Here is a 140,370-nt window from a genome sequence, read left to right as displayed (position 1 = left end):
ACAACATGGAAACTCCAAAGACTTTGAGAATGCAAATGGTGCAGGCACTGAAATAATGACATCCACAGGCAATATTCCCACTATCCTGGAAGCTTTAGGCAAAAGAGGAAAAAAAAAAAGCCCCAAACAAAACTGCAATTCTGTAAAGTGCCAAAATATTCTCCTCTGTAAAATCTCAGGGAGGCATTTCTCTGCAGAAGCCTGGTTTAATTACTCCTGGACCACTAATATTGCAGAAAAGACGGTTTGCAGCAAACCATTTTACACAGATACAGGGCTTGATTATATTTAAAGTTTCTTTTGCAATATTTCCTCAAGAGAGTTTTTATTGTTGCTCTTCTGCTTAGGGACATGCACTGCATTTTTTTACAGAGATGATTTACCATTGCCTTCAAAAAATAAAGGATCTTGCATTCTTAAATTGATCAGATTGCTTTGTTTCCAGGGGACACTCCAGTGATTTTTATTTGCTTTATGAACAACTCCCAGTATGGAAACAAAGTTAAGAACCCGAAGCAGATCCAAATTTTCCCCAGGATCTTTGAATGTTTCAAGTCTCTGCTGCCCTTCAAGCTGTGTTTTATTTAATTTGCACAGAATAAGAGCCCTCAAACCCCACATGCAATCCGAGGTTTCAGCCTGCACCCAACCCTTCCCCATCCGAGTCCTTTTTATTCAGCACCTTTGGAACAGCAGCTACAATAAACTGTGGGGATTTTAAATAAAAGGAAATGCACAGAACAGGGTTCTTGGTGGGCTGAATTTTGGTCTTGTGAAGCAGAGGTCACTCCAAGTAAAAGGAGCAGTGGCAGGCTGTAGTTTTAGCAGAAATATAAGTCCCCTCACATGTCAGAGCTTTCCTACATATCCTAACCCCCTGCACAAGGAGCTGTTGTGTTTATCAAACCTGCCCTATCAACAAGCTCATTTTTTTTTGCCTCATTATCAGCACAGAGCAGTTGACATCTGGCCTGAAACGATGACACATTAAAAGGTTTAATCCCCTGTAATTGGGAAAGGTTTCCAGAGGAAACAGGAGGTGCACAAGAAGCACCTCCCCATCCTGACCGCGTTCATCCCTGAGCCCTCACTCCACAGCTGGAAAGAGGGAGGAAAATTCCTGCTTTTCCAACAGCCCCTGCTCTGTGTGTGCACAGATCTGTGCCAGGAACACATCCTGATCACCAACACTTTTCTCTCCAACTGCACCACGTTTTACAAGGCAAACCAAAACAAGATCCAGGCAGGTTCTACCCTTTGCACATGTGCAAAATGCCCTGGTATGATTGAAGAATCAATGCCAGAAATACACACAAATCCACCAAAATTTAATTATGCATTTGTCCTCTCAGCTGCAAAGTTATCAGCACACCAGGAAACAAGGCACTAAACAAAAATAAAGATCTGGACCTTATTTATACCTGCCAGAGGACTCGATGAGGGAGGTTGACCAACCAAGAAAATTAACATTTGTTTCTGACAGGGATCTATGCAAAGCAACAGGGTTTTAATTTAGGGCTCTTTTCATCAGAATGATAACAGCTGTCATCTACTGGGTGAGCACAGTAATTACTGAATCTCCTCTGTGGAAAATGAATACCCAATGTTTCATTTACACAATAATATCTCAATCTGCAGTGCCAGAGACAGCCAGCAACATTCCCACGGAAAGGCTAACACACATCCCACCTCTGAATTCCTGCAATTTCACAGCCAGTTCCCCCAAAAGCCTCCACAGTTTTTAAGTTAAAAAAATAACTAAAATAAAAATTTTTCCAAAAAATGGTTTATTGACAGTATTTATAACCCTCAATCATCAAAATCCAGCCTGATTTATCTTATTCTTTCACTAGTTAATAGAAATAAATCAAGCATTATTAAGTAGCATGAATATTCTTCTCACCTACAACTTTAGCTTCTTATTTCCAGAATTATCTTCCACACACACAGAGATTTTTGCTCCATTCACAATTTCCACACCAGCACAAGGAAATGAATTTTAAAACACACTTCAAGATTTAGACATCATAGGGGTTTTTTTGTTGCTTTAAACAAACATTTAAATATGTTTATCAAATAAATAGCCACTGACCTGAAAAAGAGAGCTTGGTTTTAAATCTAATTTCTCCTAAACTGAGAATTTTTTAAAAACCATTTTAAAAGAATCAACTCTGATCTAGTTTCTTAATAGAAACAAATTTGGATTTGGAAAGCTAAACAACCTGATGAGAGACTGCAATTCTTTTGCTTACTAATGGAACAGTCTAACTAGAGTCATTATGGGAATGAAACTAATTTTAAAAAAGTGTTTCCATCAAAACATTTGTAATTGCACAGCAGAGATCAGGTTAAAAATAGATGTTTCCTGATCATTAAAACAAGTGAAGTAAAATTATATGTTTTGCAGAACTGCTTGTACCAGCCTGGGCTGTATCATGAGGCAGGGGGCCAAGAATTAAATGCTTCCAATCACTAAAAAAATACCAGTAATTCCTGTATAACCTCACACCTTGGAGAGCAAAACCCTTTCAGTGCATTGTGTTGTTTTCCCATCAGTTGGAGAGGATGTGGCAAATAACTCTGGATTAGAGAAATCACTTGGAAATCTATTTCAATCAATCGTTTCCCCCTTCCCAGCCATGCCCTGAAGATGTTTTGCTGAGCACTGGTTTGCATCCAGAGGAGCTGAGCTCGTCTGCCTTTGCAGCCCCAGCCATGGAGCAGCACCTCGGCCTGACTGACATTCCTGTCCCTCCAAACTTCCTCCACAACTCCTTCCCTGCCCCAAATCCATGGAGCAACTTCGGGGTTTAGAGCCTGAATAAAATCAGCGCAAGAGCAGCGAGGTGGGAGCTGAACGAGCTTGTTTGGGTAAAATGAGCTTTGTGCTAGGCAGCAAATAAATAGGAAGTACCCAATTTATCTTAATATTTTAAGGCACATGATTAAGTCCTATCAATTGCAAAGCCCTCTCAGCCAGCTCTTGATGGTCTTGATTTAAAAAGAAAAAAAAAATCAGCTCGAGTTTTCAAAGGAGCAAAGGAATCAGGGCATTCATCCCCTTCAGAAATCAAATGAAACTTTGGATGTGCAGAATAAAGAGTTCCTATGACAAACAGCCAAGAGTCAGCCTGAAGGAGATGTTTGAAGCAGATGGCAAGAACAGGGCTCCTATTTGCAAAATAAATCTCAACTTGAACGAGATTGAGCGAGTGTCAGACACTGATCCTTTCCACATCAACATAACTCAAGACTTAATTTTTTTCTCTCCTGCATACAATACGTTCTGATGGGAGTTTTTTCTTTCACCTATAGATATATTTCTGGAGAAGCTGGCAGGAAACTGCCAAGGAGCTTTTTTACTATGTTCAATTTAAAAGAAGATGCTTTTCTAGAAGAAAAAAAAAAATTACAATCCAGGACAGGAAAATGAGGCTGACATGTTTACTTGCAATAAAGAATGATTTTGCAGTAACTGAAGTTACAACTTTTTAAAATGACTTCTCTAACTCATTGTACAAGAGTGCTTACAGCAGTTATTAAAAAAATAAATCATAAAATTAGAACAGCAGGGCTGGAAGGGATCTCGAGCAATCCTCCAGCTATTCCTCCCCTGCTCCAAACTGATGTTTGGCTGATCTTTTCCTCAGCTGAAACTCACAATCTATTACAAATACCCTCTTACAGCTAAAAATGGTTTTCTGATGTCTGGCTTTGTAGTCAAGAAATTTATTTTTATGGGTGAACTGACACAGAGGATAAACTCTCTTCCTTCTTTTTGAAGGTTTGTAACACCATCCTGGTCTTGTCTGCAAGAAAAGCAACCCAAGTTCAATCTTTTTTCATAAACTCTTCTTCCTTTTTAAATACTCTTCACCTGCTCCATATCTTTCCCAAATTATGGTGCCTAAATCTGGAAATAATCTTCCTCCTAATGCTCTGCCAAAACCAAGAAGAGTGGAAGATTATGTCTGGCATCTTCTGCAAAGTTGAGTTCATTTATAAAGTTTATTGGTTTTCTTTTGGAAACAGCATAACTTGAGCTCGTGTTCAGCAGGTGCAGGTACAGCCACTGCATCCCTTTTCCAAAATGCAGACACAGACAGGTTTTCCTGCTGGGATCCCCCATGAATAATAAGATTTGTACTTCAGAAACCCTCATCTCCGAAAAAATGAGCTGAAAATCTGAATGGATGGTGAATATCTTAAGTGATACACATAAAACTCTGCATCTGCACTTGGAAGTCGGTTTCCCAGAATTCTGTACAGCTGCTATTAAGGGAGGTTTTTTTAAATACAGATTTAAATTAAGATTTTTGCTCTTTATTACCTGGTAGTTGCTCACTTTAACTTGAGTAAAACTCATAATCAAAGTGCTACTAAATCATCACTCACTGCTCATCAATCTAAGCCTGCATTTGGGTCTCAAAATTAAAATAGGAAAAGACAATAATACACGAGGCATATAATTTTCTCTATTAATATTAAATGTTACAAACAATACCTTTGCTGTTACAAAACAGCGATTTAGGCAACTGAACTAATTTTAGAGCATCTCTATGCAAATGTGCTGCTGAAATCACACCTTAGACACAGGTCACCCTTCAGTTTGGAGACTCAAAGAATGATTTCATCAGCAAATGGTTTTGTTAGGAGTAATTGCAGGGCCCTGGTGATGCTGTGCTGGGATTCTTTTATCAGCCACACAATTTCTTGTCACACCTGCACAGTCTGAGGTGGATGGCTCAAAAGCAGGACTTCTGTCCTTTCCACAGCTGCATCCAGCACTGTCAATTCAATCTTGCTCCCTCAAGATGTAAGATTAGGAGGACAGATGGCAAAGAGTGCAGAGCAAACAGAATAAATCAGTTTGTTTGTCATCTGGCTGAGGAGTTTTATACTCCAGTGGCTATTTTGAAACCCAAGACAAAGGGTGCTCCACGTGGTGCTGAAATGTCCATGCTCTGCATCTCCAATGCCTAAAGTTAACTAAACAAGAAAAAATTGACTTAAGAGGTCACATAAACACTGATAGCAAGTAGCAAGTGTTTTAAACTGAGTTACTCCTTCAGTTCTGCAGAGCAGGAATTTCCCAAGGTGCAGATTCCTGAAGTTTAGGGAAGGACAGAGCCCAGCTCTGACACCTGTCCTCCCACACTGCCAGGCAGGTACAGCACACCAGGGACATTCCCATGTCCTGTTGCCAAATCCACACTGCCAACGTGTCTACAAGCAAAGAAATTTCAAAATAAAGCCCAGCATGTGACAGGTTGGCTCATTTGCTTAGGAAATGTCATTTTTCCCATTTGATGCACAGTTGAGGAATGATCCCACTTGCAAAGGGGAGGCAATTGCTCAACCCAGCACACTCTGGCAATTTTCACATAATTAGCAGAATACATTTAGTCTTAACCTTCTTCTGATGAATTCAGTCACACCTGTTTATGTGAAATCAATTAAGAGACCTTAATCTTCTTAGACAGTTTCCAGCACTCCATCCACAGGTTCAGGCCTGTTTCTTGTATTGCGAAGTTTAAGTTATATTAAAAAAGAAACAATTATCCTATAAACACAAAGACCTCAATTATACCTTAATAATTAAACCCAGTTACACTTTTAATCTGCAGCCTCTTGGTGGCCAGCCACATATCAGTGCAGTCCATTTTGGCTGGGAGAGGGGAAGGGGAGCAGAATAACCCCAAAGCCAGGTCAGCAGGAACGTGTCCGTGCCAGAACACATTCCTGTGCCTGGATCCGCTCAGGACTTGTGCACTGACGTAAGGGAAGAGTCTGCTCACAGGGTCATCCGAGGAAAGGAAGCCCAGGCTACCTCCCCAGAGCATCCAAAATCCCCCTTCTTACACGAGAATTTTTGGGGGAAGGATTTAATTTCACCTCACTTCAGGCATGTCCCTAAAATAGGCACTGACAGCAAGGCAGATGATTCATCCTTCAGAAATGCCTGTGCTTCCTCACTAGAGATCCACAAGCAGCTCAGGTCAGACATCCAGAGCTGGAGGAGACAAATCCCACCTTTGGTGAGGATGTACAAACAGCCCTGCTATTTCGTGAGAGAACAAGGTGCATGAGTCCCTGCTCACCTCTGCAGACAAAAGTTACCTGACTTGTTGAAGCTAAAAAAAGAAGAGTGTTCCCAGTCTCCACTGGGCATAGTTTGTGGTTTATAGCATGAGGCAATATTTTATGCCAAAAGAGAATTTAAATCTCACATCTGTGTTTGTTTCTTGGATCTGCAGTGCTGGCAAGTGAGTCACCTTGAGAAACCTTAAATTAGTTTTCATCATACATTTAACATCATAAAAAGCACTGAATTAGTGTCCAGAAATAGTTCAAATTGCAGGAGGAGCAAGGAGCAGTCTTAGCACACTCACGATTATCTCGTGGGATACACATGAAAGGAGCTGGGAGTACCTGGAAAGTTTTAGAGCAAAACCTCTGCTCAGCCTACAGAGCTCACAGAACTGCTCTGAGGTGAAACAAAACCAATGAAAATGAGCAGCTTCAGCCAAGGAAACCCTGACATCCCGTGTGTGGCCCGCGTGACAAATGACCCACTCCACTCCACGAGACCTCCTGGGAAGCCGAGGTCCTGCTCACTGCAAACTAAGAGTTTTTCTTGCAATTGTACAAATGCTACCTTTCCAGCCATGTTCATTACACTGCTTTTAGAAGGTGGATGAAAGAAAGCAGGAAGAAAAAGAAAAAATATAAAACCCCCTCCCTCAGCCCTTTCTAGGGAAAAATATCAAGTAGCTAAAATCTGTTTGAGATCAACTTTTGTTTTATAAACTTTGGGTTTCATTCTAATTGTTAGGGAGACACATAATAACTGGCTTTAGCATAATTTTCTTTGGACTATCTCCCCAAAGCCACAATTAATGTAAATACCAGTGTCTTGTTAGTAATTTCCTTTCATTGGTAAATGCTGAAATGCAATGATCCGACCACAAATCACAAAGCAAATGAGCTTGCAGTGCTGTTCAGGCTACATGGTGATTAAGCACTTTGTACAAGGAAGAGTTGATAAGGGAGATATTTTGTGAGCAGAATCCTTGGATTGCTTGGAAGGTTTCATTAAGGAGTAACTCGCTCATCCTTCTGAGCAATGCAGCTTCCACTCTTGGACATAAAGAGGGGAAAAAGCAGAGTCAGGTGTCAAAGTCAAGAGCCCTTGATGTGGGATCAGAGACCAGGTTTTGGACTCTCCTCAGTGCACAAACCTGGGGGATTTGCTCCTGCATTTCCTGCAGGTCCTGAGGAGTCTCTAGTGATGTCTAGTCTCTAGCCCACAGCAGGAGATGAAAACCAACCTCTGCTTCTCTTCCGTGTGCCAGGAAAACCTTGGTGAAGAAGAGCCACCACCTCTGGACACACACAAGTCCAAATCTTTCTAGTTTTGCTGTCTCTGACATCTTTTTTACCCTTCACCTGCTGGGTTACAAAAAAAATGGGTGTTTTAATGCCCTATTTTCATTCTATAACCAGATATTTTGTTTAACAGCCAAAAGGATGCATCTCCAGTCAAGCATCCAAATAACTGAAGCAGGTTTCAGTCAAAATCCCTCTTTACCAAATCACTTCTTCTCTGCCAGTCACAGACAGGAATTGACAGAGATGTTACTAAAATATTGAACAGTACAAGATGCTTTCCAGAGAAAAAATTAAAATCTTTCCCTGAAATACAACTGGTACAAACATAGCAGAACAAATTCTGATTCCTGCAACACACAGCAGGGACAGGTTTCTAACACAGCCTTGCCTTCATAAAACCACAGCCAATGTCCCTCTGACCGAGTAGAAATCCTTGGGTTTAACTTGGCATTTTGTAAAGGGAGCAGTTCAATCCCAGTTCTTCCATGCTGCTCTATCAATTAACTTCTCTAGAGTACAGAGCCATCACTTACCAGCAGGCCAGAGCTGTCATTCTCCCAGCAGGGCCTCAGGAGTCTCTTTCCTGGCAGGAAAAGCCATCAGCTGCAAGGAAGAAGATGGAGGGATAATGAAATTAATCCCTTTGCCTCCCTAAGCAACTCAAGTATCATCCCTCCATATCTGACATCTTGCAGTTTAGACTCTCTTCAGGGTGAGATGCAAAATAGACACAGTACCAGGTTTTCAGTGATAAGAAAGGTTCAAGCCAAGGGGAGAAACAATTTGCTTGTGGCTGTGCAAGCATTGGGACATGAGGAAATGAGTGCACAGCTGCATTGTAGGCTCCAGTTTTCTGCCAACTTTCTGGACTCTCCAGCACTGATCTCTGCACTGGCTGTGCTGGTGGAAGGGAAATTTGCTTCCCCAAGTGCAGGGTTGGGTTATTGTGCCACAGTCACAGCCAGCCCAGGTATCTCTGCTGCTTTACAGTGGAGCCTTGCATCCCTTCTCGGGCCAGAGGCAGCACCTAATGCCTGCACCACATTTTCCTGTAGGAATTTCACAGTACTGGGGCTTGCTCATCTCTACGTGGATGGTTTTGAGAGGCACAAACTACTTTGCAAGAATCACAAAACATGTTTGAATTTGTTTTCCCAGTCACAAAGGGTTGGCAAATCCCTTCCCGGTCCCACAGCACTTTGGCACAAGGAAAATATGGGAAAAAAAACCCCAAAAAAACCCCAGATCTACTTGGAAATCAACAGTGTCTCGAGAACTGATCAGACACATGTGGATGCAAACATGCAGATAATGATTTATCATCTCGTGTATTCTTACATTCCCTTTCCTCTAGGCTGTTTCTATATTCTAACTCCAGCTCCAATTTCTGCTCTGGGTTTTCATTATGCTCCTGGTGTAAGAGGCACACATCCCTTCCCATCTTGTTCTTGCCATTTCTTTGGAAGTGCCTGTAGATGATTTGCAAAGGCCTGAGACCTCGCTGGGGTACATTTCCCAGCATGAAGCTCCTCCAGCTCCCTGTTGATCCAAATCACTCTGAATTTTATTACCCTTCTTTGTATTGCCTGACTCCCTGACCCTGTAGTTTATGGTTAGTCCAATCTTTGTGTTTCCATCAGAAGACACTTCTCAGCTAACATTAGATTTGAGCCTGTTAGAGCTGCTGATACAAGAGGAACCCCCTAAGAAATCCTGAAGGGTGGAACTGGGAATACAGCATGGGAGCAATAAGCTTGTTCCCTAGCAAACATGATCGAAATGATGGATCTTGCCAAAAGCGTCCCTTGCCCAATTTTTGTTCTTACCTAGGCTTTCCTTCACACCCTTTAAATCACTCACACCTTACTTAAGGAACACGGCTCAAACAAACAAACAGGGGGAAAAAAAAGTTACAACAACGTAGCATGATCTTGACATACAAGATGTCAGAACCATTACAAACCCCTTTATTGCAGAATGATGTCTTTTGTGCTCAGAGGCATGCTTGCTATTCATAGATCCACTGCTCAGCTGTTCCAGTTTTTAGTTCTGCATAAATGCCCACTCATTATGTCCAGAGGGTTTTGCCTGTAGCTTTGTGTTTGTAGCCTTGAGGCAAATGTCTTGATGGCTTAGGGAACTCGCAGCGAATGACCAAATAACATCGGATTTTCCACAGCAACGAAGCCATTATGGGACAGCATTTCTATGTAACAGCACCCTTCAGTGTGCAATCATTATAACTAAGGATTTAACCGGGCTCTGGGGACATAACAAAATCACTTTGAAGCCAAAAAAATCCACAGTGAAATCTTAAGCATTCGATTTCTGAAATGCTTGAGTCAGGCAGCTTTGTCTGTTACAGTAAAACCAAGTGAAGGGGAAGGAGTTTTATGCACATCTTAAGAATGAATCCGAGTGTTTGGACCTGCACATGCAGAGCTGGGAGTGCAGCTTTCCTTGTGCATTACTTGCACAAAGAGTTTTCTGCAGTTGCATCTAGAGCCATCATAAACACACACAGAACCTTAGTTAATGTTTTTAGCCACAGAATTTTAGTTGTGGCTGAGAATCCTAAGTGTGTTGCTCACAATTTTGAGGAAAATCTGGTTAGACTGCAGGAGATTACACAGAGCCTTTGTAATCCTCACAGGCCAGGGAACCCAAAGCTGAAACCTGGCCCATTTCAGCTGAGGTCCTCCCCACACTGACCAGATTTATCTGGAGGGCTCCTGCTGAACTAGAGGACTGTGGGCACCAGGTTAACAGCAGAGAAGGAAAAGTTAGTCAGATAAAATCAAGGATAGAGCTGGAGCACTGGGTAAGCACAAGTGTGGTGGGTTGACCCTACAGCCACTCACACCCCCACTGCTCCTCAACAGGAAAGAAGATTAACAAACTCATGGTTCAGCATCAAAACCACAGAGATCCCTGACCAGGTGCTGCCATGAGCAAAACTTGATTTGGTGAAAACGAATTCAATGCATTGTCAATACAAATAAGTCTGGATGGAGAGAAATAAAGACAAAATTAAAGCACCACCTTGCACACACCCTCACAGTTGTCCCCTGCTCCAGCCCAGGTCCTGAAATGGCTGCAGATCCCTCCAGTGCTTTGAGCACCTGCACAGGGTTGGCAGGGCTGTTCCTCACCCTTTTCCCAGCACTCCTGGCCAGCATTTTGTCCTCTCACATCTTTTTTCGTGTTAAGGCCCCAGCATTGCTGACAGACCTGGCTGTGGGCACAGACACCCCACACAGCCTGAAAATACAAGAGAGGAAACCTGGACCTCTCCAGTGAGGGAATCTCTCAAATTAGAAAGGAAATTGTGGTCAAAAGCCACCAAAACTCACTCCCTGCTCTGAGGGCTTGGGCTGGAAGAGGAATCCATGCAGTAGGAGAGGCTGTTTTGGTGGGGGATGTGTGGAAATAATCCTGTGAGGAGCAATCTGTGCCAGAGGCACATGGGAAACTCCACCACGATTCCAGGTAGAACACACAGCCGTACTCTCCCAGCAGAGGCAGGGAATGAAACCCATCCCAGCCTGGTCCAGGCATCCCTGGGAGAGCAAGAACAAGGCACTTCTGGATGGTTCCTTCTGCCCCTCAGCACAAAGCACCCAAGGCAGTCTTTTCCCCAGCACACACCCCCAAGGATGAGCTGTGCTTTGATTAATGCACAGAGATGCTGAGGGTTGCACAAGGGCTGCATTGATGAGGCAGGAAGTTGAAGCATGCAGCAGAAATGCATGACTGCATGGAAAAATCAGAGGTGTACCCAGACAAGTGACCCTCTTGGATAATAAGGTGATGTGGCCCAGCACTGGGATGTGATAGAAAAGCAGCTCCCAGTCACATCCCTGCCCAGTTTGGAACCCTCACACACAGTGGCTGTGCTGTTTGGACGGGACTCAGAAGAACAAAACTCAGAGCAGGGATGGCTCTGACTGTGCTCTCACCCCAGATCCAGCCTGACTCCTGCATCTCCAGGAAGGCTGGATTAACAGCAGCAGGCAGCAACATCCCTGTCACAACAGCTCAGCCCTGCCAGGAGAACTAACAGCAAGAATGACCTCTACATTACAGAATGGCTCAGCCCAGCAGCATTGCTTTAGCCCAGCAGTGACTCACCAGAAATGCTCACAGTGCTCCTGGAAAAGGTCTGGAAAAGGCTTGGAAGGCTCCCCTGGGCCAGTCCTGCCAGCTCAGCCCCAAAAGGCAACTGTACATCCTACCCTCAGCTCTTCCCTCCCCAGGGATGCAATTTCCCACCTGCCTGGTGGCTCTGGGTTTTAACCCTGCTGGAAGAAGGAGTCTGGGCCCCAGGGGTTTTTAGGTACATATTTTTGAGAAGGTGTTCTTTGACACCTTTCCTTTGTATTGTAAAGGTCAGCTAATACATCCCAGAGGGAACCCTCTCACAGTGATTAAAAACCCCCAGAAAATTAAAGAGGAGAAGTTGAGTTCTTTCATTATTTGCCCAGTTCAGGCTTTGTAACTTTTCATGTTTCTTCCTCAGACACAAGAACCTTCTTCCCTTCAAACTGCTCATTTGGGTAAGCTGGGAACAACAACTTTTGTTGCCTACAAAGTATTTGGGACACAGTCCCAAAGTTGCCTGCACAGGATGGTGTTTCAGACCTCAGGAATAAGTACAGGGCACAGGCACCAACTAAAGAGAATTCCAGCAGCCAGACATCAAGTCACCAGCTCCAGGAATCAGCTCTCACACCCAGCAGCAGCAGCACAGACAGGTTTGCTTGACTCGTTATTGTAATGAAGCTCATTAAAGTCCCAAGGGAGGCTGTTCCACAACATCCCAGCTGCAGTGCATCCTGTAATAACCATTTCCACCTTCCACACAACCTCCCAGAGTGGTTCAGGTCGGAAGGGATCACTGCAGGTCATCCAGCCCAGCCTCAGTGCTCAGGCAGGGTCCTCTTGAGCCCCTTCCCCAGGACTGTTCAGATGGATTTTGGATATCTCCAGGGAATGAGGCTCCACAGCCTCTCAGGAAAACCTGTTCCAGTGCCTAGTTCACCCTCACAGGAAAGTTCTACACCATTTTTTGATGGAATTCCCTGTGCATCAGTTTCTGCCCATTGCTTCTCATCCTGTCACTTGGCACTACCAATAAGAGAAAAACTGAAAAGAATTGTTCAAAGGTGATTGAGAGTGGCCTAGAAAGGGACAGAGAGATGGAAGGGGCACCTTTCCAACCAGCAAGTGTGATGACATCCCTAAACACACACAGATCCAGGCCATATTCAGAGTTCAGGGAAGGGCACACAGGAAGAGTCACTTTTCTTGTGTCATCCTCATAAATGCAGCATAACCTCCCACTGGATCTGTGCAGGGACACACTTGAAAGGGCAGGGATATGAACCCCAAGGAAGCATTGGAGGAAAGAAGCAGAAAAACATGCAGAGATACCAAGTGCTGCAGTCAAATGAAGCCTATTAGCACAGGCAGGGAGCTACTCCTCCATGCAGTCCTCCATTTCAACATGTTTATTTCCTTTTATCCTATTTTTAAGTTTACGCCCTGGTACAAGGCAGGAGATTTTCCTCAACCAGTAAATTCATAAGAGATGCAAAAAGGGAGGACTGAAGAGGAAGAAACACAACAAAAACTTTAATATGTAATATTTTTCACTAGACAAGCCCAATTCCTTGTACAACCACTTTCTAAAGCCGTGCTGATAAATAGAGATTTCACACCCCTCAGTGTCCCGTGACCAGGAGCTATTTGCCTTTTTAGTCATGCAAAGTGTTTAGGTTTTTCACTGTGCCTTATTGCAGTAAAAATTAGGGTGCCTGATCTGACCATAAATACTTCAGAAGTGGCTGACTGTGACCAGAAATGAATTTCACCTCCCAGATTCAGAGCAGGCAGCTGCCACTGCCTTTCCCTGCAAGCACAGATGAATCAGGACCTGGACATCACTGCCAAGGCCTGGGGAAAAGCTGAACACCACAACTTTGGGAGTCCTGCAGGGAATGGTGCAGCTGGGGGTTAGGAAAGCAACCTCTGCTAAAATAAAGCCTCTCAGGAAATCCAGGGCTGTCTCACAATCACCTCCAAGCACAGGGCTGTGCTGGAAGCAGTTTGGTTGGTATTAAAATCATAACCAGTTCCTTAAGCAAGAGCTGGAGTCACTTCCAGCCAGCTCTGCTGCCCAGCCTGGACACCACACTCATTCCCAGGGGGATCTGGGCACCTGCCCTGCTGCAGCCCCACAGCCCCCAGCTCCCACTTCCAGACTGACTCCATTTCCAAGCCCACCTTCACATCCTGCCAGCAGGGACATCTTTTGCCTTCTTCCCTCCTTCAAATGGCAATTTTATTATTCTATTTTAAGTGCAACAGCTGTAGCTAAAGAGCTCCATGGCCATAGCTACACCCTGGGATATTTCTCAGACTTCCACAAACACCAGCCAGAGTTTCCTAATGCATCACAACAGAGACAACATCCAAGCTTTACAGTTTCCTGGGATTTTTTTTCCTCACCTCCACATAATTTTTCCACTGCAGAACTTGTGCAGGATCAGCCTGTGTGGGAGCAGTGAGTCCAGCTGAGGCAGAGGCATCAGCACTGATCCACCTGGTGATCCTTGCACAGAACCCATTGCTCCCAGCCAGCCAGCACTGGCCAAGTGTAAGCTCCAGGTGTATTTTTGGAGATCCCAGGCCATGTTTTGACCTCTGCATCAATATCTGAGTCACCCCCTGTAATTAAAAATGCCTTGGCTTGTTGACTCTACAAGCTTTGGCTCTCCCTGCCACAGCCCTGCTGTGGAAGGAGGAATTTCTCCTACGTGTGGCCTCCAACAGCTCTGGAGAAACGGCTCCTTCAAAAGGGGTGAGCTCCATATTTCATACCAGCACAATATTTCATTTCTGTTTATGCTGCTACCTCTGGGTTGTTGTTTTCCTCAAGTACACTGTGACAGATTTCTAAATCAGACAGTCACCCTTGAAATCCTTTCTGACCAATTGCTGCCATTCTGCAAACTGCAAGTTTCGGACATCCTTTTTTTCAAAAGGATATCCTTTTTAAAAGTTCTTTCACCTCTTTTCACTAAAAAAAAAGAAAAAAAAAGTTTCCTCAGTTTTCATCTTGTACAGCACATGATGCGCTCGGAGCCCCCGCATCCTCCCCGCTCCGCACACACAGCGCTGCCGAGGGGGAAGCCTCGAGGTTTCCAAGAAAAGCAGAATATTTCCCTCACCCTGACCGACCAATAGCGCTGTCTGAAGCGAGCCGAACAGCTCATCACGCTTGGGTTTTTTTTGGTCGTGACTTATCTGAGGAAAATGAATACGAAAGAAATCCCGTAATCGATTTAACACCTTTCTCTCACATTTTTAATTCTCGTCCAATGACTCATTCTCACCTTTACGTCTCTGATGCCACTCACTACCCTACCTTGCCAGCAAATTCGTAAAAAATGATTAATTTTAGCTACGCTCATGCTGGTTTTTAACATCACAATCACCAGAAACAATTTTTACTTCAAGCGTCAACAAAAATCACTCCGGACGCTCCCCCCAGTGCAGCGGTTTTTCCTGGGGTGAATCCCAGGAAAGTTAACGGGAACGCCTCAGCAGCATCTTATCAGCTTTTATCTCCCAGCACACAAAGGCACTAAGTGCGGGCGTTCCTTCGCCATCCAGCACAAAGATTCCCCGTTATCGGGACGGTGCTTGAGGCTCTCAAGGGGACACCCTTCACTCACACACAAACATGCATAGTTTATCGTCCCCACAACGACCTCATACACATGCAGATGTGGCCGGGCTCCACTCTGTTATCAGAGCTTACCTGGGCTGGAGGATGGTGATGACAAAATCCCGGGAATGAGCAGCAGCTCAGCATCACCCAAAAAGCGCTTCAGGTTTATCTCTGCTGCAGCCAATCGCCCCCAAATCCCACAGACTGATTCCTGAATGCTTTAGTTTGGGATTTTGGGAGCTGGTGTGCGAGGACTGGAAAACAGGATCCTCTGCAGAAAGGCCCAAGTGATGCTCTGTCCGCATCACACCTTTGCCTGAGTCACACCGGCTGGTTACAGACCAGTTAAAACTCCACAATTTTTAACTTAATAAGCAATAAGACCTTCAGGTATGAATGGGTTTTCTCCTCTGAAGAGGGCAGAGCCCACCTGCACTGATTTTTCAGTGCTGTCCTACTGGTGTTTCATGTTAAGATTGTAGGATTGTAGCTTGGTCCTTGTAAAGAACCAGAGCCTCATCCCATGGGCTTCTGGTTTAGAAAATAACACTTTTTTGTTTGTTTGTTTGTTTGTTTAAATGCCAAGGGCTACTCGGGTTTGGGTCTCCAATATCAGAATCTCTGCTGACAATTTGGTGGTCGCTGCTTTTTTTAGGAACACAAGGATCGATGTCCAAGCACTGGACAGTGGCTTCTGGCACTTCAGGATCTGCCCTAGAGGTCACTGACACTTGGACCATTTGGCTTCCCCTGCACCTCTGAAAACACAAATTTTCCTGGCATCTCCTGCTCTGAACATCCTCCAGCTTCTCTCATGTTTTCTCTGGATTTCACCACACCTTAACCCTAAATAGAGCACACCATTTTGGGGTAATTAGAGATTCTTAATTAATTAGAGTTACGGATTTAAAGATTCAAAGTCTGACAAATGAGCTGAGGCAAATTTTGCTGCAAGAGCTGGAGAAAATTACTGGTCCCAGGTAGCTGCCCCACTGCTTTGCTGGAGGTTAATTACAGTTTCTCCATCCCAACCCAAAATATGTGTGCCTCCATCCCAGCTGCTCCAGCTCACAGTGCAGCATCCAGCTGCCAGGTTTGTGCTCTCAGCTCTCCAGCAGACCCCACACCTGCAGCTGTTCATGGAGTTTGGGGTGGTTTTTTTCCTTTCTCTATGGAGTTGACGTGATGCAAAGAGGGAAGGACAGGATGAAGACCAGACAGAAGTGATTTCTGCTTCCAGTCAAGAACCATCCTACCAGAGAGCTGAAATCAAATATTTTCCCTCCTCTCTATTTAGCAAGGGAGCTGGCAGAATTTTCAACCACTTTCTGTCACTGAAGAACTATTTCAATTAATTACAAATAATTATTTTATTGCAACAATCAGCTGAAGAACATTATCTTTCCAACCTTTGATTTAAACTGCCATGTCCCCCTTGGTTGTATGCTGATTGATCTGGAAATATAAACTCTGTGCTCACCTATAAGATCTCTCCTGTTATTTGGTTCACTGTCAGTCTCTAGATTTCTTGCTGCACTCATCAACAAGTATTTGAGTTTTGTGGCACAGAGCAAGTGTCTGTATTATTGCATGATTTTAATTTTAAATTATGGCTAAAAAATATTCCATATGAATATTTAGGGAATGTGTCATGGCATAGGAGTAGCCTGTGAGAAAGGCCTTCACAAGAACCAGTTAAAAAGGGCTGGTTAGCTAAAAGAGAGGAAAAAGGGAATATTTGTGGGCAGCCCTTACACAACAATGGTACATGGAAACCAGCTGGAACATCCCTGTGAGACGGGCAGGAACATCCAATGAATGCAAATGGCGTCTGAAACTGGGAATAAACTTATTAATATACCCCTGTGAAAGTGAAAATGGAAGAGGGACAAGGCAGCAAATGATACAGAACAGAACCTAACAACCTCCTCAAAAAATGGTCCCAGGGGAGCCCCTGAGGAATTCTGGCAGAGAGGGTCACCCATGGAGATCCATGGGTCGTGGGGCACAGGGAGATGTCCTGACAGCCACCAGTGGTGTCACAAAGTCACAGTGTGTGGCTGTGACCAGGCTTTGGCAACAAACCCCCAGGTGCATTTCCTGGGCCTCAGCTCCTTGGTCACCATCCCAAAGGGACAAAGCTGGCTCCAGGCTCCCACACAAAACCTGCATTCCCAACAAACATGTCATTCAGAGAGTTCTTTTGGTGACAGGGAAGCATCTTTGTCCCTAACCTTGTGTTGTGTTAGTGAAGTAACAATTTGGGAACAAAGTGTGAACAGCACCCTATTTTTTCTCAATAAAATAAAATAAAATAATGCAGCTGTTATTGCAGAACAAGTTCCCAAAGCCTTGTCAAGAGGGAAGCTCCACACCACAATTAGGCTAAAATATCTACAAGGATGTACATAAACACCACATGCAGGGAAAAAACAGAGAAAAAAAGGCTGCAACAAAGCACAGCCAGCTAGCACAGCAAGGCAGACCCATTTCAAGAAACATTTCTGGGTTTACTCATATTGCAAAATTCTGAAGGAACAGGCAGCAGGGCTGCAGCCAAGAGTCAGGGAGAAACAATAAATAACAGTGAAATAAGTGGAGGGCAAATTAAAACCGAGAGTCAAAAATAAAGTGAACTGAAATCAGTTACTAAATTAAGACAAAAGTTCTATTTTTATTTAATATTTTACTAGTTTTGCATCATTATTTCTCTCTGAAGCGGCAAACACCAGGGGAAAAAAATTCTTTTTAAACTGAAAGCAGCAGTGCCATGAATTCACACAGTTTCACGAGGTGGACTCTTGGCTAATCCTCAGGTTTGCAATGAATGCTGTGTGGCAATCAGGCTCTCAGGTGGCCAAGGCCATGGCCTCAGTTGCCACAGAGGGAAGGAAGCAGCTCCTGCCTGCCATGGATCCACTTGGGAAGAGCCCAGGCACGAGAGGGTTGAAATATTTTCTTTTTCCACAAGGCAATTTTTTACTGAGTTACAAAAAATCAACTCTTTTATGGTTATTTTTGTAGGAGGGCAGTGCTTTAATAATTTTTACTTTTAAACTCCTAATATTTTAAAGCCTTTTTCCTTCACTTTATGACCAAACCTCTTCTTTTGATGGGAGATGGGCAAGGGAAAAAGATTGGACAGAGTGATTTGAATCATCCATTTTCAAAGGAAATGAAAAATTGAAATTCTGAAGAATCTTACATTAGAACTTCTTTATCTTTTAGCCAGCTCAGGAGTAATCTGTGTAAAAGCAGTAAAAAACACGAAATTTTGGGGATCAGGAAGAAGCACGTGCCTTCTTGGCTGTTCACATCACTTTTCAGATTCCCCAAGAATTAACACATTCCTAAAGATGAATAACTTTGGTTGAACTTTTCGGGGCATGGGACAGAAGACTTTGTTGCTGTTTCATGGTGCTGGCACAGCTTAGAAGGTGGTTGAGCTTCAAAAAAATATCCCAGCTCAAATATAGAGCAAAGAAAAGCTCTAAGGTAATGGAAACTCCACTTTTCTAATGTTCCACACATATGAATAGAACCCGAGTCAGTACATTAGACAATTGACTGGCTTTGCTCGAATGCACGCAGGAATAAATGGAAACATCCTTATTTCCTATCCCAAGGGGCAATTATTTCACTGCCTGGTTTTGTGCATTAATAAAAAAAAATAAAATAAAGCAAGATTCCATTGTCTGGCAGCTCAAATATGTTCCTATATTTGCTGGGTAAGCAGCTCAGCAGCAGAAAGAGGCAAAAAGGAACAGAACTGGAGCACTGCATTCTCTAAACAAGCTCTCACCGTGCCCAGCAGATTTCTGTGTGCAAATATATAAAATCCATAAAAGTACCCTTCAGAGGGGCAGCTTGTTTGTGTTTTTTTAGAAGTCCTGTTAGTCATCATGTGTCCTGGCTGTGCCTGTGCCTACAGATGGTCCAAAATGCTCATTTCTGAAACGCTACAATGAGTCTAACAAATGCAAAGGCTGGAATTTCACACCTCTTTAGGAGAGAAGGGAACTGCATTGCAACTCAAAACCAGCTTTTCCTCCCCGCTCAGGCATTCATGGCTTTGTGCTTCCCTTTCTTCTCCCTGCACACCTCCAGTGGTTTTCCTTCAGCCTCTGGAGGGAAAATGAGAACACAGGAATGATTTATAAGCAAGGCGTTCAGAAATGGCACATTTTGCCTCTTTTACACATCTCTGCCGGGATGGGAACCAAACTCGCACCTGTCAGCCCAGTGCCACCTTCCTCCAGGACTGAGCAGGTCCTGCAGGGCCAGGGACAAACTAAAGCCCAGGTTTAGGTTCCTGTTTCAGAAAGCACAGGGGTAAAAAAGCCCACTTTATCTTCAGGAAGGTTTATTTGGATATTTTGCATCTGAGACACCAAAAATTCCAGCTCCTGCCTCACCCCTATGGCACACAAAGCACTTTGAGGACTTCCTGCAAAACACAAACTTCCTCAAATCAATAAAATTCAGCCAAAACCAGATGGGAGACCTCTCAAATTCCACACCCCGGGTTTTTTGCGAATATTTGGAGACAGATAATTGCACTACAGGCAGATTCAGCAGCAGACAAAGCTGGTAGGGTTGGTTTTTATTTACTGAGATGCAGCCTGGCAGAGTTTGTGTTGGAGCTGCCTATTGAAGCAGGCAGAAGGCAAAATCATGACATCTTAGGGAGGGAAAAAAAAAAAAAAAGAAAAGATTCTTGGAGATACAGAACGTGTTTAATTGAAACCATTAGTTTTACTGGCAAACAGCTTCATCTTTCTGTTCTGTTAATCCGAACAAAGTGCTGCAATTATGACTCAATCCATGAAGTCCTCTAGTGCTGCTCACCCCACACTCCCCCAGCAGAGACAGAAAACAGAGCTGCTCTCAGTTAACAAAACATTCCATGCTTCTAGCCAGAATACTTTTATTATATGGTTATCATATACATCAGAGTGATAGTTGGGAACATTTACAAATATGTGAAGATAGCTCAGAACTTCCATTATTCACATACACACTAACTCACACACTCGGTTTTTTTTGCATGTCTACTCAGTTACCAGGTGAATGATGCACAAAATTATTGCTTTGTGAACAAACACCTCAGATTAAATCTAATCTTCAGTGGCAAGAATTGAGATTAAAAAAAAAAAAAAAAAGTCTTAAATACCCTGTATAACATACCTGTGCATAAACCTAAAGATATGTTTAGCTTACCCATTACCTTTGAAATACTTACCAAAATTAAAATTTGAAACCCATTTATAAAAAAAAGTATTAAAAAGTTCACCATTATTTACAAATCCGATTAAATTACACATAAATAAATATTTACATTCAACACACTGCTTCCCTTAATACACATAAAGCCTCCCTGGAAGTATTTTTTGGCCTTAGTAGGCAAAAAAAAGTTAAAAAAAAAAAAAAAAAAGTTATGTGCCTATTCTTTCAAGTTTCCCCCCCAAATTTTAAAACAAGACAATATAAATATGTGAATAAAGCTGCAATATCCTTAGACACAGAAAGTGAATTTTCTAGAAGTATTTTCATTTTGAACTAGTCCTCGTTAAAAAAATACCAAGATAATATAAACTGCAGCCAACACTGCTGCAGTTTTTAAAAGCCTGAATATTTCTGTAAAAAATAAGCATGTCAAATGCCATTTTAAATCTAGTAGGATTTTAGTACTCTCCTATGTTAATCTGAAAAGAAAAAAAACCAAAAAAAAAGAACAAAAAAAAAACAAAACAAAAAAAGAACTAAACAGATTAAAAAAACCAAGCCCACAGAATAACCTTACTATTTTCAGATGTTTATAAAAAAATTTTAATGTACATAAATCTCTATTCCACTGTTTAATACTGCTTTATTGTCACTGTTGCGTTTTGAGAGCATGAACCCCTGAACTTGTATCAGAGAGTAAAACAGGCTTCCATCTAAAATCTGTCTCTTAAAAACTACACATGAAGCTGGTCAGCCACGAGATGTGGAAAAGGAAATCTAAATAAATCTCTGTATAATTCCATCAACCCCCCCTTTATAGCACCACTTTTACAGCAAAGGATTCAATACACTTGTCCCAAGTACTTATCTTCAGGTAATTGCTTCCACACAACAGGGAAACTGCAGCTTTTAGCAAGACTTGTCTCACGGAGTGAAGATCCTGAATGATTTGTTCTGTTTTTTGTTTTTTTTTTTTACTCCCCTTTTCCCCCTCTTTTCTTTTAAAAAAAAAAAAAAAAAAGAAAAAACTAAAAGATGGGGGAAAAAAAACCAGAAACCAAACACACGAATTTCTCCGTTCCCCCCGGCACGAAGATGTCAGTCTGTGTGCAGGAGGAAGGGTAAAGTCTGCTTTCCTCTCACTTCCTGTGCTTGTCCATTTTGTCAATGGATTTGTTGGTGTCTGCGGGGCTCTGGTCTCCAGCGTTCATGTAGGATTTGTCTGCTATTTTTAACGCTTCGTTTAGGTAGTTCTGGACGGATGTCATGGCAGCACAGATGGCAGCGCTCCCAAAGCCGTGTGTGATCAGGCTGAAATGAGTCAAACAGCCCTGGATGCCAGGGTCCAAGATGGGGCTGGGTCTGGTGTTTCCAAGAGGAGTTCTGTCCTGAGTGAGGAGGTCTGTGAATTCCTTACAGATCTGCCTGCAACACACAAACGGCTCACGTTTTACAAACACCAATAACAAAGGAACTGCCATCGAATATTTGGCATTTGTGCGGGAACTACGAGAAATTCGGTGTCTACAATTAAAACAAAACAAAAAAAAAAACAAACCAAACCCATTAGCATCATGTTCAAACCAGATTAGATTTCTAGATCTCTGTTTATTAGCACCACTTCCTGACAAACCTTCTGTTGCCTCCCCATCAGAAAAACACTGTGCAAAATAATCTCTGCACCTCTGGTGCCTGCCTGGCTCTGCATCTTTTGCTGCAGATTTGGGCTGGGAATTCAGGGCTGGTTTCTCTGAGAACTTGCCCAGCTGCAGCTGAGTGGCTCAGAAAGGCTGGAGCAGCTGAAAAGAGATTTAATTTAGTTGTGTATATTCCATGTATACGTAGGGAGGCCGAGGCCCTGATCCTGCAAACACTAACACATATGCCTGGCAAAACATGAGTGCTTAATAATGCTCCAGCATATGTTGTTTGCTGCTTGTAAATCTGTCCCCTTGAAGGGATTTCCCAGGAGCTGAGCAATCTTAACAGAATCATCACTTTTATCAGAATTTCTCAATCACAAACATCTTCCAGAGGATTTTTATTAGTGCCAGTAACAATGCCAATAAGGAAAGCACTCAGGAGGAGCAGGAGGAGTGCTCAGGAAAAAAATAGTATAATGTTTGAACTATAGGCAAGGGAGACTAGATTTCTGAATTTTTAAGAGATCTATTCTTGTAAAAAAAGATCTCTTTTAAAGGGAGGCTGGATGGATTCAACATTTTGCACACCTGATGTGAGCACTAAGTCAGAACAACTTTCTCAGCAGTTTAGGCAGGGTTTTCTCAGCTCCTCTGCAGAGCCAGGGTGCTGTCAAAAGCAGGGAATTACATCGACCCCAAACCAGAAAACATCTCAGAGCAGAACAAATCACAAGCTGAAGCTCTGTTAAACCTGAGCCTGGGAGAGGAACTCAGCAGGGAAAAGGGGACAGTTGAGCACTGCAAACACCAGTTTTAGATAAGCTGAAGTTAACCCAGGTATTTCCTCCCAGGGACCTGCTCAGGACAGGGTTTATTCCAGGTACAAAGTGCCTGCAGAAAACAGCCAGAACAAAGCTCCTCTCCTTCCCCGAGTTTGTAACAGGGATTTGTTTAAGCACAGGGACTTTCCACACCTACCAAAGGATGCTTCCAGGGAACTATGAAAATCTTCAGCCACAGCAGGGAAAAAGGGACTCTCCAGCAGCTCCAGCTCCCCCAGTCCCAAGGGAAATTCAGGAGCTGCTGCTGCCAAGGGCAGCTGTGAGGACACAGGGCTGAGCTTCCCTTGCTCCAGTCCTGACACTGTTCACATTCCCAGGCCACATCCTCACCCCTGCCACACCTGGGGACATCTTTTCCTTAGAGCTGTCCTGGTGTAGCACTTTTCCTGATGTTTTTACTGCAGTTGAACACAACTAGTCCAAACTGCTTTAGTTACCTACAGGATTGTTACCCTTATTATTGGTTCAGGCCTAAAATAAAACTGCTGCCATAGCTGAATTCAAACCAAAACCAAATAAAAAGAATTGCTTCATCTTCCTAATTAAAATTACACACAAAAATCTACCAAACTATCCCCCAGTCACAGACAGCCACAGTCAGACAACAACACGTTCAAAAAGAAGAGAAGAAATAAAATCCAGGCTGAAAACTCACTTTGCAGCAAGAAGCATGTTCTTCCTGTTTGCCATTTCGTTGCGGCCCATGTGTGGTCTGGTTAAATACTCAGCCACTGCTTTGGAAGGAAATTCTGTCTCACACACGTAGCCAAAGTCACGAGCAAGATGCACAGCTTCACCTGGGTGGGTGGAAGGGAGGGTTTGGTAAATTGTATAATACCATTAATTGTAAAGAAATCTGGGACACTGAGGAAGAAGTGCTGTGGATTTTTGAAGGGTATTCCTGTTTTGGAAAGGACGCCGTTCTATCACTCAATACCATTTTATAATTGATGGATCAGTGTTTCTTTGTAAGTTTGTATCAAGAAAAAAAAAAGAGATTTACAGGGTGACTGCTACAAAAAAGAATTCTCTTGCTTTTATACTAGAAAGAAAAATTCCTGTCTATCCAGAATAACTGGAATCTGCACAGCAAAGAACTTAATTCAGTCAAGATCAAATTGTCCACTGATACTGAAAAACATCTGCCAACTAAATCCCACATTATAATAAAAGTTTTCAGTTTAATACACTTTTTTCATAAGAATTTTCAAACAGAAAACCAAATTGCAAGGTGTATAACTGGCTCACTTTTTTTTTCTTAAAACAATTTGATCAGACTTAAAATAAAAGATTGGTGTGATCAGTGCAATGTGCCTGTGTGCATGTGCACACATCAGCTCTCTGCAACTTCCAAGGAAAGCTTTTAAATGCAAGTTGCTGCACTATAAACAGCAGGAAGGTATTGTTAGATCATTTCCCACTCTTTTCATTTCAGTTGCTGCTTCTATTCCTATTAAATCGTGCCACTACCAGGAGCTGCTTGAATCAGGAACACCAATGTAAACCACACACGTACACACATACACACACACCCTCCAGGTCAGCTGCACTGACAGGGGGTCCACAGAACATGGCACACATTAAAGGGGCTCCAGTTTCCTAGCAGGAAGTCCAAGGCTATAAATCTCACTTTATAAGCTTGTTTATTAGCAAAGCTTCTGAGGACACCGCTGAGGTAGGGCAGGACTGCAGTCAGCTGGCCCAAAGTTTCCCAACAAGAAACCAAACCCACTAATGTGAGGAGTTTCACCCCTTTTGCCTTCCCTGCCTCGCCCTTGTGAAACCCAAAACAACCCTCAAGAGACAGGCTGGCCAGAGGTGCCTTTGGCACAGAGGAATTCTGCATCCCTGCAGCATCCCAGCAAGAGCAAGGAGCAGTGGCTGGGTTTGTGTGAGCTGGGCTCACAAGGGACAGAAGAGCCCCCAAAGACAGCACAGCCCTTCCTTAGCTGCTGCAACATCCCCACCATGCTCACTTTAAAACAAATTAAAAAAAACCATATCACTTTCAGGGACTTTCTAACCTTTCCATGCTTTGCCTAGAGGATAAAAGCTGTGCACAAAGGGAGAAAGTTTATTTTTAAGACACACTCAGGACTGACCTTCCACCAAAGATGTCAATAGTGTCACATTTGCAGCTTTCCTTCTGCCAGCAGGAAGATTCAAGCCAATTTTATCCAGTTTTTCCCTTAATGATCTGCCACCATTTTTAGATTTGGCTCTGTAATTAAAGAGAAAAAAAATGGCCTTATTTATCTTCAGGGAACACTTCTTTTTAAGATGAGAAATTCCAGTTACTGACATTCAATAGGGTTCTAGTAGGGTGGGGAGAAGATAAAAAACAGGCTCTTTTCAAGTGACCTACTTTTTAAATGCTCTACTTCAAACCAGCCAGGATGAAACACAGCAGGTCAAAATCAAAATATTTCAAACTGCACCACTGAAACCAATAGTTGTAGCATGGTCATACACAAATTAAGTGTATGCAAAAAAGGATGTAGAAAATGTCCTTCTAAAGATTAATCAGGACCATGATTCAATAAAAAATCATTGCATAGGGTCTTGAGAATAAGAGACAGCTCTGGTTTTGAGACAAAACCCCAGCCCTGAGCAGAGAATGAGAACTGCTGTCAGAGCTGTGAATAGCACTTCTCCAGAGGCAGCAGAAGTGCAAAGAAGTTTTATTTCCAAAGCCTATTAGGATTCAGCGTCGTCTGGCTGCTCAAAAAACCAAGAAGTCGCTAAAAGGCTCGGTGGCTGCGCTGATGTGGCTGCTCACACACAGCAGAACAGGGCAAACACAAACGCCGGGCACGGAGGGGAGGCTGCAGGGGAGGGCACCCGTCCTACCTCCGCAGGACTCCTCCTAGCAGAGAGGCATTGAGACACTCCGGGGGCGAGAGCCGCCTCTGCACCTCTGCCACTGTCACTTTGTACTTGGACGTGGAGCTCAGCAGGGACAGCCTGCCCGGCACGGAGCAGAACACCTCGTTGGGGTTGATCACCACCCCAATTAATCCATCCTTCTGGCAGGGCAGGCTCAGAGCGCTGTTTTTCGTTAGGGAGATGGGACCTGCGGGCAGAGGAGGGAAAGAAGGTGTTTTATAAAAGGGGAAAATAAATAGGAAGTGGCAAGTGAGTTTTCTTGCTATAAACACAACCCGGGAGAGAGGATTTCGTTTGGTGTTAAATGCTCACTCCACTGGCCCCTGTTCCCAGCATCCATCTGCAGCACAAGGACCCAAAAAGGCCCCAGAACTATTCCTGACCAGCTGGATTTTGCACTGGAGTGCAAGGAACACAACCAAGAATGCTTTTCAAGGCACACAAGCCCCACTACAACTCTGGAGCAGCAGGCTGCAAGGCAGCAAAGCCGTGCTCACAAAAACTCGGTACTACAACAGACTCCAAATTAGCATCCTCCAGCTACTGCCAAAACTCTTCCCAAGCCAGGGCAGGGAGAAACCTCCCAGCTCCTGCTGGGCTTCATCTTCCACCTCGCACACGCAGATTTAAAAAACCGCCTTTGGAATTTAATCCCAACAAATTCCTACCAGACAGCAGCACAACAGGGAGGGACGCAGCCCAGGGGAGAACCGAAAGTAAGGAGCTGCTCCTCGTTAAGAGCTTCAGCCTTTAGGTGGGGAGGGACAACAAAGGCTTTGGAAGGAGCAAACCACAGATCCAGCTTTTCCATCCTCTCCCGAACCCGCCCAGTTCACCCAGCGCTGCTGGTGAAAGGGTTAAAGAGCCGAGGTCGGCCCCACTCCCGGAGGGGGAAGATTTGTCAGTGGTGCATCTGACAGCGAAATTATTCTCCCATGAGCTAAAGGCAGCAATCAGCGCTCTGACACACACTTCTGCTTTTCCTCAGTTAGGTATTTGTTTGAAGTTTTCAGAGGAGACTTCTGATTTTTTTTTTAAAAGCACAAATTTGTTTAAAAACAAAAGCAAGGGAAAAAAACCTAAATTACTGTAAATTGAGTCAATACGTCTTCCTCTGTCCTCAAAACCTCAGCTACAAACCAATTTCGATTAAGATAAAGCCAAACAGTCTTCTGCCAGCGAACTCGGTCTTTTCTCAAGTCTTGTAAAGAAGTTGAGAAAAAAAAATGTTGGCCAAAAGAATGGAAAAAAAAAAAAAACTGCCTTCGGGTTTTAGAAGCAACAAAAAAAAACCCAAACAAACAAAAGAAAAGCCTCGTGTTACTTTACACACCCGTATATTTCAGGAAAGATTAAAACCGGTTCAAGGTCCTGGTTTCGATTAAAGCCATAACACAAGAGCACCCGAGGGGGGACAGTCGTGTCCCTGGAGGAGTCTCACACCCCAGGGCAGTTTGTCCTCGCCGTCACCTCCCCTCGGCCAGCATTAGAAAAATCCAGCGACAGAGAGTGGAATAAAAACTCCTCAGCCCTCCCGATCCCAAAGGATCGGTCTTTATAAAAATAATAGGGCGTCACATCACCGGTGCGTCATTAAACTTTTAACTATTGACAAGGGAAAGTAGAACTGCGGTGCCACCTTACTGACCTTTTCTAATGACTGTCTGGTCATGCATTAGTAAGTGTTGGTCTTCCACATTCTGGAAAGAGAAAGGGGGAGAAAGTTTCGCACCTGGAAGAGCCGAGAGGGAAAAACCCACCCTCCTCTCCCAGCGCACCCGCATCCGGAGGGGCGAAGGGGAGAAAATGAGGATTTCTCTGCACGGACCGGGATGGGATGTGCAGAAGGGGACGGGGCCTCGCCGAGGGGGGCATCCAGGTGCTCCTTACCTGCACCTCCTCCATCTGATGGGCCATATCGTGCAGGCCCAGGTTATCGGCCAGCGCCGAGGCGTCCAGCCCGTGCCCGTGGGGCAGCAGCAGCTCGGAGCGCCGGAAAGTCTCCCTGCGGCTGCCGGCAGAGCCGCTCTCCAGCGCCGAGAGGTGCGGCACCAGCCCGGGGCGGCCGTGCGGGGCCAGCCCCGCCGGCTCCTGGCTCTGCCGGTTCGGCCAAGCGCTCTGCTGCTGGCTGGGCGGCGGCGGAGGCGGCTGGTGCAGGGGGTTGATGGAGAAAGGGTCCCCGAGGTGCGAGTAGGGGTCGCTGGACTGGGAGTAAGGCAGCGGCTGGTACGGGGGAGGGAAGTAGGGCGGCTGGAAGTCGGAGGCGCCCGAGTGCGAGAGCGGCGGGGCCGGGCTGTACAGGTGCTGGCTGACGGCGGAGAGGTGCGGCAGCCGCGGGTTCCCGTTGCTGCTCCCATCGTGCCGGTCCTGGAAAGCACACAGGGGTGGGGAACAACGGGGTGGCCGTCAGAGGGGTCGGGGGACACCGTGGCCGAGGGTGGTGGCACTGGGGAAGGACAGAGGAGAGCGAGAGCCCCGCTGCCGCCCGGGGACTTTGGTGTTTTCAAGGCACTTGGCGGAAGAAATCAGCCCCGCTCCCAGGGAAGAGGTTACAAACCAGTTCTCGCTGTTCTCCTCATCGCAGCTACAACAGACCAGCCCTTCTCTCGCTTGTGCGAGTCAGCAGAAGAATCATTAAAATCAGAAAAATTCAAATCAGAGACGCAGCCGCGTTTCCGCCGCGCTGCCTGGGCTGGGGAGGAGGCGGCGGGGCCGGGGGGGCTGCGGAGCCCTTGGAGCGATGGGGGACCCCCGGTATCCGCATCCTTCCCACCCCCGAGGGCCGCCCGGGCCGGGGCTCCCGGCTCTGCCCGACGGGAAGGGAGGGCGGTGCTGCCTCCAGCCGTGCCATCGCTGCTTCTCCCCCGATTTCCAATCTCAGCACTCAAACTGAAATGTCTACATTGAGCTGATCCAGGGATTTAGCAGCTTCTGGCTTCACGGTCATTAAAATAACAGGGCTAGTTAATAAGAGGTGAATGGGGTCCCAGTGGAGCGTGAAGCGGGGACTGCAGCTAATCTGTAGGAGCCGAGCAGGCGGAGCAGCGGAGCCGGGGGGGCACAGACGTGTTCGGAGAGCTCAAAACTCGGGAGCACCTCCCGGCGGGTGGGAGCTGCTCCCGGCGAGGAAAAAGGTGGGAAGGGAGGGTTCGCCCTGCCCGGCTCACCCCTGCTACCTGCCGGCCCCTCCGCATCATCCCGCCCGGTGCGGTGCGCTCCGACAGCCCCGCGGCTCCGGGGTCCCCGCTCCCGCACGGCGCTGCTCCATGCGGGATGCTAGCTCGTTTCTCCCAGCTGGGGCCAATTTAATTCGAGACTTCGAAAGAGTCGGTAAAGAAAAAATACTTTTAAAAAATTAAAAAAAAAAAAAAATTAAAATGAAAATAAAAATTGGAACCTCCGAAGGAAAAAAAGAACAAACGCAAAACGGGGTCTTCGGGCAGGGAGAGCTGCCGCTCCCCGGCGGGGCCGGGCTGGCAGCGAGCGGGGCGCGCAGCGCGGCCCGGGGGGCGGCGGAGCCCCACTCAGGACACCCCCGAGCCCTCCCCGCAGCCTCTCACCTCGCAGTCCTCTTCGTACTTGACATTATCTGCTAGTTTCCACAACATGGCGTCCAGCGTCCGGACCAGGTGCGCGGTGCTGCGAACAGAACAGCTCGGCCCCCGCCACGGGCGGTAAATCCACGTCGGCGCTGGGGAAGAGCGGCGGCCCCCCGGACGGAGCTCAGTTGGCAGGCATGAAGGCAGCTCACGGACTAACCCTCCTCGCTTATGGTCACTCGGGTTTTTTTTTTTTTTCCCTTCCCTGCCCAGACGCCCTTAATGGCAATAGGATTATCCTAACTCCTCCCCAGGGATGGCTCGGGCGCCGCGGCCGGCAGCCACTCAGGAGGGAGCGCGCAGCCCCAAGCCACTCCTCCCCTCCTTCCTTCCGCGCCCGCGGAGGGTGGGCGGGCAGCCCGGCCCGGACCCCCCCACCCCGGGCCGCCCCCTCGGGGTGCTGGGGGCCGGGGCTGCCCCAGGGGAAGGGGTCCCGCCTGGGCATCCCCCCGCTGCAGCCAGGTTTCCACCGCTCCCCTCTTTCCGCGAGCAGTGCCGGGTGTTCCCCGCTCCCCCACGCGTGGAAGGACTTTGCCAAAGCCCCGCGCTGTGCCGCCCCCACACCCGGCATTTTTTTTTGGGCGAAATAAACTCGGGAAAAGTCGTCGTAGCAAAAGCGAGAAAGTCCGAGCGCTGCCGGGGTTTTATTTGCATAATTGTCAAGAGTTTGAATTACTGATTACAACTTGTAAGCTACCAATGTTTAAGGTATAATTTACTTAATGATCCGACAAGATTATTGCAGTGGTGTCGAACCCCCGGTAGGTAAAGCAGCCCTGATTCAGCGTCCCCGATCCGGGGCTCTGTGAATTGTGCGACTGGTTCTTCGCATCGGTTTCTTTTTATTTTAAATTTTTACTTTTTTTTTTTTTTTTTTTTTTTTTTTTTTTTTTTTTAACGAAAATCACGCCTGTCTAATCTTTTCTCGCAGACTCGGGGCTGGGGAAGCAGGTGGGAGGTGAGACAGGCATTTTCGGACGCCGTGAGCACACTTTCATCTAAGCTTAGAAAATACTTCCCTGCCAAATTGCTACCTTTCTGCAGGCATTTGATCTATGCAGTTATGTGTGTCAGACAAAATGAACATCGTTTTCAAAAGCAACGACTTCTCCCAGTGTTTTAAGGTGCATCCGGATCGCTGCTCATTTACATGAGAGGAGCAAGTGTTTGTTTATTGTGGCAGAGACAAAAGCTGACCCTGGACAGTGCTGGCTGCGGAGATCTTGGCTATCAGCGCCCGGGGACGAGCCGCCTCAGAGCTGCTATTAAAGGCCCCACATAGACCCACGTCTTCAGATTAAACCAGTTCACACTTCACTCACATCCCCCTCCCCAAAGATCAGCGAAGAAAAATAACAAGCACAGTAATTAAAATTTAAAAAAAAAAAAAAATCCAAACACCAGAAACCCCTCCATCAGACTCAATGAATGATCTAAAAATAAACCCGAGGAGGACGGGTGTGCTGGAAGTAACTGTTGGAGGTGTTATCTGCTTTATCTACCACGCAGGTGCTGATTTGCAGCAGTTGCATTAGCCCATCATCATCAGCGACTCCACATTATCATTTTTGGTGGAGTCTCTATTTTTTTTTTTTTTTTCTAACGACAGTGTTTTTCTTCCAGGGATGTTTCTTTGAAATGCAGTTCGCGACGATTATTAGCGAGTGTGCTTGCGCTGCTCCTGGCGTCATTAAGACTAGGAATCTAAATAATAAAATACAGGGGGAGCTTAAAGTTCATTTGTATTAAAGGGACAAGATGAATTTAGAAAGAAACGAGGAAGGGAACCGTCGAGCCTCCCTGGTTTGGATCAGCTCTTCTTCCTTCCGAAGGAGAATTGTAACAACGTTGGTTATTTTTATTATAACCTCAGAAGCCAGATTTTATTTCTGCTCAGAAATGTCACACCGAGAAACGAACACGATTTTACCATTCTTTGGTATTGTCACTGCCTGAACACCTTCGTTTTGGTGGCAAAAATCACGAAGATTCTCGTTCTTATTATTTATTGTGTATCTAGGAATAATATTTATAAATAGAAGCGTGGAAGAGGATGAGGGATGTGTAAGAAATTACCTAAACAAGGCGACCGAAATAAGCACTTGGCTTTCTGAACAGCAAGCCAGGAGAGCAGAAACGAGGCTGAACACGACAAAGTTTGAGACAAACTTTCCCCGTCCATCCCCTCGCTCCTCGCTCTGGGCTCGCAGCCGCTGCCGGGGACCGGCGCGGGGTCCGGGATCCGCGGGGAGCACAAAGGGAAGGGAAAGGAAGGGAAGGGAAGGCAGGGAGGGAAAGGAAGGGAAGGAAGGGAAGGCAGGGAGCGAAGGGAAGGCAGGGCAGGGGCGGGCACTGCCCGTCCCCTCCGCCGGCTGCCCGGGCCGAGAGCCCCGCGCCCCGCAGGTGATGGATGCGGGCCCTGCCGCGGTGCTGCTGCCCGGGGATGCTTCGGTGTGGCCGGGTTCAGCTGCTCCGGTCTCCTCTGAGGGCTCAGGGAGGGGATGAGGCTTTTCGAGCCGCTCTCTCTGTCCTCAGCGAGGTTTTCCGCAGCGCTCCGCGCTCCGCTCAGAGCGGAGGAAGCGGCGGCGGCCGGGCCGGGGATCCCCGCGGAGCTGCGCCCGCAGGAACGCTCCGGGTCCGGGACACTCCGGGGCACGGGGAACGAGCAGGCAGCCAGGGGACACGGGGAACACTGCAGGGACACCGAACCTCCCCGGACACGCCTTTGAGATATGGGGCAGAGCTGAGCAGGGTGCGACCAGCAGCCGGGCAGGGAGGTGCCTCCTGACAGGTGGAGGCTTTTATTTACTTACTGAAAAATAATAGTAAATAAATATTTTTAAATTGGTGCTCGCACTTCGGGGATATCCCCTGATTCCAAGCAGAAGAGGTGCCTTGCTTCTTCGCGGGGGCTTAGTTCACTTTTTGGCGAGGCTGCAGTTTCCCGTGGGGAGCACGAAGCACCCCCAGGCGTGAACACGCTTCGGGAGGGGAGCCAGAGCCCACTGCTGCGCCTCTGTCACAGGCAGTAGTTTTCCTATTTGGCAGCAATTAAAAGAGAGCGTGGGGATGCTAATTAGTTACATCCTTCTTCCTCTAAAAATTATTTAAACACACACATATCTGTATTGTTAATGAGGCTGCAGCAACCTGTCCGGATTGTCGCCTGGGCTCCTGCAGAGCTCGGCAGAGGCAGCTGCTGCCCCGGGGCCCCGGGAGACTCCGCGGAGCTTCCCCAGCGCGGCCGCGGGAGGGGCGGAAAGCGGGGTGTCCCCCCAGCCCCCCATGCCCTCCGGAGGGGCAGGACCCCCCCCCCCCCTCAGCCCAGAGCCGGGGGGCAGAGCCGCGGGGCTGGGATGGGTCCCGGGGGATTCAGGGGGTGCCCGGGACCAGGATACGTTCGTGCCAGCGATGCTCCGCAGCAGAGCCATGAGCAGCCGGGCACGGAGGGGCGAGGAGCATCCCCACCGCATCCCCCTTCCCCTGTCTCCCTCTCCCCAAACCCGCCGCCCCCGCTCCGGGAAGGCACCGAGACCCACAGCCGTGCCCGGCCGCTCCCCGCTGCCGGACGGATCCCACGGACCGCGGCACAGCCGGCACATTTTAAGTCCTTTTTTTTTTTTTTTTTCCCCCCCCCCCCCGCTGTTCCGCCGTTTCTCCTCTCGTTACGGCGCCCCGGGGGATGCGGGGGGCGATGCGGATCTGTGCGCGTTTCCCCGCAGCACCGGGAGCATCCCTGAAATCCCTGACTGAAGGGAGCCTTTCCTCGCCCTCTTTGTGCCCCCCCGGCAGCGCAGGGAGCCGCTGGCTCAGCCGCAGAGCCCCGGGCTGCCCCAGCTCCCCCGAGGCTCCCGCAGCCCCGGGCTGGCAGCGCCGGGGGACTCCGGGCACCTGCCCCGGTGTTAAGTGTGCCCAAGGCCAGGTTGGACGGGGCTTGGAGCAACCTGGGCTAGCGGGAGGTGTCCCTGCCCAGGGCAGGGGGGTGGAACTGGATAATCTTGCAGGTCCCTCCCAGCTCAAACCATTCTGTGACTCCACACCGGCGTTAGAGGTGCAGTCAGCACCCATCAGGGCTGTGAGTGTGCTGGTCCCCCCAAACAGTGAAGGTGATGGGGAGTGGGGAGGGGCTGCACTGACAGGACTGAATCCCTGCCCAGATCCCTGCCTCAGCTTCCAGTCCTCACCTCTGCAGGAAGCGAGAAGAAAGTGCCCACGCTTCCTTCTTTTTCCCCCAACCTATTAATTTGCTTAATAAACACTATCCCAGCTATGTTTTCTTCCTGCTCCTTCCCTCTGGAGCTGGAGGAGCAGAGTCCCCTGGCCATGGCGTGCCATGAGCCTGCAGCACAGAGGATGTTTAGCAATTCCTGGGCAGAAGTGACAGACTTTGGCACCAGGCACTTTTGGGCCCTGGGTTAGATGCTCCATGGCATGTGGCAGAGGTTCAGCAGTGATGTGCAGCTGCCTGGGGCTCCTGCAGAGGAGTTTCTCTGGCTTTTGTACACGAGAAGCTCTGTCAGGCTGGGTGGTTTGTGGCAGGAGATGGATACTTGGGAGAGAGAGAGCTCACACGAGCCTGCCTGCAGCCACAGCATGGGACAGGAACATCCAGAGTCCCAGCCTGTCCTTGAGGCAGGGGATGGCCACAAATGTGACAGCAGCTGCATTTACCTTGGTCTGCTCATTCATAAAACAAGGATAATAATCCCAGCAGTGGCCAGAGCTGGATTCTAATCTGGTGGAAACAGGAGAGGAGTGGGAGCTGTGGTCCCTGACCCCCATCTCTACCCAAGGTGCCTCCTCAGGGCTCTGAAATTCTGCCTGCAGTGGAATGATCATTCTATTCCGGAGAGATGCTCTGATTTTTTAAATTCCCTCCTTTTTATGTCCATCAGGAGCTGTTAGCCAACCTGCTCCAAAGGCTGTCATTGCTGGACCGTGTGTAATCAAATCCAGTTCCCTCTTGCAGGGAACAGGCTCAAAATAAAAGATCAAAACCCCCAAACAGTCAAAACACCACAATCAAGATTCACATTTGTAGTTAGGCTATTTCCTGTAAGTAAAAAGATAAACAGGTTCTTGGCTCAATAGACATAATTCATGCTATAAAAAATAAAGGTTGGTGTTGATGTTTCATGCAAAAACTGTTGGGGCACAACGCTGATGTTTGGGGAAAGCTCCTCTGTGGACAGAGATGGGCACCAGCTACAAAGGGTCTTTTCCATCCCTAACTTTGAGGGGTCCTGCAGCCTGTGCACTGTCGGGGTATCAATCAAGTGTATAAAGTGTATTTTTCAAAACACTCTCTTCTCCTTGTGCATCCATAGATACACACAGACACGAGAGGAAAATTGTCTAAACACCTTCCAAGAGGATTTTGTGCAGAACATAAAGCAGAGATGCAGGCAGCACCTGTGCAGGAGGGAAGGAATGTACGAAGCAGCAGTTACTTGCCTTATTTCTAGTTACCTTTCACTCTTCAGGGGTGATGAAATCACTAAACTGACCTTGATGTCAGGACAATGGGTCATGTGAGTTGAAGCTGAAGATTTTCCCTGTAGGCAATTTAAGTAAGTAAAGAAAACATATTCAGTTACTCTCTTACTTCCATGGTCCAGTTTCTTGAAAACTCCTAATCCCTCTAAATAGTCAGTTTTTCCTGCAGTTCCCATCAGACTCAGCTGGACAAAATCTGAACTCTCTCAAAAAGCTCTCAAGGACGTGATTTTGGTTACTCTAGCAGACACAGGCAGGGGCTGAGTGGTTTTTTTAACAAAATTATTTTTTCCATGTAAAATTATTTGTGAAACTTCCTGTAGAACTTGTGCTGCAGAGTTACAGAGCAGATTCTCCAAGGTGAAAGAATTCACACAACTTTGAAGCCTCTTAGCCACATTCAGGTAATTTCATGCAGGTGGGATTGCAGAGGGACACAGGCTTGGGATGTCCAGGTGATTTTTCTGCTATTAAAAACCCACATTCTTCGCTGTTCACCAACAAAACAGAGGCAACATGACTCAGGGTACTTAAGCTCAAATGTGAATTCGGGCAGCATTTCAGGCATCTGCATTTCTGGGCTTCCTGGGATTTAGGAGCTCCTAAATCCAGACACCACCAGGCAACACATAGCAAGCATCTTTAATTCTCTTCCTCCTCCTACAAAAATCCAACAGTGGAAAGCACAAAGTCAGTATAAATTCACTCTACCAATGCAGATGTGCTGAAAATGAAGCTGACACTATCTTGCAGCAGTTTTATGCTGTGTAAGATGTCTTTTGCCCACACTATTGCAGCCTGACCTGGTCTGTCATCCTGTCCCCAAAACCAATTCATAAAAGCTTCAAAGCCTAACCCCGTGCTTTGACTTCAGCAGAAAGGCAGCCGTGGGTGCACACCTGATCCAGATCAGAGTTGGACTGTTAGGTGACCTGGGCGTCCACAGAGCCGGGATTAACAAGGCTGGGAGCGTGGCCTTGGACGGCAGCTCAGGGAAACCTTGCAGGATGTGAGAGGAGCTGCTCCTGCCTCTGGGCCACGGGGAGCTTTGCTTTGGAGAGCCGTGGGACAAGGAAGGGTCTGTCGGGGACCGAGAGGGAATTTGGAGGGCAGGGAAGGCGATTTTCACAAGTGCAGGAAGGATGGTGCCTTTGAGAGCCAGCCCTGGTGCTGAGCGGAGAGGAACGAGGTCACCACTTCCTTGTGCCGGGCTGCATGAGAATGGAAAACAATCACAACAGCGAAACAAAACCAGCTCAGCTCCACAGATGCAAATGCAGCGGCAGACACGGGCTCAAAGCAGGTCAGGCTGCGCCCATGCAAATGATGCGCTAGCCCAGAGCGCGGCGAGGTGGCCAGCGGGGCTGTGAGCGGCCTGAGCCCAGCCCCGAGGTGGCCAGCGGGGCTGTGAGGGGGCTGAGCCCAGCCCCGAGGTGGCCAGCGGGGCTGTGAGGGGGCTGAGCCCAGCCCCGAGGTGGCCAGCGGGGCTGTGAGGAGGCTGAGCCCAGCCCCGAGGTGGCCAGCGGGGCTGTGAGCGGCCTGACCCCAGCCCAGCCCGGGCTCTCGGGCACTGCTGGCCCGGGGCGAGCCTGGCTCACTGCCCCCAGAGGCTGCGAGCCCCTCGGTGCGATGGATGCGCTTTTCCCCGTGGCCGGGCAGAGGCTGCGCAGCCCGAGGGGAGCTTTGCCAGCAGAGCCGGAGCGATAAAGCGCTGCTCTTGTGTAAACACAGAATACAGCAGCTAAAGTGCTCTTCTGTCAGCGCAGCTTAGCCCGCCCGGCTCTGCCAAAGGAATCCTCGCTCCTTCCAGCCGGGCTGGGAATGTGCTGGGCTGGGAACAGCTCACAGCGCCAGCACCGCACACAGCACCGGGCTGTGGATGGGGTTATTCCCTGCTCCCGAGTCACTCTGGTGCTCCCTGATGGGGACAGGGAGTCGAGATTGTTCCCAGTTCCCAAATCACTGCAGTGTTCCCTGATGGGGACAGGGAGTCCAGGTTATTCCCCGTTCCCAAGTCACTGTGGTGGTCCTTGGTGGGGACAGGGATCACCTGCTCTGTCCCAGACATCAATAAAGCCACCACGGTGGGGACAGGGAAACAGAGCCATGTGTGAGGGTCCTCCAGAGCCCCCAGTGTCCCAGGAATGCCCCGGCTCCTTGTTCATGCCCAGGGCATTCCAGCACAGTCAGCCAAACCTCTCTGAGCCCACAGTGCCTTCTGGAGCCCAAAGCTGGCCCTGCTCAATACCAGAGGGGTGTGCATGGTCACAGGGAGCCTTCCCAGTGCATGGAGGGAGGGATGAGTTCACACTTCTGCTGCCACAGCTTTTGCCCAGTGGTGGTTTCCTGGGATGCTGAGGGAAGAGCCCCACGCTGTTGATTGTCTGTATAAAACTGCTCTAACTGGGGAGAGAAAGGGTTTGAGCACTCTCCTTTTTAAATCCTGAGCCCTCCCTCCCTTAAAAGCCTCCCTCAGGTTCTCAGGAGATCGTGCTGTGCCCATGGTCTGTGGTGAGGATCCTGTTTGCACACAAGCAGGGGAGGAGAATTTACATCTCCAGCAGCCCCAGACTGAAAATCTGCCCCGCTCTGCTCTCCTTCAGCAGCTCTGCACTGCCCACACATGTAGGCAGCACCTTGTCTTCCTGCCCCGAAAGTTTTGGGCTGAAGTATTTCCTTGTTTAGCGAGGGGAAGCAGGAAGCAGGGACATGTAAAGCATATCTACAAGCGACCAAACCTCCAGCTCACCCTGCCCCAAGCTGCCCAGATGTGACCTGGGAGCTCCAGGAGCCCTTGCTGTGCAGGGGACACCAGTTCCCTGTGGAGCAGGCACAGAGCAGTGGCTGGAGGCCTCCCAGACCCGCTGACACATGCAGGCAGCTCCTCTGCAGCAGGCACAGGGAAGCTCTGCTCCCTGCAGACGTGCCCAAAGGGGTCTTGCTCAGCGCTGGGAGGCTGTGCTGGCACAGGGGCGATGCTGACTCCTCATCCCATCCCTGGGATATGGAAAATCCCTGGGTGGAGGCTGTGGCTGCGTGGCCCCGTGTGAGCTGAGCAGGAAGGTTCTGGCCAGGCTCCCCAGCACACACCTGGCTGGCGGGACAGCACCTCGAGGCTCCAGTCTCAGGACAGTCTACCTGCACCATGCAATTGCTGCTCCTTGTAATTTTCCCCCAGCTGGTGCCATTGCAAATGCCATCCTTATCTCCCTAAGTACAGATCCTCTCCCGAGTCGTTTACGATGTCATACAGCAATTTGTTATATAAGCTCATTAAGTTTTTTAATGTATCTATGTTAATAGGCACATAAATATGGAAATCTTAATTTCAGACCTGTCTCTGAGAAGTATTAGCTGGGAAACTGGTCTGAGAAAATGCAAACACGGTCCAGGAATACCCAGGGATTTACCCAGGGTTTGGGTATCCCAGTGATGAATGGAGCAGGAGTTGTGCTCCTCACTGATCATCATCTGTGACCCTTTAAAAGTTCATTCTCAACAGAGAACCTTCATTAGCTTTGCTCTGCTCTTCCCACCCTCAGCAGCACTGCAGTGACAGGTTTTTCTTATCTCGATTATTTTTCTCTCTTATCACAGGTGGACAATTAGCACAAATAAAAGGAGACTGGTTCTCCAAAGCAAACAGAGATGTTGGCTGCAGCCCAAGGACCAGCAGTGAACAACTGTAACCAGCAAAGTGCATTTAAAGTGGTCCAGCAGAATTCCATCCATCATCATTTTCTGCATCATTTATAGTAGTAAATACTGTTTCAGGTGTATTCCTGTTTGGCTTGACACCTTTAATTCTTGATTTGACACAGGAGAACATTTCCACACCTCGTGATGCTTCCCTGCAAGGATCCTGCCAGGAAAGGAGCTCTCAGGCCAGGCTCCTCTGCTCTGCTCCCTCCAGAACAGCTTCCCCAGGAGCTCTGTGTGCTCTGCATTCATGTCACAGACACTGGGGACAGCTCTGTGCCCCACCAAACACTCAGGGCCTGCAGATGAACCTCACCTCGACGACAGTGGCATGAATTTGGCTGCTCCAGAGTAACTCCCTGTGTCAGACTGTGCTGCCAGGAGATGCCAGATCCTGTCTGGAGGCATCCAGGGGCTACAGGAGCAATTCCATGCCCACAGTGAAGCAAACTGGTTCAGTGTTTCGATGGTTTTTAAGGGCTCAGCTGGCTGGGGTGGTGGTGGGGTGTGGGGCAGAGCACTGTGCTGGTGTCACACCGTGTCCCCATCTCAGCAGGGATAAATAAACCTGTCCCTGCACTCCTGGGGGGCTGGATGGGGCAGCAGTGCCCAGATTCACTGGCACTGCATGTGGCCTCAGGCTGCCCTTTTGTGCAGCACCAACAGCTCAGCAGTGCCAGAAAGGAACTGGGGGACTTTTCCTTCTTTTTTTGAGCTCTCTCAGCAGCAGGACTCAGCTCCTGGCACTTATTGGATCACTCCATGCACAGCTTCTGCTGTGTGAATTTTCTGATGGATCAGTGAATTAAAGTATTAAAATAAAGAATTAAATATTAAAGAATTAAAATAAAGAATAGGCCTCCAGAGGATTCCCATGGGGACCAGATGCCCATCAGGGAACTGAGCCTTCAAAGCCTCCTTCCTCCTTGGCAGTTTCTGCTTTGCTTTTCCAGGTCAGCCACCCAGGACACCGAAATACACTTCCCTCTCCCATCACTCTCCTTGCCAGGTGGAGAGGCCATTCCTAGGTGTGGTATTTGGGAAAAACCTTCCTCCTGGCACAGCTGGGACTGCAGGCTCCTCTCCTGGCTCTGGAATATCCTCAGCTCTGCATTCCCTGCCCGCCTTTCCCAGGAAATTGCTGTCAAGTGCTCCTCAGCCCCCACCCCTGCAAAGGCACCTGGTGCCATTGTCATGATTGGGAAATATCACAAGCTGCTAATTAGGCAATCATGACCAATGGGAAGGGCATTTCCCGGCTCTTAACTGGACACTCCTGACCTGGAAAGTCACTGTCAGTCACCCAGGAATTACTGAAGCACAGGGGAGGAGCAGCCCAAAAAGAGCAAAACCTTCACTTTTTAAAGTGCTTCCCCAACCCTGCCCAGTGCTGCTCTGTTTTCTGTCCCTCTCTTCCAGTTACTCCCATTTCCCAATGAATCTCTGTGCTCATGAAGAAACAGGACATTAAATATTCAAGGATTAGTCCTCTTTTTAATATCTAGCTAAAAGGTGAAGTGCAATTAGCAGTGAGCTGGGCTGTGTGTACTGATCCCTCCCCTCCTCTAAAGGGAAGGTTTAATCCTACTCCTCTGCTTTCAAATTGGGACATTTCTCCCATTTCAGGTTGGTGCTGGCTCTGCTCTCCCTGGCAGGTGACTGCATTTCAGCGAGGTGGCTTCTCAGGTTAATTAAACTGCTGTGAATTACTGCCTTTCCTCAGGGCTGACCCTACAAAACCCCGTGGTTGTGTTTCTGCAGAGCAGCACCTCTGCCTAGAGACACTCAGAGCTCCTGGACCTCCTCAGCCTGGCCCTGAGGGACGAGCAGCAACAAAAAATTAACATCCCCGTGCCCTAATTCCCAAAAATGAACATTGCTCTAAATACAGGCAAAGGAGAGCCAGAAGAGAGCAAAGAACCTGTCAGACAGACGTGGGATGGGATGGGATGGGATGGGATAATGGGATGGGGTGATGGGATAGGATCCCCCTCTTTTCCTGGCGGGGAGGATGTTGGTGCTTGGATTTTTTACCAAAAATAATCCAATTTTTACCTGAGTCCCCAGCTCAGATAACAGCAAAGGGTCAGAAGGCTGACATTGAGGGGAGCCTCCCTCACTTCTCTAAATCATGGAATCACAGAGTGGTTTGGTTGGAAGGGATCTTAAAGCTCATTTTTTCCATCCCTGCAATGGGCAGGGACACCTCCCATGACCTGGCTGCTCCAAGCCCCTCCAAGCTGGCCTTGGACACTTCTAGGGATATCTATCTATCTATCTATCTATCTATCTATCTATCTATCTATCTATCTATCTATCTATCTATCTTTTGCAATTCCTTATGATTGTACCTTGGTAAACACAGTAAAAATTAGATAAATCAGAAAAGTGGATTAGAAGGTGTAGAATTGTCAAAGGCAGATTTTGCTCACCTCTGGAGGTGTCCAGAAATATTCACCAGTTCCTGAAGACCTCCAGGACCACAGCTCTGAGATGCCTCCAGACAAGCAGGAGTGCATGATCATACACCAGAAGCAGATATCATGGACAAGATTAGCTTTTGGCTAAAGAAAAAGTGATAAAATTATAGAGGAAATATCAGCTGCAGAGCTTTGAACATTCAGACTTTTCTTTGGAGAACAAAAATTGGCTGAAAGCTCAGCCCACAGTCTGCAGGCTGTTTTTGTTGCCCTGACCTTGGCATATCTGCAGCCAGGCAAGGATTGCTGCACCTTGCTGGGAGCTGCAGGTACAGCCGGGCAGCACAGGAATTCCATCCTGTCAGCTTTGGGGAGAGCATGACAGCAGCCAAAAAGAATATGGAAAAAACCCATTCAAGCAGACAGATTTTTAAAAATGTAGTATTTCCTATTCCTTTGGTCCAAGGGATGCTCTGAACATCTCTGTTTAATATAGATTTAATAATTTGTATCCAAATGATGCTCATCTCACCTGGATGCAGGCACGAGTCAGGGTGTTCCTCTCCCATTCCCAGGAAAAGCAGGAAACTCCTGTTATCCAGTCTGGTGAACCCTGATTATTTCCTGTGAATGTTCAAGCCAATCATGATATGTTGGCCCCAGAAGTACCAGAACACGGGAGGTTTTCTGGAACACTTCTTGGGGATCAAATCCCACTCACTTTTTTCCCCCCAGGTGATATCCTTCCCTCGCGTAGGGGTGTTAAACCAGCAGCACCAGCGGCACAATGAGAGGACCTGTTATTCCCCAATTCGAGGAGGTTTTCCCATTCTTCATGAGGAGCAGAAAGCCCTCGAAACTCATTAGGAATCATACAAAGCAGGATTTATATGCAGCCTCGATTGATGAGCCATGTTATGCTACCTTTTAAAAGATCCCAAAGCAGTCCACACCCAGCACAAATCAGGGGAATAAAGGCTTTTAACAGACAGTCTGTGAATTCTTTAAAAAATATTCCATCCTGCCTGTACAAAAGGTTGGTGAGGAATTTACAAACGTCCTAATCCCCCCCTAATCCTTTAAAACGCTGAGCTGTGATCACAGATGCTGTTTGGTGATTATGTGTCTTCAAGGGCTTGTTTGGATACTTATTTAAGAGATACCAACTCACTTTTGTCATAGAAAGCCAACGTGGCTCGCTGTGTTTTTGTTGCACATTCTTCTGAAAAGAAACCCCAGGCCTGCTCGGGAAGGCAAGCCACCCCCACCCCGTGCCACTGGCACAGCTTTTGGGGACAACCAGAGCTCCTCTGCAGGGATGAGGTCACACAGCTCAAGTTCATGGAAGATGCTCCATGAGGTTCCTCTCACCCTCAGCTTCCTCTTTGCAAGTGGGGGGAGCAATGGCTCATCCCATCTTAAAAAAAAAATATTTCAAGACTTACCCAGAAGAAGCTGCAGAAGGCACAGTGTGTTATTACACTGGTGGTGCCTTCAGCAAGCTCTTAATGGAGACTTTGGCTGTTTTAAGTTGTGTGTGATATTTGTGTGTGCACAGATAACCAGGGCAGAGCCGACTTTTAACTGCTCATATGTGTTTAATTAGAGTTGCATTTTTAATCCTTTTAATTTGTATCTCTTTCTTAATAACCTCAGCTTGGCAAGGGTTGAAAAGGAGTAAGTGTCATTTGAATATTGGGTAAAACTTGGTAACAGCTGAGCAGATTGTTTAGCAAAAAGGTTTCAGAATGTTCTTTAAAGACTGTGGGTAACAGCTGTAGCTAAGCTGAGGTTTGCATCCTTTGGGAATAATTTCAGAGCAGCTTAATAAAAATATTCTGGAGCTCAACATATCATCTAAGGTATGGGATGTTTATCAAGTATTATTTGCCTATACTCTCCAGGCAGGTAAGATCACAGCAACATCGATTTTTGCAGCACAGTTCTGAAATCTCAGTGCAATCACGCTATAAATTAATATTTAACTTTTGCACCAAAGGACAGAAAGTCATTGCAGAGTATTGCAATCCCTGCTGATGAAAAGAAATATGCTCAGAGGTTAAAAATCCTATGGGAATGCTCCAAGCTCAATGAGTGAAAACAGTTTCAATAATCTCTAAGTCTTGGACCCAGCTCTGATGGGGAGGAATGAACCCATTTCACAAGCACTTCCTTCTTTGCTTCAGATAAATCTGAAATTTCATCTCAGAAAAAAAAAAAAACCAAACTCAAAACCAAAAATCCCTCTCATTAAAGACAGGATAACCTTAAAAGAAGAACAGTTAAAATCAGCAAATACAGTTGCAAATGCTACTGTGAATTTTCCCGAACACTGTGGATGGATTTTAGTCTCTGAGACAGCTCAGACTCCTCAGGCAGGTGATTTCTGCTTTAGAACACAGATCATGTAAACAGATCATCTAAAACCACAGTGACCTTCAGAGGGACACTTTGGGTGCCTTATGTGGCATAATCTCCTTCTTGGCAGCTTTTCTGCACCATCAAAATCCAACATTTTGGTGTGAAAAATGACCACTCTGGGCAGTGTCTGTGCCCTTCAAATCCCACCAGGGATTTGCAGGGTTTGGTGTTTCTGAACACCACACTGCTAGCAGCTATAATTGCTGTAGCTGCTGGTAGAGGCCAGTTCTCAGCATGTTCCACTCTGGTGATTCCCAGCCTCTTCCCAGTGCATGTGAGCCATCAGCACACACTGAATACAAGTTTATTTTTTCTTTGCTATCGTGCACAGGTTGTTTGGAAAAGGCCCATGAAGCCCTGAGCTGCTGGGAAAGTGGAGATTTCAACAAAGGCCAAGTCTTTAAGCAAGAGCTTAATTTGTACTCTGGCAAAACGCAGCATCCTTATCCTCAGGACAACTCTCACCCAGGCAGCAGCTCACAAACAACCTCATTTTCCATTTCTGAAGATGGAATAGCCCAGTTCCCAGCCAGCCCCCAGCCCAAGCTGCTGCACCAAGCCTGGCCACCTCTCCTTCAGGAGCTCCCAACCAGCAGGAATTCTCATTCCAGATGCAGAAGGCTCCCTGCTCTTTCCAGCCAGCATTCCTTCCCCTGCAGGAGCCCTTGCCTACACTCCAGCTCACTCTGAAGACAAGTCCCTGCACGAAGCTTGTTGCAGCTGTTGCATATCTGCATGAAGTGATCTCCAGCAGTCGTGTGAGCAGCAAGTCTGCCCTGCTTTGATTTGCTCTGACTGCTCCAATTTTGGCCCGGATTGTTGTGGCCGCACAGCTCTGGGATGTTTTGAAATCAATAATGGTTGCTCTGGCCAAGCCTCTTGCTCAACTCTGCTGTGTGTCTGTGCTGTCCGTGTCTGAGGGGATGTTTCGTGCTGGGGGTTATGTGATGCTTCCCAGAAGGCACCAGAGTTCTCAGACAAAATTATATAGTTTTCCTAATTCCTTTTGTTCATCACATCACCCGGTTGTTTTTTCATATGGACCATTTTCTGACTGGAAAACAGGGATAATCCCTGTGATGGTGACACGCCACCAGGCCAGCAGAGCACACAGAATTCACCACAGCAGCCAGGGCTGAGTGGAAGCAGAGTGTTTCCTTCCACCCTGCCAGGCAAAACTCACCAATGTGGGAATTCAGCTGTTGAGGAGAACCTGTGGTCAAAGAGGTGGATTTTCACATTTTCACATTTTCACAGCAGCCTGCCCCTGGGCCAATGGATATCCTCCCTTGGCAGGTGGCAGGGGATGCCATCTGATGTGCTCGAGTTGGGTACAAAGCAAAGTCTGGCAGACACAAAAGGAGCCCTCGGCACGTGCAGGGGGCTCTCGGGGTGTCCTGCCTTCCCATGTGCAGGTGGGGAGAGTTTGTTTGATCCTGCTGGAGTGGAAGACCAGGGATTCCATGGTTCTGGCTGTTTGAAGGGGAGCAGTTATCTCCAGCACAGCTGCAGGTGTATTCCCAAGGGAAGGACCCAGAGCAAAGGAAAACTGAGACTGCAAGGATGCTCTCCACCATCCTTGCACCTGCCCGTGTCCTTCCTGCTCTTCACCTTCCCCACTGCACCTCCAAAATGCTCCAGCTACCCACCCTTGTTAGGGATACAAATTCTGGCAATCCCTACCTGCCCTGAATGCTGTTCCTATCAATAATTTTTAGACTGATGTTGAAGCCAACACTGTCAGCTGCAGCTCAGTGAGGGAGGAACCAGGAGGGGATGGCATCAATGAACTCACCCTCACACACCACTGCCTTTTCTTAGTGTTTCAGTGACTTTTTAAAACCAGGATGGTGCCACCTCTGCTTGCCCAGATCTCAAACACCACGAGGAGATTGAAGCAGGATTGAGCAGCCTGTACCAAGGCCAGTGGGCAACACAAGGAAGTGACAAGAGCACAGCAAGTGCCACCCTGACTCATGGTCTGAAACCCTTCTGCCAACAGCTTTGGTCGTGCCAACCCCACAAGCAGCCAGATCATTGTGCCATCTTCTCCCCAAATCCTGCCCTGCCTTTGATATGTTAATCCTGCATAAGGCAAATTCTCCCATTAGAATAAAGTCCATTCTGGTCTCCCTGCAATCTGCATGATCCAGTTCAAAGTTAAATTAAAAATCCCAACCTGTGTGAATGTTGCAATCGCATTATGAAATCTGTAAATCTATTTTTAATGTCTTAATGCTGCTCTAGTTGAACAAGGCAAGGCGACTGCTGCATGGCATTTGCTTTACACTTTTTTAGATTCTCATGCACTCGTTAAATATTCACTCTGCAGCCTTTGCATTTCCAGTACTGCAGGACCCTAAAGTAGAAGACAAGTTTTTCTTTCCCTCTTTTGTTTCTGAAATTCCAGCTTGACTCTGGGATCTCTCCAAATCAAACGTGAAGCACTACACGCTGCAAGAAGAAAATGTTTAAAATCAATAAGATGCCAGAAAATAGGATTTAAATCCTAAACACACAGTTATTTGTACTGTTTTTAGGAGGTGACAGAACAAAATATTTGATTTCATTTCAAATTTATGATATATGCAATGTTAATTCTCTGAGTAGCTTGTTTTTTATTAAGAAAATATTTGAACATGGCTGGAACAACTTTCTCAAATCAACATCTTACAGAACATTTCTTGGGGGAGTCGTTTGTGCTTTTCATTCTGATCTGGGATGGAATTTTCTGTGTAACAAACCCTTTATTTTCTGACCAGCTCACTTTGAAAAATCACTGTATGAAGCAGTCAAACAAATCCCGCTGTTGTCGCTTGGGATTCACCCCGTGAAGAGCCGGGCGCTGCCTTTCCCCTTTATCTCTCGTGATCACTGCTGATATTCACAGCCACAATGGCGATGAACGCCTCGGTTCTGAGCCTACACAAACATCAATCACGTGTACGAAAAGAGCCGGGAAAGCAGGGAAGGACGGCAGGGACCGTGGATTTCTCCTGAATTCCCAGATTTTCCAGCGGACACCGAGCGGCTCCCGCAGCGCTGCGGACCCGCGGATGCTGCGACATCACCGGCCCTTGTCACCCGGGGCCGCAGGGCACGGACACGTCCTGGAGGGGGCAGGAGGGGAAAGGAAACCTCAGCACGGCTCTGGAGAGCCGGGATTTCCTTAGGCCGGGATTTCCTTAGGCCGGGATTTCCTTATGCTGGGACAGGGCGGGGTCGGGGCGCTCCGGGCAGCGAAGGCTCCTTGGGAAGGGTCAGAGCTGGGCTCTGGGTTTGCGGAGGGGCCCGCAGGGATGTGCCCGCTCTGTGCCCTCCCTGTTTCCCCTTCTGTCCCCCACCCCGTCCCCCTCTGTCCCTTCTCTGTCCCCCCGCGTCCCCTCCTGTCCTCTCTGTCCTCCCCGTCCCCCTCTGTCCCCCCCATCTCCTCCTGTCCTCTCTCTCTCCTCTCCTGTCGCCTGTGTCACTCTGTCCCCTGACCTCTCTGTTCCTCCTATCCCCTCCCGTCCCCTCATCCTCCCCGTCCCCCTCATCCCGTCTCCTGTCCCTCCCATCCCTTCCTGTCCCTCTGTCACCTCCTGTCTCCTCTATCCCCTCCTGTCCTCTGTCCCCTCTCCTGTCCCTGTCCCCTCTCCTGTCCCCTCCTGTCCCTCTGTCCCCTCTCTGTCCCCTCCTTTCCCCAGCTCGGGGCTCTCCCGGCTCTGCCGTGCCCGAGCCGCTGCCGCCCCCTCGTGGCCGCCCTGCGGAAGCGCAGCCCGGCCCCAGCTCGGCTCCAAATTCCTTAAATAAAACAAAATAAACCCAAAAAGTCTTTAAGAGGCTCAGTCCAGCCCCGTGCCCCGGCCCGCGGCGGCTCCGGCCCTTCGGGATCTCCGCATTTCTCAGCATTTTCGGGATGCTCCAGCCGCCCGCTCCCCGCTGCGGATCCCGCATCCCCCGGGACGCGTCCTCAGGAGCGCACCTCGCTCATTCACAGCTGGGGAAAAGGTGTGTGGGACACTGAAACTGAAATTCCAGCTTTTTTTTTTTTTTTTTTTTTTTTTTTTTTTTTTTTTTTTTTTTTTTTTTTCGGATTTTGCCCACTGGAGCGCCTGCTGGCCGTGTCCATGGAGCCTCCCCGCTGCATCCAGTGGGACCGCAGCGCTGGGAAAGGTTTAATGATTCCTTAAGGAATGGGAACATGCAAACCAAATGAGCTTGGAGTGGCTTAAATCTCAATGGGGGAGTAAATGGCTGCAGTTTAACAGATCCGAGCAGCCCAGCCCGGCCGCTGCTGACAGCGATTCAAATGCGAGCAGATTGGACGGCACTGAATTAAACAACAGCGCTTGTTCAAATATTAGGAAAGATAAGGGGAAAAAAAACCTCTTGGAGAAACAAATCCTGCTGTGCTGGATGAGCTCCACGGACTGACTAATGCGGGGTTTTGTCCTAGCACCAAATGCCTGAGAAAGGTGCGAGGTGTGGACACCTCATCTCCCCCGGGACCGGGGTGTGAATGGTTAAGGGCAACCCCATAAATATGTAAGAAATGGGTAGGCTAAAGTGAAAGATCAGAGCTCAACTTCATCCGATTGAGCAGACAACGCCGTTTTAATGGCCGAGTTTTCAATTTAATCCATACAATTTATTGGACGCCAGCAGGGAAGAGGAGCCCAGATTCCAAGGACAGCTCACTAAAATCATGTCCTGCTTTAGGAATGGCGTGTTCTCAGCAGCTGCACGTCCTGACTGGCAGCTGCAGCTCTGCAGGGAGCTGCGAGGTGGCAGCGGCCGTGCAGGGCAATCCACGGGCTCACAGGAGCATTTGCAGGTATTGTGGTTGGCCTGGCCAGCGCTAATAATCATTGCCATTCATAAGCATGAAAGAGTCAAGTATTCCCACCCCCCCACTCCTGCCATTTGAAAAGTATCTGACCTAATTATTACTATCCCTGTTGTGTAAATTCAGCACTTTGTCAGGCTGAATAAATGTACATTAGCCTTAACATGAGTGAAACAAGTTTAAACAATGAAGGCAGCTTTGTAAAGCTCCCTCGCTTTTTAACTTATTTGACACCACACTAAAGAGCCCATTTAGACTAAAGAGTTCAGCACATTTTGGGACCCATTAAATGCCCAGGTTGAGACTAGATATTCTCCTTTTTCTTTTTTTAATTTGTCCTCCCTAGTTGCTAAAGTCAGCAGAATTGAGCAATAAGCTGCTTTGCATTTCTTTAGCTTTGTAGGCAGAAAGCTACACCCATCCCGGCCAGCACAGCAAGGCAGGGCAAACCTCACTTATCACTGAGACCAAGGCATTCCTTGGAATTAGTTTTAATTAAAAAAAAAATTGCTTTTAATTAAGCAAAAAAAAAAAAAAAAAAAAAGAAAGAAAAGGAAACTCATGGCACAAAAATGTGATATTCATGACTGTTAGGAAAACTCACGCTGTCAAATTGTTTCTATTTTAGGCTAACAACATAGAATTTAGAGTCAGGGCAGGCTATCATAGAATTATGGAATTATTATGGTTGGAAAAGAGCTCCAGGATCATCAGGTCCAAGCTGTGACTGATCCCACCTTGTTCCCAGCCCAGAGCTCTGAGAGCCTTGGACACCTCCAGGGATGGGGACTCCAAACCTCCCTGGGCAGTGCCAGGGCCTGACCACCCTTTCCATGGGGAAATTCCTGCTGAGTGACAAACTCCAAGTCTATCCTGACTCCAGCTGTTGTCACATTTAGGACATGATCTGGAAGAAGGAGAAAATTTACCCCATCTTGGCTGCAGGACAAATGCAGATCAGCTCCAAAAGAGCAAAAAGAGCTGAAAAACCAGAGCATCATCATCCTCCCTGTTCCCTGCCCTGCTCCATCATTGAGGAAATTTCTGAAAGCAGCAGGAAAAAAGAGGTAAACGAGAGGAAACACGGGAAAAACTGGATAGAAGAAGTAGCAGTGCAGTCAGAGCTGAACATTTCTGCAAGGGGATGGGGTTGTTCTTCACCAGTGAGCTCCTGACGTTTGAGAAAACCTCTCACAGATACCACACAAAGGTTGGGTTCTGCCGGCTGTGTCACAAAGAGCTGGCAGGAAAACATTTTCAAAAGAGAATTTCATTTTACTCAAGGCCATAATGAAACCAGTTCTTGCCCAAATGAGATCTGTGGTCAGTCTGTAAATTGAATTCTGTCACTGACCTGTAAGAGATACTTGAATCCACATGAAGTTCAGTGCCTGACAAAGCCACAGCTCTGACCCTGGCAGCAGCACCTCCCCAGGATCTGGGCACTTGGATGGATATTTAGATTAAAATCCTGCTTTATAGGCAGAGCTGCAGATGGATTTGGATTCCACCCCTCTTACTCATTTTGAAGCTTGGTTAAGTTTGAAGCACAGAAAAGACCCAACTCAATTATAATTTCTAGCTGTCAGGAAGGAATTCTATCAGCTCCATCCTCCAGAAGGAAATCCACACTGTCTAGCAGTAATCAGTTCCATTTGTGACCCTCCCAACAAAACCCTTTTTGTCTGTGATTTGTATTCAGCTTAGGATACGCTGATTTCAGACCCTCTGTGGATTGTAATGTCTAAACAGCCTTTTTATTTTTAAATGCAACCAAGAAACTATTTGGCAGGGTCTGAAGCTGAAGCAAAATCTCCTGACTGCACTGGGCTCTGGGCTCCCAGCAAGGCAGGACACTCACAGACAGCTCTGTTTGCTCAGTTTAGCTAAGAATAGGACATTAGTAAGAAATATTTTAATCTAACAAGCAGCATGTTTTGAAGGGAACTTTCAGCTTTTCTGGCCAATTTGAGTGGCATGTGATGATCTCATGGTGTGGAGCTGGAGAACAAATGCAGCTGCAGCTCTGACCACTGATGATGGGTGTGGGAACTCCCTCAGGTTTTGGGATTCAGAGGCACCAATGTGGAAAGCACTGAACCCACCCCATGCCAGCTCCAGGATGATGATTTAGGGCACAGAACTTTCCAGCCCTTCCCACTCGTGCACACCTGGGCCAGGTTTCACCACCGGTGTGTGAAAGAATTTGCTGCATTTCAGTCCAGTCCCCAGGTTCCACACCAAAAACCCAGCCCCAATTATACAACTGGCACTAATTGGATCCTTATTTCAGCTTTTCAGAAGAGAGGCTGAGGTGTGAACAACATGCAAACAAAACTGTCCCGTGAATTCCCCAGAAGAGCCCCGTGGATGCAGTGCTGCAAGAGGCTCATGTGGCACTGAAAAAACACAGATTTCAGGTTCTAAGACTTCTGCAGTTTTCAACTTTCACCAGCATTCAAATTCACCTACATTAAAAGAAAATTAAATTGCCCTCTCCAACAAAAAGCAAACCACAATAAAGCAAACATCCTGCAGCAAACTATTCCCTTGAATCCATTAAAAATTGCCAAGTCAACATTCCAGTGCCCACTGCCCAGCCCGGGCTGCCAACAGCACAGGTGGCACTTTGGGCTCCTGTTTGCCACCAGCTGTGGCAAGAACTGCATCACAGGCCAGGAATAATTCATATTCCAACCATATTTCACATGCCAACAATTTATCACATCCCTTCCCAGCTGGAGCTGTGTAAAGGGAAGGAAAAGCCCCAATGAAAACGCTTCCATAAACCATAAATGTTTTAAGTTTAACCAGGTGGGGATGGTGGAATACTGGACACAACCCTGGCAGAGAGGCAGAGCATGAGTTGATGAAGCCAGGGCTACAGGAAGAATCTCTATATTAACCAATTTATAAGCCAGGAATTTGTTTTAATAGATGAGCAGATCCGAAGAAAAAAGGAGTCACCATCATGGCCCAGTGGGCAGGAAAATCTGGGACCAACAGCTTGGACTCTGCCTGATTTATCACTAATAAAGGGAATATTGTGTTTCTCTGTGTATTTTTTAGCAAAGTAATAACTACATCAACAACATTAAATTAGTTCCCTTTAGGATTTATAACTGCTGTAAGTAATAATAAGAAAAGTGCAGTCCTATAAAACACCAATAGGATTTTAATATGTATTGTCAAACAGAAATAAACTGCAAATAAAAGCCCTACTATGGGACACCTTCAGTGCAGAAATTTCATTATCTGTAAGCAACAAATAATAAAGGATCATAATGAAAAGAATACAGAAGAAGGAGAAGAAAGCTGATCCCTAGCCATGCATACAAAATGTGCCTGAATGCTTCCTGGAAGCTCCAGCAAACCTCAAACTGTTTGAAGTGCTCACATCTCTGGAGAACAGAAATTCTTACCACCATATAAATTCTACAGCAAGCCAATTTTTAATTATATCTATCAAAATAATAATAAAATCCCAGCAGTTTAATTCAAGCTGTTTGAATCATAGAGACCACCTATGCAAATATCAACACAGCATTTGAATCTCCAGGCAACTACTGCCAATTATAAATGGGGACACTTCTAAAAAGAAATTACAAGGATAATTAATCATTTTCACACACAAAGGTAACAAGGTAACATCATGCAGTGGTTTGAAAAGCCTCCTGCTTTCTGCATTTCTATTCTGGTTAGTTTGTGCCAAGATCAGAAAAAGCAGATTTCAATTTTAAAAGAGGGAGAGAGGAAAGGGAAAAACTTCCAGCCTTCCCTCTGGTCATTCCATGTGGGTATTATGGGATTCACACATTAAAAAGGGAATATTCTGCTGTTAAAAACAGGCTACAACAATATGGACAAGAATGTTGCACAAACATTTTCATGACTGTGCTCTCATCTGCTCTGTCAAAAGGTAAATGATTTGAAAATACCTGCAGAACCTTTTGGAAATTTATAGTTCTACTGAAGACCCAGTTAGCTTGACAAAAACAAGGCATTATTTCTCTTTTTGCCGTCAGAAAGTTACAGAGGGTTTGAATTCTGTAGTAATACACTGAAAACTGTAATTACAGTGGTGGCACAAATCATCAGAGGGGGAGAGCAGGAACCTCTCCCTCCTCCTCCTCCTCCTGAGGACAACAACATCCAAAAAGGAGAATTTGTCTGCAAAAATTCCAACATTCCAGAAGGAAACCTGCTGCTACAGCAAAGACTGTGCTGGTGTGACACAGGTTCAGCAGCCACGAAGAGCTCTATAACCAACTTACAAAGAGGGGACAGGCAGGCAGGTGAGAGGAGCACGGCACTCTGTGGCAGAGCTGGCACAGAGAGGCACGGGGGAGGAAAGCAGCCACGGGGGCCTCACTGAGCCTCCTCATTGTTTCAGAAATAGTAAGCCGTGTGAGTAACCCAGTTGGAACACTCCTCCTTGGAACGTTTTGCTGAGCTGTGAGTTGTAAAAATAGATTTGTAAGCCTCAGACTTGTCGTCGCTGTCTGCAATGGATCTCTTGGTGGTGGAAGAAGCTTTATTGACTTTTCCTGGGGCTGATGGATTTCCATTCTCTGAGGGAAAAAGGAATAGAATGAAGCATGACAGCTTACAATGGATAAAGGTATTTAAATAGAGATGAAAAACAGTGCTTGAAAATTAAAATATAGTCTTTTTTCACCTCTCTCATAAATATCTCCCATAACTGGACTCAACAGCTTTTAGAAATCACACTCAAAATACATTTAGAAATCTTGAGAGAGGAATTCTGTAAATCTTTTGCACTGCAATTCAGTACTGACAACATTTATTCCTGCAAGTGAAAAATAGCTCTGAGCTCTGGTCTTTAGCAACACCAAAGCCCCCAGCAGCCTGCAGTATTGTTTGGAAATCAGCTCCCAAATGCCAGAAGCTGAATTTGTGCCACACCTTTCCCCAGGGAATTCAGTTCCTTTTATTCCTTCCAAAGTTATGCCCAACAACAATGCCCTGCATCATTTTATGTCTGTAGTGGGGAAATGCCCATCCTCTGTTTCTGATACTGTTTTTTATCAGTGTATTTTATCTACTGTTACATAAAAATATCTTTTTGTTGTTGTTGTTTTTTGCTGTATCATCTTCCAAGGTGCAGGATGGTGTTTGAAAAAGCCAAGTCTCTGGTGTAGAGAAATGAACACAGAAACTCAAAATCCTCAGTGAAACTCAGGCACAGGGGCTCCCAAGAATTGTGTGTGCCACCCCAAATCCTCACAGAATTGTGTGTAACCCCAAATCCTCACAGAACTGTGTGTGCCCAACAGAAACAATTTCAAAAGGCACTTTTTTTTTTTTTTTACACCCTCAGCAAATAAAAAATTCATGAATATAATTAGAACTACGAGGCTGCTCAACATCCAGGAGCAATTCTCATCATCTGGGGTGAAATATTTTTAGAAGTCTCTCCCGTATAAAAGCAGACAGTAGAGGGCAGGTCAGGCATTGCTGATGGAATTTCAGCTTCTCCCACTTCATCCATGGATCATCATTCTCAGATTCATCAAATTATTCTGATTTTTTAATGTACAGGATTTAATTCTTCCCACAGAAACCTCAGACTGACCTTAAAAATGTACCCATTCTGTTGGAAAATATCAGCATGGGGACATTAAATAGTAGAATTAATATTAAATGAAGAGAAGGCACCATTCTTTGGACTTAAAGGCTGCCAAGTTTACTCAAAGCTTTAAGGCTGCTGTAGGTTGTTCAGTGCATCCTAAATTTCTGTTCCAGTGTTCCCAAGGACACACAGAAAATTAGCAGGTAAAACAGATGATTAAAAGTTAAATAATTTAAATTACAAGTTAATTTTTTTTTTTAACAAAATTCATCCAAATAAAGTGCCATAACATAGTTTTTTATCAACTCTACACCAATAAACTGCAAATTCTCCTCCACTGCCTCACAGCCAGGAAAATAAGACACACCAAACCCATGAGTGTGTAAATAAGAATCTCTAATCTCAGTAAATCAGCTTCCCAACTTGCAGCAATATTAGAATGACATAAACAAACAAATCTGGTCCCATTTTTCACATTAGGATGAGCCACCAACCTGAACTTTTGGTGAAGATAATCTGCCTGCTTTCCCCAGAGCTGGAATTGACACAATCCTTTCCATTCTTGGCTTTTGAAGGACCTGGAGAATCTAAAAATATAAATAAATAAATAAATAAATAAATAAACAAACAAACAAACAAAGAGAAAAATGAAATCCTGGCAGCTTCAAGAGTCAGAAGGTGACCCAGAATTTGGGGCTGCATTACCTGCAGGGGGCTCTTGCTGAGAAGCTGCTGCTGCTGTCTTGCTTTTCTTTGATTTCTGAAACAACACAAGCAGAAATCTGGTAATGGACTGAAAGGAGATAAAACTCCCACCTCATATTTCGTAAACACACAATTGAATCCAGGTCATTTTTATTTCTTACCCAGTAGAACTCTTCCTTCCACATTTTTTGTATTATTTCTTCATGGAGAAAATAATAATCTTGAGAACCCTGCAGTTACATTAAATAAAACTGTGCAGGACAGAATTGGATTTGTCTAGATTTAGTATTTTGGTTTGCACACTTTGAAAGGTGGGTGTGTTATTATCATGAACTGATCATCTGAACCCACACAGCAGGACAGTAAATTGCACAACACTAATAAGACACAATTAATTGTTATCAATAAAGGTGTTTTTCAACAAAAATTTCAGAAGAATCTGGAATCTGGTATCGACAAAATTTTGTTTAGTCCATTAAAAAATCCTTCCTGGGTACCTGTCAATAAAGGACCCTCTGCTGTAGGATTGCTTGGGAAGAAAAGATGCAAATAGTTAATCTGAATTTTTTAAAAGTATCTGTGCAGCAGGTTTTCCAAATTAATTTCTGTTTATATAGATTAAAAAACACAGAAAAAACAAGAATAATCCCAATTACTGGCTTTGATTACATAAAAAGAAAGATGTATTAGAACAGCCACAAACATTATTGTCACTGGATGCATTCTGAATTGTGAACATGTTTTATGACAGCTGCACAAAGAAAATAAATATATTTAATTGTGTTCTAAAGCTCAGGAGAAGCCCTGCTGTGAAGCAAAGGATGAGTGAGGGATAAAATGGCCCAGCAAATGCTGCTGAGCCCAGGAGGGGGAGGCAGAGGATCAGCTGTGCCTGCAGTCCCGGATCCATGGAATGCTTTGGGGGGGAAGGAGCTCCAAGGGTTCCAAAGGGGCTCATCCCATTCCAAACCTTCCAGAGACCAGGTCCTGCCCAGCCTGGCCTTCAGGCACCTGGAAAACCTCAGTGCAGGGGATTTCTTCCTTTTGTTAGGGGTGGATTTCCAATGATGCCTTTAGTTTGAAGTTTTCCTATTCTCCTTGGATGTGCTTTTCTGACGTGCTAGGGTGATGAAGACAAAACAGTCCTATTCTAGTTAAGAACTCAAGGACAGTTTCTCCAAACTTCAGGCCCTAGCCACAAACTACGTGGAAATGTGGAGGGTGGGTTCATGCAAAATAACCAAAACCTATAAAAGTGTAAGATTTTGTGACCAACCTCCTCCTTCCGTCTTGGAGCCATCCAGGCAGGGGTCACGACTGTGGCACTTGTATTGCTGGGGTGTGGCTTTGTAGGCCTTTCGTAGGCCTCACAATAAATACCCATTTTATTCTCCTTAACTCTGTGTGTAGCCTCTGTTCCAGATCCTCAAGGCACCACCAAAGAAAATAACTTCCCAGAGGTTTGTAACTCCACAGATACATAAACTCACCGTGCAGAATATAGATTTCAGTAGGGGCACAGTGACAGCTGAGCTCCAATCCTTTTTTATTCTGTCCCAGCTGCCTCTTCCTGATGTTTTGTCCCATGGGGATAAAGCAAAGGAGTTTGTGCTTCCTGCCCCAAGCACAGCAGGTCCACTGAGCTCAGCAGGAAGGAGATGAGGAGGGAATGTGGACAGCAGTGCCAGCCAAGTGGGAACTGTGCTGGCATTGGGGCTGCAGCTGCCAGGCTCAGCCTGGTTCCAGCTGCAGGGACCAGCTGGGCCACCAAGGTCACCACTTGAGGCTGAGAGATTTGCAAATCCTGCCCTGTAATTCTCCACTAACCAAACCAAATCCCATTTGCATGTTCCCCCAGGGCACACAGAGCCCCAGGACCAGGGCACGGTGTCCTTTTGTCACCCTAAAAACCACAACTGCCCTGCACACTCAGCTACTTTGCTGTGCAGAAATTATGGGCAGCATCACCTTCCAGATTACTCCAAACGATTTAACCCAAAGCTACAGGTGCTTTGTCAGCACCTTTCTAAATAAAAAACAAGTGCAACCAACCACTCACTCATCTGCTGAGATCTGCAACAGCTCAGCAACAAATCAGAAATTTCTTTTTTTCCCCAAACTTTCAACTACCAAGTACTGAGAGGAAAAAAAAAGAAAAACCCTCTGAACAGACACCATGAAATTATCACTCTTAAGCCAGAAGCTATCAGACATGAGATGCAGAGACTGTGAAAAACAGGAAACAGAACAGCAGGATTTTTATGGAAAAACATCCTTTTGATGTATTGCCCAGGCCCCAGTGCTGCTGCACTGGCACAGATGAATAAAGCCCCTGTGATGAGAAGGAATCATATGCTCAGGAAGGAATCACTGGCAAGTAAACAAGCATTTGTTTTAAAACAAACCAGGGAAATATTTGCATGGCAAAATCAAGGGCTGAAACCTCCATCTCTAGTCTCAGATGCTGAAAACATCAGATTTATGTTCCTGAGATCCAGCACCCTGGCCTGAGTCAGCACTCAAGGTTTGCTTGCTTTGGCATCTCCAGGGAGCTCAGGGAACAGCAGCAGAGCTGACAAAATTCCCACGAGCAGAAATGTCATTTGTCAGCTCAGCAGCACAGAACAACTCCCAGCTCACAGGGCAGGGCAGCAGAGCTGCAAGGATTTGATTTCCACTGCATTTTACCTGGGCAGAGAGAAAAATGCAAAGGCCTCAACATGATGGTGGGAATTAGGGGTGCAGGAATTGCTGAGGACTGTGAGAACCACAAAACAGGAGAAATTTCCACATTCTTACAGCACCAGCCCAGGAATGCACAGATGCCAACACCCTGTTCCTGGCAGAGGCCAATAAAAGACTATAAATTATAAACTCTATAAAATCAAAAAAGCGATGTTATCATCAGGAACTGCCACAAGAAACACAGGGATGATGTAGTTCAGTATTAGAATGAATTAATTTCAAGAAAACCCTCAAATATTGCTGCAAGAGCTCATTTTACCTATTTTGAGTGCACAAAGCACTTCCTGGTGCTCAGGAGAAAGTTTAGGATGTACAACTTCAAGAAGTTATTGGCCAAATACACACAAAAAACCCCATTGCTTTTCAAAGTAGTGATGAAATAAAACAGCTCACAGAGTAAATTCCTCCATCTTTATAAAGATCAGCAAATCTAAGAGCAGATTCACTGCAGACAAGAATTCTTCCAGTTTTATAAAAAAAATGTATAAAAATCTTACCTTTTCTAATTTACTTTTAAGTCTTCTTTCCTCCATCCTTTTCTTCAGAATTTCCACATCTTCTTTATTACCATTAATGACAATCACATCTTCCTCTTGAAAGGGAACACCACACTTCATGAAAGAAAAGACAAAATTGCATATTTATTTTTCTCTCTCCTATAAACAACACTCTGAACTAATTCTTTTTTCTCGTTTGTTTATTTTCTGTTCATGGGTTCCTTGTTTTTCTGGCACAAATGTATTTAAAAGTATTCCTAATTAGAATCTACTCAATTTTCTGAACCCCACAGCTAAAACTCCGAGGTACTTTCTGATTTTTAATTATGAATGCATTTGATTAAGATCTAAATGCCATTCTGCTCTAGAATTTGTCTTTCAATTTAGTGAGATAAGAAACAACAACTGATAGGAGAAGTTTCCTTACACTGAGCAGGGACAACACCAAAAGTGAGACACAACACAAAAAAGTGAGACAGAAAATTTTTCTCTTCAACTCTTGGCAGGAAAACAAGAAGGTGTTTTATTCATTATTATTTTTTTTTTTAAATTATCTTTTTATTTTACTGTGGGGATAAAAAGGGCTCCTAAAAGCAGAATAATTCACTACCCTTGCCTTGCTGCCTCATTAGATTGTATCACAGAGACCATACCCTTATCTGATTTATCAAACACTCCCAAGTTTCCAACTACTTTCAGAAATTAATCTGGATAATGGCTGTAATGTGCTCTGTGTGCTTCCACATTTGTTTCATGGTTGAAGGCACAGATGTTTCCCTGTGCACATTTGCAATCATTGGATGTACCAGCACATTGACCATGATGTTTTCTTGTCTAAGATCTCAATTTGCTTTTTTTTTTTGGTTTTGGTTTTTTTTGGTTGTTTGGTTGGTTTTGGCTTTTTTGGGGGGGTTATTTTGTTAAATGCAGAAGCGTTTTATTAATCTGCAAGATTAATTTATAATCCTGCCTCTGCCATTACTCTTCTTTTTCCAAACAAACTCTTCTTTTTCCTGTATTTGCAGTAGGAATTAAACAAATGAAAGGACACATGGGCAGGACTTTGCTCAAGTGCTGAGCACAGCTTCACTCATGAACCTGAAGCCAAGTGGAGGGAGGCTGAGAGGAGAAGCAGAGCTCAGAGAGAGGCACAGGGCAGCAGGCACGACAGGATAAGTCACACACAAGAAATGGGGAATAACTCATATTTTTCCATTTCTACTCAATGAGAAATCCCAGCCTGCTGTGATCTCACACTTGGGAGTGAGAAGGCTCCAAAATCAACAATTTCAGTCTTCATTCTGAGGTTGGAGCTGGCAGCTGACTTGATTCTAAAGAAGCCCCACAAATTAATTTCTAGAAGCCCCACAATTTATTTTCTAGGCTAGTTCCTAATACAGCATTTTTCAAACATATTTTGTCAGTAGCCTCTCATTTCATTAAAAGTTGCATTTTAAAAGAGCAAGCAAACCCAGGTTCTCCTCTGGAAAACTCAAGGTGGAATTGTTCAAAACTGAAAAGTATTTACAAGAAACAAGGAAATGAAGAGAAGTGTTCTTTCCATTCTCTGAAATAGAAAATTTTTTGCCATGACAACATTGGATTATGTCAGAGACCATACCCTTCAAAACCTCCTAATGAGATAAAAAGCAGAAAGAAGTTTCAGTCTTGCAAATTCAGATGTTTGTTCCTTCAGATTAATTAAGGTCTTGGGGCAGATGTTTATTTAATGATATCACAGGGTCTCCTCTGCTGTGCCTTGTTTATCTTGGGTCTTTAAATATAGTTGAAGGTGCTTGCTGTAGTTCTTAGCACCTTGAATAAAGGACATTCCTAAATCATATAGCTCTTTCTTAAAGTAAAAAATACAGGATTTTTAAAGCAGTAATGAACTCTTAATTTCAGATAATTTCCTGAATTCTAGAGTTTACAGTTTCAGCTGCCTAAGACAAGAGTTGTACATTATTTCTTGTTCTAAACTACATTGACTGATTTTTTACGTAGTTCTGTGCATAACTACTGCAGTCTTAATGTAATACAAATTAACAACAGGCAAATATGTTTTCATATCTAAATGTTTACACCAGTGTTACAGTTTAATGTCTTCAGAGAAACCAAAAGGCTCTTTCCAAATTTTAGCAGTGAATTCCTGCAGTTCTCCTGAACATGACCATAACTAGGAAATGCACAATTCCCACCAGGATATGGGACAGGGATGGCCATAACCTGAGTGTCCCTCTTAAAAAAGGGACATTTAGGAAGAGGATTGAACATCCATGGACCATCTCACTATTCATCTCCCAGCCACACAAGCTCATGTATTAAAGATTATTTTTGCTTGCCACAGTTAACTAAAACTAGTTTTAAGAGAAAGAATTTTCCAGAGGTTTAGCCATTAAAAGTTCAGGAGTTTAAGGTTTGCTGAACATGTTTTTTCACACTGTCACCCAACCAGACATGCAATGGGTCAGAGAGTAAAGGACAACTTGGGAGCAGTGGAAATTTCCCAAGTGATTCACAGAACAGGAACTTTCACTCAGGAGCTGCATCTATTTCAAAACCAGTCCAAAAAAAGCCTCAATTTACAGAGTCTCTTAAAATCACTGCTAACTTTGTACTGTCATACCTGCAGCTGTGCCTCCACTTATTTCGAGGTTTTGTTTATTTCTGACCAACACGGTATTTTTATCAGAATGTTTCCTCCCAATCATAGCTCGTTTAAGCTCAACTTTCCACTTATGAAACCCCCAAAGAACGTTTAAAAGGCTGTAGCAGCAAACAGTGTGTGTGTGCAGGATGATTCAAAGCAATCTGCTGCACAGCAGGCACTGCACAGCAAAGCACACCTTTATGGCACCAGGGAACACACAGGGGTTAAAATCCCCCCGTGCACTTCTGCCCCTGCCTCATTTTACACAGATTTTTATAATTTCACAATTCTGGCGTCTGCCTTTGTTTGTCCATCTAAAAGTTACAGTTTAACGACTGGGGTCTTACACAACTTGTGGTTTATCTCAGGGTTACAAACACATACTCACCTTCCTGCTACAGGACTTTTATATTCTATTTACAGCTTTGCTTTATTATTATGTTCTGTTTCCTATCCATTACCACACAATCTGTTTTTTCCAGCCTTTTGTATCAGTTCTTTTTTTCCTGCCTCACCAGAGCTGGACCTTTGCTTACAGAAGTGTTCAGACACATCAGCCACTCTTAAATCCCTGTTCTCCTCACCCACCAGGGCTAGACTCTATTTTGCAGAAATTCTATTCAAACCCTTCCCTTGGTATTTCCTTGGCCCATTTGAGCCCTGTTTTGCAGAAGTGGTTACATTTATAAGAGGCACTCGGATTTAATTCTTTCTCTAACCTACACCTTAATTTCTAACTTTCCCTAAGGTGCTTATCCCGAGCGAGGTCTGTGGTTCACGTTGATCTTGCATTTATTCTCCTTTCAGCTTCCAGCCACTGGAAATGCCCGGCAGCAGCAATTCCCTGCTGGAATTGTGGGCTCTGAGCTGGAAAGTTTCGGCAGGCGAATAGTTAAAGCAGGGGGAGGAGGAGGAGGAGGAGGAGGAGGAGGCGGCAGGTTGGCTGTTCCCAGTTCCCCCAGCACAGGGCACAGGGGAAGGGCACAGCGATTCTCCCAGCTCCTCCCCGATATTCCCCGCACATCCCCGGCTGTTTTTCCAGCCTTTTCCAGGCTGGGGAAGAAGTTTGCAGCGAGGCAGCGCTGAAAGGAGCGAGAATTGCTGCAGGATAAACGTGGGCAGCCCTGCAGTGGATCCAAACATTCCCCAGTAATGGTTAACCTGGGATAAGGGACACGCTCCTGCTGAAGGACAATGACACCCCGCATTTATCTTTATTATGCTGCCTTCTCCTGGCTAATTCTGCACCAGGTAAGCATTCAGCTTCTTGCTTTTCCCTTATGGAAAGCGTCAATTTTACTTCCTAATTTTACCTTCTAGTTTTACTTAGAAAACACTCAAACCTGCACTGAGGTTAGTGGTTTTTTCCCCTTCTTTACCTTATGAAACACACAGTATGATGGAAGTCATTACCACTAATTGTTTTATAAAAATGGCAGTATTTATACAACTTATTTTTTTTACTTAAGGGTTTAAATAGCTTTCATTGTGTTTGTTTTAAATTACTATGAGGTCAAATGCACAAGGGAAAAAAAAAGTAACAGGAAAACAGGAAAAACAGCAAAGATGAAGACTGAAACTTTATATATTTTCTGTATATGTATCAGTAAGTTCTAACGCAGTGGTTTTAAATAAGAATGATTTAAATAACCGGGTTTGATGGAGAAATGTTTTTACTCAATGCATCTCAAAATCCAGAAGCAGACTCCGTATTCTGACCCCCGTTTAAACAAAAAAACCAAAGCGATGAAAAAAGCACTTAAAAGAGCTTATTTTAACATTTTTTAAGGATTTATTTAGTCTTCCCTGGTTTATAAAATGTCTGTATTAATGCCTGCATAAACACCTTTCAAACAACAACAAAAAAATCAGCTATAAAAATAAATATGAAATAAGTATTTAATGCTTTTTCAGCATCTTATTAGAAGATGAAGCATTCCCAAGCCATTTGTCGCACTAAATTACGAGGTCATACGACACAAACTTTATCTAAACTTTAATATTAGGCAAAAGCAAAGAGCACAGAGAAAACAGAATGTTTGGAGGTGCAGTGATGCAGTCCTGAATGCAGTGGCAGGGAGAAGCTGCAAAAAGCAGAATGAGTTGTTAGTACAAAAAGCACAGCCAAGTGTGTGCTAATGGGGTCTCAATGAGCTGAACTGACATTTCCCAGGCTTTGTCCAGGCATCATCATAATTCCCCTTTTCTCTAGTTTATTTTGTTAATTGAGATGCAGTATTGTAGATTTACAACAATTTTCTGTTAAGTAATATCCTTAAAAGCATCCACAGAGGTGGTTGAAAATCCCTACTTTTATTTTTTTTTCCCTAAGAATGTCACACACAGCTCGCAGGAGTTTTAAAAATTCATGCAACTTCATCCTCCAGATTTAGAAAACCTGTGCATAATGTAAGAAATGCTGAGTTTCAGAGACATTCTGCTAACAAAAAATACCTGTCATGGCACTCTTGCATAATAGGACTCAAGGGCACGATAGTCCCAGACAGGGTTATTATGGACACTGGACATTCCCCATAGGATCTCTTGCTCCTCAAGGGCAGGAGGAAATTTGGGACAATAATCCTTGCCTGCTAAACAACACATTTCCTATCCAGTGGCACTGACAGCTGCAATTCCAGCTCTAAATCTGGTCTAACACTACCAAAAAAGCCACTTTTTGCTTTCATTCCATAATACCCTCCCGAGGCTGAAAGATGTCAAATTCTGTTCTTGCAGGCCAGGCTCCATCATTCAGCTGTTCCCCATAAACATGTTAACTCTGCAGAGGAATTGCTGCCCTTACCTGGTTATGGGCTGTTTGTGTGCTTTTATGCTGCCATAAAAATACAGTTTCTAGATGTCACACAGTCCAGTAGGAAAAAATCCATTGTAAACACTTAACAGCCCGAAACAGCCCCAGAAGCTATTACTGGAAGGGTAATAAAAATTCAGGTGTATGAAACAAGCAGCTTAAAGCTTGGCTCCCTAGAACTGCAATTTGAAACATGTCCAAAGTGTATTTAAGGAAAAAAAGCTGTCAAGCATCCTCATTCTGGACAGATTCAGGGAATATTCCAAGTTGGGAGAGACCCACAAGGATCACTGAGTTCAACTCCCAAGTAAATTACCTGTACAGGGACTGAACCCATGATCTTGGTGTTAAGATGTTTTATGTTTAATCAGATATAAAATCCCAAATATTTTTACAGCTGCCTGCTGTTTTTAGTGTAATTCTTATATTCAGCATTAACCTCCATTTGACATCCCAGATACCTCATGACATTCACTAATTCAGAGGAATCCCAATGTTCCTCCTGCCAATTATTCCCTCAGAGTAAAGAGTTTGTCCCAATCCAGCTCCAGAAAAATCAGTGTTTTCCCAATTCCAGTCCCTGGGTATGTACATTATGGTCCTCACAAAACCCCCTCAGGGCTCTGGCACGGGATAGATGTAATTTTTGATGTAAAAATCCTGCTTTTCACCTTGCAGTGGCATCCCCGTTCTCCTGCTTTCTGCACAGCATCCAAAGGTTGACTCGGACTTGCTTTGCTGCAGCTTTTTGTTCAGATGGATGGAACGCTCCCATCAAGGTTGTTTACCCAGTAAATGGATCCCTGAGGAGCTGCAAGGCAAAAATATTCTCCTGGGAGCTGATTTCCTCATGCTTTTCTTTGAGCTGCTGCAAGAACATCCCAGGAAAATGGAGGAGCCCTCCACCTAACACAGCTCTCCTTTGTGGAATGCTCAGTGGAAAAGAGGCACCATTCCAGCATGAACTCCAGTGCATACCAGTAAGGACCAAAAGATAAATACATTCTTTCCCAACAGCCTAATAGCATCCTAAAAATGTGGGGATATGGAGGATCCCTTCCCTTGTTTAATTCGTGTTCTTAATGCTTTTTGAATTTTATGTCTCATTGCTACTTGAACTACAATGCCCTCTTTATTTTCAAGCTTTTGAGGGAGATACTGACTTTTTATTAAAAAGAAGTATTTTTCACTTCTTTCTAATGAAAGCCTCGAGCCTTCTAACCACAGCAGCATTTCTCTAATGAAACTAGCTTTATAAAAATCTATTTTACTCTGTTTGTGTAAAGCCAAATACTTCATGATTTTGATAGCTGCAATGCGTAAAATGTTTCAAGGTGAAATGCAAATTTTGTTTAAAAAAATCATTAAATAAGAGATAATTACCTTTAAAATTAAAATCTTTAAAAAATTAAGCTTAATGGCAGTTGATGGACCTTCTCCTTGGTATTTTTCTCTAGGAATTTTGATGCCAAGTGCTTCAAGGATGAAGACTTCATGTAGTTGCTGTGGGATTCAGGACTGCTGCACTCTCATTCTTCTGACTGTTCAACAAGGTAAAGGCAAGGAAAAAAACACAGTGGAAAAATTCCTGTGCTAATACTGCTGTAAATTGGTTATTCCAGAATGCCAAGGCTGGCACTTGTGTCCTTATCTCAGGGTATGCACAAATACCAAAAATAAGAAATGAGTTTTGTCCCCTTGTTCAGTTTTCCAAAGCACAAATACAAAGATGCCAGAGGAAGAAAAAAATAAAAATCTCAAGAGTCAGAAACATTAGCTGACTTTATAAGGATAAAACCCAGTGTATTTTGTGGATTGCGTTTTAGTCTCTTCTTTCTGTTTATTTAATAAATTTTCTGTTGATTTAATTTACTGAATTCTGATCCTCTGGCAGAACTTCAAGTTTCCCAGCCTTGAGGAAATTTCAGCAGCTGTTCCTCAGCACTCAGAGCTCACTTGGGGCCCTGGGCTCACCCATCACCCCAGAGCACAGGAAACTCCCACCTGGGGGGCTGAGCCCCCCTTGGGCAAGCAGGGAAGAATTCAAAACCCTTCTGGGTTCTTTTGCAGCATTTTGAGATAATTTTGTCCTGGAAATGCAAAATTGCTGCCTCTGCATTCCCAGGGGCTGACTGCACTCACTGTGGGCACACAGAGTTCCTCCTGGTAGTAATGCCAGCATTTATAAATGCAGCACTAACATGGCATCTATTTAAAAAAATAAACAGCAAGGTTCTCTCCCCTCTCTCTCACTTTTCCTTTCAGATTATCTGAATGTTTAATTGGACTATGATAAGAAGACAGGATCTGGAAGTGAAAGATGAACCCACTTCATTCAAAGAAATCAAGATTTCTGCTGTCTGTTGCAGTCTGTATGTTCATCTACACCTTCATTTACCTAAAGGCTCCACTTTATGACGAGTCAAATGACCAAAAATTCCGTGTCAAAAGAGCAGAGTGTGGTTTTTACCCGGATGAACTTTGCTCAGCTCTTTTTGTGGGGAAACCTGCAGCCTTTAAAATTGGAAACTTTTGTCAGAAGTCCTACCAGCCCAAAGCACTGAGCTGCATTCAGACTTCCTGCAGCTGCTCCACGGTCCTGAAGACTCTGCATTTTATCACCAGGCCACTGTCAGAGGAAGAAGGAAATTTCTCCTTGGCCTACATTATTACAATTCACAAGGAGCTGGAAATGTTTGTGAGGCTGCTAAGAGCTATTTATATGCCTCAGAATATTTACTGCATCCACATTGATGAGAAGTCACCCAGAGATTATAAAACTGCTGTACAGAACATAGTAAACTGCTTTGAAAATATTTTTATTTCCTCAAAAAGAGAACATGTTGTTTATGCAGGGTTCTCAAGATTACAAGCTGATATTAATTGCATGAGAGACCTCGTTAACTCCAAAGTTCAGTGGAATTATGTTATTAATCTGTGTGGTCAGGATTACCCCCTGAAAACAAATAAAGAAATCATACAATACTTAAAAAGTAAGTGGAATGGTAAAAATATCACTCCTGGGATAGTCCAGCCTGTTCATGTGAAGCACAGGACAGAGGTGAGCTACAGGGAGTACATCCATTCTGGGGTGCCCTACGTGTACCCAGCAAAGATCAGGAAAGCTCAGCCTCCACACAACCTGACCATTTATTTTGGCAGTGCCTATTACATCCTCACCAAGGCCTTTGTGGAGTTTACTCTGAGTGATGCCCGAGCAAAAGCTCTGCTGGAGTGGTCCAGGGACACCTACAGCCCTGATGAGCACTACTGGGTCACCCTCAATCGTTTACCTGGTAAGAGTTGGCCATTTGTGCCACAAAAAACCCCAGCAGGGAGAGGCTCTGAGCTCCAGCCCTGAGCTGAACAGCTCTGAATTGCAGAAATCAAATCATTTCTTCAGCTTTGGTGCTGCCCTTCTCAAAAGTCACATCTGGTGGCTGAGAAACAAAGCTTGCTTGTAGGAAATTGTTACTTCAGTGCAGACCAGGAGTTAGAAAAATTCTGGTTAAAAGTTTTCTGCTGCATGAAAGCTTTTGCTCTCAAGGAATAAAAAAAAAGCAGTAACAGTAATATCTGTTCTTATGATACAAATATCTGCAAATAAATACTTAAAGTGACTGCAGTTAGAAAGTGTCCAGCAGTGAAAACCTTCCCTGTAGTAAGCAGAAGAGAGACTTATCAGAGCCTTTTGTTTTTAAAGATGCTCCAGGGGCTACACCCAATGCAGGCTGGCAAGGAGACCTAAGAGCCATTAAATGGAAAGATCAAGAAGGACTCTCACACAAAGGCTGCAAAGGTAAAGTGAATTTTGATCATGAACTTAAATTTGATTTGCTGATGAGCATTAATTGGTTATTATGTATTATTTAAACTAGCTATTAAATGTGCCTCAGTGGTCATATATAATTTATTTTGGAAGTATTAAATACAACGAGGCATCCTATAAATTACTGCACTCTATCCAATTAAAGAGATATAGGTTATATTAATGCATTAGTTACATATTGTCTATGTTTTGAGATGAGCACAGTAACCATACACTGACAACCCTTCTTTCAGCCCCTAATTACTAATGCACTAATTATATTAATTACATATTATATATATTTTGAGATGAGCCCAGTATCCATACACTGACAACCCTTCATCCAGCCCCTAATTACCAATTACACTAATTTGGCTGATCAGTTCTCAGAGGAGGGGCTTTACCTACAAGGATGTTTCTCAGGTGCTCCCATCAACATTGGGTTAAATCCCTACAGTCTGAACAGCAATAAAAAACAATCGTGCTGAGCACGTGGAAAGCATGCAGAAATCATTAAAATGAAGTGTACAAGCTGAGCCCAGGTGTGACTGAGCAGGGAATCCTGAGAGAGGAGATCACATCTGATGCTCAGCTACCAGATTTTATTAAGCAGAGCAGTATGGCCGGGAAGCAGCTGGAGGTGACAAACATCCATTTATGTCAAACACAAACCCTTGTGTTTATAATGTTGTAGGATTATCCTCCAGCTCGATTTCTACGCAGAAACCAAAACTCTTTAAAAAAAAAAATGTTTCAGCTCATCCTCCCGCTGCTGCCACACCTCTCTCCCAATTTCTCTGTGCAGGTCGCTACGTCAGAGACATCTGCATTTACGGCCTGGGGGATCTGCAGTGGATCATCGAGTCCCCTCACCTGTTTGCCAACAAGTTCGAGGCGGGGAGGGAGCCGCTGGTGCTGGAGTGCCTGGAGAGGCGGCTGCGGCTGCAGGTGCTGCGCCAGGCTCAGGTGCCCATCGAGCAGCACTGGCGCCTGCAGCAGTGCAGCCACTTCGACATGCAGCTGGCTCCTGAGCCCAGCCCTGCCCACAGCAACGGGCAGCGTGCTGGTGGGGAAAAATAATTTAAAAAAAGGATATTTACAGCCACGGGATTCACTCTGTGCAGCCAGGGTATAGCACAGTGCTCCCTAAATAAACGGGGTTTGTTTATTCCTATAGCAATGGGTTAATTCCCAAAGAATCGCTGCTGAAGACAAGGGGGGAAGTTCATCATCCATGAAGTGACTTATTCAGCTGGGAAAGTCAATATTCCTCACGTTCACAGCCAAAGCATGGCTAACCGGCATGAAAATAACAAAGGATGCAGTGACTGAAGCAAGGTAAAATATGGAGAAATAACAAATTTAAAGTCGTGGCCACTGAATGTCTCATGAAATGCTTTGAATAATGAAGCTGATGCTAAAATTTCAGAGCTTGTACATAAGTGACAACCAGTTTGTGACACAGCCCGTGCCACTGGGGGGTGTGGGTTTGGTTTTATTTCCCATGGCCAGCTGCATCCCTAATTTCATTTTGTAGCATGGCAACATCACTGCTGCCCTTCCCAGGCTTTGCTCCTAATAACAGAAGGTTCCTGCAACACTTGTTTATCTCCAGGTTTCTGTTCTGAGTCTCTGCAGGAGTTCAGGGCAAGGAGACAGGGAAAATTTGAGGCCAGGTATTACAAGAAAACTGAGCAAAAAGCCATTTTTTAAGCATTTTTCCATCCTAGTGTACCTGAGAGAATTAAACAGCGTGCAGCAACACCTGGACAACACACTAGATTTAAAACTGCAAATTATAAATAAAAATTAAATGAATAAATAAATAAAAATTTTAAAAGGAACAATTTCAATGTCATCTTCAATATGCACCCAAAACACCCCTGAGCTTTTACAAGAAAACTGGTGACAGATTGAGCTTATTCCTAAAAAATTCAAATGACCCAACAACAGGACATGAAAGTTTCTTGTTACAAACTTATTCCCAGGTTGCTGGAACTTTACTCCTCGTTTTCCCACACAAGTTTATTGGAAACATCATTTCTTGCAAATGAACTTTAACCTAAAGAAAGGCCATCTGGTCCCTATTTATTTACAAACTCAGCCCAAAGGCGTGTGCTCAGTTTCATGGATAATCCAGGACTTATCTTGTGCCTAAATATTGCTGCAGATAGTTTTGTTTTTTTTTAAGAAGGGAAATAAAGCTAAAAAAGAAAAGGAAAATACAAGCCAGGCACATGTTTGTGCTGAGCTTTTTGAGAGTCTCTCTCCAAACCATTAGTGAAGCTAATGGGTCTCTGGCATGGATTAATGATAGCAATATTCATAATTAATTTCTGTCCAGTCCACTGTAGGGCACTGCCAGGATTTATCCACTCCATGCTGTCTTTTAAAACAGACAGTTCCTTATTGCCATCACTGCAGCAAATCCAGTCTCCAGCTTTCACCCCTGGCACCACCACACTGAACAATTGTTATACATCACTTCCAAATTGAATTAAAATGAAAAATTCATTAGCCAGGCACTGTATATCATGGGCTCCTTTTGCAGAAATTAAACCAGGCAAAAAAACCTGCACAAAAAGGCCTCTGAAAATACAATTTTGGTATGACTAGACCCATGTCAGCCTAGGAATATCTCTGCAGCATGACCTTCTTTGCTTAAAGGATTTTGTATTTGAAACAAATTTTAGGAAAATCATCATTAAACCATTATCAAGTAAGAAATAGTATTCAACTCATTATTGTGATTTCCATGACCACATCACCTCCTTAAAACACACATGAAAAGCCTTCATGGATTCTGTGTTATTATGTTAAGAGTTGATCAATCACAACTTTCAGACCTCAGCAAGTATTTGTGCATTTTGGTGCCCTAAGAGCAGAAAATGCCAAAGTGACCCTGGTTCCAGGAGCCACTGCTGCACACACAGCTCTGGATCTGACAGCCACAGGCATAAATTCTGTTTCAAAAAGCTCCATATCTAAATTAAACATGAGGTTAAGGGTTTGATATGGCACAGAGCTTAATAGGGCACTATTTGAAGTCTGTGTTTAGCTGACTCTGAAAACAAGTCCAAAATAAACTTTGAAGTGATCCAAGAAAGTACATTATAAAAGTAATCTTATCCTTAACTTTCAAAGTGACTCCCAGAAGGACTTCCAGCAGCAATTCCATAACCTCTATCCTGTCCCCACACCACTTCTAGCATATTTTATATCCACAGGAACTTCTTAGAGAGTCAGCTTCCAAATTGAAACAAAATTTCTGTCAAATAGCAGACACCAAAAACTGCCCATGCAAGAACCTGCAAGCCACTTGGAACAAAAAATTCGAAATATTTGGGCACACCAAAATCCACAGACCTGCACAGATCACCACAGATTTGCCATCTCCAACATCCCATCAGATCCACAAAGAGGCAGTAGAGAGAGTCTTGCTTGTTCTTTCAATTTTAGGCTGTTGGACAATTAAACCTTGCTCCAAAGTGCAAGTTTTAAACTGACAGGTTCTGTCACAAATGGAGCAGGAAGCAGCAGAAATGCCAACCTGCAGAGCTGCTGCTACAGATTCCACATCTGGAAGCAAAGTTCTTTCTCTGCCTGCTGACTGAAGTGTGACTAAAGTCACATTTTAGCACATGACAGTGCTGAGAGTTTAAATTTTCCCTTACTGATCAAAAGCTCAAAAATATGGCTCAAACTAAATCCACTTCTGTAAAAATGTTTTACAAGATGTATTTGCACTCCTAAGTTGCTCTCTTTCAGACAAAAGCTCTTTTCCAACTCTTTAAGTGGAAGCTACAAAATTTGTTGCCAGCACTTCATCTACCAAGCCTGCTCTCCAAGCAGCACTGAAGAATTCTCACTGCTCTTCCAAACAGTTCTTTGAAAGCCAAGAAGTTTTATATTTTGGCAAGACAGTTCAAAGCATTTACCCTGCAGGCAGTGAGAGACAATCTCTCTTTTCTCCCAACACTTCTCCAGTGTCTGACTGGTCCTTTGGCTTAAAATTCTCACATTTCAATGTTTTTCTTTAAGGTGAACCATTCCAAATGCTACTCAGGATGTGAAGAAAGACCAGCTTCTTTTCAGTTCATTAATTAAAGATTCCAATCTGAGCACATATAATGCACAATACTTCATTTTTTCTTCTTCATTCATTAATTTTCCTGTAAGTCCCTTTCCTGCAGAAATGCAGAATGTGCTGCTAATTAGTGCTTTAAATAAACAAACTCTGAGATACCAGGAGGCACAGAACCACCTCCCTGTGCTCCTGTTTAGAAGAGTTCTACTCCCCTTCTTGATTCTGAAGAGAACTACAGAATACACCCAAAAATCACCAAATCACTCTGACCTTCATCAATGTTCTCTCAGCTGGTTACCATTGCCTTTGTGCATCAAAATCCAGTCATGAGAGGATGAGAGACTAAATATTATATCCATTTAATTATTTCTAGAAGAATCTTTCTGAATATTGTGAAGAATTTCCAGCTGCATGCTAAATACTCATCACTGAAAAAAAGCCAGGGAAAAATATGTGGGGTTCATTTGGTTTTTTTTTTAAGATTATCAGACTGGTCAAACCATGGACAAAACATCTCATTCCTGCATTTTATGCTCTGGTTACACCCATCCATCAACAAAAATTTAGATGCAAAACAACCCTCATTAAAAATAAATTAGTATCTGCCAAGAGGAAACAAAGCCATTAGGACAGAACAAAATGAGCACTGAAAGGAGCAATAAGAGATTAAACCTTACAAGAACCAACAATGTACCAAGACAAAAGTTTTCCCTTCCCAGGTTTTGTCTGATATAAATATAATCCATATTTTATCCAATATCTGGGTGTTTAAAGCCATTAAATAACTGCCCAAATGTGGCAACTCTCACCACAAATCTTGCTGATTTTTGCTAATTTTATCATTTAGGGTATTTGCTCCTTTTTTCATTGCTCTTAGCTACAAAAAAACCTGTACAATGACATCAGCTATGTGAAATGAAGTCAAAAATATAAAAAAGCAACACCCAATGAACTTTAAAAATATAGGGGTCAAAACATAATCTGACATTACAACCAATTTAACCAGAAAACAATTACTGATAAAACACAAGCCATGTGCATTCAGGAAGAAAAAAACCAAAACAATCATCCTTTTAAAAACTAAAATTAGGACAAAATATTGGGAATAAATGGAAATTCTAAAGTAGTTACTGCAAAATAAAACTCTGAGAACAAAAATACTTAATTTTATAGTTATTTAGAATATTTTTTTAATTAACAAAGGCCATGAAGAAATACTTGAGGCCATCATAGAACAGAACTTTTACAAGTTCCACTTCAATTTGCATATTCAGATTAAAAACTCCCTTTTTAGAGCAGTGAGTGCAATTGGATGAACACACACATGGCCCAACTGCTTCTACAGCTGGAAAAACTCACCTTGTGACAAACTTCTGCTTTAATTTCTTTGAGAGCACGCTCAGAGAACACACAGCCACAGTTTCTCAGGAAGCAAAACCTTCAAAGAAAACACATAATAATTTTAAGAAAACTAAGAGAGATCTGTGCAGTGCTGCAGGTCACAGCCCACCTTCTTTACAAGTTTTTGCATCTCATTAAACTATCAGCATAGTTAAGTAGGTAATTAATTTATTATTAATTCGCACAGTGTAAGAATTGAATGCAAAACACTGGGTACTTTAAGCACAATAGGTATTTTGGGTTTTTATCTTGAGTATCTTCTGGCTAATCCCTCTCTGGAGGAAGAAAGTCTTTACAACCATTAAGCTGTGAACTCCTCACACAAAGAACTTGCTGCTCTGCCCAAACCAGGCTGGGAGGGAATTCCCTGCCCCAGAGCAATAAAATACAGATATACTGCAGGGCTGGAACAGAGAATCCATCTCCAGTCTGACCTAACACAGGGAGAGACAGAATGTGAGGAAAGGCTGGGAGGGCTGGGATTGTTCACCTGGAGAGGAGAAGATTTGGGGTGAGCTCAGCGTGGCCTTGCAGGGCCTGAAGGAGCTGCAGGAACCATGGAGAGAGAGTTTGGACAGGGATGGAGGGACAGCACACAGGGAATGGCTTCAAAGTGACAGAGAGCAAGGCTGGATGGGATATTGGAAGGAATTGTTCCCTGGGAGGGTGGGAAGCCCTGGAATGGAATTCCCAGAGCAGCTGTGGCTGCCCCTGGATCCCTGGCAGTGTCCCAGGCCAGGCTGGACATTGGGGCTTGGAGCAGCCTGGGACAGTGGGAGGTGTCCCTGCCATGCAGGGGTGGCACTGGAGGAGTTTTAAAGGTCCATTCCTACCCAACCATTCCATGATTCCCACAGCTTGATGTGACTCAAGGGGAGTTCACATCCCACCTCCTGTGCTTGAGCCTCCAAACAACCTGTAGTCACTTCCTCCCTGCCAACACTGCTCTCTACTCCTTCATTATATAACCCTTTCCTGAATAAATGTGGATAACTCTTATCTTTCCTCTTGAATATAACGTGAAAGGACACCCAGAAGTCTCTTGAACTCTGAAAGACAAGACAGCTATTCCCCACCAAGCCCTGGGAGAGCAGAGGATTTGCATTTTCCATTCATTTTTCCCTGCTCTGTGCCCAGCCCTGAGCACCAACCTGTGCCTGCCGTTCATCTCCAGCCCCACCACGGGGCAGATGAAGCGTGCACACTGCAGGTCATCGTACTTGTCCCCCTTGATGCTCTCCTTGTCCCCACACCAGGCTGGGTTATCCACCAGCTGCAGCTCTGTCACATTCTGCAAATAAAAACACAAACCTGGAGCTTTTTTTCCTCGTGGTTTACGAGCCATGATAACAATCCTTAATATTTTTTTTCCATTGTGTTTTGTTATTTCAACAATTTAACCCATAGTGAAGAGCACAAGCAAATGGAAATTTTACAGCATAAGTCATGAATTTAACATTTTATTTTAACTTCTCATATTAAACACAACCTGTTTACCTTAATGCTCTTGATATGGGATGCAGATTCCATGGGGGTTTTATCAGGGGATTTGTCCAACAAATATTCAATGACGGCATCTTTGTTGTACAACCTGTAACACAAAAATTCCAGTGATTATATTGGGTTTCCATCATGTTTTGTATCTGTAATTTATGTGTACTCCTGAGGTGTCCATGGAAACATCCCCACCTGCCCAGCTCACAGGCCACGATGGGCCGACGTAGCTTCTCCTGGCTCAGGGCACAGTAGAACCACCTGGCCACCAATTCAGCAACTTTGTCAACCTGGAGGGAAAAAAAAACACTCATTATTTAAAAATATACGTGTGTTTAAGCATAAAATCAGGTCATACATGAAGCATTCATCAAATCCCAGGTTTCTTACCAAACCTGCTTTGTGTACTTGAAGTTAATTCATAAAATAACTTGAGCAAAATATTTTGGCAAAATTAATTTCTCCAAACCTCGCTGGGCAGTTCCAATTCCTGAGCGCCTTTTCCATGGAGAAATTCCTGCTCGTGTCCATCCTGAGCCTCCCCTGCCCAGCCTGAGGCCGTTCCCTCTCCTGTCCCTGTTCCCTGGAGCAGAGCCCGACCTGGGGCTGTCCCCTCCTGTCAGGGAGTTGTGCAGAGCCACAAGGGCCCCCCTGAGCCTCCTTTTCTCCAGGCTGAGCCCCTTCCCAGCTCCCTCAGGAATTCTCCAGCCCCTTCCCAGCTCCATTCCCTGCCCTGGACTCGCTCCAGTCCCTGCAGGGCTCTCTGGCCACGAGGACCCAGAACCGGGCACAATATCCGGGATGAGCCGGGCCTCCCTCTCTCCGCAGCCCCCTACCCATCATGGAATCCCCTCCAGACCTTCTCGACTTTGCGGGGCCCCTTGACCAGTTCGTGCCGCTTGGGGATAGTGCCGCCATCGCATCCCATGGCGCTTCCGGGTTCTCCTGCGCACTTCCGGATTTAGACGCCACTTCCGGCGTGCAGCAATGACGCTACTGCTTAGCAACGATCACTCGGCAGCCATTACTGTTGCTTAGCAACAGGTGGCTGGGGGCGTGGCCATGGCCCGCGGGCGGGGCGGGCTGGGCGATCCCATGGCGCTGGGACCGGGGGCACAGGGAATGTACCAACTCAGCGCGGGGGCGTTCCCAGCGCCTTTCCCACCCCTTTCCCGCAGCTTTATCCCTTATTTTTATGAGGAAATCCCCCGGGACAGCCACTTAGGGACGATTTACGGCCCAATGTGGCGCTGGCAGGGGCGCTGAGGAGGCGCGTCCCGCCCTCAGCAGTGCCACGGGTGGTACGGGTGCGAGTTTAATGCGCACGAACTGCCGGCGGGATGCGAGCGCTGCCCTGAGGGTGCAAACAGCGATGTCGCGATGATGGTGACCCATGTCGGCGATAAATGACGCCGGGAACACGAGGGTCACAAGGAGAACTCCAGCGAGAGGATGGCGAGAGGGGAGCGGGTCCCCATGGCGCTCTCGCCGCTCCTTGTCCCTTCTGAGGGCGGACATCGCCAGGCCTTGGCATTGCGGGTGCGAGCCGGAAAACAAATTAATCACCAGAGCTACAATTAGCGCGGGTGTAGCCGCAGTGGTTTTGTCGCATCCACAAATGTTCACGTCCGGGAAATTGGGGGATAAAGTTAAAAAGCTCCGAGCTCTGAGGGCTGGGATGGAGCCCTGGGAGCTTCCCCAGTGCCGGGTGAGCTCGCTGGGATTCCAGCAGGGAATAACATTTCCAGCTATGGGAAGAGCCTGTCCAAAGCCTCTGCACGTTTAATGATTGAAAGATTTTTTTTTTCTTCTTTTTTCCTAGCTGGAGAAATGCTCTGAGAACTCCAGCCTGTGACAGAGGATGATGTGCTCCCTGTAGATTTATCAGGATTCTTCTCCCAAAGTTTTCCTCTGTGCTCAGGTACCAGCCTGGCACATTTCCTATTGATCGGATTTTATACCGTGTTGGATTTGTTAAAACCAAAAATTAGCTTTGCAGCTGTTTAAAAAAAACAACAAACGAACCAAAACAGCCCTGTAATTACAAATTTTGCATAAAGTCCTCAGGAAACAATCGATATTGGGATATCATAAGTTACAGAACATTGTGCAGCTACATTTAAAGAGAGACTTTACACAAATAGAAAACACAAAAAGGAAAATACATTTATCAGACATACATAGATAACAAAACATAAGAAATCAGTCCGATAATCAACAACTTTTGCTCCAATACACAGCAAACATCCCCACCCAGCCACTGTGGTGATGACATTTCCAGGCAGGATGTGAACAGTGGAGAAGAAAGTGCAGATTTAATTCTTCTGCATCAGCTGCTGTGGGGATCTTCACCTGCACCCAGTGCACCCAGGGAATTCCTGGTGGGAATTCTGAGTGGGGGGATGTTAGTCTGCTAACAGTTCACCCAGGGAATTCCTGGTGGGAATTCTGAGTGGGAGGATGTTAGTCTGCTAACAGTGCACCCAGGGAATTCTTGGTGGGAATTCTGAGTGGGAGGATGTTCACCTGCACTAACATCCAGGGAATTCCTGGTGGGAATTCTGAGTGCGGGGATATTTGTCTGTTAATAGTTCACCCAGGGAATTCCTGGTGGGAATTCTGAATGTAGAGATGTTCACCTGCTACCAGTGCACCCAGGGAATTCTTGGTGGGAATTCTGAGTGGGAGGATGTTCACCTGCACTAACATCCAGGGAATTCCTGGTGGGAATTCTGAGCGGGGCGATGTTCACCTGCACTAACATCCAGGGAATTCCTGGTGGGAATTCTGAGTGGGAGGATGTTTGTCTGCTAACAGTTCACCCAGGGAATTCCTGGTGGGAATTCTGAGTGTGAATTGGTGCCCAGAGGCCAGTGGCAGGTGTCTCAGTCCATCATGGCTCTGAACTGCTGCGTGTACTTGGCCAGCGCCTCCGTCTGCTCCCGCAGCTCCCTGGTGGCCTCTGCGTTGGGATATTTGAGGGCTGCACTTTTGGTGGCCAGGGCCAGGTTCTTGAGGAGGCTGCAGAAGCGGCTGCTGCTCTGCAGGATGTCACTCCTGGCTTCCCTCTCCTGGGTTTCCTGGCACAGAGAATCCACCAGCTTCTGGCCCACCATGATGATGAGTTTGCTGTGGGAGATGAAGATTTCGGGGGGCTGCTGGTTGCTGAGGCTGGTGGTGAACACGCCGATGGCTTTGTGCAGGGCAGCGAAGCACAGCCTGCAGTGCTCGGGGAGGGGGATTTTCCTGGCAGGCTCCTCCTGCCTGCTGGGATTTTCAGTCTTTTTTGCACATGGCAAAACCTGGAGAAAGGGTTAAAATAAAAAATAGATTCAGCCTGGTGCCAAAGGCTGGTTGTTTCTTTGGTTGCTCTGCCCTAAATTCTTGTGGTCTTCAAATCGCCCCACCCTGGAGCCTTTACAGTAATTTGTCTTTCCATAAAGTGTTGGAAATTATCCTGATTGCCTTTTTCCCCCTAAATGCAGTTTTAATAATGGAGAGCACATGAAGTGCTGCAGCCAAACACCAATCCTTTACACAGTCTGGCCTTGAAGCTTCCAAATAATACAAAACATTGGTCTTTAATGGCCTTAATCAGGGTTATGAATGATTAAAATGCATAAGAGTCAATTTTGTGCCAGTGCACGACAAGATACTTTGAAATACTAGTTCTCACAGCCTTGTACCAAATGATGTTGAAAGGCAATAAAATGAATTGTATGATTTTAAACTGGAGTTGTTTGAGGAAAGTAAGTGCTCTTTACAGGTTTTCAGCAGTAATTCTGGGAAAATGATCTCTGAGAAGCAAATAGGTCTCTATGTATAGAGATGTGTGCCTGAATGCAAATTACTCTGAGTTTTAGCAAGCACAGAAATCAGGGACTGAAAGCCCTCATAAATAATATTTTCAAAGTCAGAAATACCTTTGGGTTAGACTCTGTACTCTTCTTTGCTACTTCTTTACCTGAAATGACTTTCTGTGCCTGTTACAAATTAAAACGAAAGCAAAGTTGAAACAAGTACGTAAAGTGTTTAAATATAAATGTGGTTTTCTCTTATTTCATGGGGAAACAACTACTTGTTCTGTAGCCTTCATGATACAAATAGAAATGGAGAATTTATTAGAAGGAGCTGCAGGTTTTTCCTCCTAAAAATGTAGTACCTGATCCTGCAAGATCTGAGACTGAAACCAACATCAACAAAACATTTCAACCAAAGAAATTTTAAGGACAAGCAGCATTTCTTTGGGAAACTGAGGGAGATATTCTTAGTAGATGCTTTAGTAATTCTAAGGAAATTCTAACAATCATCCAGAATTATTCTAACAACTAAATGTGATAATACACAGAGTTTAATTTCTATGCCAACAGGATTTCCACGACACCTCACGTTAGGAAGGAACATCTCTTGTCATGCCAAACACAATGTAGTGGCAGGAAGAGAACTGAGGGAAAAGGGAAGTAAGGAATTGCTAACTCCCAAAGAAATCCTGCTTCCTTAATTTGAACTGGCAAAAATGATAAAAATGTTTTCTTTTCTCTATTGATTAAAATTACTGCTCATTGTAGACAGTGCCATCCAGCACTGTCACAAAATCCTGGATCTACGTAAAGTCTGGAAAATGTGACATAGTGCAAACTAAATGTGGCACTGCTGAAAGGGTGAAATAGTGCTGATAATTAATAATAATATCTGCAAAGGGTGCAGAATACAGAGAGTGAACACCCTTGTCACTGACCTGTAACTGGACATAATCACAATCCTCGGTGGAATTTTCTTCTGGTTTCTCCACAGGAACCTGGCTTTGGCTGGATTTCTCAGGAGCATTTCTCTGGAGTGACTCAATTTCTACTCTTCTTGGCACTGGGATTTGTTTTGCCATTTTGCATTCTGGGTTCACTTTTGGTTGTTTCTTTTCTTGCTCCTTCTCATTCTTCCTGAAGAGCAGCTTCCCATTGGCGATGATGATGGACACAAACCTCTTGATATCATCTGGAATTGTCCTGGCCACCATAACGAAGCGATCCAGGTCGTCAGGGTTGTTCTGGGGCTTCCTGAGCACCAAAGCCTCCAGGGACCAGCTGCAGTTGTTGAGAGCTTCCCTTGTTTCTGTCAATATTTTGTAGGAGTTGATGAGGATTTCCAGCTGTTTTTTAATTCTAGCCTGCAGGTTGTTATCCGTGAGCTTGGAGGCGTTTCCCTTCAGGCCTTGAGCAAAGGCCAGGAACTCTCCCATTGACACCTTTATGTGGTCCACTGCTCTGTGGATCTCCTCCAGGCTTTTCTCCAGGTGCTCCTGCAATCTCCACTTGCTGCTCACAAAGATCATTAAGCTGGCAATGGAGCTGGACACGCTGTGCTGCAGCCGAGTCAGGGTTTCGATGGCTGCTTCCAGCTCCAATTTGACTTCTTGGACAGGCTCTGGTGATGGTGACAGCGTAGAAAACGACTCAGCAGAAGAGCTGGAGGATGAGGAGAGAGTGCTGCTTCTGCTGTCCACACTAGAGACACACAAACTGTCGTTTTCTGACCTGGCATCCATCGAGAGCTGTGGAGAAGCACCGTGTGCTTGGGCTCCAGAGCCATCACTGTTGTTTTCCATCTCCTTCTTGGAGTGCCCAGCAGTGGGCAAACCTTTGGGAATATCATAAACGTTCTCCTCAGAGATCTGATTCCCAGCCTGGGCAGGCAGGACACCGGGGGGCACCTCAGAGCTGTTGTTCTGTGGCAGGAGGAGCACGTCCCGTGAGGATGGAACGTCGTAAAGGGGCATTTCTGGAAGCGTTAATTTCCGCTGCGTCGGTGGGATGTCGTACAACTGTGCATTTCCAACCTTGGCTTCAGTGCTTGTGGCTGCTGCCTTGTACCTGGAGGGGGGAATGTCATACAGCACCTGCTTCTGCACACACTGGCCAGCAGGGTTTGCTTTGAATCCGGAATTTTCAGGGGATACTGGAATATCGTAAATCCATTCGGATTTCCGGGGATTTGGCAAAGTGTTGTAATGGCCCCAGCGCTTCTTCTGAGATTTATTTTCTGAATCGTCGAGTTCTCTTTTGGGAGGGACATCATATAACTGCAACAGAGCACAGAGGGTTCATAAACCATCTTTTTAAACAAGAATGAGAAACAGAACTGAATTCTCAGAGCACATAAATGTGTGCAACTCCATTGATGTCAATGGAATGGCACCACAGAAAGGCTGCCTGTGGTTTTTATTTTCTAACATGCACAAGCTGCACGTATAAAAGGTAAAATATTTGGAGCACAGGTGATTAGATCCTACAACAGAGTCCCCAGCCAGTGAAATCTGTAGACACTTGATTTTTTTCCCACTCACATGCACACCCTGACAAGCAATAAAACACCAACAGACACCACTGACTCTGCTCAAACATCTTCAGGGAATAATTTTTTCTTGATACAGATATATAAGTGTACAGCTGGACTCTAAGCAGGAAAAGGGAAATTCAGGACCATTTGTTGTGTAAGAAACAGTGGGGAAGAGCTGGGAAACCTGTCCCTGCTCCAAGCCAGGCATCCCAGGAGTGACAGATTATCCTGTGCCCACCGAGCCTTACTTACATTGCCTGCTGGTGAGTCCTTCTGGCTGCCAGCTCCTGCCTGTTCTGGCTTGGATGGGATGTTGTAAAGCTGCTTCTCCTGGAAGCTCTCAGTGGATCTGTCCAGCACGGAGCCCTTCCGTGTGCTGGGGGGAGTGGCACCACTCTGATCAAAGGGGGAAAAAAAATAAAAATAAAAGGTTTATTTTGATCCTTTTCAGAGCCCACTGGGCCCTTGGGATGAAAGGCTTTGATACATGAGAAGTTTGGGTCTGAGCAGGGATCACCCCCTCACACAAAGGGGGTGACCCCAGGAAATGTGTGGATAAGAATGGACTGGGCAGTGCCAGGGAGCAGCAGGGTCAGGGGAGAGCCCTGGACTGCTCCAGTGCCACTCACACCTTTGTGTAGGAGGTGACAGGACAGGGCTGGGGCGGGTGGCTGTCCCATCCTGGTGACCTGCACAGCCTCAGAGGTGGAGGAAATGTGACATTCTGTGACTCCAGGGGAGAGGGACAGCACCAAGGACAGGATTGTGTAACAGCACACATCACGGTGATGTGACCAAACCCAAAGTGTGCTTTTCCCAGGAGGAGGGTGGTGGGGGTGACAATTTCTTGCTGAACATGTGACTATTCTCCAAACATCCTCAAATCACCCTGACCAAATGACACCACCACATTTCCTCATGGCTTCTAAGGCAGAGAGGTTGACACTGGTACAGAGAATTCGGTAGTGTCAACTTCTGTGCCTCGGAATCCACGGGGAAATCCCTTACTGATGAAAAAAAAAGCAAACAGTAGAATTGACCTGCAGATCTACTCTGAGGTACTTCAGGGTGCCAGCTGCAGGGAGGGAGCAGGGCAGGACTCAGGACTCACCTGTGGGAGCAGGGACCTGCAGTGCTGCATGGAGGGGACATCATACACCTCCCCCCTGATGTTTGGGGCTGAAGCCCGGCAGACTCTCGGGAGGGTAAACAGGTGCTTGGAGAGGAGAAAAAATAATTATAAAGATAAAACTGCATTGGCAGGACATTATTGGAGTAATCACTCTTAAGTGATAAAAACCTTCAGCTCTTCACTGGAGGGGAGACACAGGAACTGACTTTACAAGCAATAGGATGTTTATTACCAAATAATTCTCCTTTGCCAGCATTTCTGGTACATTTTGGATAAGATCTGAACTGGCACATACATATCAAAGATAATCTGCCTTGCTAACCAGAAAAGATTTGGAGAAAATCCAGCTGCAGTTATCACTTAAACCTTTTATCTGCCCAAAAGGAGAACCACTTAAAAAAGGAAGTGTGGAAATTTCGACTTCTCCAAGCCCACAGTCATTGGGTCAAGGCAATTTAATGTAAGAGCAGCAAAAAAGTGTTGGCTGAGCATTATTCTGTAGTTATGAAAATATGACTCATTAGGAAGGAGTAAACCTTGATGTCCTGTCCAGCTCCATAAACAGGGAAGTCCAGTATGGGAATTTTATCTTTGCAGTCAGTCGTGACCAGATCTGTGGGACAATTAATGTCACAAAATATGAATGCTGGCTCAGGACTTTTCTTTTTAAAAATCAACCACCAAAACATGGAATTCTTTTCATCCAGCCTGCCTTTAGCCTGCCTGCCCTCAGCTAATTTATAAACGTGCCATTGCAAACCACTGACCTCCAGAAACCCTGCTGGGGTGAGATACTACAGTCAGTGGTTTTAAACTGGAGGGAGTGATTTCCTTTGTGCAAGTCCTGCAGCAACTAAACGTAGGGGAAATATGGTAGAGGAAAAAGAGTGCAGCTCCACTCTGCCTGGTTCAGCTCTCATCTGAAAACAGAATGAGGAGTGAAGACAAATCCCCTTAGTGCTCTGTGATAGAGAATCACAGAATCACAAAATAGTTTGGGTTGGGAGGGGTCTTAAAACCATCAGTTCCACCCCCTGCAAAGGCCAGGGACACCTTCCACTATCCCAGGTTTCTCCAAATGCCCTCCAGTCTGGCCTGGAACTCCTCCAGGGATGGGGAATCCTGAAAATGAGCAAACAGAGGCACAGCTTCCCTGAGTGAAAGGGTGAAAGATAAGAGGTGTCAGGAAAACCATGCTTAGCCCAGGTCAGCTTCCAGATGGACAAATCTGAGAATCCAGCAAGAAGAAATCTCTCTGGAGATCACATCCTGGTTCTTTTTGAGGTCCTAGCAGTGCCAGTAGAACCAGAACGTGCCCTGTGTGTGAGGCAGAAGCAATGAGGTTTCTCTGTGGGCTCTGAGGGATTTCTTTTTGTTTCCTTGCTTTCAATCAGCTCCCTCAGAGACTCACAGTGGCTTTTCCCAGCTGCTCAGAGGACAGCTGAGTATGCCAGGAGCTTTGCCAGCTGTGCCACAGGATTTTTGGGGATGGTCTGGATCATTCTGTGCTCCCTGAGCTCCCCTGCCTTGGGGACAGCTTGTGACCACCAGGGTGCAGCTGGTGTGGGGACAGCTGGGACACTGCCACAGGCAGCCCCACTCTCAACTTCTGGATCATCATCAGAGGCTGGGACATTTCTTTTTCATTCTTCATTCTTTTTCATTCTTCATTCTTTTTCATTCTTAGACTAGACATGGCTTAGGTGGATAAATTCATGAAATGAGACAGGGAGAGCCAAGGAGCTCTTCTGCCAGACCATTCATCCACATAATGAATAGATGACATTTTCCACCTGATTTGCTGGCACAACATGGAAAATTGATGCCAATCTCTGATTCAGTTTGCAAATGGCTCCTTTAGGGTCAGGAATGTGGAGAAATCAGATCACAGCAAGCACAAGAGTCTCTTGTAGCTGTACTCAGTTTGAGTTTGAGTTATGGTTGTGCACTGCAGCTGCAGAGCTGAAAATGAGGTTTTGGTCACCAGGGATGCCCTGAGTTTGTTGTTTTCCAGCACCCACCTGCCACCCAGCAGGAAGCAGCAATGAGGTTTCCATGACTGGCCTTCCACACAGCAGGAGGAAAGGTGGCTGAATGAGCCCCATAAATCAAAGGATCATTAAATCAGCCTAAGCCACTCTATAGCTGAATTTTCTTCCTTTTCCTTTTCCAATTAGAATTTCTAATGTGATTTCCATACACAGAATAAAGAGCCACCCAGGGCTGGAGAGCTCTGAACAAAACCTCGTGCTTGAACTCTGTCCCCACCTGCTCTATTTCCCTTTCATTATGAAACATTCCCATTCATTTTTTCCTGAAGAAAGCACAAGGTTTTGATCTTAAAAACCAGCGACATGTAATCAAATTGCACGTTCCATGTATGTGTTTTGTTTGAATGTCAGACACGAGGAGCTGGGAGAAAGAAGAGCCAGACCAGGGAGCTGCAATGAAACCCTGGAAAACCAATCTGGTCTCTTCCATTACTGGGGGAACTGTGGCAGCTCTCCTCTTGAACACCTTGGTCAATATCTCAGCAGCAGCAAAAATGGGCTGGGAGAGAAACTGATTGAGGGGACACAACAAAACTTTGTGTCTTTCTGCATGTCTGGCAGGGGCTGCTGCTTTGTGCAAGCCTAGTGCCAGCACAGGAGACAGGCAGCAGCATTCTGAGCTTGCTGAGCTGCTGGAGACAGTAAAAACCAGACCAAACCTAGCAGTCACACACCAAAGGGTGATTTTTAAAGAATTAGGAATCATGTTCCTGTGCAGATGGATGCAAAGACCCCACGTGTGCCCAGAGGGCTCTGGATGGATGCGTGCTGTGGTCCGTCAGAGGAGAAAATTCTGTGTCTTGTTATTTTAATTTTGTAAATAATTTATAGATTCTCTCAAACAAATGGTATATTCTTTACTTCCTGCCCTATTTTACAGCTGGTTTAAACTGTCAGGAAGGTGAGACAGTGCAGAATATCAAGACTCTCATCTGTAGCCCAGAGCAGCATTTCTCACTCGATGCTATAAATTGATGGGAGTTTCCTAAACACCATCATTCTTCTGCTGCAAACTGCACTGAAAATCTCAGGCTTTCTTATTTCCTCGATCCCAGTGGTTGTTTAAACATACCAAATTGGTATTTTACATACCAATGTAAATACCAATGTAAACTACTGCTTCCATTAAACTTTCTGAGCTTTGTGCAGTGCCTGCAAGAACATCTGCAACAAAGCAGAGATTTACCAAAACCCTCTTTGTATAAAAGTTTGAATCGTGGAACCACATAGCCTCTGATCCTTTCTAGCCCAGCTATTAGGGCTGGAGGCTTCACTGAACTCGGTGATTTTATGCAGGAAGAAAATCTGGCCCAATTGTTCAGGAACTAAAAAACTTTAATACTAGAAAATAACAAACAGCAAGCCAAAGAGTTTGTATTGAACAAACTTGGAAAGATGGTACAGGGAGGCTAGCAAATGGCAAAAAATAGGTGTTAGGGCATGTCAGGGGTATTTATGAACTTGGAGGAGGGGAGGAATTAGGGCAGAGTTTAGGGAGGGTATCCAATAAAGAAAGGCGATTGGGAATATTAAAATTATTGCAGCAAAAAGGAACCAATGATAACAAGGGAAGCAGAGAACTTTCTGGCAATGATGAACATACTGGAACTGGAGGATTCTGGGGGTGGTTTTTTACTCACTACTACTGCAAGGGTTTTCCCACGGCCTTAAGCCGTGGCCATCAGCACTTACATTGGAGCTTCCTGCCTTCCACACAGGGCCACGGAAACGGTACAAAAATCACGACATGAATTTGCAGGCGATATCAAACACATTGCTGCTTTCAGAGCTGCCCTGCCCCTCACCTGGTGCGTGGAGCTCTTGGTCCTCTCGCTGAGCAGCTGCGCCGCCAGGGCCGGCACCTGGTACACGGCCTGGGCAGGGACGGCCGGCGGCAGCACCCAGCCCTCCATCTTCTCGTAGGTGGCCGAGAGCGCCGCGGCCTTGGCCGGGGAGGGCACCTGGTAGATGGCGTGCGGCTCTGGCGGCTCCGGGGGCTGGTGGCCGTGGGCCGGCAGCAGCTGCAGGCGGTTGGCGGGGGCCAGGCCGTGGCGGCCGTGCAGGGAGCAGCGCCACCAGCCCCGGCTGCCCGGCACGTGCTGCTCCAGCACCGTCAGGATGTCCCCTCGGCGGAACGCCAGCTCGTCCGAGCACTCGGCCTTGTTGTCGTACAGAGCCTTGGCCAGGCTGTGCTGGGGGACACAAGCGCCATTGTCACGTCAGTGTCACAGCCGCACCCAAAGGCGTCCCCAGCTTGGCACCTCCGTCTGGGTTTAACTCAGCCGCCCCTTTCCACACCAACAGCCTCTCCCCGGCACTGCTTTCAGGGTTCAGCCGTGGCACTTTGTGTGTGCTACTGTGTGGACACTGATAGAGGTAGGAAAATGACAGCCTGGAAAATCACTCTCTCAGCTCCGTTCCCAGGCTGGTAAGTTTGTTCAGCTTCAGTTAGGGAGAATTTCTCCCAGGATGATAATTTAGTCAAAACAGAATGGAATTCATAATAGAGATTAACACCTAGTGTTGATTGTGGGACCCATTCTGGGCGTTTTTCCCAATTATCCAATGAGCTACTGTCCTGTCTTAGCTCTGAGGAACATGCTTTAAATACAGGTTATCCACTCAATAAAGATGATCTTTTTCCCCGAAGAGGCCCATGTATGTTGCTGTCCTTGCTTTCTCTCTCTCTCTCTAGCACAGTACCCACAGTACTGTAGGCAGTGGTGAAGAGGCTTTGCACCACCTAATTAGTGTTTTGTTAATCAGCCTCGTCTGTCTTCTTCTCAGAGCCAGGATTAACAGAAACATGGTTGAAACAGCTTTTCTCCTGTTCGGGCTTGGGTGTTTATTACACCTTAGCAGAAAGTACAGAGAGTATGACAGCACTTCCAGCTCCTTGCTAGAAGTGGGAAAAATGGCCACAGAGGCAACTCCTACAAGGTCTTTTAAGCCTAAAAAGTCCAATAGAGAATTAACACCTAAGTTACTTATATTTTTGACCCAATAACTAGATTCCCATGACCCTTAGAGTGACACTAACCGACCAAGCAGAAACTACTGCCTGAAATCTATGAAGAAGAAGGAAGAAGGAAGATGAAAAGACAATGCCCAAAACCCTCCATCTTACTATACTATATTACTATACTATATTGCTATACTATAAAAACCTCAAATTTTAAACCCATCACTCTGTGAAAGCACATACTTCTAATTCACTACACACTCGTGATTTCTACTTCACCACTCATATTTAGAAGCTTTCTCCAAGGCCTCAGGTCAAAAGCAGTGTTTTCCAGGGGGTCTGTGCCTGAAAGCACAGAAAGTTCAAACACTCCAGATTTCTGGGATCCAACATGCTACGTTCAGTGCAATAACGAAATAGATAATAACAAGATTACTGGGATCTGTTTCTTCATCGCCTTTTCCTGCTCGAGGCTCTTGAAGAGCACTGCTAATCTTCATTATTTAGATTTATTATATTAGACTTAGATATATTGGACTTGTAAGAAGTTCCACCTCAAAATGAGGAAGAACCTCATTCCATGAGGGTGGCAGAGCCCTGGAACAGCTGCCCAGGGAGGGTGTGGAGACACCCCAAACCCACCTGGATGCATTCCTGTGTCACCTGCTCCAGGTGACCCTGCCTTGGCAGCAGGGTTGATCTCCAGAGGTCTTTTTCAACCCTAATGATTCTGTGATCCCTATATAGGTGTTTTCCCCATTGTCATTCTGTGAATTCTTCATCTCACACTGACTCATTACGAGATTACAGAATCATGGAATGCTTTGGGTGGGAAGGGACCTTAAAGCTCATCTCATCCCACCCCTGCCGTGGCAGGGACACTTTCACAGTCTCAGGTTGCTCCAAGCCCTGCCCAGCCTGGCCTTGGACACTTGCAGGGATGCAGGGGCAGCCAGAGCCAGCAGGTAGCTTTAGTCACCCCAGCCATTTGTGCTAAGGGTAGAGAAAGCTGGGGATGCTATTTTTAGGTTTTTTTCAGCACAAGATGGATTTTGCTCTCAGCTTTAAAACGGGGCTGTGTGCTTCCCAGTCAGCGGGACACTGGCTGTGCGTCAGCATGAACTTCTTATCAGAAAGTGCCAGTAATGTCCAGAGAGATAGCACCCAAATAGGAAACGTGATGCCTTGTATTTTTGTCCGGAGCATTTGCTGTGGCGGAGCAGCTGGCAGCAGCAGAGCCCCAGTTTGTCACTGCAGCTGGTGACAGGGACCCGCCGTGGCTGGGTGCTCGGGGTGCCCTGAACAATGGCTCTTCTGTGGGACAAGGGCAGCTGCCAGGGCCTCTGGCCTCGTGGCACAGCCTGGCTTTTGCTTTGAGCATGGGAGCATCCCACTTTCGATTGGGACAATGCCAAATGTTGGAGTCAGACCCCCAGGAATCCCCTGCTGGGGCGGGGCTGGGCTCTGCACTTAAAACCCAGGGAGAACAGCCAACTTTTCCTGTTAGTCATCAACTCGCTCCATCCTGGGGTCTGGATGCTGCACAGACACACTTGTGAAGGACAGACCCTCTTCTTCAGCCCCGAGGACGGTGGGCAGAGGAAAACTCTGCCCCTTTTCCAACATGAAGAGCCTTATCCAAGGCCAGGCAGGAAATGGGTGAAGGGTCAGGAAGGCTGGGCTCAGGATCTGAGCCTGGCTGGGGCACACACAGCAAGGCTGCCCTTCCTATTGCACCCACACAGCTCAGAGGAGCATCTCTCTCACACTGTGGTTTTGAAAAGCATCTAAATATTGACATTTCCCCTTTCCTGTGGCAACAACACGCTGAAGATGCTGCTGAGCATAGTTTTCTAACCAGAGGCACAAACCTCTCCATCAGAGGGGTCCCTGCTCAAGGCACTCATTCCTTTGGTTTGGCCAATAACGATGGGCAAATATCCCAGGGCCAGAGGTCAGGCTGAGGCAGAACACAGTGGCTCAGATTTTGCATTTCTGGAGCTCACACTGAGGCATGTGGGCTCACATCTGTAATCAAACTCAGGAACCTCTAGAATCATCCCAAATCAAACCAAGCAGGAGATTAATTAATTAATCAGTTAAATCATAGGGCACTCTGGGGAACCTGACCTAGCTAGGAAACAGATCTGTTCACAGATCATCTCATATCCCATCCAGAGAGCTGGAATGGAAAAATGAAGACTTTGACTAGAGGAGTGATGGAGCCAAGCCCTGACTGAACATGACTGAATGGAGAGATTGTCAGACCTCAAACAAGCAGAGCTCTTAAAAAGAAGAGATTAAAAAAGAGAAAAAACCCAAAAACCAAAAGACAAAAAACAAAACAAAGCAACAACAACAAAACAACAAACAAAAAAACCCCAGAAAAAAAAAAACCCCAAAGGTTTTCCAGCTAAGGCAGGGCTTAATTAAATTCGAAGTTTCAGGACAAACACTGGATACTGTGGAGTTGGAGAGCACATCTTTGCTGTCCACTCTTGGTATTTCAGGGGATCTCAGGATTTCAGCAAAGTGCACAGCACCACAGGCAGAAGTTGCAGGAGTGCTGGCCCCCATGTCTGTGTGCAGGGCCATGGGTGGGGTTATGTGCAGTGCAGCTCTGCACCATCCCAGAGGGATCCCTGACTGCTCTCCCAGCTCCCCAGGACATGTGTGAGGCATCACTGTGGCAGCCCCTTCCTCTCTGTGAGCACAGGCATCCCTGACCTGCCCCTGACTGTAAACAAGAGCTGCATTCCCAGGATCCAGAGCCCTTGGGGATGCTCAGGGGAGGGGGCTGTGCTGTGCTGGGGGGGCTCTGGGAGCTGCCTTTTCCCTGTTATCCAGCAGAGCTCTGCCTGTGCAGTGTGTCCTCCCCAGCCAGGGCTTGTGGAGCTCTTGGGTGCTTTGTGTCCTTCAATAACCAACGTGTAAAAAGCATCAAAGCAGCACAGGTGATGCCCAAGTGATTTTCCTGCTTTTCTTGCTGTTTCATCCCCATCAGCAGCCTTGTGAAACCTCTCCTAAGACAAAGAACATCCTAAAAGCACTTTGAGAGGCAGTGCTGGGGCTCTGCTCTCACTGAGTGGGTTTAAACGAGCTGATGGCAGAGCACAGACCTGGAAAAGAGGAAAAAATTGTCCCCTGCAGCTCCTCCCCAGGGCACTGGGACCCCAGAGCCCACAGCCACGCCAGGCAAAGCCAGGGGGTCACACCCCAAAGGGATTTACAGTGCAGGCTCTCTGGCACAGCTTCACCCCCAAAGTTCTGCTGTAGCTGAAGTGCATCTCGTTTATTGGAGTGAGGCTCAGATGTGGAGACAGTAATTCCCCTCCCAAATTGGACTTTTCACATCTTTGTTGTTTGCAGGTCCTTATCCAGCACTGGTCCCTCTATAAAGCCTTGGCAGCCCTTGGGAGTCATAGAGTGAAAGCTGCTGCCTCATGTTTATTAATGGAGAAATTGTAATTGGGAGCAGTAAAGCTGATCAGTGCACAGTTCTATAATGTAAAATTTTATACCCTCAGACTGACATCTGTGCTCTGTGTACACAATAGATATTTATGCTAAGGAGAGGACATCCCACTGTTTCTAAAATCTCCTGATGCCTCTCCTATCCCAAGCCTGATCTTCAGTGTCTAGGACCATGCAACAGAAAAAAAAAATCATTATAAAATATATATAAACATTGCTAGAAAAATCAAAATGAACACAATGATGTACAGCACGTGATAATTTGAACATCTTGCCCAGAAGCCTCACAAAATAATTTCTCTATGTCCCCATCCCGCTCAGTTTGTATTTAGAAATCTCAATTTGCTATGCTATATTATTTCATGTGAACGGGTACTGCACTATTTCACAGCATTTCAGATAAAAAAAGCTATTTTTCATTTATTATCTTCAATTTGCTTCTTAACAACCCCTATTGCCGTCATGTAAATAATGTAAAGAGACAGGTTAATCCTGGGAGTTTTTGTGGATCAAGAGAAATATTTCTCATGTTGCACATGAATACATGTGTGAGCTCTTTTACTGCAGGAAAGTGGGATTTAAAATATTTGAGGAGGAAGAGATAGAGCAGCGGGCTGTGTTTGCTGAACAGCTCTGCTCATGCATCAGTGACACCTCTGACATGTTTACAGAGCAGCTTCCAGTTAATCTCTTCACCTCCCAGCAAAGCTGCAGAAATAAACATTTCCACCAGCCATTAGCTGGGAACAGGCTTCCCTGAGAATTCCCTTTTCAACCCCAGACCACGTTGAGTCACTTAAATTTTGTCCAGTTAATTGTGGAGAGTTCACATCAACATCCACGGGAAAAGAGCAGAATTTACCTTAAAAGCTCAGATCATTCTCCACCTGCATGTGCAGCGTTTCCTGTCACTTGCAGAAGGTCCTTCTGCATTTTTTTGTTCTGTTTGTATTTTGGAAAAGCTCATACAGAAGTTTTGTGTGAGCTTCAAGGAGGAATGAACATCAGGACTTGTTTTTATTGCTTTAATTGATTTTGTGGGGATGGAAGCAGGTGCTGATCAGCAGGTTTTGAATTCTAAATGGTCAACTCAGTTTTTGATCAAATACAGAACCAGCAATTTAAAAATTCAAGCTTACAGACCCTGCAGCTTCACGCAAGGCAGTGCTGCAGAGGTGGGAATTACAAGCTGGAGTTCTCTTAATTCCCTCCAAACTCTCTTTTCTCCACAGATAAAGTCAATCAAATTCTAGCTGTGTTAAAATCACCAGGATTAGGCAAGTGCATCCAGGATTTCACCCCACTCACAACATTTTTACACGAGTGCTCTCATGCCCAAGTTCAAGAGAAAATAAACTTCCACTTCCTGCTGCTCCAAACATTCCCTGTGTGAGTATTCCTGAGCTTTGGGTCCTCAAACCGTTTTTTTTCCCTCCCATATGCACCCAATCACTTTAGGATTTTTTGATTTTTTTTAAACCTTCTAGTATCTCAATTACACCTGAGTGCATTTATTTCTAAATGTGGTTTTAGAGATGCAGAAAGTCCTGCTGAGTACCAGTGTCCTCCTCAGAGCAGGATCCTTCTCTCCCTGCCTATGGATCAGGCAAAACATTCCCAGGGAATCCCAGCAGGAGCAAATGGCACATTTTTCATTGAGAAATGAAAATTTTCAGGAATTCCTGCTGCTGGAGGTGCCAGGGTGCTGTCCCTGCGTGCTGTGCCCTTTTTCCATGGTGTGGCAGCAGCTGAGCTCAGGGTGGGGGTTTCTGATTCACAAAAATCAGCAGCACAGTTCCCAAAGCTGCAGATTCCTGGGGCTGCACCGACCCTAAACCTTGCTTTCACCCTCTGCACAGCCCTGCAAAGGTCGTGTTTCTGAGCAAATGAATTAAATGCATTGAATAAATTGAGAAATGGATGGTTTCTGAATGAGTATCACTGAAATTGTAATATTTCTCTGGGCAAAGTGGGTTTTCCACCTGGCCGAAGCTCTGGTGTGAATCCCCTGGTCCAGGCAGCAGCTGGACCCTGCTCCTGGCCTGTCATTAGCACAGGACACATGGTGACAGCACAGGACACATGGGGACAGCACAGCCCTGCCCTGCCCAGCTGCCAGGGATCAGCTGGGGCTGCTGAGCCCCTCACTGGGCACAGCCAAGCTCAGCACAAAGCCCAGCCTGGGGGCTGGGGGCAGAACTGGTGACAAACGACAGCAAAATGGGTTTGATCCATCACTTATCCCCCCACACACAGCAGCAGAAAACAGTATTTCCTAAAAATGAGCACTCCTTCCCTCTTTTGAGCTCCAGTTCTCCTTGCAAACAGCTCTGCAGGATGTGGCCAGTCCTTACCCTCAGTGCAAAGACTGAAATTACTTGGCATTTTCCTCATCACACAGTGACCTCAATTCTTGAAACATTTCCATTACCCATTTTCTAGGAATCAATGCAAAATCGTCATTTTTTTGAGGTAATATACAGCTCAACTTTAACCTCGTTTTTTTCCAAGAGAATGTGGAAGTGACCAGTCTGGGTCATTCCTGATAGTTTTTAATAAACTTATTATTACTCAATGTACACTGAAAAAAACCCTCATCCTCCTCAGCCACTGATAATATAAATATAATCCAAATTTGCTGCTGTTCCTGACACAGGGTTAATCTGGATTATATTTTTAAAATTAGGACCACTGTGTGTTAGTGGTCAGTTAGTGATGTGCAAATCAGCTGAACACACACATTGCAAAGGGACCCTGCCAGATACAGATTTCACCCTCTACCCACTAGAAATGAAATCAGGAAAGTCATTAAATGAACTGCAGCAGAAAGAAAAGAACCCAGTACTTACATTGACCTTCATTTTGCTGCCTGTTTCCCTGTTAGTCCATCACCTGAGGAGGAGGAGGAGGAGGAGGAGGATGTTCCCAGCCCTACCAGTGGGTCAGGCAGCACTGGAGGCTCTGGCTGGGAGCCTGGAGGGGAAAGCTCAGCCTCTGCCACCTCCTGCTCACTGAGAGCCCAGGAAAGCTGCTCTGGGAATGGGGGGAGCTCATTACGTAGCAGAATTCTCTCCAGGGAGCCGCTGGGCTGCAGCTGGTGATGTGCAGGACACACAGAGTGCCCTGCAGGGAGAGCCTTCGCTGCTCTGAACAGAAATCCCAGGGCAGCAGGGCTGGACCACGAAGAGGATTGGATTTGGAAGCATTTTTGCAGCAGCATTTTTTACTCCTGGTTTGTTGTGCTTGGGGTTTTTTGGCCTTTTAGGTTTTTATTTTTTTAACTTCAAAGTGGTGTGAGGTTTGATAGACTTATCCACTGTCTCTATAAAACTGACCAGAACTCCTTTGTGGTTATAAATCCCCTGTAAAACAACCTCCCCCTGCAGAGGCAGAAAACCCGAGGAGGAAAACTGAACATGACCTGCAGCTGAAGGGTTTTGTTTCTTTGACTATTCTAAAAAAATCCTTGAATATTATTAAGGCACAATGTTATTTAAAATTATTAATGGTTATTATTTGCTTGGCAACAACTGAGTCCACGTCATGCTGGTGCACAGGTTTTACCACTTTGGACTCAGGATATCTTGGGGTTTGCAAATTTTCTGCTTTTGCCTTTGTACATGCTGGCTTTTCTCTGGTAAAAGCCTTTTCCTTCCTCTTTCCACAGTAGCTTCAAGATTAAATTAGACACTGGCTCTCAAAGCCACAATCCTGTAGCTAGAAAACAATTCAATATCTTGAATGGAAAATGCTGAATTTAAAAGCTTCAGCAACAAAATTTACACCCCTGGGCTGGGAGCAAACCAGCTGCTGTCCAGTGGAGAAAGAATTCCTGGCACAAAGCAGCCCATTTCAATGCCTTTGTGGTTTTTTTCTCTCTCTTTTTTTTTTTTTTTTTTTTTTTTTTTTTTTTTTTTTTAATATCAGAAGCAGACACTTCATGCAGGTGATTAGGACCCATTCATTTGCTATCCTGGAGTTTTTCAGGTGCTTCAGGATTTGAAATGATGGAGAAATATCAAACCCACAACTTGTGGCTGCAGAACTACTTTCAAATACAGCTGAATGTTCCCAGGAGTGAACCCCAGAGGGGATTCCTGCATGGCAGGGACCCCTCCCACTGTCCCAGCTGCCCCCAGCCCCAGTGTCAGCCTGGCCTGGGACACTGACAGGGATCTGGGCATCCCAGCCTCACAGGGAAGGATTTCTCCCTAAAATCCAATCTAAACCTATTCTCTGTCACTTTGAAGCCATTCCCTGTGTGCTGTCCCTCCATCCCTGTCCAAACTCTCTCTCCATGGTTCCTGCAGCTCCTTCAGGTCCTGCAAGGTTACACTGAGCTCACCCCAAATCTTCTCCTCTCCAGGTGAACAATCCCAGCCCTCCCAGCAGAGCTGCTCCACCCCTGGGATCATCCTGGAGCCTCCTCTGGACCCTCTCCAGCAGCTCCAGCTCCTTCCAGACCCCAGGGCTGGGGCAGCCCTGCAGGTGAGGTCTCACCTGAGCAGGGCACAGGGGCAGAATCTCTCAGTTCCCCACACTGTATTTGTGGGTGAGGTGGGAAGATGTGAACGGGGCATTTTAGGAGAGAGAAACTCCAGATCCACTTCACACACATCCAAACACTCTCCCATTTTCCCTCTGGCAGCAGCTCAGCCAAAGCTGCCCCAGTGCAGGAGCCCGTGGAGCTCACGGGGTTTGAAATTGCAGCAAGGGCTGCAATGCTTCCTGTCCCTGGAAACGCAACAACAACCCAGCAACAGCAACATTTGCTGCCTGGACCCAAACTGAAATCACTCTCAGAGGTGTTTTCCCTGTGCAGGTGTAATAGTTGGGGCACAGGGATAATTGCAGAGCATTTCCTGTCCCAGCAACACTGCTGAGGGTTGGTGCTTCAAGGAGTCCAGAGAGCAGAAAAAAAAAAAACCCTTTGTGTTTTTATATTAGTCAAATATTATAATGAACTGTACTGCCAGGGTGGTGGGGGCCTTATAAAAATGATACTGCAGAAATAAGTTTGGTTTTTTATCACTCAGGTGAAGTTGGGTGGCTCTGGGCCACGTCTAAAATGCTCACAGCAGAACAGGAAATCAGTTTGCTACTGTTACATTGATTTATTGACAATCCACTCAAGAGAACTGGAAATATATCTAGAAATAGAAAATGCCTCTGTATAGAGATGAAAAACGTCCTGCCCCAATTACTGATGACTCAATGTTAAAAGTAGACCCCTAATCTTTACAAGCCTTGATGGAAAATTTTGAATGTAAAAAAATGACTCACTGAGCTCCTATTAAGCTTTTCCCCCCACTACATTTTCTATGAAATTTCCAGGAGGCAGTTTATTTACAGTAAACACTAAGATAATAATCCACGATAAAAATCTTAATTCCATGACACTTATTAGACTTGCAGACAGCAGGACGGCAAGGCACTGACTTTGAAGCAAGATTTCAGCATTCTCCAACCCTTGCAGCTGCAGCAGGGCCTCTATTCTGTATTAAACTAATCTAGATGGAATATGGATACAGAAATAAATGTAACAAACCTTATAGACTGGGTCCAGTCTTTCAAAATAGGAACACAGAATGTTTCAAAATGATTTCTGGTTTGCATGTAACATAAAGAAATTATGTCGTGCAAGAGGGCACCAGGGCTGTCACTGGAAGTCTCTGGAAAGGATCTGTGTCTCTAATGTCACTGCAGCATAGCAGTGAGGTGGAACCCTGACATTGTATCTTTATAATTTCACAAATGTGGTTATTTCTGGGTATTTGTTTTCAATCCTGCTTTATTCAGGATCCTCGCCAAGAAGACATTTCTCCCAGTCAGTTTTTGTCACCATGGAAAGCACAGGGGGACATCAGGTACAAAGAGCCCTCTGTCCCCTCGAGATGAGGAACCCAAAAACTTCACAGAACCACTGAGGTTGGGAAAGAGCAGAGACCTCCAAGCTGTGCCCCATCCCCACCTTGTCCCCAGCCCAGAGCACTCGGTGCCACCTCTAGGAATTCCTCGAACACCTCCAGGGATGGGGATCCAAACCTCGCTGGGCAGTTCCAATTCCTGAGTGCCTTTTCCATGAGGAAATTCCTGCTCGTGTCCACCCTGCCCTCCCCTGCCCAGCCTGAGGCCGTTCCCTCTCCTGTCACTGTTCCCTGGAGCAGAGCCCGACCTGGGGCTGTCCCCTCCTGTCAGGGACTTGTGCAGAGCCACAAGGGCCCCCCTGAGCCTCCTTTGCTCCAGGCTGAGCCCCTTCCCAGCTCCCTCAGGAATTCTCCAGCCCCTTTCCAGCTCTCTCAGCCCCTCCTGGCGCTCCAGCCCCTCAACGTCTCCCTTGCTATGAAGAAACTGGAGGTGTCCCATCAGTGCTACTTCCCATCACCAAGAATCCCACTGAATTCAAACATCAAACGCTTCCCTACCCAAAAACCCCAGACCTACCTTTGCAGCTGCGTTGCTCCTTGGGCTTGCATCCATTGCTGCCATTCCCCACCTGGAGCAATGCAGAGAATCACGGCGGGCTGGGGACACTTGAGCCGTGCCCAGGCACTGGGAACTCCCCCTCAGCAAAGTCCATCTGACAGCTCTGCCCCTAAGGCACTTGCAGGTTGTGAACAAGCTTAAGATAGTATTTGAGATAACAGAAGATAAAAGGAAGGCAGAATAAAAACCAAAAAAGGCTCTTGTGGCGGCTAGAAGTGAGAAAATGATGTGTGCAAGTGGGATTCGCCTTGGTCTTTCTGCCACCAACTTGCAATTAAGCAGCCGAGTGTGAGCCCTGTGCTCCTGCTCCTGTTTCCTCTTTTGCAGAGTGAGATCAGGGCCATGGCACAGGGAGGAGCTGCACAGCCCCGCTAACACACCACAGTCCCAGCAGGGCAGGATTTCACAGCCAGCCCTCCTGGCTTTCCAAGTGCTCCGGCCTTGCACGGCCCATCAGATCAGGAATACTCCGGCACCTCCCGAGCTCCACAGGGAAGGCGTTTGCACAGTCAGGGACTGGTTTGGGTTGAAGGGACCTTAGGGAGCACCTCGTTCCATGGGCAGGGACACTTTCCAGCAAACAGATCGCTCCAAGCTCCATCCAACCCGGCCTTGGGCATTAAATTTCACCCTGGGGCTGCATTCTCCCCCTCAATAGGATGAGTTCTGTCTCTCCCAGCCCTTCTTTCTCCAACACAGACCCACCAACCTTGTGGCCCGAGGAGGATGTCCAGGATATGGAAAGGCAGCAGGGTGCCAGTGGCAGGATGGTTTTGTGTCAAAAAGTAACTTTTTTGCTCTTGCATTGCTGAGTTCAAGCCCAGAACTATGGAAGCTTGAGGTGAGAGCTCCCAGGCTTGACAACCACAGCAGTGCTTTCACATATAAACCACAGAAAGATTTTAAAAGCAGATTCCAAACACCAGTAACAAGTGCATGAATTATGGACAGGTGCTTTAGCAGAATTAAAAAAAATGTAGCACTCCAAAAATAAAAAGCCACTGCTGTCACCCACCCCACATCGTCCCTCAGGGACTGTGTCAGAACTTCCCTTTTCCCTCCCCAGCTCTGCTTCTCCTCGTTTCTCCTCCTTAAAAAATAGGCACCAGCACCACTATCTCCTACCACCACTGCTTCTGAAGGGTCACAAACTCAGAGGCACAGGAGGAGCAAAGAGGATTAAAGCCTCAGAATGTTTTGCATTTTGCAAAGAGAAAATGAAATTTAATTCTTTTAAAAAATAACCATCCCACATTCTACATTTTGAGTCTGTAATTGTACCTGATTCAGGTGGAACACAAATTCATCATTCTGAATTCCCCAAGCCCCAGCCTCCCCTATTTGCCATTTCTCCTTTGTTACAGAGAAAACAAATGCAATTCCTTCTTTATGTATCAAAGAGCTTTTCAAAAGGCAATCTTTATTTAAATACAGACAAAACCTGTACCCTCACCAGCCCTTGACAATTCCTCAGTGTAATGGGAGTTAATCCAGCAGCAAGAACCACCTCACATTTAAAAACCCTAACAAGGCAAGTGCTGAGCTCTGACCAAAGGATCTCCCACCTGCGATGCCCAAGAGCTCTGCATGAGGAGGCCTCAAAAAACAAGTTTAAGACTCTGCTCAGGCAGATCTCTGGGAGAATAAGTAGTGAATTTTCCAACTTAGAGAAGTTTTAAGCACAGTTTCTTAACAATGGGCACTGGGTTTGTGACTAATTTAAAAAGAATGTAATTGAAGTGCTGTGTAACAGACAGATGAACATTTCTCAGTCAAATGAAACAGTGACATTTCTGAGGTACACATACAAAAATTCAGATGCATAAGTTTCTTTCTTTGAGAGGATACTAAAGGTCTCTAAGGCAAAATTATTCTCATTTTCACCTGCAGCAGCACTGTCACATTTAGTTGCAATGTGGATATTCCTTTAAACTATTAGGAATTCATTTTGAGGTCCCATTTGTTAAGATAAATTCAAAAGAGGATGAGATGAAATCTGAATTTTAACGCCAGAACTAGAAGACCATTCTTTGACTTCATCCAAACAATTTAAAATCCTGTGTGAACTTTATGGCACAACTCAGAACTGAAGGCCTACTTGGCCAATGAACAAGAAACACAAAAAACAATTCACCAAAACCCTAGACTGAAAGATACAAACCAGAGCTTTACAAATAATGAATTGTGGCTGAAGGCAGCTTAAGGCTTCATTAAAGTATCTACACCAAGTTCTGCTGCTCTTTGTGTGATCTATTCTCTACCACAGTTCAGTGGGATTGCACAGACACAACACAGAGCAGAACTGGCTCCTTCTGCCCCCTCTGAGCAGGACACAGTCCCGTTCTCTCGTGTGTGATTCAGACAGGCACGGGAACAAGCTTAACCCTTCCTGCCAGAGTAATTTTATTCTCCACCCCCTCCCTTCAGTACAATTAGAGATGACTTACAAAAATTAAACCACGCACACTAATAAAAAAATTAGTGTGAGGTGAAGAGTCTCAGTATTTGTTCTTTTCCTGCCACGTCTGACAGAATCCAAAGAGGCCCCAGAGGCAGCACAACCGCGCAGGGGTGCAGGAGCTGGGAAATCCTGGCTGGGAAGCTCTCCTTAGTCTGTGGTGGATCTCCTGTACCAGAACCTGGCCCTGTAGTCGTCGCTGCAGGTCATGAAGCCGGGGTTGGTGGGGGAGTGCACGATGCAGCGCACGATGCTGTTGTGGCCCAGGGACAGCAGGTTCCTGCGCTCGGCAGTCCTGGAGTCCCAGCAGCACAGGCTAATGGTCCTTTCATCTGGCAGCAGCACATAATCCTCCGTGTGGTTGAACACAGCCTGAGTCCTGTGCACCTGGCGGCCACTCAAACCAGCACCTAAACACAGGCAGCAAAACAGGCATTTTAGCAAGTTTCAATACCTAACAAGAATTTTCCCTAAGTATCAATTTTTTACAAAGGACCTGCATTTTCTCTGCTGTTCAACCACTTCCACGAGCAACAGGTGATGCAAGCATGAATATTCTTTTATAGTTATATCACAGGACAGAAAGATTTGAGTCCCAGCTGTGCCCCAGCCCCAAGCACTGAGTGCCACCTCCAGGAATTGCTTGGATTCCTCCAGGGATGGGCACTCCAAACCTCCCTGCCAAGGCCTGACCACCCTTTCCATGGGGAAATTCCTGCTGCTGTCCATGTATATATTCTAAAATTCCTTAGGGGACAGGAATACTCCAGCTGTGCCACATCCAATCCTTTACCTTCAGGAGTATTTCTGCCTTATGTTTTTTTGCATGAGGCTTTCAGCTGTGACCAAGGACAAAGAACACAGAGAGGAGAATCCAGAGAGCCTGAGGATCCTTTTCAGTGTATTTATCACACAGCACACGCTGTATGACCTCTCTTGGCCACAGTGCTTCCTACAGGCACTGGCACTGCACAGCTCCTGCCTGGGATCCCGCGCAGCTTTCCCGGGAAAGTGCTGCTCCCTGCTGGCCGGGAGCACGAGAGCTGGACTGCAGAAAGGGACCTACAAACCCCAAAAGCTGACACACACCATTTCCAGCACTTTTTGTGCTCCTACACATCAGTGCTTGACCCCAAAGCCTCTCACACAGCTGCTGTCACATGTAAAGCTTCCACAGCCTTCGTTATTCCCTAAATCCTGCTGAGATCCAAGCATGGCACTGTCAGCATGCTCCAAGGATGGCTACATTGCACACAACTGCATCCTTGGAAAAAAATACACAAAAAGGGGAACAAACCAGCTGTAGGTACATTTCAGAGTATTGCCATGGCTACAGAGCCACAGAGTTAATGGTTAAATCAACTGCTCTGAAGTAGCTTCAGTATTTCTTCTTACTTTTCTCTAATTCAGTGAAGATTTCCCTCCAGAACAATGGAGTGAGTAATGATGTTAGAAAAAGCTCCAAAATCTACTCAGACAAAAGCATGTTTGCACTGATACACAGAATCACAGCTTCTCTTCTAGAACCGGTCTAATGGAAATGTTTTCAAAAATCTTGGGCAATTTATCCTCAAAGCAGCAGTTTCTCCATTGCCTTTAGGAATGATTATATTTCCAGCCCTGCCATGGCTCAGCACCTGGAAAAGAAGGTGTCTGGAAGGTCACCTGCCACATACCTGTGTATTTCACCAGCGTCCGACCAGTGGATATCTCCCAGAGCTTAGCCACAGAGTCTTTCCCACTGGACAAGATATACTTGGAATTTTTGGAAAAAATAGCAGAACAGACTTCAGCTCCATCGTGTGCCTTCTCAAAGGTGGTGATGCAGCGGTTGGAGACGCCATCCCAGAGTTTGATGCAGCCATCCTTGCTGCCTGTCACGTACATGTTGGCGCTGGCGTTGTAGTTGACGGAGCAGATGGCATCGGTGTGCTGGTCCTGGGGGTTGCAGGACACGAAGCACTGGAAGGTGTTGATGTCATACAGACGAAGGGTTGGGTGCTGGGTCCCCACCAGGATGAAATCCCCAGAAGGGTGGAAAGAAATGGAGCGTAACATCTCTGCTTCCTGTAGGATTAAAAATGCACGGCGGGGTGAGGGAGGGGAAGAGCTGAACTGGAAGGGTCGGTGCTGCTGGTGGTAAAGTGTTCAAAACTACTTGAATTATCAGCACCAACTGGGAAATGTTTCCTGTGGGACTGAAATGACAGGCTGCCCGTGGCTGTATTGTAGTTTTTGTCGTAGAGCAGCCTGTGGTGCCCCCTTATTTTAGGATATGACGCCCCCCAAGCCCACCACCACTAACACTCCTCCAAAACAAAGATAACAGAATTGACTTCTAAGTTAATTCAGATTAGAGTTGGTCTAATGAATGAAAAGTTGACAGGCTCTAGATTTAAATACAAGTGTCCATGATGCACAGAATTAAGACACAATGTCTGCGAATGTTTTACCTGTGTGCCCCTGCACCCCTGATCACCTGAGGCATAGCTCAGCTCACAACACCTCAGCACTCAAATATCTGAGCTTTGGCTTCTCTGACTAGTATCTCACCTGGATGTATTTGAAGGCTCTTTTGGCAGAAGGTTTTGAATAATCAAACAATTTAAGTGTGTAGTCCCTCGAGCCAGATGCCAGGATCTGCTCTGTTGGGTGGAAAGCTAAACATGTCACTTCATCCACGTGATCATAGAGAGTCCGGATCACAGGGTGGTTCTCCATGTTCTGCTGTGCTGTCTCATTCATCATGACCTACAAAAAACATTCAACACGTTGCTGTTGGAAAATAAAGCAGGTTTTTGACAGGAAAAGTAGGTTTTAGACTTGCCAGAGTGGCTGAACAGCAGCTCCTTTCTGACACACAATCTGTTCCCTTAGTTATTTGAAGGCCCTTTATATAACAAATAAGATCCCTGTGTCTTTAGGAAGGTCAAAATAACTTGGCTCAAGGACAAACTGCTTCAGTAGCAGAGAACTGGTGCAAGAAAACATCACCTTCATAAACAGCCCAAAACAAAACACTAACTGCTGGAAGAATCGAAAGAAGCTGCACCAAAACTGCAGCTCTTTGCTGAGAGTTTGGTGTGTGCTCTGTGCAAAAAAATTCCACTTTTCATTGTGACCTGATAACTGCCTTGGAGAAAGATAAAGCAGATCGATGTGTGAAACAGTCCTGAAATACCCAGTGAAAACGCAGGGGCTGCAGAGGCCACAAGTGGGGTTTTAACATGAACTGTGCTCAGACAACACAGCCACAATCAGCACCCAGCAGAAGCCACTTCTGGCTCAGCTCTCTCCCTGCTGCCAGGGGTGACACCAGTGTCCTTGCCCTGGTTCTTCTTCCTTCCAAGGGACTTTATGAGCAGCTGCTGGAGTAGGGAATATGTTGAGACAGTTATTTAGTGTGACCCACTGAGACAGCCACCATCTACAGACATGACAAGGAGAGAACTCCCAGAGTGGTTACAATTCCCAAGTTCTCCCACTGGGCATGGCATGGACAGGGTTCCCAGAGTGATTACAACTCATTATCTCAATGGGCATGGCATGGACAGGACTCCCAGAGTGCTTACAATCCCTTACCTTGATGGGGATGGTATGGACAGGATTCCCAGAGTGATTACAATTATCTCAATGGCTTGGCATGGACAGGATTCCCAGAGTGATGATAATTCACTATCTCAATGGGCATGGCATAGCCAGAATTCCCAGAGTGATTACAATTCATTATTCTAATGGGCACGGCACGGACAGGATTCCCAAAGTGATTACAATCCCTTACCTCAGTGGGCACAGCATGGACAGGATTCCCAAAGTGATTACAATCTCTTACCTCAGTGGGCACAGCATGGACAGGATTCTCAGAGTGATTACAATTCATTATCTCAATGGGCATGACACAGACAGGATTCCCTGTGAGTGATTATAACCCCTAATCTCAACGGGCATGGAATGGACACAATTCCCAGAGTAGTTAGAACCCCTTACCTCGATGGGCATGGCACAAACACAATTCCCAGAATAACCCCTTACCTCGATGGGCATGGCACTCTTGGCCAGCATCCTCTCGGTGTCCAGGATTTTGATGGAGGCATCGGCCGAGCCCGTGGCTATGAGCTGCCCGTCCCTGCTGTAGGTGGCCACGCGGCAGGGCCCCTTGTGGGATGTCACGTAGCAGGTCTCGTACTCGGACGCCTCGGGGGACATGGTCTGCACGTCGGCGTCGAACTCCAGGTCGATGCCGGTGCCCGGCGCCACGGTGTCCGAGCGGCCGATGGCGTACTGCACAGCGCTGTCGTCGTTCTCCATGCCTGGGGACACAGCAGGGCTCTGCTCAGCCTGCGCTCCCCTCAGACACCCCCACGGCTCTGCAGGGAAGGCTTTGGGAAAGGCAGCCCCGAGGGGAGAGCTGCGCTGGCTGAGCAGGTTTGGTCACATGGCGCTGGGGAGGACGGGATGAGAGCTGGGCTGTGCTGGAGCTCCTAACTTTGGGAATAACCCCAGTGAAGACTGGAAAGTGCTGATAAATGCACTGAGAATCACCCACTGACCATCGACAGCTTTTCACAGGGGAGCAACAAGCCCCAACACTATTACCTGAGTTTTAAAGTAAAGAACCCAAAGCGTTTACTGATTCTTTTCCTATTTTATTGCACTGAAGCCAAACTACGCCAGCACTGTGAATAAAAAAAAATTGCTGGTCTCCAAGCTCTTCACACGCTTTTATTTCCAGGATGCAGCTACAGACCAGAGAGTTCAGCACTGGAAGTGACAACAGGGCAGACACATGAGTTTTCAGCCCAGTAGTGATCGTTTTGCTGCTTCCATCTGCTCATTTCAAGTCTAAAATTTGTATTTCAAACAGACACAAAGCTTCACACATTTATACCCTCAGAACTCAGCTAGTTCAGGCAGCAGAACCAGTTGAGTTACACATGGTGTCATGGCCAGAGCTCTTCCAGGACTTGGTCACCTTGTTCCAACAGCAGCTCAGGGGTTTTCCCTGTTCTCCCTACACTGCAGCACTTCCACAGGGAAGTACAGGGAGAGAATAAGTGAAGCTCTTTCCTGGGGACTGATATATAAAAGCCAGGAAAAATTACCAGTAGAAGGACTTGCTCCCTCTCCAACACTGTCAGGAACAACCGGATAGAAATTATTTATTTCTAAAGTCAGCTGAACTGTGAGATTTTCCCTCAGATCTGTAGGCTCAGTGGTCCTGTTCACCGGGATGTTTTGAGAAGGCTGCTGCTCACCCAGAACCCTGAATGTCCTTAGAGGAGTTCAAACAGATTTGGGCAACACTCAGAGATCTGGATTGCCGTTAATGAGACAGGAATGTCCTTCAAAAAACCCCGCAGGTGCAAAGGCTGTACCCAAATGTACAAATGTTGTGATATTACCAGACACCACCTTTGCATCAGTGTCTTTCCAGTGACACCAAACTCTTAGTTCACTGGGGAATTAGGAACTAGACTTTTATGTCAGCTTTTGATTCCAGCTTACCTAACTTAATTAGGTGCAGCAGTTGTTCAGAGGGTGCACAGACAGACTGTGGTTTGATCTCATTTATCAAGCCATTGGCAATGTTGATGTATCCATCATAGAGCAGCTGACTAATTATCAGTTTGTAAAGTTGCTGACGGTCTTTCAAACTGACTTTTGTCCTATACATTGTGAGCAGAGACTGCCTTGGGGGGGCCTGGAATGAAGAACAAAAATCACACACAAGAGAGTTGCATGAAACCACTAGAACCTTGGAACACATCTCAGGGCAGGCACCAAATATTGCTGTGCTTTTGGTGAAAAGCCGAGATGGGGGAGGAAAGTGGGGGGAAATGAGATAGAAAGAAGATAAAAGGGGAGAGAAAGAGCGGGAGAAAGGGAGGAAAAGGGGAGGAAAAGACAGGAGAAAGGGAATAAAAAGGGAGAAGGGGGAGGAAGAGACAGGAGAAAGAGAAGGAAAAGGGGAGGAAGAGAGGGGAGAAAGGGGAGGAAAACGCGAGGAAAAGAGAAGGGGAAGAGGGAGGTAAGGGGGAGGAAAAGAGGGGGAAAGGAAAGGAAAACGATAGGAAAAACCTGTTGCGCTTGTTTTCTGTGTAAATGAAAATCTCGGCCACAAACCGAGCCGGCCCGTGCTAAGCAGCCAGAGCCGACAGCATTGCTGCGGCAGGAGCCCGAGCAGCCAGGCGGTGCTGCCGGCGGGCCCGGGCTCCGATGGATGGATGCACGGGGAGCGCAGGACAGCACCGCGCCGGCCCCGCCGCCCGCCCTGCGCGGGCCCCGCGCCCTTCCCGCCCTCCCGCCGGCCGCGGGCGGCCCGGAGCCCCGCGCGGGGCGCTGCCGGAGCCGCGGGCAGCTCGGCCCCGGCGGTCCCGGTACGTACCGAGCCTTCCTTCTGCCGCCCGCGCTCTGCCCCTAAGATGGCGGCGGGAGCGCGGAGCGCATCGAGCGGCGGCGGCGGCGGCAGCGGCGGGGGCGGCCGGGCCCGCAGGACGCTCCTCCGCGAAGGCTGCTGCATCGAGCGCCCGCACATCGATGGGAGGCGGCTCTTGGGGGGGGAGCGACACAACGGGGCGGCGTCACCCGACCGCCACACCCCCCCCCGGGTCACATCGCGGGGGTCCCGATCCCCGATCCCGCTTCGGGGGTCCCGGGGGGCCCCGCTCCCCATTCCCCCCCCCGCTAGGGATCCCGGGGTCCTTCTCCCCGTTCGCCCGTCCGGAGATCCTGGGGGTCCCTTCTCGCCATTTCCCCCCTTTTCGGGGGTCCCTTCTCGCCATTCCTCCCCTTGCCGGGGGTCCCTTCTCGCTATTCCTCCCCTTGCCGGGGGTCCCGCTCCCCATTCTCCCTTTCAGGGATCCCTGGGGTCGCTCTCCCCACTGCTCCCGTTCCTGGGGTCCCGAAGGTCCGTTCCGCGTTCCGGGGATCCCTTTCCCCACTCGCACTCCCCGTTCCGGGGGCAGCGGGGCCTTGGCGGAGGCCGCAGAGCCGCGCTCGGGGCGGGATCGCGGGCGGGGGAGCGGCGCGGGCCCGGCCCCCACGGGGCGCGGGGGGAGCCGGGGCTTCTTTTGTGTCGCAGCCGCAAAGCTCCGGAGCGCCGCTTCCGCCAGACCCCGGATCCCAAACACGGCGACGTGAACGGGCTGGGAATGAAGCGGCTGGCGCTGCTGCCCAGCGCTGCGGGCGGGCCCGGCCCCGTCCCCAGCACAAACCCTCCCCTCCCCGAGTCCTACTCACGTCAGCCTCGAGAAAGGGCAGCCGGAGCGGGCGCGGGTCGAGCAGCGGGGCTGCCATGCTCGCCATGCCCCGGGGCAGCTGTCGTCTGTCACACGCTGCAGCGACACGGCGACCCGACATCTTCTTTTTACCTATCCTGAACCACTTGTAAACACCAACACACACAACTAGGCTCTCCTTCGCTCTTGTTTTCAGCACCGCGGAGACAGTGAAAAGTTGCCTTGGATCGCAGTTCTTCACAAGCCCCAAGTGCCGAGTGGAGTTTCCTCGCTCCGCGGCGCCTCGCAGGGACCCGCGGGCTCCGGGGCGGCAGCAGCGCCTCACGCCGCGCTCGCTGCGCTCCTCACGGGCCGCGTTCGCTGAGCGGCCGCGCTCCCGCTGTCCCGGCGTCTCCTCCGGGGCCGCGCGGGTCTGGGCGCTGCCGGGGGCTGCGACACGAGGGGTCCGCGCGTCGCTCAGGCCGGGCCGGGCGGTGCCTTCGCACTTGGCACTCGCCCTAAAGCGCTGGCGGCACGTGGCGCTGCCCGGGACCGCTCGGCCGGGACGCACCGGGAGGCTCCGGCCCTGCTCGGCCCGTCCTGGGGGGCACCCACACAATGGCCCCGCTGGCGCTCGGCCCCACGCGCGGTGGCAGCAGCGCCGCTCCCCGGCCTGGCCCGGGGGTGGATGGGGGTGTCTCGGGAGGGGTCTGGCGGGAGCGGGACTGACCTGGCGGCGCTCCCGGGGCGCGGACCGGAGCGGAGACGGCGGCGGCCACAGGTGGGAGCGCGGCGCGTTACGCGATTTGCGTAGCGGAAGCGGCGGCTCGGCCAGCGGGAAGTGCGCGGGCGGCGCGCGCCGGGAGGGAGGCGCGGCGCTACGCAAAGTGCGTAACGCGCCGCGCGGCGACAACGCCGGCGGAGGGGCGGGCGCGGCGCGTGCGCCCCTCGCGGCGCGGCGGAACGCACCGGGCAGCCAATGGGCGGGCGGGTCGCCCGCGGGACGAGCCAATCAGCGTGCGCGGGCCAGGGGAGGGCGGCCAATGGCGGGCGGCGGGGGTTTAAAGGGGTATTTAAGGCGCGGCGGTTTGAATTCAAACAGCTCTGGCGGCCCTGAGGTGGCGGGTGTGCGGTGAGTGCCGGGCCTCGCTCCATGGCGGGGCGGGCAGGGGCATTGATTGATCAATACTGCTATTGATAAGGCGTGATAACTGATAAACGACCTGAGCCTTTCCGTGCTGCGCTCACTGGCCTCTATTGGCTCCCTCTGGCCCGCAGGCTGAGCCGTACGTGTCGCTGCCGCTATGGACAGGAACACGAAGGAGAACCACGCCGTGTACCCCGGCCGCGCTGCCAAGGTAAATTTATAAAATTCGCGGTTTGTGTTCGTCTTCATGAGCAGTTTCCTCTGCTGGATCGTTGGTTTCGATGCCTGGGAGTTTGCCATTAAAATTCTGGTCGGTTCAGGGAGTGGTGGTTTTTAGTTTTTATTTGGTGGGTACGTTTCTCCTCATTGCATGTTAACTACAGGTTTTAAATTAGTAATTTATCTTTCAGTAGCTTTCTCCTGGAGAAAACAGAGTCCAGTCTTAAGTTATTATTATTAGCATATCTTATTAAATGGGGGAGTTCTCCTCATATTTTAAGTATGTAAGAGCCTTTTAAAGAGAAAGCAAGTGTGTATAATTAAATTGCTTTAAATAGTTTTTAAAAGCAAGCACTGTGTTAGTGTCACTATTGATACACATGTCCAGCAGTGCTCGAGATCACCCTGATTATGTATTTTTTCCATTTAACTATTTCTCAGTATGTTTTGTAAAATCAAATAAACTTGGGAAGTTTTTTAGAACAGCATCAGCAAAACTTCCTTTTAATCAACCACTCAATACGTGATTTTTAGTGTTTCTGTTAAAGTGCTTTGCGTGGTTTTGCTATCCTGAATGGGGCTATAAAGAGTCTGATGTGCTGATGCACAATTAACAGGTTCTCGTTTCTCTTTGAAGGCTGCAAATCCCTCTGGGGATGCCCCCAAACGTGTCCTTGTGTCCCAGCATTCAGCCCAGAGCCGGTTACTGACCAGTGGAGTTCCAGCACGTGTTCTGTGTCCTGCGAACTTTGCCCAGCGAGTTCCTGTGCAAGCCCAAAAACCTGTCCTGTCAACCCAAAAACCATCCAACAACCAAACAACGCAGCAGCTCCGACCCAAACCGCCCCAGCAGGCGACTGTGAGACCTCAGGCTGCAAGCAAGAGCAGTGAGAAACCTGCCCAGGCTGCAGCACCTGGTAATGCTGAGAATGATTTACACTCGGGATGCTCCTAAAGCTGCTGCTGATCCTGGGACAGTCCTGGAGGGAAGGTCTTGGTTGTGCTCCCCAAAAAAGAGCAGCACGTGGTTCACCTCGGGTGGTGCTGCAACATCCTTGTGAATTTATCTCTAAATTAACCAGTTAGAGCCTATCTGGTGTTAAAAACTTCCAGGTGATCAGCAGCCAGCTGGGAGTTAATGTAATTGGCACTCAGACCTCACAGGTTTTCCAAGATTCATGCACAAAAATACTTTTGTTTGCGGAGGGGGAAAGAATTAATGGGTTTTTAGTCTCAGAAAGCTTTAACAATTGCATTTTGCCAGCACTGTTTCTTTCCTAGCAGTCAGCTATGGTTGCTAAAAATGTAATTGAATGGATTCTAAACGCTGCTTCAGATGGTGCACAGGGGTTAGATTTGTTCCCGTGTGTGTTTGTGGGCCTGGTGCATAAATTGATTTCCTTTTCTGTACACAGCAAAAAACCCTGAAGTAGAAAGCACTTCTAAACAGAAAACTGAAGAGACTGCCAAGAAGAAAACGGAAGAGACCAAAGTGAAAAGTGAAGAGACTAAAAAGTAAGTTTAATGCCTAAATTCTAGATAACCAAGCCCTGCTGGAGCTCCTGTGGCTGTGGAGCCTGGTGACCCCCACACTGCAGACACAACACAAGGAAAGCTGCCTTTGACCTGGTAATTATCAGGAACAAGGACTGTGCTGTAATCTAAAGAAAACTTTGGGCTAAATGCAGATTAGCTCTTCCCATGGGACAACACTGATAGCTGCTGCCTCAGTCATGAGTTGTACTCCTGAAAACAAAGCCTCCTTCATCTGGGCAGGAGGCTGTAATTTGGGATGAAATTTGGTTTGTTTATGGCAACTTTAAATTGTTTTGCCATGCCCTGGTGATGTGTCTGGGTTAGGAGTATCTAAAGGAGCCCAGCTTGGTTAACAATCATCATTTTGTAGTAGTGTGGTTGGTATAGTGTCTGCAAAAGCAAGAAAATAGCTTTCAGGACTTCCTTTTGAAAAATCTCAATGCCTATTTTATTCTCTTGGTATTGCCTTAAAGACTAAAATCTAGTTAATAGCACTAAACATCTTTTGAACAGGAATGTTAAAAACTGTAAATTTGAGTCAAAGCCAACACAACTATTGAGCTTTTAACTTTCCTCTTGCAGAAGGCAGTGGTCTCTTGAGGATTTTGAAATTGGTCGTCCTCTGGGGAAAGGAAAATTTGGGAATGTGTACCTGGCACGTGAAAAACAGAGCAAATTTATTCTTGCACTGAAAGTGCTCTTTAAAACACAGCTTGAGGAAGCTGGTGTAGAACATCAACTACGAAGAGAAGTGGAAATACAGTCTCATCTTAGGTAAAGTTTAGTGACTGTTTACTCTGTTTGCATCCAAATAAACAAAGTAACCTTGATTATAAGGTTTCTTCTTTATGATAAGATTTCTTTGTGTTTTGTGAGCTGAATGAACACAGATCAGCTGAAATTCCTGTGCTTGCTTTGAAAGTGGGGGGTAGCAGGACAGGGAAATGAAAGGTTTTGGTCAAACACTTAGTTCAGAAGAACATTGAAATCTCTTTGCAGGCACCCCAACATTCTCAGATTATATGGTTACTTCCATGATGTGACAAGAGTTTACCTGATCCTGGAGCATGCACCTCGTGGAGAAGTCTACAAGGAGCTTCAGAGGCTCACCAAGTTTGATGAGCAAAGAACTGCTACTGTAGGTTGTTCCAGCTTCCTCTCCATTCTTCTGTGTGTCTGGAATATGTGGGATAGATCCAGCTGGGGGAAACTGAGCTTCCTTACCTGCTAGTTGGCATCTGGGCAGGGAATAATTGGGAAGACTTAGTGCTGTGCAGGAATTTATGTTCAGAATTGCTTAATACTGCAAGGCACAGCCTGTATTGCCAGGCTTCAAGGGCTAAGGAATAATTGCTTTAACTTAAAGCTATAATTATGCCTCAAAAAGTCACCAGATAAACTCGGGTGGCAATGTCTTAAAGATTGTGGCTTAAAGATTGTTCTTTCTGCACCCAGTACATCACAGAACTTGCAGATGCCCTCTCGTACTGTCACTCCAAGCGTGTGATCCACAGAGACATCAAGCCAGAGAACTTGCTGCTTGGATCTAATGGAGAGTTAAAAATTGCTGACTTTGGCTGGTCTGTGCATGCTCCATCTTCTAGGTGAGAATTCATTTTCTTGTGCAGTGCAATCCTCTTGTGGAGTCACTTTTTGTGCCATGCAGTTGTGGAAGGGAGGTGTGTGGGAACTCGGTTATCTCTTAGAGAGTGGGAAATTGCACCTGACAAGGGAGGAACAGATTTGTTCTAGCACGTGGGGTGAAGAAAGGAGCTAAGACTGACTGATTGCAGGGACTGAGATGGTTTCACAAGTAGAAAATGTCCCGCAGGCTTTTCTTTCCCAGCTGTTCTGGTGGTGCTGAGTCCGTTCAGGTGGACTGCACTGAGGTACAGATGATTGCCAGCATTAGCTCTTATGTGGCTATTGAAATAGATCCTCTAATTATCTCAATCAATTATTAACTTGGACTTTTCTTCAGGAGAACAACTCTGTGTGGGACACTTGACTACCTGCCTCCTGAAATGATTGAGGGAAGAACACACGATGAAAAGGTGGATATTTGGAGCCTGGGAGTTCTGTGCTATGAATTCCTTGTAGGGAAACCACCTTTTGAAACAAAAACCTATCAAGAAACCTACAAAGCTATTTCCAGGGTAAGTGCCACTGCTTATCTGGATTAGCTGGGTCATGCTTTTAGTTCTGGAAAGGTTTCAGCAAACTTTTAAGTTAAAAGCATAATGAAAACAAATACAATAATATGCAAATGCTTTCACGAGCAGTGAGAACTTGTTCAGGGTTATAATGAAATTATTTGATTTCCTCTCAGTAGGCAGAAGGTGTACAGCCTGCAAGCCTGGCACAGCTTTCAGGGTGTAACCTGGAGGGTTGAGTAGAGCTCTTTGGTTCTAATTTTTAGTGTTCTTTTTTTTCCTCAGGTGGAATTCAAGTTTCCTCCATTTGTAACGGAAGGTGCAAGGGATTTAATTTCCAAACTCCTGAAGCACAACCCCTTCCACCGCCTGCCCCTGAAGGATGTGCTGCTCCATCCCTGGATCACTGCAAACTCTACCAAGACTCCCACCAGCAGGAAGAGTGATGCTGCTGCCCCATCCAAAACATAGTTGGAGGAGGGGGACTTGTGGGATCAGCAAGAGGAACCTTGTACTGTGACTACTGTAATGCTTACAATAGGAAAAGCAGGTCTTGGAATCTAGTGGCAATTGGGATGCAAATCCTTGGGTTGGCTGATGTCTTAAACTCGAATTGCAGTATAAAATTATTTGACTTTTAGCTGGAGCTTGTGGAATATTTAATGTACTTGAAATCAGTTCCACGTGGGCCAAGTTTGCTGATGTGAGTATGAAGCTGTTGGAGGCTCTTGTGCTGAAAATGGTTCGTTGTTCCACCACGAGGAAGTTGTTCTGGCTTGTGGAACAGTGCAATATCCTGGAGATGCCTGCTCCTCCCTCCCTGGGCTGCTCAGGGTGTCTTACCTGTGGTGTAACCTGAAACTGAGCGGGGTGAATGCGTTTTTCAAGTGTTCTAAAAATGATGTGGCAATTGGTTTTGTCTCTAGTTTTAAATGTGAGCACTCAATTTGTAAAATAAAGACTTGTTATATTGCACCCAGCAGGCTGAGGTTCCTTGTGGCACTGCTTGGCTCCAGCACAGCTGAAGTCCCAGAGGTGAATTCCCAAAGTTTAATTCCCACCTCTGTCAAAAAGGAAGCTCAAAGTGCTGGTACCACAAAGTCATTCACCATCCCACAATCCCAATTTAGGATTACAAGGTAATTGAGCGCTTGGCTTGCTCGGTCCTTTTTCTAATGAATTTATTCTAAGAGCTCCCATCTGGTTACATTTCCCAGTCCTTTCTCTCTCAGCAGTGTTTTCAGATCATGTTGTGTAACAGCACCAGATGTTTATAAGACATTCCTTAAAATGGACCAAGGGTCAGGCCCCTTGCCACCAACATCAAGACCAACTCTTTTCCAGTAAAACACTTCAAGCAAACTAAGAGAAAGCAATTTATTGTCTCTTCAGTATAAGACTTTGCTATTTTACAAACAATTTTAAAAAATGATCCTTCTACAAGCAAGGATTCCAGAATTCAAAATATATTCTCGAATTAATTTAAAATATACTTTGCAAAAAAACTTAATCTAAACAAACTGCCAGTAGTTTATACAACCCTATAAGTAATCAGAATTCTGGCCATAATTTATATGAAGCTGTTTCTTTACAGCAAGAAAACTCTAGTGCTGGTGCCTTCTACTGATTTTTAGGTACATTTATTTTAAATTATTTCAGCTTTACATGATATTTTGAAAAAGAAACTTTGAATATTCCTTTTCCCTCCTGCTCAGAAATTATTCTAACTGAAGTAAACAAGGCTGCCTCAGATATTTTGGAATTCTTATCCTTGGTCCACATGAAACGTGTGAACTTTCTGTGGGAGGAAGGAGTTAAGGTGCAGTTTCATGTTCTGGCTGAGGGAAAGAAAGAGGCTGCTCAGAACAAGAAGTTAGTTATTTGCTCTTCCTTTCCTCAGCCACTTCTCATTAAAACACCACACTTCCTTCCTCTCTAGTCACTAAATTTTAGCAAAAATTACAAGTAACAGGGTATTTTCCTGCTATTTTACTTAAATCAGAAGTCTGTATGAACAGATCTGTCAGAGCCACCTTAGGGTAAGAGCAAGCACAAAGATAATTCAGAAAGCCCCAGCTCTGGCTCAAATTCACAGCAGCACAGGCCTGGGCCCAAAACCCAGGCTTAACCCCAGTGTGACACTGATTTCTCTCTTGGGCTGAGTATTCAGGTGAAGTGGAAGCTGGAATGTGGATGTCCCCATCTGTAAACACACTTGCTAACACCACACAGTCCCCATAAGGAAAGGCAAAACCCCCTCATTGCTACATTCACCAGCCTCAGCCCAAAGCACAGGAATTCTTCCTGGGAAGCTGGGACTTGGAATGTTTGGACTTTAGGGGCAGATATGAATTTCACCCACAGGAGCAGAAAGCTGCTGGGGTTAGTTTTAAGATTTAAAAAAAAAAAAGTTTTCAGTACTAAGCCAGATCTCAAAATATTAAAACTCCCCAGCTTCTCTCTGCCTTGATGCTGTTTGGAGGATGTTCACATCGGTAATTCTGGTTACACTGATTGCAGTAGACTCAGGATTTCTTCTGAGTCTAAAGACATTTTAAAAACAAAAGGACTTTAGTAAGGCTGGCTCCTAGCCAGCACATTTTCAAACAATAAAATCTTGGACTATGGAAGCACTACACATAGTTTCAGAACAGTGCTTCACCTAGTGTGACTAAACCAATTATGACTGCAATAATTAATCATATACATACTCCCACTGAAGTGAGTTCAGTGCCTGTGTTGTACTGCAAGAAGGGCTATAATAAAAACCTCTTCTAGCAAAATAAACACCCACCTGCCACTTTAGACTCCAATACATACCCTTACCAAGAGACCTACCCGTGTAGTGAGATATTGTTTATTCTGCTGGGAAGAGAATCTCACAATTTCTCAGCTACACAGTAATAAATTAATGCTATGAGTCTATTTTGAAAAGAAAAAAAAAAGAAGGCTAAAGCTGGATTATAAAGACCCAGAACTCTGCTCATTGTCAAGCATTAATATTCCCACTTGAAGTGCAAACCAGATCCCATTTGAACAGGTTTTTCCTAAACAGTGGCAAAAGGGAAAGGAGACAAGGACAGCGCTTTTCACAGCGCCGTTTACCTGAAAGAACAAGTAAGAAATGCAAGATGACATCAACCTGAACCCAGACGAGTCTTTTACAGAGACCTGGCCCCTGGGCACGGAGCACTGGAGAAGAAAAGGCAGGAAGGGCTCAGGGGCTGGAGGCCGGGGGTTTGAAGAAGCCGACCTTGCGGCAGTAGCGCACGAGGAAGGGCACGGCCACCACGGTGATGCTGATGCGCACGGGGGCGAAGAGCTTGTGCACAGCATAGGCCAGCACGAAGGTGCTGGTGCCTGCTGCCATCCTGGACTGCAGAGAGGCCTCGCTGAAACCCAGCCTCAACAGAACCGCGCTCATGTCCACGCCGCTGCGGAAACAGCACAACGCCGCCTTCGGTTAGCATTGAAAATATATCAAGTGCTGGGTTTGTGGTCACAGAATTTAACGTGAAACAATTCCTACTCAGCCTTTGTTGGGAAGGGTGAATTAGGGAAACCTTATAAATGCGAGTGCCTAGCAAAAGACTTGGAGAATATGGAAAATATAAGCGAAATAGAAATGGTAGCAATTTTTGACTGTGTGGCTGAAAACAACTGAATGCCTGAAGGCCCCTTTGTTTAGATAATGTTGGATGCTGCCAATACCAAGAAGCAAACAGACATTTTTCTTAGGCATGGCAGGAAGGGTCCCAGATAAAATTTAGAGATAAGAAAAGCAGTAAACTATGGTAATATAGTGATTCTTACAGGTTGCAGCAAATGTTAGAGAATTTGTATCTTGTATTAGATTGGTTAGTGAAAATTAGAATATTTAACATAGAAGAAGATTTAACGTATTGTAAACGGGAAAATCTCTCTCATGCTCTTACTCTGTCTTACTTTCTTAGGCTCTCTTAACTCTCTTCTTCTCTACTCTCACTCTATCCCTCTCTCTCCATCCTGCTCTGAGCTGTGGCTGCAGTTCCTAGCAGGGCCTTACATAAACCCACACCCTACAAAATAAACTGCAAACTCCAAGAGCAGAATACAGAGAGCGCCTGAGTTTGTCCCTGCCATCACAACGAAGTAATTCCCACAAGCCTTCAGAGATAAAATATCTCTGCAAAGTGATTCTTAAAAAGTTACCGTGAATTTGTGTTGGAATTTCATCTTCACAAATTTCACGTTAAACTCTGTTCTGCGCCTTAGGGAAACTGATCACCTGAGCACAAACCAAATGAGGGACCTGCTGTTAGGCTTGGTGTTCTAACAGAGGTTTACAAAATGACAAATTATCTAAAATCTAGCAAGTGTTAAAGTGTTAAAGATCTCGAATGGGCATTATTCACCAAGTTCACGAATACAGACATAGCAGATTTCATTAGGGATTCAACCATATCTAAAGAAAAAAAAAAGTTGTGACCCTGTGGCACAATGTAGTAAACAGGAGAAATCAGGCACTCACATATTCCCACTGGAGTCAGGAATAAGCAGCAGGGAATGTCTGAGGTAAGGTCCTCTGTCTCCTCAGCTGGAATACCTCATGTAACTGATGCATTCCCACAAAGGCACACACACAATTCCCCACCTGACTCCTGTACGGTTCTCCCATATTTTCACTCTAATCCTCTTCTAGTGGCTGTTATTTTCTGCAGTTCAACTGCACAAACTGTGTTCAACATCCAGAAAAACATATTTATCTCTAAGCCCAGAGCACTTTTTGGCTATATCTCTCCAGACCAAGCAAGAACAAAAGATATCTGCAAAACAAATACATTTTCTGCCCGGTCAGTTATGTTGGTGCTGTGTTTGCTGTTTCCCCTGCTGATTGCAAAATGACCACGTACAACTCTCTTGCCTCATGCCTGATGGGACATCAGGTCCATTTATGGACCTATCCATACATAAAATTCAGGAGGTAACTATAGATCCAATAAGCATAAAGTGCCTGTGGCCTGTCTCTAAATTTTTCCTTTACAATGGTAAATGTATTTTACTTTTACCTTTACCTAGAGATGACAGACAGCTGTATAAACCTCACCTTGACACAGCCAGGTAGAAGATTCCCAGAGATACTAAGGAAATTCCAACATGGAAGGAAACCCCTACAGCACCATATTCTTTAAAAATTTGCTTCAGCTGCTGGGATTTGTTGAGTTTCTTGTTTTCAGCACTGTGATCAGTGTCTGTCTTTTTGAGGGGTTCAGCTGCATTCTAAAAAAGAAACAAAATAATTTGTTAGCATTACACACAAGATCACATTACAGTTAGCTGAAATGATGAAAAGTGTCCTGCACACAGAGTGATTTGGGAAGACACTAACTCACTTCTGCTCCTCCACATCAGCACAGCAGATGCTGTGACAGAGCCCAGACAAGCTCCCTTCTCCCAACTATTCCTGTCAAAGGAATGCACCGAGCTCGGTGTAAACTCTTACACAATTCAAGTTTCATAATTAAAGCCAGATGATTTGATCCAAACGTGAGCCAAGGCACACCCACACAGCTGCTGCAGCCATGACTGAGGTGTGAGAGCTATTTGTTTCCACCCACTGCTCAGCTTTACCCAGTGACTCCTTGGAGCACAGCTTTTGCTTCCAGGGCTAAGCAGGCAGTGGCACTGGAAACCCACCTGGTACCACTTAGTAACAGCTCACTGATGTGAGAGATCCAACCTTTAAATTCCGATAAATCCCGATCAAACGAACAACTGCAACTGTTGACAGCAACATGCAACTCTGTTCCTACATCGTAGACAACAACTGCAAGGATGTGCCGGGCTGGTGTCAAGAGCCCAAGGCCACTGAAAATGTTTGTCACAGTAGAAGTCACCCACAGATTTTTATTTGGGTACATTTCAAATGCAGAACTTCATACTAAACCATATCCCAAAGCAATCTGAAAAGAAATCAAAGGAGAGCAGCTGTGTTGGTAGCAATAAGGTAGCCCTTGGAAACCCTCCATGCTCACCAGAGCAGAAATACTGAGAAATGCAAACAGGAAAGAAGCATTTCCACAGAAACCTCAGGATCTGTCTCTAATTACTCAGCAATTGTCAGGAAAGATTAGAGAAGCCCTTTTTTTGCAGCTGAGCTCAGCAATGTCAAAGCCACCACAGGACAGGTACAGCCACCAAGTGCCTGCCACCACTGTCCCACGGTGGTTTCAAGGCACACAAATTAGAATAAAAATATTATTGACTGATTTCTTGGACTGACTAAGATTATACATTAGCATACAAGACAGTCTTACAACCCTCATGGTAAGCACACCACCCGCCCAAACCCCAAACCCATTTGTTTGCTGCTTTTCTCTTTTGTAATTATTTATTTTGTGTTTCATTTTGACAGGAAGTCATACAAATACAAAAACAGGAAACTGTGTAGCTCAGCTTATCCTGATTCTTGTAGTTTTAAAATTTTCAAGCGTAATGGATAATTTTGGATGTTTCTTTTGTGCCTCATGGGCTCTGGGTCTTACGGATAGATCGTAAGGTCTGAAAAATTGCTTGTTCTGAACTTCCAAGTCCATTCCAATTCACCCATATGCACAGACTGTCACACCAGGAATGGTATTAAAGCAAAATGTAAAAAAAGAACTACTTCAACAGATATTTGGAGTACCCAGGGCAGTCATGTACGGAATAATGCCCAGCTTATCAAGTAAAGCTGCTGTCTATTTCCATGTCACTCAGCGACAATATTTCAGCTAAAAAGCCGATTTTATTGGCATAATTCAGGCGACTGAAAGCACGAAAACACATCTAAACCACCCCGTGTTTAGACATAAAAACACATCCAAAACACCTCATGTTTAGATATAAAAACATATCCAAAACACCCCGTGACGCTTCACCATGAGGCAGCACAAACCACGCCGAAAGCTCACAGCGACAACGTGCCCACAGCAGGTGCAAACCAGCTCCTCCAGAAACCGGGATAAACGCGATTTCCTGATCCCAGGGGGATGGGAGGTGACGATACATAAAAAAAACCCCTTAAGACAGGCTCAAAGAGCTGAGGGGCGCTTTTAGACGGGGCTATTTCGCGGCCCGCGGCCCGGAGCCCTCACGTACCTTGGCGCTGGCGCGGAGCGGGCCCGGCCCCGGCGGGAGCGCGGCCCGGGCGGGGCAGCGCGGCGGGGACAGCGGCGAGGACAGCAGCGGGGACAGAGGGGACAGCAGCGGGGACCGGCGGCACAGGCGGTACATGGCGGCACGGCCGGCACTCCCGGCAGCGGCCCGGCCCCCCGAGCGGCATCACGGGCCGGGCACACGCCCCGACCGCCTCCTTAAAGCCGCAGCGTTCGCCTTCGTGAGGAGCGCATATCGCCTGGCAGCGCGCTGGGCAAGCCTGGGCCGGGGCCTCGCCACCCTCACAGACAAAAATTTCCTCCTAATATCCACTCTCATCCTTGTCTCTTTCATTTTGAAGTAATTTCCTCTCGTCATGTCGCATTTATAAATACATAGAGCTACGGGATATCCTGAGTTGGGCTGGACCCTCGAGGATGATCCAGTCCAGCTCCTGGCTCGGCAAGGATATCCCAATAATCCCCAACAACCAGAGGAATTTTTCCCCAGGAACTGCAGTGACAGGGCAAGGGGAAATGGCTTCAAATGTAGAGAGGGGAAATCCACACCCCAAAGTCCCACTCTGTGCACCCCTGGCAGTGTTGTCCAAACACTCCTGGAGCTCCCTCAGGGCTGTGCCCATTCCCCTGGGCACCCTCTGGGGAAAGAACCTTTCCCAATATCCAACCTAAACTCCTCCTGGTACAGCTCAGCCCTTCCCTGGATTCTGTCATAAATGCAGCACCTTGCTGAGCTTCACAAGGTTTGCACAGTCCCAGCTCTGAAGCTTGGCCAGGTCCCTGTGGATGCCACCCCATTCCTGCAGTCCATGACCACCCCAGGTCCCTATGGATGCCACCCCATTCCTGCAGTCCATGACCACCCCACACAGCTGGGAGCTGTCTGCAAACTTGCAGAGGGTGCCTTGATAACTGCTGTTGGAATTCAAAATGCAAGAAATTCTCAGAACATTGGCTCTGTAAATCAAAGTCTGGAGAAGAGCACAGGAATTCAAAATGTAAGGAATTCTCAGATCATTGGGTCTGTAAATCAAAGTCTGGAAAAGAGCACAGGATTTGAACTTGAGACAAGCTTTGAAGCTTAGGTGCTGGAAGCAAGAATGTAGTTTTAAAGCTTAAAGCAGAGACAAGTAGAGAAAAATTTAGCTATGGAGTTTAAGATATAGAAAGAATAAAGTAGTTGTAAAGGTGACAAAAGTCTTAGAATAGGTCTGTGTGCCAGAACAGGATTGACTGAGAAAGGTCACACTGTAATTAGACGAAATTTCTTAGTATTGGATTAGAAACATAAATATCTTTGTTGGCAGTGTTTTATTAGTTAATAAATCCTTAAACAATCTTGTAGCCATAAGTGTTGTGACTTCTGGTCACGCTTTCAACACCTGTAACAAGAACTCACATTTCCTGTAGAAGATAAGAAAAATAAGCTGCACTTTCAAAGCAACCAGAAGTCCCATCTCTCTGCCTCATTTGAAAGAAGAAAGAATCCCCATGGAATGTGATAACATTGGAGCAAAAAGCCCACAAACTGCTTCACAAGGGTTTCATCCCTGCATTTTTCCGAAATGGCTCTGTGCTATCACAGACAGCCTGCTCATGGCAGGGTGAAGGGTGAATATCCCTGAAACTGCATCCCAAGGCCGAGCCCCAGCAATAAAATCCTGCTCTGTCGCAGCTGCAAAGCCTTTCCTCCTCAGGCACACTGTGTTTCAGCCATGTGAGCACACAGGCCTGGGGACAATGGGAGAACTGTGTTGGATAAATAGGATGGGTTCCCTCGGGAACAGTTCAGGAGCAGGAGTGGAGCTGCACAGGCAGCACAGCGTGCTGCAGTGCTGCTGCATGGCTGGTGCTGAGTGCAGGGCACAGAACAGATGGGCTGATTCAGGGAGGGTCTCAGGGGAAGACAGGCAGAGAGCTTTGCTTGTATTGAAACGATCTGTTCTGTCTCAACAGCACTGCCAGTTCCAGGGCTTTTCACTGCCTGTAGTTCTTGCTTCATAAATCCAGCCCCTCTCTGAATGCTTTGGAGAATAGTTTCTCAGAACACAATTTCGAGGTTTATTACTGCTCCAAAGCAGTTTGCTGTGTGTTTTCTGTGACTGTTTACACACCAACACCACTGGAGCAGACATGCAGACATGCAGACATTGGCATGGCAGTGCTCTGACCAGAGCACACCACAACTTTGTCCTTTTTCTTTCTGAATAATAAAAAAAATCCCAGGAGCTAATTCTGGTCTCAGTAAAGGAGCTGTCAGTAGCAGCTCTGGGCTCTGCACAGGGACACTGGGCACTTCCCAGTGTCTGTCTGGCAGATCCATCAGAGCCATTGTGGGACAGAGACCACGGAGCTGCCCTCCTGTGACAGATGTGCTGCTGCTGCTCCTGGACATCCAAAAACCCTGGGCAAGTGCAAAAAAGAGTAGGAGGTCACTTAATGAGGCATGAAAGCATTAGGGCTGGCAGTTATATATGCACAGCCTGGCTGTCTGCTGCCTCCAAATCTCAGTGGGAGGTTTTGCTTGGAAGCAAGAAGGAACAATATGATAAACACCCAGTGATATATGCTCAGTAAAAAGGAGCAAACAGCCAGACTGGAGACACCTTAATGTGAAGATAGTTTGTAAGTGTAGGCAAAAAGACATTAGCTCTGTCCTGCTCATTGTAGCTAAAACAAGGGAGAAGGTACAGCCTTCAGAAACAGCTCAAGAAAAGGCTTCTGCACAGACACACGTATTTACAAACACATCTCAAAATGTTTTGGTGTCTACACTAAATATAAGATAAAATGAAAAAAGGAGTGCTGCAAAATGCTAAAAAAATACACAGATCTCAACAGTGTGTTCTGCAGTCCTGAAACAAGAGTGTGGGGTGTGAAGACGTGAACCCCAAATCCAGATGGGTCAGGAATGTGTTATTTAAAAATAAACCTAAATTACTGATGGACTTTATCTACTGCATTCGTGCTCTGTCTTAACCCCTGTTCCATCTCTCTGCCTGTCTCTACGTAAATATACTCTTATTTTCCATTTGCAATTTTCCAACAGCCAGAGAGTGCTGCTCTGGTTTTGTGTTATTTGTGTTATTGCAGCCACTGTTTATCATCAGTAAGAGGAAAGCTGGGAATTGAGCTGAGAGCTATTGAAGAGGCAGTAGGTATAATGTCACCAGGAGATTCATTTGAATTCCTGTGTGGCAAAGACTTTTCCATAATGACCATTCTCTATAATTTGTCAGAAAGGTTTGTCATGTTTTTATCAGAATGTGTACAATGTAGTAACACAGGGGGTACTTGTTATCAAGGTATCTATTATAAACCTCTTAGATAACCATTTCCCTTCCATAATTTGACTTTCTGAAGTCAAAATCTCTCTTGGTTTGACAGCACTGTAGGAACAGTGACAAAACTGAAGTGTGCTCTGAAGTGCAATTTCTGTAACCAGAAATCCAGGGTGCAGAGTTGTTCAGTCTGTGGTTTGCTGAGAGTCCAAGCTAGACACAGCCACTGATGCCTGTGGGACTCTGCAGTGAGCTGGTTTAGGAGTTAAATCCATTTGCAGGGATAAATGTGATCAGTAATTCAGTACCAGCTTGGGAGAATGTCTTAGCCAAACTACAAGGATGCTTTGATGATGAAGAAATCTTAGAAGTCTGCTAAGTTTTCTAAATTGCATAAGAGAAGATTCATTACACGTTTTTCAAATGATTTCATCTACAGATAATTCAGGGATTGTGAATGTGCTGGTACCAAAATTTAATGTCTGCTAATGGGCATGTAGGAATTGGTTCCTGTGTGAGAGTGGGAGGCAATTTCTTCTTCGTGCTGGAAGCTGTGGCATTTAGCATTATGACAAATGTAGTAATGTCATGCATATAAATATAATGAAAGGAGCTGTGAACTGATCATGAAACTCATTTAGAACAGAAGCAAAGGTAAATTTTTTTCATATTATAGTAAATTAAGGGCATGGCATGTGAACTAGTTTTAAGTGGCCTTGTTTTTTAGTACATTGGATTTTTCACATCATGTTCCAAGAGTGTTTGAATCATGAAGATGAGATAATGGGAGTAGTCGATAAGTTGAATAAGAATAAAAGTGATACCAGCAAAGGAATATCCATATGCTGTGGATAAATATATTTATTAGTGAAGTTCTGGGTCACAGATCCTCGAATACATACAATCAGCTTTCAGGGACATCTTCCTTCTCAAGAAAAACCAGTAGAAAGTCATTAAATCTTGGTAAATTCTATTCAAATGATAGGATTGCTAAATCCAATGAGAGCTAGTCCAGGGATCTTCATCTCTGAGAAGATTCAGAGCAAGAAAAATTTCTAAACAAGACAGCAAAGAAGGAATGACTTGTTTAATATACCTGGATCTCCTTAAAGAATGGGGCTGTGTGGGCCTGTCCTGGAGATGTGTGGGAATCCTGATTGTCCAAGCAAGAGGAACTGTGGATTCAACTCAAATCCTCTTTCATCATGCAATTCCTGTGATAGCTCATGGGGGCCTCTGCACAAAGGGGAATTTCCCCTCCTCAGCAGGTCTTGCTCTTTAATCCCTTAGTCTGGATAAAAAGAGCTGTAAAGTCAAAATAGAAGAAAATAGAAGTGAGAATATCCATATTGCTCGTGTGGATGGGTTTTGCTGCTGTTTTCCCTGTGCATGTGTGTGAGGGAGCAGGCTGGTGTTGCTCCCTTTCTGTGGAGGAAGCAGAATCCTTTCAGCATCTTTGTCCCTTTGTCACCGAAGCTGCAGGAAAAACAAAAATCCTCTAACTATATTTTCAGTGTTAAAGAATGAAGACATTACTTTATTTCTGGACAGGATGTTGTTCTGGCCAGGATGTACCACAGAAATAATTTCATCTGCACATAGCCCGGGTATGCAGAGAAAATAATTCCGTGACACACGGATTTTGCTGGACTTTTCACAAATTTTATGCAGTTAAAACCCACAGAGATTCCTTGGTTCAATGTTCATCGGTTCCAAGTTACATAGTTCTTAGTATTTGGTTTCCTACCGGTGACAGATCGCTTCTGATGCTAATTAGGTGCTTATTCTTATCTCTTCTTTCCCAGACCAGGTGTCTGCCACCACTCCAGGGGTGTTGTTTGGAGCTGATGGTTCATTAATAGCCGGCGATGGATGTTATCCTTTGAGTACCTTCTGTGTTACTCTCAGTCTGTTGAGACAATGCCCATGGAAAGAAACGCTAATTCCCTTCCCCCGGGGCAAAAGAGAACAGAGGTTGGACTTGATGATATCAAGAGTCTCTTCCAACCTAGTTCATTTTGTGATTCTGTGAAAACTGACTAAAGTTATAAAATAAAAAAATTGTTAAACTTGGTATATTTTCCAACACCTTGGTTGACACAAGCCAGCAGCATTAATTCTCCTCTCCACAAGACGCTCCCCAGTGATCCTCTGATGAGATGTTTTTCCATTTGGCTGGTGTGATGTGCAGCCTTTTGGATGTGTGTGAGTGCAAATCACATCCTGCTGGGTGTGGGATTGATAGCCCAGCAGAGCAGGGAGGTTATTTCCTCACAGAGCAGCTGAGCTACAGGAGTGCCAGCAGAATCCTCTTCCTTGGCACCCACTGTGTGTGGCTCAGCTCCTTCTGCCTTCTGAGGGCACACAAAACTCCCTTCACAGGAGCACTGGCAGCCCTCACCTTGCTGTAACCATTCACCTGGGTTATGTTGGAGGAGCAATAATTGCTGTACCCATTGCTGGTTCCTTGAGATGGGTTTGTCATGGACCCATTCCCCACACAGGCTTTAACATATAACTCATCTTTTTTGGTACCCAGCAAAGTTTTCATAGCTCATGTCTGTGAAGAATCTATCATCTTCTACCCTTAGATTGATATTTATGTTGCAGTGAAGTGCAAACAGTCATTCCTGTACCTGGGGTTTGGCATTTGGAGAAGATATTTGATGGTTATTTATTTATCATTCAGTGCAGCCCACTCTATTTGTCATTCAGTGCAGCCCACTCAGAGGAGGTGTCTGCTCCAGACCTGCAGCTTTAGAAAAAAGCTTTCAAACTTCTACACCAGATAAAGTCGAGTAGCCCAGCAAAAGTGCAATGTCTTGTGCTCATTACTGAACACAGAGAGGCTGCAGATGATGCTGTTTGCTGAGTTCTATTTAACATCTTCTGCCACTAACATGGACAAAATGGTGTTTTGTGAAGTGAAAAATGATGGGGCCAAGTTTGAAATCTGAGTGTTTAAACTGCTTTGCTTTCCTCAAGGTGTTTCACATTTCATCTGATTCCCATGGACTTTCAAATTTGCACAGAGATTCTTCTTTAAATTTAAGAACTTCTTATTTAGATTTAATTTTTTATTCCTCTCACTGCTGATGATAATTTAGCTTCATGAGAACTTAAGAAAAATTGGGCAAGAGATGTTCCAGGCAATTAGGGAAGAGATTGTCCAAGGCCAGGTTGGAAGGGGCTTGGAGCACCCTGGGATAGTGGGAGGTGTCCCTGCCCGTGGTGGAACCGGATGATCTTGAAAGTCCTCTCAACCTAAACCATTTTATGTGGTTTGTATTTGTTTTTCTAAATGTTCAGCAATTTCAGATGGTTTTCACAGTATAAAAGCCAGTTGTCCTCTTCCCCTTCAGGCTTGAAAGCTGTGTAAATAGTTGATAATATCCTCTTGTAGCAGCCCATAACTCGCATTCCCAAGGGCAGATTTTCCTGCCCTTTGCTCCTCACCAATATTCTGGAAAGCCAATTGTCAGTCCATTTAGTGGAACAAGTAACAGCCAAGGCCAAATTCCCTCTTTTCCACCTCTCACTGCGTAATGCCATAATGAGATTCTGGTCAACCGGTTCAGTGCAATGCAATATTCAATCTGCACTCAGAAAAGGTTGCTGTGAATTACTGGGCACGGTGATTAGCCCCTGTTTGTCCGAGGTTACTGCAAATTGTTGCCACATGTTGCAGGTGGAGGAGTGACGCACAGCCCTGTGCTGGGAGGGCACGGAGGGGATCAGACACCTTGGCTTTGCACGGCAGGTCCTGCTGGGGCTGGCATGAGGAAAAATCCACCTGTGAACCGCCCTAAAGCAGGAGAAAGGGACCCAAAATCCTCAAATCCTGCTGGCTCTGTGCTCAGCAAAACAAACAGCAAGAGTGTTTTGGAGACGGGGAGATCTCCCTGCTTGCACCTTAACTCTGTTCGTGCGCCTGACAGAGTTTAGATGGGATATTAGAAAAAATTTCTCGCCTGTGAGGGAGGTGAGGCCCTGGCCCAGGTGCCCAGAGGAGCTGTGGGTGCCCCTGGATCCCTGGAAGTGTCCAAGGCCAGGTTGGATGGGGTTTGGAGCAGCCTGGGACAGTGGAAGGCTCCAACCCAAACCATTCCCTGTTTCTCTGATTCTAAAAACCACCAGGAGAGATGCCTTCTTATGGTGTCTTCTTCTGCTCTTCTTTTCAGCCAGAATTTGAGATACACCAGAATTTGTAATTACTTGAATGACCAAACTTTAAATAGTGATAATATTGCATCCATACAGGCATTTCATAGATGTGAGTAGCTTATAATGAGCCCACAGCTGGGGAACAATGTCAATTACAGCCACAGCTATAAGCGGCTTTTTGGTCTGCTGATCTTTCTAACATTTAACAATGGGGAACATTCTTTTAAAGCATCTAACCTATCATTTATAAAATATTTATGTCATGTTTTCAAGTTTGAATTGGTGAATTAGAACCGTTATAAATAGAGTCATTGTGTCCGAGGTTGTCAGCTTTGAGATCTTACAAAACAAGGAATTTTCCCGGGGCTGTGGGCATGTGGTGCCCTGTTCCCAGCTGTGTTACAGTGCCAGGAGTGCCTGGTTCTGACCTTGCTTTGTGGTGGTGCTTGTTGTTTGATCTCAGGAGGAGGAAGGAGCCTGTTTTGGGGCTCTGGGAGTGTGACCACCCCGAGACTTGCTGTGTTCTCTGCCTGACACTGGCACAGGCACCCATCCTTCACGATGGCTGTGAACAGAGATGTTCTGTCTGCATCTGAAATCCTTTACCGTGTCTGACAGCATGAGAGCAGGCATTGCAGGAACTTGTTTGAGAGCAGGCTCTGCTCAGAAGACTTTGCCAAGTTCCCTGCTCTAGAGGAAGGCAGAGTGGAGGGATGTTGGTGCTGCTGGGTGTTTGTGCCCTGCCAGGCTCATGCCTTACACCCTTCAGTCAATGGATGGCACTGCTGGCTTTGCACAGCTGGGCTGCTTTGGGAGCTGCCTTCTGAAGTGCTTTCATGACTCATTGCTGGGTTTAAAACCTGCAGCAGCCTGGTGCAGCCAGCTGCCCTGGAGCAGGGATGGAGCAGAGGTTTGGGGGTCTGCCGGGGGGGTACCTGTGCCCCAGCCAGCCCCACTCCTCACTCCCCAGTTCTTGCTGGCAGCAAGGCTCGCTGTGCCTCAGCCAGCTGTGCACTGACAGTGGGGACTCTGTTGAGAAAGCCTAAAGCACATCTGGCTGATGGGAGCTCCACCTGCTTGGGCTCAGCCTGGAGCCAGTGCCAAGTATGAGCAGAACTGCTGGGAATGTCATGGATCACATCAGAGAATCACGGAATGGTTTGGGTTGGAAGGGAGCTTTCACACCATCCCATTCCACCCCTGCCATGGCAGGGACACCTCCCACTGTCCCAGGCTGCTCCAAGAATTGTCCCCATCCATCCTGGCCTGGGACACTTCCAGGGATCCAGGGGCAGCCACAGCTGCTCTGGGCACCCTGTGCCAGGGCCTCACCACCCTCACAGGGAGGAATTTCTTCCCAACATCCCATTATTCATTATTTCTTATTAATAATGAATAACAGATTCTTCATTATTTGTTATCCTATGGGATAGAACATGAAAATTCACTTGTTATTCATGGATTTAGCAACTTTATTGGACTTCCCACTTGAGCTTGCTGAGGCAAATTCTTAATTACACTGTTGTGATCCCAGAGTTGGTAAAATGGGGAAGAGCAAGGAGATGAGTAATGTGAATTTAAAAGGAGAATCAGAAAGGAGAGCTGAAAATTTGAAAGCTATAAGGACCTAGAATGTTGTAGAAAGGTTATTAAGCACTCAAAGCAAAGGAAGGGGAAAGTTAGAATAAAAGCTGTCTGTGAACAGATCTTCTTTTTCCAGAAGGTTAATTCCTGAAAAACAACCCGATTCCAAAGGCTCCTGAGGAAACTCAACCTGAAAACACTCTTGGTTGAGCTGGGTGCACCTCAGTGACATGAGTGGTGTTGCAATTATAAAATGCATGTAAATCAGTCTGCAACAGCAGCAGATCCAGTCCTGTGGAAAGCCCAAGTGGTTTCTGTGGTGTCTCACCCCACAGACTAATTGGTCACTTGCCTTCTAGAAATACTTTCAAGATAATTAAGAAAAACAATGAACTGGGAGAATATTTTGCTTCTAATTGGGTGTCAGATTTATTAAACCCTTGAAAAACTGAAGGTTTTGCTAATAACCAGAAACCCTCAGCTTTCTCTGGTGCTGCCTGCTTTGCTCTGAGTTGTTTGTGGAATAATCAGGTTTTAATGGATGTGACATTCACCACAGCTAACCAAGAGGCTTTGGTTTGGGAGAAGCTCTTCTGCTGCCAAAATGAGTCTGAATTTTGCTGGCCTGAAAAGAAAGAATTCCTCTTTTGGTGTTACAAAACCCAATTTTGCTTGTTATTTGAAAAGCCTTCAGCTGCCTCTGACAATACTGCAGGCAAAGTAATTGTACTGGAGAAAAAGGCCTAAAATTTACATTGTCAGCCTTCAACTTCTCTGAGTTAAGCAGCTCTGTTTTCTGCTGGCTTGTGAAGTAAATAAACATCAGTGTGTACCAATTGCTGGGAATGGACCTCAAGAATTCAGCTTATTGATGCAGCCTTTGGGATTTGGAGCTCCTGGATGATGCTTGAACCCACAAACATCAGGCATACACTTGTAAGTGGTTTCCATGGAAATAACATTAAAAGCTATTTAAAGAATAGAATAAAAATGTACACATTTTAAAGATTTTTACACCAAAATAATTCATTCCAAAAGCTGGTGTGAAGCAGTTCACACACTGATGCAATGAGGCCCAGAGCTGTTTAATTCTGGTTTTGTGAGGGGTGAAGTGTTTCTAAATGCTTATGACAGGAAAATATTGTGCAGACAGAAGTTACATGAGCATTTATAATTCTGTTTTATCTTCACTTTACTTGCAGAGGAACTGTGCTGATGAACATGGCAGTCTTTTGTAAGCTAATACTTAATAATACTTATTATTTAATTCTCAGTGAGCAGAAAAGGATCAGGATTAGTTCAGATTCTTTCTTTTTTGTTTTCAGAATAAACTCAAGAATTTAGGAGGAAATGATGAACTCTTTGGTCCATTCTGAAGCTGAGGAGATGGCACTGAAGTGACAAACCAGAGCATTCGGCACTCACAGAGACCCCAGAATAATAACCTGGCATGTAAACAGACAGTGAAAAAAGGAGAAAACCTGGAAAAACTCTCTTGGAAAAACCCCTGGAAAATCCTCTGCTTTTCCTGGGTAACTGCAGGGCCAGGGAAGGGAAAGAAGAGGGTGGGAATGGGGCAGAAGTGATTTGGGAAGCAGAATCCCAGTACAGCTGCCAGGGAATAGTGGCTGCAGAAATGTCCATTATTCATGCAACAAGACTGAAAGTGCCTGGGCAATGTGGTTTTGAGCTGGGTCACTGCTGCTCCAGTGTGACATCACCACCAGGATGGAGATGATGAAATTAATAGAAACTGGGAATGTTAATTAAGAGCCAGGTCATCTGTCCTCAACTCTTAGTGCCAGTGTCATCCAGCTGTGACACCTGAGTAATTTTCTCACCCACCAGTGGCAGACAGGAATTTTTAACAGCTGATAGAGCCCAGATCAATAACTTACATAAAGCAGCTCCTGAGTCACCTACAACAAGTGCACACATGTGAAATTGGGAAGAAATGCTCTGGAGCTTGTGCTCTTCTGGAATCACAGAGGGGGAGGTTGAGGCTTCCCACAGGGGCTCCTCTGGTGCAGTTCTTTTCTCCATTCTCCCACAGCTTCTCCTGGAATAGGATTTCTCCCCAGATGTCCCCACAGCTGTTTCTCCTGGAACCAGATGTTCTCCCCAGATGTTGTCCCCAGATGCAGCCCAGGCTCCCTTGTGCCACTCTGGCAGCACCTCCTGCCTGCTCCTCTGAGCTGTTCTGCACTGAGCAGCACCAGCAGCCTGGAACTGGAATTTCCCTCTGTTCAGAAAGTTTCCCTTTTAGGCTGGAACAGGTAGAAAATGTGACCCTGGAAGCACATGGCAACATTTGCCTCTGCCCACGCTGCCAAACACAGCCTGGCCTTGTAGCAAACCATGGTGGAAGCACGAAATGCTTAAAAAACCTTGGGATTTTTCAGATTTTTAGTGGAAGGAATGAGGAGATAATTAGTTCACAGGAAATACTTCAGTGGACAATGCCAATCCAACTGCAATTTTAAGCTGTATATTCATGCTCAGCAGTAGATTTATTTTTTTTTAAATGATTCGAAATGCCGGCTAGGAAAGTGTTTTCCATCTAGGTTAACAATAGGAGTTCTTGCATAAGCCACTGGAGCTTTCAAAAAATGCTTAAAAATAATTTCCTGCAAACTTTAAATAGATTGGACTGAGGATAAAATTTGGAATAATTTCCGTGGGGACCTACATTATATTTAACTTGTTGGTATCAACATCTGAATTTAATTTCTAAGGCAGCAGCTATAGGTGCTCACAAATTACACGCTTTTATTTTAGTTGTTCCAAATCCTCCAAATGAATGGGGGGAATCTTTATTTTTAGGAAAAAAATATCCTAATATTAACTTAAAAACCTCACCTTGTCCAGCTTTTTATTTCCTGCTGTAGAATACCAGGGGCCAACTTAATGTTTTTCTTCTGTAGCTGGAGCATTTGTGTATTAGAAAGGTCAAGGATGTCCAATATTCAACTTTCTGGACATTTTTTGAAGATCATGGAAGACTACCAACTGTTTTTCTCTTCTAAATATACAGTTTTCTTCTAAACATGCAGTTGTACATTTAAGAAAGGTTACAGAATTTGTGACATTCTCTTTCTCATATCTTTGTTAATATGAAAGGGCCTGAAGGTTGCACATATGAATGCTCAAAGGTTGGCAACTAGAAAACAAACCCAGAGGAATAACCTTTAATCAATACTGGTTTTATTTGGGTTTTTTGGGGGTTTCTTGGGGTGTGTGAGCACAGGAAGAAGTCTGATTAACAGATTTGTCTCTGATTTCCAAACAATTCAGAATTCTCCTTCACTTTGCTTCTTAAACCACAGTGTAAGACTGTGAGCTCTCAGGCTCAGGTTTAATTGTACCTCAGAAGAATTTGATGGCTTTTTGGACATTTCTTGAAACATATAAGAAAAAAAGAATTCTGGTGGTGAGCAAGTACTTTAAAGATGTATTTGGGGCCCTGTAAACGAACTCAAACTCTGCTTGTCCTTTGTTGCAGAAAAGTTTGAACACAGCTGCTTCCTCATTCATATGAAATTTAATTTTTATTGCAAAATCCACCCTTTTATAATGAGCACTGTGGGCTGTTTGTGGTGCTGACTGCTGTCACCCTGCTGGCTGCACATGGGGATGTGGGACAGCTCCTTGCTGGCCAGCTGCTCCTGAGCATTAATCCAATATGCAGATCCTGAACGTTAATGAAGGACTAATTAATGATCTGAGCCTCAGCAGCCTGGCTGCACCTCCAGGCTGGCACTGTCACACGGGTTTTACCTCCTGAGCTCCTGGCTCAGCTCAGTCACACTCCTGGGACCAGCTGACCCAGAGGTGAAGGAGAAAAACATCCAATTCCTTTAAATTGCCCTCGGATTCAGTGCCAGCTTCGGGAGGGGCAGTCGTTAATGACCTCGAGGTGATCCCTCCATTCTCAGGTAATCTGAATTTAGCTGAAGTGATTGAAATCCACGGAGCTGGAGACAAAACCCTCATCTCCTTTAACAGAGCTGCTCGTAGAAATGTGCAAAGAATTTGAAGTTAACAGAATGCTTCCAAAATTAAAAAACTCTGCCTGCTTTGGAGTGCTCAGTGGAAGCAAAGCTGAAGGAAATCTGATTTCCCGTGGCTTTAGATGGGCTGTCTGGGGTTCTGGGGTTCTCTCTGGGTGAGGCAGAGAAGAGGCTCACACACAGATATTCTGTGCTTGAGTGCCCAATCCTGCAACTCTATTGCCAGCAAAGCTCTTATTAAAGGCTGGATTTTCCATGAAGAAGTCATAGTCTGGCAGAGTATTAATAAGTAAATCAATCATCTCTTGGTTTTACCAAGCTGAGATTACTGCATGAGCAGTTCCATGTTTTATTTTATGTACCTGGGTGAGAATGGAGCCTGGAAAGTGCTCTTAAACATGGCTCTACTGTCCAATGGAATACTTATCATTTTAGTTACTTTTGTATTTATAAAAGACTACATGGATGAGACAAGCTTTTGGAAGAACCAGGGAATATTTAAAATTTGGTTTTGTTTTTCCAGGATATCTCTCTTTTATATATCCAGGCTCTGAGTCACCCTCAGGCTGAAGTTAAGTATCACTGCTGAATTCTCCCCTGTATCACTCCTAGGTCATTTATTTCTTTGTCTGTTGTGTTTGATTTTCATCTCACATCGATGGAACCTTGCACGAGTTCTCCAGGGTGGCTACCCCTCCTTCCAAACTAACACAAACAAGATTTTTCTCCCTTCACGTATTTTTTTTTTTGCCTTTTTAAAAAATTTCAGCAGCCATATCACACACATGGCTGGGATTGAATTGCCCAGTGATAATCCCTGCCTCCTCCACATCCATTTTTTGTTCTCTTCTTCCACTTTCTGTGCTCCTGTAGCTTTGTACCCTGGGGTGACAGAACTGACCTCTGCAAGTTGCCAGTTCTGAAAGAGTCCTTAAAAATCCTTTTGTGTGACTAAAGAGAAATTCCTGCCACTGAGCCCTTGATGAGTTTTTTGTCTGCACAGAGCAGCAGCCTCTGAGTGCTGGGACACCGTGAGGTTGAGTGTCCTGGCTGTGCAGGACAGAGTGAGGAGGTTTGGAAGAAGGATCCTTCCCACGGAGAGAGAATATTCCATGGCACAGGGCAGGAAGGAATTTCACTGGACTTGAAACCACGGCTGTTTCTTTGAATCAAGTTGTGAAGTTACCCTAAGAGAGGAGGAAGAAAGAAGAAAGAAATAATCTCTGGGTTTCTTCCACCCACATTGACCCCACAAACAGGGATTTTTTTTGTGCTTTTAAAAAGTACCTGTGGTTTAAAAAACCAACAAACAACCCACAACAAAACAACATGAAAAGCTTCTCAAACAACCTCCTCTACTGAAAAAGTTCCTTTTTTGCTGTTATGCTTTTCTAGGGCTGAGATGAACCATGCAGCTCCAGTTTAGGGGAGCTCTGTGTGGCTTTGGGAGTTTGGAGGGAGGAATTGCAGAAGAGCTGGGACTGGGACCTGCACTCAGGGCTGTTTGTCACAGCCAGGGCTTGTCCAGAGGGGGCTGTGAGGGGGACAACTGAGCAGCAAAGATTTCAAATGTACCACGTTATTTTCCCTTTCACACCCAAGGCACAAGCACCATTTCACACCTTTATTCATAATTATAATTATTCATAATTATTCAGCAGTCCAGCTGCATCCTTGAAGGATTAAGTGAAAGGTTAAATGATACACGAAGCCACAGATGCTCCAGAGTAATTTCTTCTTTTGAATTCTGATTAATTCTTTTGAAATCTTGCATTTTGACAGACGTTGGCTCCAAGTTTGAGTTCCTGGCTCAGGGAAACTGGACTCAGCCCTGCTCTGAGACTTTCTGCCTGTGTCCTGGTGAAGGTCTGAATCCCCCCAGCATCCAGCAGGATTCCTCTTTTCTCAGCCTTGCCTGCAATCTCAGCAGCTGAGAGCAGACACTTAGGCCATGGCACTTTCAGGTTGTATCAAGATGAACTCTGTACTTTCAATCTAATCTAATGTTTGATCTTCCTGACCCCAAATCAAAGCTATTTTCTGAAGCATTGCCATGGTGATGCACAACACAGCGTGTTGTCATTGCCAGGGCTTTTAGAGCTTTATTGAAATGCTTTTGAGCTGCAGAAAAGGATCTATGGGAACTAATGGTACATTATGTCAGAGATTGATTTACAATGGGCTGCTCTATAAAATATTTAATAGAATCTCTAAAATTATATCAAGACAAGTTACCAGAAAATTAAAAATACTGAAGTATCTAGAGCTACAAACATGGGCATTAGTGTGTGAGTACAACCAGGCCTCTCCTTGCAGAGCTCAGAAGGAAAATATGTTTGCTGGCAAATTGAGTAATTGTTTCTGAAAATTGGCAGCTCCCTCGATGCTGGGCAAGCCTTCAGCATTACCTATTCCTAAGAAACTTCTTTGTATTCACAGAGTGCTTACTATTGTGAAGCTAATAGATATGTTTTTGATGAACACATTTTTCCATTTGAACTGTGAGAGCAGTAACCTTTACTCATCCACAGACAAGATAATTTAAATTCTAGGCTCAGTGCAGCAAAATTGCTCAATTCAGAATCTGATATGCACATTGGCTTAATTATTTTTGGGTTTGGCTTTTTTTTTTTCATTGTGATGAATCTTATGTGATGATGAGGTAGTGAAGTTTATTTTACCTGTGTGACAAATCCATTTGTGAATTTGTTTCTCCCCTGTTCAGCCCCACTCTTTAAAAAGACACGGGATTGCTTTTTTTGCTTTTTCACAGCACCCTTTGTAAGCATCAGATTCTGTACATCTAAATGCATCTCTCCCCAAAACCAGCAATGGGTGTGGGATGTGAAATCCTGACCCTGCTGAGGATTCAGCAGAATTTAACCATTATCAGGTGGTTCAGACTCTGCTCAGTGGGAATGAGAAGAGCCAAACCCCATCCAATTCCCAGGTCAGGCCAGGCTCCCACAGCTGCTCCTGGGAGGTGGGAGTCATCAATCAGTGGCTGGGATTGAGGCTGCTAAAACAGCAGCCAGTGCTCTGCCTTTCACTTTGTAGAGCATTAATTTGAGCATATTCTGTCATTTCCTCTCAAACTTCATTAATGGCAATAGAAATATTAAATTTGCATACATCAATTACTAAGCAGTTGTGTTAACTAGATTGTTAAGTTCATTAATGCTGTTTGAAAGTAGGGCTAATTATATCCTGCTTCCCATTTGGGGTGTTGTTTCTGTCTGAATTGTAATGTGACTAAAATATTATTTTGATTATGCTGATGAGTTAGTTCATTCTCATTTTGCTTCTGATTCCTTTTATTCAGAAACCCTTGAAATCTGCACAGATGCTGCAGTCTGAGAAGCCTCCCACTAAAATTCAAGCAATACAGTTCTGTTCTTCCCAGGACAGAGTTATTGGAAACTGGGAGGAGGAAGAGAATGTCCCATTCTCCATCCATAAGGATATATTAAGTCATCATACTGGATTTCCTGAGTGAGTTTGGGCAAGTTATTACAAATCAATGCAAATTAGTTCAGCTTTGCATCCAAGCAGCCCAATAAATGGATTGAAGCAGCAGATTTGAACTTGCTTGTGCTAACAGTCATCCTGCCTTTTTCCAGCAGGCCCTTACCAGGTCTGGAAAAATCCTTTTCCAAGGATCTTTGTTTTTCATCCCATGTGAAAAATCCTTTTCCAAGGATCTTTGTTTTCCATCCCATGTGAAAAATCCTCTTCCAAGGATCTTTGTTTTCCATCCCATGTGAAAAATCCTTTTCCAGGGATCTTTGTTTTCCATCCCACACAAAAAATCCTCTTCCAAGGATCTTTGTTTTCCATGTGTCATTTCCTGAGCCTGATGCTCTGCCATGCTGAAATGCTGAAGGAGGCACCTGACACATTCACGGGGCCATTTCCTGAATAATGGCAAAGATTGTACAAGTCCTTGGATGATTAACAAGAGCTCTCAGTGGAGGCTGCCAAGGCACTCCTGCCTGTCCTTGTTCTCTCCCTGCCTTGTCAGTGGAGCTCCAGGGAATCAGGAGGGAGCAAAGAATGAAGCTGAGTGCCAGGAGAGTCTCCCATCCAACCAACACGCCGTGTTTGTCTCACCTGAAGAAGTGACACAGCTTTTCCTTCCCTCATCCATTCACAAGGCTCATTAGCACTTGGTTTACTATGTAAAAAGAAAAGAAAATGAAAGCAGAGCAGTGAAGGAACAAGTTGGGAATTATGGAATTGTGGCAGAGCATTGGAGCTCATTTGGTCATTTGAGGACTGTGGCTTTACGAGTTCTGGTTGTCCTGGGCTGGTGCCACTGTCCCAGGAACACCTGGATGTGGCACTCAATGGGTGACAAGGTGGCATCAGGCACAGGTTGGACTCTTAGAGGTTTATTCCAACCTCAGTGATTCCATGATTCTGGAACACCAACAAAATCCTTCAGATATTACCGAGCTTTGCCAGAGCTCTCTTCTTCCTGGCTGTGACATCCAGAGTAGCCACGAGCTACAGAAAAGTGACACAGCCACCACAGCTGTCCTCCCACCCCCTGTGTCTGACCTTTGCATTTTGCCATCGACGTCTCCATTCTCAGTGAACCATAAGGGCAAACCACCAGCCACGATCATTTATTAATCAAACCAATAAATGGATTAAACACTGCATTGCTTTATATGAAAAAAAAAAGAAAAGATGCTTCAGATTACTGAAGAGTTTTTTGGGCTTTGGATATCTTGAGCCCAGTCCTGCTGCCTGAATAGTTGTAGTCTGGCATTCTGTGGTTGCAGGCTGTCTCCTCCCACAGAAGACCTATTCCTATTCCTATTCCTATTCCTATTCCTATTCCTATTCCTATTCCTATTCCTATTCCTATTCCTATTCCTATTCCTATTCCTATTCCTATTCCTATTCCTATTCCCATTCCCATTCCCATTCCCATTCCCATTATTCCCATTCCTGTCTTGTTTCTGCCTGTCTCTGAGCTCAGTGCAAGCTGTTCACCATCCCTGTGTCTCTTGGCAGGCTGGATACAATGCAGAGTAACTTAATTAAGGATGCTCTGGGGGGAAAAGCAGAGTCTGCAGCAGCCAGATGAGAGCACAGAAAAGCAGATTATCCTCTGCAGCTAAATGATCAGTTATATTGCAAAAAGAATAACAGATTTCGTGGAAAAAAGGCAATTTGGATAAACTCAGGGATCCCACATTATGCTCAGAATCAGGACCCAGCTCATTATTAAAAGGCAGTACAAGTGTTGTGCCTTTGTCCATTGCTTTGTCTTTCTAATTGGGCAGTGACATTTAATGAAACTGTGTTTTTTTTCTCATTAGCAACACAAAATATTTAACCAGAGTGTAGCAGGGCTTTTAGAGGCTTTGCTGATCCTTTGTGTTGCTCGAAGCAGGATTGGTTATTGTCAGTGAGGGAAGCTTGGTGTGCTCATGCCATGCAGTTTAGAAGCTGCAGGGCTCCTGGAGGACAATCTCCAGCTCTGTTTTCAGGACCTGATTTCTCCCAGGCTGTACAAATAGCTCTGCCACCCTGCCAGCAGTGTCCTCGAGTGTGGAGCCATCCTCAAGGAAAGCTTGGCTGGGAGTGCCCAGAGATGTGGGCACATCTTCCACCTTGGCATGGATTGACTTCTTTTCTTTTTAAGACTTTTATCTCTGTGTGTGGCACAGGATGGTGGGTCAGAGATTGAACAAGTCTCCATTCTGTTATTTTACTTCTCTCATAAAACTTCCTGATTCTCTGAGGCTTTTAGAGGGAGAAATGGCCTCTAACTTGTTCTTGGACAGAAAATAAAATGTCCACATTCTCTCCACTCTGCTTGGGGCATCGTTAAGGCATCTATAATTGCACTCATTTTAGTGGAAAGGAACCTACTTGAGTTCCCTCATTGCAGCAGGAGTTTTGAGATTGTTGTGATGCTGAAATGATTTTAAAAGTTGAGCACTGCAGCTGTTTCAGAAACTGGCTTAAAAAACTATAAATCCAAACTCATTCTGATGTTAATTGCACTGAACTACGTACTGAGCTAATTGAAAGCTTTTAGCTGTTCTGGTTGTCCATGTCTGGTTCCCCACTTCCTTGTTCAGAAGTCCCAAATTACATATAATGAAAGAAATGAAAGCATTAAATGGTTGCTGCAAGTGCTTGGAGTGCAGTGTGCCATAACATCCACGTCACCAGCACAGGAAACAGAAAATGTTGTTGTCTGGAACATTTCCATTCACAGAATGATTTGCTTTGAGAGGGAGCTTAAAGAAATCTCCACCCCTGCCATGACAGGGACACCTTCCACTGTCCCAGGCTGCTCCAAGCCCTGTCCAGCCTGGCCTGGGACACTTCAGGGATCCAGGGCAGCCACAGCTTCTCTGGGCACCCTGTGCCACCCCAGCCTATGAGTAAAGAAAGAATTTTTTCCTTGTAATTAATCGCAGTCTGTCAGCTTGAAGCCATTCCCCTGTCACTCCTTGTCCCTGTAAAAGTCTCTCTCCAGCTCTCTTGAAGCCCCTTTAGGTACTGGAAAATAAAGTTCATCGACAAGACATGGGGAAGCCTTAACACTTGGCTTTCACATGGAAAGTTCTTTTATCTTTAGATACCACGAAACAAACAGGAAAACAGTTTTCTTAGCATGTATTTGTGATTCTGGAAGGTTTCTGAAAGCTGTAAATTTACAGTTAAGGGTTGCAGATTCGACAGTAAAAAAGCCTGAGCAAAATAACAGAAATTCCTCGGTTTTGGTGGTTAATATTGAACCAGCATAGAGCAAAGGGATACACCCCATTGTCACTGCACATCACATTGTCACAGCACACTGTCACTGCACACTGTCACTGCACATCACATTATCACAGCATGCTGTCACTGCACATTGTCACATCACATTGTCACTGCAGTGTCACTGCACACTGTCACATCACATTGTCACAGCATACTGTCACTGCACACTGTCACTGCAGTGTCACTACACACTGTCACTGCATGCTGAGGGCCCTTGTCACTGTAAGCAAACAAGGACAAGGACTCTTGGCTCCCTCTCCAAGGAGGGAACTCATCAGTGCCGAGGCCACCGAGCTTTTCTTGAGCCCTGTGCTGGTGTGAGAGGAGCTGGAGGGTTTGCAGGGCACTCAGAGACACAATTTCCCGGGAAGGGGTGACTCACAGGCTGCCATCACCACCCTGCACAAAGGCCTGCATATATCCCAAAGCTGCCCCAGAACCGAGCTCGTCCCCCACTGCTCAGCCTGAATCACATTTCACCCGCCCTGGGCACTGCAAGGACCCACCTGGTTTTCTTCTTGTGGAGGTGAATTTCTCGTGCTGGGCTGCAAATATTTCCCCAGCTTCAATTTTTCCACAATTATCCAAATAGTGCTTGGCTTGAAGCTTCCATCAAGAATCCCATTTTCACCATAATGAAAAACAATCTACAGGAACTGTTTATTTTTGCTTCTGTTTCCTATGGACTGGTCTTGGACTGTGTAACCAACACCAGGTGGACACTGAGAAGTTTTCCTGTGAAAAACCAGAAATATTTGCTGGTGATTTATATATTCAAGGATGATAAAAGCAGCCCCAGCACCTGCCAGTGAGTGAGCAGAACACTGCTGGAGGGCTGTGCCTGCCTGGCTGTGTCAGCACAGCCACCATGAATGCATTGATGGTGCTTGGCAGGTACCTGAAAATAAGTTTTCCTTGAAAACAGTGCTGTGTTATGTCCTCCAGTTACCTCCTCGTGCTGAAACTGCTGTGAAGAAGATCTTTGCTGCTGATAGTAGAAGTGAGAAGATGAAAAAAACCCCACTCCATCATTTTGTGTCAGTATGTCCTAGGAAAGAAATGAACTGAGTGTTCGTGGTTCTTTGAGCTTTTGGTGTCTCCTGTTTTACTCTGCAGTTACACCTTTATTCCCTGTAGCATGAAAATACCTTCATAAAACATGAATTCGTCTCCTGGGGGAGAAGGGAACTGAGGGAGAAGAGAGGGAAGCATTAAGAAGTCTGCTAAAATAATATCTGTATATAACTCTTCCAGTCCTGGCATGGAGCTGCTGGTGTTTGGTGTGAGCTCCACCATGGCATGACACGAGCTGTGACATGAGCTGTGACTTCAGGGATGGATGGGGGACAGCTGTGCTTTCCAAAGAGGATGTAACCCATTGGAACAGCTGCCAGGGTGGAGTTTGTAGAGCCATGGAATTCACATGGAATTATTGAGGTGGGATCAATAATGGTGAGGGTGCCTTAAGGTCATGGAGCACATTTGTGAACCCCACACTGCCTCAAAACATCAAGGACAATCAAAGTCCACCTCTAAACATCAAAGGCGATCAAAAGCCTTGGGAAGGGGCAGGAAAATCATTGATTCTTCAGTTTCTGAAGGGGCTGGACAAGCCTCTTGCTTTGGGCCTCTCCACTTGCTCTACCAACAGGAATTCTCCTGCAGCTCCTCTTGACGTGAGCTGCCTCAAACCTGCATGGAAAACTGGCAGCTGGAACAAAGTATTGAGGAAAAGAGGGCTCTTAGATAAATTCAGCATGAAATATTTACCATGTGTGGCACAACCCTCTCTCCTTTAACTTATTTAACACTGTTCTCAGATGTAGTGCTTGCAGCAGTAACCACAAATCCTGTCTTGGTCATTTGGAAACATGTAATAAAATTTGCTAAAAAAGTGTATGAAGTCTGCTTTTGATTACAGAAGTAGCAGGATCTTTCCAGTCTTCCTTCCTTTTATTATGTGGAGGAGGAAAAAAAAAATCCCTTTCCAGTGCATTATGGCAAACTTAAGTGGCAGCATGGCTGAGGTAAAAATGTTACAGGTTGGCACAGCCAGAGTAAATTGGAGTGGGCTGGGATGGCCTCTTCCCGTTGTTCAGAAACACCACTGTGAGCCTCTCAGCTGGGAATTTTTGGCTTTGCAGAGCCCCCAGAGAGAGGACAATCATCTATTGTCCAAAAGTCCCACATTTTCTAACGAGAGCAGGAGAAGGAGAGGCACGGATGTGGGATTGTGGCAGCGTGTCACAAACGAGAGCA

General features: G+C 45.8%; 7 protein-coding genes across 15 annotated transcripts; 2 read left to right on the top strand and 5 right to left on the bottom strand.

The window, feature by feature from the left end:
• Window positions 1-20,048: 20,048 nt before the first annotated feature.
• TFAP2C (transcription factor AP-2 gamma) lies at window positions 20,049-29,332 on the bottom strand. Its single transcript, XM_014873807.2, has 7 exons — window positions 29,285-29,332; window positions 27,615-28,091; window positions 27,373-27,424; window positions 25,689-25,911; window positions 24,941-25,059; window positions 23,494-23,635; window positions 20,049-21,778 (listed from the first exon to the last, which is right to left on the bottom strand). The coding sequence occupies exons 1-7, from the start codon at window positions 29,330-29,332 to the stop codon at window positions 21,493-21,495; spliced, it is 1,347 nt and encodes a 448-aa protein (XP_014729293.1). The 3' UTR covers window positions 20,049-21,492.
• A 22,012-nt stretch (window positions 29,333-51,344) lies between these two features.
• On the bottom strand, window positions 51,345-74,973 carry RTF2 (replication termination factor 2). The gene is made up of 9 exons (XM_014873851.2): window positions 74,839-74,973; window positions 74,175-74,269; window positions 73,983-74,076; window positions 73,637-73,776; window positions 72,444-72,522; window positions 57,728-57,841; window positions 54,486-54,540; window positions 54,275-54,367; window positions 51,345-52,758 (listed from the first exon to the last, which is right to left on the bottom strand). The coding sequence occupies exons 1-9, from the start codon at window positions 74,905-74,907 to the stop codon at window positions 52,577-52,579; spliced, it is 921 nt and encodes a 306-aa protein (XP_014729337.1). The 5' UTR covers window positions 74,908-74,973; the 3' UTR covers window positions 51,345-52,576.
• LOC106851644 (putative beta-1,3-galactosyl-O-glycosyl-glycoprotein beta-1,6-N-acetylglucosaminyltransferase 7) lies at window positions 61,324-68,841 on the top strand. 2 transcript variants are annotated; one of them, XM_088175154.1, is made up of 6 exons: window positions 61,324-61,628; window positions 63,934-64,169; window positions 64,647-64,742; window positions 65,455-66,485; window positions 66,893-66,988; window positions 67,803-68,841. In XM_088175154.1, the coding sequence occupies exons 4-6, from the start codon at window positions 65,510-65,512 to the stop codon at window positions 68,075-68,077; spliced, it is 1,347 nt and encodes a 448-aa protein (XP_088031280.1). In that variant the 5' UTR covers window positions 61,324-61,628; window positions 63,934-64,169; window positions 64,647-64,742; window positions 65,455-65,509; the 3' UTR covers window positions 68,078-68,841. The 2 variants fall into 2 exon arrangements, with proteins under 2 accessions (XP_088031280.1, XP_014729255.1); XM_014873769.2 differs by having other exon boundaries at window positions 63,868-64,169.
• Window positions 74,974-76,001: 1,028 nt separating the features above from the next.
• On the bottom strand, window positions 76,002-96,804 carry CASS4 (Cas scaffold protein family member 4). 5 transcript variants are annotated; one of them, XR_015807388.1, is made up of 8 exons: window positions 96,376-96,804; window positions 85,301-85,687; window positions 81,424-81,528; window positions 80,565-80,708; window positions 78,718-80,055; window positions 77,903-77,962; window positions 76,732-77,281; window positions 76,002-76,676 (listed from the first exon to the last, which is right to left on the bottom strand). XR_015807388.1 is itself a non-coding variant. In XM_014873934.2 (7 exons), exons 1-7 carry the CDS (start codon window positions 96,418-96,420, stop codon window positions 76,865-76,867), a joined length of 2,496 nt encoding a protein of 831 aa, XP_014729420.2. In that variant the 5' UTR covers window positions 96,421-96,804; the 3' UTR covers window positions 76,002-76,864. The 5 variants fall into 5 exon arrangements, 4 of the variants coding, with proteins under 4 accessions (XP_014729420.2, XP_088031274.1, XP_088031276.1 ...); XM_014873934.2 differs by having other exon boundaries at window positions 76,002-77,281; XM_088175148.1 differs by lacking the exon at window positions 96,376-96,804 and adding an exon at window positions 92,781-93,166 and having other exon boundaries at window positions 76,002-77,281.
• Window positions 96,805-97,803: 999 nt separating this feature from the next.
• Window positions 97,804-106,281, bottom strand: CSTF1 (cleavage stimulation factor subunit 1). 4 transcript variants are annotated; one of them, XM_088175151.1, is made up of 7 exons: window positions 106,115-106,281; window positions 105,261-105,425; window positions 104,381-104,576; window positions 102,863-103,185; window positions 101,429-101,626; window positions 100,552-100,942; window positions 97,804-99,285 (listed from the first exon to the last, which is right to left on the bottom strand). In XM_088175151.1, exons 1-7 carry the CDS (start codon window positions 106,232-106,234, stop codon window positions 99,026-99,028), a joined length of 1,653 nt encoding a protein of 550 aa, XP_088031277.1. In that variant the 5' UTR covers window positions 106,235-106,281; the 3' UTR covers window positions 97,804-99,025. The 4 variants fall into 4 exon arrangements, with proteins under 4 accessions (XP_088031277.1, XP_014729402.1, XP_088031279.1 ...); XM_014873916.2 differs by having other exon boundaries at window positions 102,908-103,185; XM_088175153.1 differs by lacking the exon at window positions 105,261-105,425.
• Window positions 106,282-107,168: 887 nt separating this feature from the next.
• On the top strand, window positions 107,169-112,126 carry AURKA (aurora kinase A). Its single transcript, XM_014873942.2, has 9 exons — window positions 107,169-107,224; window positions 107,371-107,450; window positions 108,096-108,375; window positions 108,874-108,973; window positions 109,577-109,768; window positions 109,994-110,132; window positions 110,450-110,598; window positions 110,976-111,150; window positions 111,433-112,126. The coding sequence occupies exons 2-9, from the start codon at window positions 107,397-107,399 to the stop codon at window positions 111,616-111,618; spliced, it is 1,275 nt and encodes a 424-aa protein (XP_014729428.2). The 5' UTR covers window positions 107,169-107,224; window positions 107,371-107,396; the 3' UTR covers window positions 111,619-112,126.
• Window positions 112,127-112,510: 384 nt separating this feature from the next.
• On the bottom strand, window positions 112,511-118,450 carry MIMS2 (mitochondrial inner membrane scaffold 2). Its single transcript, XM_014873771.2, has 3 exons — window positions 118,267-118,450; window positions 116,234-116,406; window positions 112,511-114,581 (listed from the first exon to the last, which is right to left on the bottom strand). Exons 1-3 carry the CDS (start codon window positions 118,399-118,401, stop codon window positions 114,365-114,367), a joined length of 525 nt encoding a protein of 174 aa, XP_014729257.1. The 5' UTR covers window positions 118,402-118,450; the 3' UTR covers window positions 112,511-114,364.
• Window positions 118,451-140,370: the final 21,920 nt, after the last annotated feature.

This window comes from Sturnus vulgaris, chromosome 17, assembly GCF_052056855.1.
Source record: "Sturnus vulgaris isolate bStuVul1 chromosome 17, bStuVul1.hap1, whole genome shotgun sequence".
NCBI classification, from domain to species: domain Eukaryota; kingdom Metazoa; phylum Chordata; class Aves; order Passeriformes; family Sturnidae; genus Sturnus; species Sturnus vulgaris.
Note: the sequence above shows the minus strand (reverse complement) of the source record. Positions and strands in the feature narration are given on the sequence as shown.

Coding starts and splice junctions, on each gene's coding strand:
- AURKA (XM_014873942.2), top strand. CDS start 107,397: ATGGACAGGAACACGAAGGAGAACCACGCCGTGTACCCCGGCCGCGCT. Junction 110,133..110,449: donor ATGAGCAAAGAACTGCTACT/GTAGGTTGTTCC, acceptor TTCTGCACCCAG/TACATCACAGAACTTGCAGA. Junction 110,599..110,975: donor GTGCATGCTCCATCTTCTAG/GTGAGAATTCAT, acceptor ACTTTTCTTCAG/GAGAACAACTCTGTGTGGGA.
- CASS4 (XM_014873934.2), bottom strand. CDS start 96,420: ATGGCAGCAATGGATGCAAGCCCAAGGAGCAACGCAGCTGCAAAG. Junction 81,529..85,300: donor CCAAGAGCTCCACGCACCAG/GTGAGGGGCAGG, acceptor CTCCTCTCCAAG/CACCTGTTTACCCTCCCGAG. Junction 80,056..80,564: donor AGGACTCACCAGCAGGCAAT/GTAAGTAAGGCT, acceptor GCTCTGTTGCAG/TTATATGATGTCCCTCCCAA.
- CSTF1 (XM_088175152.1), bottom strand. CDS start 105,548: ATGGGGAGCGGGGCCCCCCGGGACCCCCGAAGCGGGATCGGGGATCGG. Junction 104,577..105,260: donor GGCGGCAGAAGGAAGGCTCG/GTACGTACCGGG, acceptor TCTTCATTCCAG/GCCCCCCCAAGGCAGTCTCT. Junction 99,286..100,551: donor GACGCTGGTGAAATACACAG/GTATGTGGCAGG, acceptor GCCTGTGTTTAG/GTGCTGGTTTGAGTGGCCGC.
- RTF2 (XM_014873851.2), bottom strand. CDS start 74,907: ATGGGATGCGATGGCGGCACTATCCCCAAGCGGCACGAACTGGTCAAG. Junction 74,270..74,838: donor GGCCCCGCAAAGTCGAGAAG/GTCTGGAGGGGA, acceptor TTTTCCCTCCAG/GTTGACAAAGTTGCTGAATT. Junction 52,759..54,274: donor TATCTTCACCAAAAGTTCAG/GTTGGTGGCTCA, acceptor TTTTTCCCTCAG/AGAATGGAAATCCATCAGCC.
- MIMS2 (XM_014873771.2), bottom strand. CDS start 118,401: ATGTACCGCCTGTGCCGCCGGTCCCCGCTGCTGTCCCCTCTGTCCCCG. Junction 116,407..118,266: donor CGCTCCGCGCCAGCGCCAAG/GTACGTGAGGGC, acceptor TTTCTTTTTTAG/AATGCAGCTGAACCCCTCAA. Junction 114,582..116,233: donor TTCTACCTGGCTGTGTCAAG/GTGAGGTTTATA, acceptor CTGTTTCCGCAG/CGGCGTGGACATGAGCGCGG.
- LOC106851644 (XM_088175154.1), top strand. CDS start 65,510: ATGAACCCACTTCATTCAAAGAAATCAAGATTTCTGCTGTCTGTTGCA. Junction 66,486..66,892: donor CACCCTCAATCGTTTACCTG/GTAAGAGTTGGC, acceptor TTGTTTTTAAAG/ATGCTCCAGGGGCTACACCC. Junction 66,989..67,802: donor CTCACACAAAGGCTGCAAAG/GTAAAGTGAATT, acceptor TTCTCTGTGCAG/GTCGCTACGTCAGAGACATC.
- TFAP2C (XM_014873807.2), bottom strand. CDS start 29,332: ATGTTGTGGAAACTAGCAGATAATGTCAAGTACGAAGAGGACTGCGAG. Junction 23,636..24,940: donor ATTGACATCTTTGGTGGAAG/GTCAGTCCTGAG, acceptor CCACCCACCCAG/GTGAAGCTGTGCATCTTGCT. Junction 21,779..23,493: donor AACATGCTTCTTGCTGCAAA/GTGAGTTTTCAG, acceptor TGTGTGTTGCAG/GCAGATCTGTAAGGAATTCA.